This window comes from Phacochoerus africanus, chromosome 14, assembly GCF_016906955.1.
Source record: "Phacochoerus africanus isolate WHEZ1 chromosome 14, ROS_Pafr_v1, whole genome shotgun sequence".
Classification (NCBI taxonomy): Eukaryota; Metazoa; Chordata; class Mammalia; order Artiodactyla; family Suidae; genus Phacochoerus; species Phacochoerus africanus.
In genome coordinates, this window is record NC_062557.1 from 24290221 (window position 1) to 24412116 (window position 121896).

A 121896-nucleotide genomic window follows, 5' to 3' on the forward strand; every position below is an offset into this window, starting at 1 on the left:
ATGAGGTAGGAAAGCCAGTGAGGTGGGGGGGAGGTGAGGGGCAGTGGGGAGACGATGGGGCCTCAACCTCCGTGGCGGGGGTGGGACTCTGGAGCCCCGGCTTCTAGTGTTCAGAGGAGAGGCATGGTGTTGGATGAGGCTGAAGGCCCAGCGGGGTTCATGGTAGATTCAAGCCCCCCTCTCTCTCTTGCTCTCAGCTCCTCCTGCAGCTCCCCCCACCCCCCCCGTCCCAGCCCCAATTCCAGCTCGCTTCCAGAGCCAATCCTCCCATCCCAAGTTTGATGTTGCCGCTGCCTGCACCTTCCAGGTGGCTCCTCAGAGGCTCAGACTCTCAGACTTTTGTCTCCAGTGCCTGGGCCCATTTCCTCTGCCCTCGCCTCCCAGTCCCACCTCCTCCTCACCCGCCTCTAGCTGCTAAGACTCCACTTCCTTCTCCAGCTCTCTAATCTGTCCCTCCCTCCCTCCCGGCCCCCATCCTCACCCAGAGGCCTGTCTCCCACTCTCCTCTCCACCTTTCTCCTCCTTCCCCAGCCTCCTCCCCTGGAGATCCTGGGGCTCCCCTACACTCAGCTGTCAGCTTTGCTTTTCCCTCCCTTTAAGAACCTTCTGCTGGAGGCATTCCCTGGTGGCTCAGCAGGTTCAGGATCTGGCGTTGTCAGTGCTGTGGTGAGGGGTTCGATCCCTGGCCTAAGAACTTCCGCATGCTGCAACCGCACCTCCTACCCCCTAGAAAAGAGCCTTCTACTGCCCAGGCTGCTTATGCTGCTGCCCTCAGATTTTCCTACTTCATACCATTCCCCAAAGCATTACTGCCTGTAGTTCTCAAATTTGTTCCATATACCTGCTCCAAAGGTACTACTAGATTGGCTATGGGATTGGCTTGGCTTGGAGCAGGGACAGGGGTGGGGGGAGGTTGGGTTAATGTCCCCATATGTGTGGGTGAGAGTTTACCTTTGTCTTCAAATCCAAAAGTGAGAGAGAGAGAGAGGGCGAAATGAAGAAATAGCCTACATGCTAAATGGTTTTTGGTACTTAGTAAGTGCTGATTAAATATGTTTTGAATGGGAGTTCCCGTCGTGGCTCAGTGGTTAACAAATCCGACTAGGAACCATGAGGTTGCGGGTTCGATCCCTGGCCTTGCTCAGTGGGTTAAGGATCCGGCATTGCCGTGAGCTGTGGTGTAGGTTGCAGACGCTGCTCGGATCCCCTGTTGCTGTGGCTCTGGTGTAGGCTGGCGGCTGCAGCTCCAATTCTATCCCTAGCCTGGGAACCTCCATATGCCGCGGGAGCAGCCTAAGAAATGGCAAAAAGACTAAATAAATAAATGTTTTGAATGAATGAATGAATGAGGTGGAAATGGGCACTGATCTGTGAGAATTCAGAGAGAAACACCAACTTGGTGATAGGAATCGCTTCCATTTGGATTATTTTTTAGATCTCCTATGGGTTTTCTGCCACTTCTGTGCCCACCCACGCAAGCTTTCCTATGGACTAGTAGCAGGTTAATCCTCCTGAAATGCCATTCTATCCTGGCATTCTTCATCTCAAAAACAATCCGTGGCTCCCCAGTGCTCACTGTGACGTGAAAGGCCCTCCAAAGTGGCTTCCACCACCTTCGCCAGCTTCATTTCCACTAATCCTTGTGCAAACCCTCTAGCCCAGCCTGCTGGACTTAAGGTTCACCAAACGTGTCTAGCCTTCCTAGGTTTTTTTTTTTTTTTCTTTTTTGGCCACCCTGAGACATGGAGTTCCCAGGCTCAGCCGTGACCTACGCTGCAGCTGTGGCAACGCTGGATCCCTCAACCCACTGTGCTGAGCCAGGAATGGAACCTGCGCCCTGGTGCTGTGGAGATGCTGCCAATCCCGTTGTGCCACAGTGGGAACTTCTAGGCTTCCTACTTTTGCTCCTACTATTTCCACCCCTATCACCCCATCTCTGCCCTCTAGAAAGCTCATCATCCTTCAAGCTCCTAGTTCAAAGGCTGCTTATTCTTCCTTTCTTTCTTTCTTTTCTTTTTTTTTTTTTGTCTTTTTAGGGTTTCACCTGCAGCATATGGAAGTTTGCAGGCTAGGGGTTGAATCAGAGCTGCAGCTGCCTGCCTACACCACAGCCACAACAACGCTGGATCCGAGCTGTGTCTTCGACCTATGCCGCAGCTTACGACAATGCCAGATCCTTAACCCACTGAGGGCAGTCAGGGATCAAACCCTCGTCTTCAAGGATCCTAGTTGGGTTTGCATCTGTTGAGCCATGGTGGGAATTCCAAAGGCTGTTTTTTTCCTATGGAGTTTTCTCTTAGGACATCACTGGCTCCTCTGAACTTCCTTAGCATGATTGCTGCGTACCCTGTGTCCACGGAATTTTCTTATCTTCTTTACTACTCAGCAAGCTCCCGAGGGAAGGGTGGGGGGACAAGAACCATATCCTTTTCATGCCACGCAGTCCTCAGCCCATTGCCTTTCTTTGAGAAGGAGTGAATAAGCCACAACTGAGTGAATTAGAAAAATGTTGCCTTGGAATGAAAGCTTCCAGAAGCTCCTCAGTTGGGGAGGCTGGTAGTGAAGGCAGAAGCCTGGGTCAGGAGAGAAGACACAACAGAAGCCTTGACACCCAAAGATCCAGGAAGGAAGGGAGCCCAGCTTCCCTGCCACCTGTCCCATCACCCACCCCTCCTCCAGTTGTATGATTGGAAGTAGAGGGACCCAGCAAGACGTCTGGGACCTGAAGGGTTGGTGTGAGAGCTGGGGGCAAGAATGAAGTGCTCTGCCCTGCTGCTTGGATCAATGAGCTGGAGGTTTGGCATAGAAGATGCAAGGGTAGTGAGTGGGAGCTGGGAGAATGGGCTGACCAGACAGCAGCCATGGAGAAAAAGCAGAGGCAGAAAAAGCAGATTCCCCTGCCTCCCTCTGCGGGCCGTTAAAATTCTCACCAGGGTGACCGGATCTTCATCATGCTCAGCTCAAAAATATTCAATAGCTCCCCATCACCTTACAGGAGAAAGTCCATAACTTTTAGCCTGGAATTTAAGCCCCACTTCCGCATCTGGTCTCAGCTTGTCTTTCCAACCTTGCCCTTCTCCCTCCTCAGGTTCCAGCCACCAGGGACTTCTGTTCCATCCTTTTCGTCCATACATGTTTATACGTTTTTACACCCTAAACTCTTCTTTGTCTGAAATACTCTTTCCCATTTCTCTGCCTGTGGGCTCCTATTGATCCATTGAAGCCCAACTCATATATCCCTCTCATCTATGGAGACTTCTTTGGTTTTCCAAGTTACCCTTTTCTCTGTTCCCAGAGTCCAAAAATGCAGAGGGCTTAACACTGCCTAATACCATTAGTTGCATGTGTGTCAGAGCATGAGCCCCTTGAGCGACTAGAGTTTTCTCTGCTCATCTTTGTAACCCCCCCTCCCAGCATCTTGTACAATGACGAGTGCTGAATGTGCAATAAATGTATGTTGCACTGAATCGAATTGAACCCTTTGCAGAGGAGGGGCTGCCAGGCCAGGTGATGGTGGGTTCTCTATAAATCCCTTTGTCACAGCTGCCCAGAATTTCCCTCCTGGGCATCGAGATGTGGCACCAAGAACATGCCCCTGACCCTTCCTCTTTCACCCCCCACTGTCCCCAGGCTCTTGGCAGGAGTCCAAGATCAGGCTGGCAGAGAGGCTCACTGAGGGGCCCAGCATCCTGTGTCCTGGCTAGCTGGGCGCAGCCACCAACCAGCAGCCAGGGTCACCCGGCCAACCTCCAGCTGGATCCCATGAGTGGGGAATTAGAGGGGAGGGCTGGGTATCAGGACCTGGCAGGCAAAATCTGGCAGGGAGGCGGGAGGGCAGGCAGTGCCCTGGAAAGGGGGCCGGTCTCATTGTTGTGGTCTGTCTGGGAGATTCCTCCCCTTTTTAATTTGCTTCCTGATTGAGGGGTTGGCTCTGCCTGCCCAGCTCCCCAGTCATTATCTGCTGCCGGTGGCTCAGGTGCTGGCGAGCCTGGTGTGGCCCCTAGGTTATTACCTGGAGCTCCGGGGGTGGCAAAGGCTGCCCCTCTGGCCGGGGTGGGGGCCTGTCTGGATTTTGCCCTGCTCCTACCACCCACAGGGCAGCCCTCTTGATGCTGACCTTGGTGGACATGTTCACGCAGTGGGGGGCTGCTTTTATGGGAGACAGCTGGTCCCAGGGGAACTTTAAAGTCTAGAAGAAGCTTCATCTGTAGAGTGCCTACAGGAGTGATTTGGGAACCTGAGACACATAAGACTTGGGTGCTAAACCACCCAAAGTCAGAGCCATTCCCCAAAGGCTAGTGAAAGGTACTAAAGTTAGACCTCCAGAAGAACTTCCCAGCCGTGTTGAGAATGAGAAAGAGAGGCAGTGAAGCTTGCTGTCACAGCCTGAATTCCCCCTGTTCTGCTGTGTTCAGAAAACCAAGAGTTATGAGTTCTCCTTGTGGCTCGGTGGTAACAAACTCAACTAGGATCCACGAGGGCACGGGTTTGATCCCTGGCCTCGCTCAGTGGGTTAAGGATCCCGAGTTGCCGTGAGCTGTGGTGTAGGTCGCAGACATGGCTTGGATCCCATGTTGCTGTGGCTGGGGTATAGGCCGGTGGCTATAGCTCTGATTCCACCCCTAGCCTTGGAACCTCCATATGCTGTGGGTTCGGCCCTAAAAAGCAAAAAAAAAAAAAAAAAAAGGAAGACAGAAAACCAAGTCATAGAGAAGAAGTAGTGTCACTTATCCAAGAACCTGTGTTGACCGGAACCCAGAATCTAGGAAATTCCTAGGTGCAGGGGTCTCAGGATCCTCACTGAGTGTCCTGGAGCATTTGACCTCTGACCTCTGCCTAGTGCCCCTGGACACAGCCTAGAAACCTAGAGGAGAGGGCACTCTGGCCTCTCCCTTTCTCTGAGTCCCCAAAGCTCTGGCCCTTTGCCCTGTCGCTGATTGAGCCTGTGGGCTTCAAGGACAGGAGATAACATCAAGACAAACAGGAAGTGCTAAATTAGAGACATGAAGTTTGTTGTTTTAGAGAGCGCCCAGCGCCAAGCAGCGGTGCCAGCTTGGCAGCCCGGAGCCTGGTGTCTGCCTGCTCTTCGCACAGCAGCTGCCCCTTGACACCCCAGCTTGGGATCCTGGCAGGAGGGCTCCCTGGAGAGAAGGGAAGTAGGGAGGGGAGGCAGGGCAGGGAAGGGGTTAAACACGTGATTCTTTTTTTCCTTGACCAGCTGAATGTTTTGTAGTGTCACCTCTGATTCAGGCTGGGCATTTAGTCACCTACTTGGCAAGTGTTTTAAGAGTCTGCTCTGTTCCAGGCATGTGCCCAGCCCAGCCCCTTCCCCCTGTAGCTGGAGCACAAGCTCCACGGGGGCAGGGCTTTTCATTCACCACTCCCCTCCCAGTGCTTGGAGTGGTTCCTGGCTTTCTTCGAGGGCTTTGTGAGTTTGTTAAATGGATGAATGGAAAGATGGAAAGAAAGAGGGGCGCTTAGAATGAGTACAGGAGGTTCCCATGATTTTTCAGTCCACCAGCCTTCTCCGTAGCAGGAGCGTTGGTTGGAGTTCCCGACGTGGTGCAGCAGAAACGAATCCGACTAGGAACCATGAGATTGCGCGGGTTTGATCCCTGGCCTCCCTCAGTGGGTTAGGGATGTGACGTTGCCGTGAGCTGTTGTGTAGGTCTCAGATGTGGCTCTGATCCAGCATTGCTGTGGCTGTGGTGTAAGCTGGCAGCTGTAGCTCCAACTGGCCCCCTAGCCTGGGAACCTCCATATGCCACAGATACCGCCCTAAAAAGCAAAAAAAAAAAAAGCAGGAGGATTGGTGATCCACAGGTGCTCTCCTCCCCATCCTGTCTGCCCCTAGATGAACTTTTTTTTTTTTTTTTTTTTTTTTTTGCTTTTTAGGGCTGCACCTGCGGCATATGGAAATTCCCAGGCTAGGGCTTGAATCGGAGCTACCGCTGCCAGCCTACACCACAACCACAGCAATGCCAGATCTGAGCCGTGTCTGCCACCTACACCACAGCTCACGGCAGTGCTGGATCATTAACCCACTGAGTCTGGGCCAGGGATCAAACCTGCGTCCTCATGGATACTGGTTATGTTCATTTCTGCTGAGCCACAATGGGAACTCTCCCAAATGAATCTTTGAGTCTTGACAACAGTAGGTGGCAGAGGTCCATTCTCTTGCCCAGATACCACCGGGGAATTCAACTTCTAAGTGTTGGTCAGAGAGGATGAGGAAAGAGGGCCCATCGGGAAACACGGGTGGTCCACGGGGAAAGACTACCAGGCCACAACAGTCCCCTCTCTGGGTGTCAAGACACTAGTGGTCTCCCAAGCCTGGAGCTGGTAGCCCTCCTGGGCCCTGGCAATCTGCCCTCTGCCCAGCCCTCCTCCTCCCTCCGTGACGGTGCCAGGGAAGGCTTCGGGCTTGGCAGAAGCTGAGCTGACAGCCACCCCACCTTGTTCCTGTGGCTCCATCCCCCCATCCACGCCCAAGAGGTGAGACCCTGGGGCAATTGGCATCTGACGGCCTGGCATCGACTCATGCCAACAGCTTGGAAGCTGCAGTAATTAAAAGGGAAGAGGGAGAGAGGGGGAGAGAAGGAGAGGGAAGGCAAGCTCGAGAGAAACCTTCTCCAGCCTGCCGCAGGGCAAACTACTTCAAACGAATTCGTTTCGCTCTTGTGAAACTGAAGACAATTTCCTTTTCTGTCATAAAACAAATTATTGCTCATCAGGAGCGCTGGGCTCGTCTCTCTCCCGAGGGTTTTCTCCGACTCCTGTGCAGGGCCCCAGGTGGGCAGGAAGATGGGGGAGTGTCCCGGGATGGGGCCCAGGGCACAGGAGGCCCCCTGAGGAGTGGTAGGGAAGGAGGTGTCGAGAGAATGATTCACGCCGCCATCAGGAGTGAAACAGCGCTGTGTCCCCCTCATCAAGTGACCGAGGAAGGGCTCTGACCCCGGCACCAGAAGGGACTCTGGGGAGGTCATCTCGGACATCCTCCTGCTTCAGAGCCAGGCTGGAGAGGCTCCACCTCCTCCCTCAGGCACCTGTTCGTGGGACAGAGGGGCGGGGACAGGAAAGGGAGGCCCAGAGAAGCGGAGGAACTTGCCAAAGATCACTCAGCAAATTAATTAATGGCAGAGCCAGGATTAGAACCCAGTGGGTTCTCTTCCAGGCCAAGACTGGAGGATGCCTGGGGACTTTTGTTAGCACTTTATGACTTAGGAGGGCTCCAGGGAGCCCTTGGCGCCCCAATACTGCCTCTAGGCATGTAGGGCTCCCGGAAGTGGGACCAGTGGAGCAGGTTCCCTCCATCTCCACACTGACCCCCAAAGCTGGCCGCCCCCCTACCCACTAGGAAGGAAACTTTGCCTTCCTACTTTACTTTGGTAAACTCTTCCAGGAAACCCCCCCATCCGACGCATCAGACAAGCCATGGAGACGTTCTCACTTCCCCCGCCCCGCTGCTCCCCACTAAACTTTCCTAGCTTTTCCTTCCTCTTCTCTGCGCTGCTCCCTGGGCCAGGGCTTCTGGAGACACCATCTTTCTTTTTCTTTTTTCTGTCTTTTGAGGGCCACACCCCCGGCCTAGGGTGGCTCCCAGACTAGGGGTTGAATCGGAGCTGCAGCTGCCAGCCTACACCACGGCCACAGCCACATCAGATCCAAGCCGCATCTGTGACGCATACCACAGCTCATGGCAATGCCAGATCCTTAACCCACTGAGCGAGGTCAAGGATCAAACCTGCAAACTCATGAATACTAGTTTAGTTCTTAACCTGCTGACCTACAACGTGAACTCCGAGACATCCTTGTTGTCTGTGCTTCAGCTTCTGCCAGCTCTTTCCCATCGCCTCCCCCAATAGCTGCCCTCCTTCACTCCTTCAAGCCCGGCTCTCATGGATGTGTCTGGGAATTGGGAAAATATGAAGGTTCCTTTGTCTGTGGTGTTTCTGACTGTGGCGGGGGAAGGCCTGGCCCGCAGAGAGCTCCTTGCTTACTTACCAAAGACCCAACACACACACCAAGAGAGACACTGGCAGATGGGCTGAAAGATTGGCGGGGCGGGGGGGGGGTGGTGGGCTCAGGACCTGGGAGAGACAGATGGGGCAGGAAGCAGGACACTCGGCCAGGGGAGGGTTCCCGGAAGACGGAGGGGAAGGAAGGCGTGAGGAGGTGTCTGGAGTAGAACACCAAGCCAGGGGATGCCTAGAGATGAGGAGGAAGCCGGGGCCAGGTTGAAGAGGCATCTTGATGCCTGGGAAGGGGCTGGGAGCCAGGACACGTCGTCAGGCAGGCAGCTGGGAGGGTCCAAGATGAGCGTCCGTGTCCAGGATGTGGAAATGCAGGTTTCTGCCGGGGTGAATGGAGACATCTTTGGGGACTGGCTGCCAGACCGGAGCAGCCGGACATCTGTGGGGAACAAAAGGTTGGGGATAGCATGGAGGGCAGGAGGGCGATGGGAGAAGCCCCCCTGTGCACCCTTCTCCCAGGCAGGCACCTTTTCTCCCTCCCAGCCTGCTGACCAGCATGCCTTTGCTCCCAGGGGAAGTGGGGCCTGCCACCTGCCCGAGTTCCCCACTTGATGGTACCCCGAAAAGTTCTTCCTTGTGTCTGACCACAAGTCCCTCGGTGGCCAGCAGGGACTTGGTGAGGAGAGGGACGAGAGGGAGATTGTCAGTCGCTGCCCCCCACCCCCACCCCGAAAGTGGTTTCCCCGTGGCTGGGAGGGAGACAGGGAGGAGGAGGTGAACAGAGGGCAGGGCCGGGAAAGGATCGTGTCCGGGCGAAGACTCTGGCTCATCGGACATGCCACGCTGGGAATCCGAGAATCCGCGGTGGGAATGGGCCGGGCTGGCAGAACAAAGGATGAAAGGGAGGTTGTGCGGGCCGGCTGGGACATACACACCCTCGGCTGACGTACTTCATCGGCTGGTGACCTCAGCTGGGCCGTCAGACTCCGTCTCATCACGCTGCTCCCCTGGGGACCCCCACCCCCCACACCCCCCCGCACACACCCCCCCACAGGGCCTGAGAACACGAGGGAAGTCAGTTAGACTCTCTGAAGGACCTGCTGTCAGGAGGCGCTTGGGGAATTGCCTCTCCCATTATGGACAGAGGCGGAGGAGGGTAGGTGGGAAGAGAAGTGATGAGGCGGAGAAGGAAAGTGGGGAATCGGTGATGTCAGCACCCTTTGACCTGAGGATCCAGGGTCCCCAAGGTCAATAGGTCATGTCTAGGTTAGGATTCTGACAGTTGGCGGGCAGGGCCCGGGTTGGCCTAGAATACAGAAGCTTTGGGTCAGAGACTGAGAACTTCCGTGCTTTGGGCAGAAGGACCATTACGGGTCTGAGTGTAGAAACCCACAGCCGACACAGGAAGTGTGGACTCAAGTCTCCTGGGCAAGCGCTGAATCCCACTCGGCTCCACAGCATGTGGGGGCTCCGAACATCCCACCCCAGCTCTTCAGGACCCACCTAGCTCCCTGGGCCTCCCAAGGAGACCCGCCACCAGCACCTCACCTCTTCCGGTGAATCAGGACCGGGTGATGTGTCAGGTGGCAGCAGCCTTGCACTTACCCCACTCTGGGGAGGGAGGGCGCTCTTGTCCTTTTCCCCTCCCAACCCTGAGCTGAGGGGCCTGGGAAGAAGCCCCTGTGGTTGGGGACTTTACCTGCTCCTCTAAAGCCCTCACCACCCCTGGAAACTCAAAACACACTGTCAGGCGCAGCCAACTTACACGCGCCCCATGCCCCAGACACAGGTGGATACATCTCCTGCGCAGTTTCACACGCAGTCACACGCGTAGATTCTCTGCCATCACACACCCTCATCCACCACCCTCAGAGGTCGTCACTCACTGAGAGGTTCATTCAGACCAAACACAGACAGACAGAAGGCAAATCACTCCCTTCCCCATCCGCCCACAGTGACCACTCATGCACGTACCCCCCTCACTGTGTCACGGTGACATGCAGCCATCACATACACTCTCCTGCTGACACAGGGACCCTCCCTCCAGAAGAGCCCTGCACTCACCTGCCCCCATCACACACTCTCCATCCCACACCCACAGTCCATGTGTGAGTACCTGCTGTGTTCCCAGCACCAGGCTGGAGGCAGAGCCAATATGGTGCTTCAAGGAACTTGTTTGCAAGGTGATAGGAGACTTGGACCAGTAAACAGATTGTTGCAGAGCAGTGTGTTGGGCTGGCGAGGAGTAAGCATCAAGGACTGTGGGGACCACCCCAGACCTAGGGGTCCAAAGGGCCTACCCACAAAAAGTGCCCTCTTTCCTTTGCTCAGATGTACACCTGCTAAAGGTTCAGTGCTTCATAGGCACGGTTGCATCCAGTCTCCACAAGCACCATGAGGTAGGTACTAGTATCCCCATTTCACAGGAGAGAAAACTGAGGCTCAAATAAGTAAAAGCTAAGCCATGCAGCTAATAAAATGGTGGAACACAGACTCCAACCCAGAGCTGCCTGAATCAGAGCCTGAGTGCCCTTGGCTACCACTAAACTGCCTCCATCAGAGACTTGAACGTCCACGCTCTTGGGCCCACCTACTCTCTAGTGGCACTCAGCAACCCTCCTAATGCCATCTAGGACCCCCTACCCCAATCCCCGACCTTCGTGTACCCACACGGGCCCACCCTCCAGCCCTCTGCTCTCTCTGGAGACAAGGCCACTTGTCACTAGAGGAGCCATAATTGGCAGGTGCTGAGGCTGCCGCCAGAGCTTTAGAACAGGCAAAAGGGAGGGAGGAGATGGGTTCCTGAGGCAGGGGGCTTGGGAGCTGGGACGGGGGAAGAGGGAGGGGGCTGGCTCCAGTGCCCTCTCCTCCGCTCTGCAGGTGTAATTAGCCCTGGCAGATGAAAGGGCGTCTTTGAAAGCGGGCGAGATCCTTGTCTGTCAGCAGGGCGCTCTGGGTGGCATCGGCAGCTTATCCTGAAACCACACACGGCACCAGAGCCGGGCTGTCTGGGCGCTGCCCGGGAGGCAGGGAGGCAGACCCCAGGGGCGTGAGCCCTGGACTCCCCACTCCCCAGTCTCTTGGCCTTGGGCTCCCTGCCTCTTTGGGCAGGAGATTCTCAGAATGGAGAATCCTTCAGGGCCTGGCAATGCCCATCCCAGTAGGCAGATGCCCCATTCCTGGGGCCTCAGGGGCTAGAGTGCTTCCTCCCCTCCCCCGCCAAGCTGGACAGAAGGCCAAGGACAATGGCCCTAGGCAGGCCTTTCATCCTGAGATCTCAAAGCGCCATCTAATTAACCCCACCCAGGTCGGGGACTTCCTCTGAGTCCCTTCGGAGGGGTGTGGTCTGGGACCAGCAGTTCCTAGATCCCAGCTTGGATAGGAGAGGACAAGGTCTGCCAGAGTGTTCATCCTGTTGGGGACCTGGGGGCCTCTGAAAGGGATCTCAGGGGAGCCTGAGTTTGAGACCCAAAGAGAATAATCTCTGATATCCTCCATCCCACGCATCAGAGATGGCGTCAAACTCAAGCAAAGAATGAATCTCACTCTATGGGAAGTACAAGAGGCCAGATACAGAAGAGCACACAGGACACATGCATTTACCTTTTTTTTTTTAGGGCTGCACCTGAGGCATATGGAGGTTCTCAGGCTAAGGGTTAAATTGGAGCTGCAGCCGCAGGCCTACACCACAGCCACAGCAATGCCGGATCCTTAACCCACTGATAGACGCCAGGGATCAAATCTGCATCCTCATAGATACTATGTTGGATTCTTAACCTGCTGAGCCACAGTGGGGAGTCCTATGACTGTATTTATATAAAGGTATGAAATCAGCAAAAAAATACATATAGACTCTTTGAAGTCAGAATAGAGACTCTGTTACCAGGGGGGTGGGAGTAGTAACTGGAGGGGACACAGCCAGGGCTCTAGGTTGCTGGTCATGCTCTCTTCCTTGTATACTGGTTACAAAGTTGTATTCTGGGAGTTCCCATCATGGCGCAGTGGTTAATGAATCCAACTAGGAACCATGAGGTTGTGGGTTCGATCCCTGGCCTTGCTCAGTGGGTTAAGGATCCCGCGTTGCCATGAGCTGTGGTGCAGGTCACAGACGTGGCTTGGATCCCGAATTGCTGTGGCTCTGGTGTAGGCCGGTGGCTACAGCTCCGAGTCAACCCCTAGCCTGGGAACCTTCATATGCCGAGGGAGCAGCCCTAGAAAAGGGAAAAAGACAAAAAAAAAAAAGTTGTATTCGCATTGTGAAATTTCACTCCAGTTTTTAACTTATGATTTACTTTTGTCGTATACTTATGGCATTTTTCTAGAGGCATGTCACAGTTCAATAAATGTTTACATGAAACGATTTTTTTTTAATCCACAACCTAGGCATATAGAAGTTCTCAGGCCAGGGATCGAACTCAAGCCACAGCAGCTGACAATGCTGGATCCTTAACCCACTGAGCCATCAGGGAACTCCTACATGAAAAGCTTTTTCCATGCTCAAGCTAAAAGTTTGCTTTAGGATTCCTTGAAGGGGCTCTGTCTCTTTCCTCAGCTGGAAGATCACAGGGGTCCCTCCAGAATGAAGGCCTGGTGAAGCCAGGGTCCCAGAGAATTTCTTGACTGCACGTGTGTGTATGGATAAGAAAGGGGGATATGACACTGCACAGAGTCACCACATTGGTGGAGGACCTGCACCCCCTTTCCTACCACTCCCACCCCAATGCTCCCACAAACACACTCATCAGTTCTACTTTGCTGAAAGCCAATGGATGCTTTGATGCCCAGGGAACCAATGAGGTTGCCAGCATCTCTGCTCTCCTCTGCTCCACCCCTTCTATCTGCTCCTAAAATCCGTTCCCAGTCAGCTCCTACCCCCACCCCACCCCCACCCAAGGTCAACTCTGTTCCTTTCATCTTCCTCCTCTGCTTCAGGGCCTTCAAGAGGTAGCCGGGGAGCGGCAGAGGGATGTTTGTGATGGAGCCTTTGGTCTCCACCTCATCAAATGACATCTTTGCTTCTTTGTCCTTCCTCCACCCTGGCACAGGGGAGGAGGCATTGCTTCCTTTTGCTGCCACTGAGGGACAGGGCTTTGAGCTGGACCTTCAGGACAACTTCCTGATAACTGGGGTGGTGAGAAGGGCTTGGAGGGACCAAGAAAAGAACCAGGAGAGAGAGATGCACGGACACGATGAGAGTCCTTCCTCCTGACATTGCCTGGCTGGAAAGGGATCTGAAACGTCTGGGTTTCCCAGCTAGGACCCCAGAACCCCCAGCCCTACCGGATACTGAAACTTTGCCTGCATTGCGCGACCTCAGGAGAGAGGTCACTCTTTCCTGTCCCAAACTCAGTGGGGAGACCTGGTCCCCCTGGTGGATGGTCTCCATGACCTGGAGCCTTCCCTAGTTTCATGGCACATCTCAGCACTCCCTGAATGCGTCCTCTCTAAGCAGCTTCCCTAAAGCACACCAAGAAAGGGATTTCTACTTTTCTGAACTTCCTCCCAGCAGGCAGAATCCACAACCTTCTCCAGTATTCCCCAGGATCTTTGTCTTATTCACAACTTATATCAGAAGCACTCAGAGCAGTGTCTGGCACATAGTAGGAGCTCTATAAATCTTCGTTGGAAGATGAACAAAGGGTCCTTACACTTGGAAAACCCCTCCTCCAGAAGTCCATTCCTACACCCCTATGGCTGCCATTCAAATTTGCAGTTGTTGGAGTTCCCATCATGGCTCAATGGTTAACGAATCCGACTAGGAACCATGAGGTTGCAAGTTCGATCCCTGGCCTTGTTCAGTGGGTTAAGGATCCGGCATTGCCGTGAGCTGTGGTGTAGGTTGCAGACGCGGCTTGGATCGCGCATTGCTGTGGCCCTGGCGTAGGCCGGCGGCTACAGCTCCAATTGGACCCCTAGCCTGGGAACCTCCGTATGCCACATTCCTAGAAATGGCAAAAAGACAAATAAATAAATAAATTTGTGGTTGTTTTGGCCTCAGAAGAGAGGAGTCATTTGCCATCAATTATGACGGATTGCGCACCTACTGTGTGCAGACCTTGTGATGTGTGATGGTCTCCTCATAATTTAGGTCTTTGCACAGCAACGGGGACATATAGCCATTATTTTGTGGTCACTTTAATTGGAGTATAAACTGTAAAAATGTGGAGTCGCTATGTTGTACACCTGAAACTAATATGTTGTAAATGAACCATACTTCAATCAAAAAAAAAAAAAAAAAAGGAGTTCCCGTCACAGCTCAGTGGTTAATGAATCTGACAAGGAACCATGAGGTTGTGGGTTCGATCCCTGGCCTCTCGTAGTGGGTTAAGGTTCCGGCACTGCCATGAGCTGTGGTGGAGGTCGCAGATGTGGCTCGGATCCTGCATTGCTGTGGCTGTGGCGTAGGCCGGTGGCTACAGCTCCGATTTGACCCCTAGCCTGGGAACCTCCATATGCCGCAGGTGGAGCCCTAGAAAAGACAGAAAAAAAAAAGTCTTCACTGTCTCCCTCCATCCTCCAAGGTCCAGCCTTCATTCAGCTTCACTGGTCTGTTCTCCAAGAGTCACTCAAGATTATTAAAAAAAAACAAGAACAAGAGGCTTGCTTTCTCTAATTACATTTGTCTGCCATTCTATTTCTTCTCTTGTCACCATTTAAGTGAGGGGAACGCCTGCCTCTCCATTTCTCTGTCCTTTTCTCTCCATGTGCCTCTGTGCCTTCTCTCTGGCCCCTCTGTGTCTCTCTTTCTTTGCTGGAATCTTTCTCGCTCTCTGTCTCTTCCTTTGTTTGTGGCTAGCTCTCAGGCCTTCTCTCTCTCTCTGGATCTCTCTGCTTCCTTTCCTTTACAGCAAATAGTTAAACAGATGGTTGAGAAATGGAAAAAAGGGCGGGGGGGGGGGCTAGAATGGAGTTTTTTCTCCCAGGTATCAGGGTCGCAGGTAGCTCCAACCTTAACTGGGAGCGAGTCTGGACAGGTGCAACTCCTGTCCAGATGTTGCGCAATGAGAGGCACGTGCCCAGAGCCCAGGCCTGGGTCAGGTTCCCGGACAGGGCCAGGGGTGGGGGATCCCTTGAGACCAGAAACCTCCTTTGAGCTCCGGGTCCCTGAGACAGACCCCGGCCGGCCGGCCGACGGGCCGGGGCTTGGGAGGTGAGGGGGGTGGGGGCGGCCGAGAGGTTGTTTGCTGGGAAAGGACCGTAGGGGACCGGGGAGGGGAGTTCCCTGCGTCTGGGCCGCGGGGGGAGCTGCAGGCCGGCGCGGGTGAGTAAGGCCCAGCGGACGCAGGAGGCTCAGTGGCGGCGGCGGCGGCGATGGGGAGGAGGGTAATTACGCTGGGAGGCTCTCGCCACAGCACGTCCCCACAAATGAGAGGCCCCGGGCCCCAGACACCACACAACAAAGCAGGAGGCAATTATTTGGCTCCAGTGGGAGGGGACAGCCCTTCGCCGGCCCACTGCCGCTGAGCACCCGGCCTCGCGGAGGGCGCGGAGGCTAAAGATGCAAGGACGGCCCTCATCGGCCCCCGCGGGCAGGGGGGCCCGAGGGACTCCAGCTGGGTTACCCTCCGAGGGGGTCCCGGCTCGGGAAGGCAGAGCTGTAGGAGGCCCTCAGCGTGATTAGAGCCATCATCGCCCAGCCAGCCGGGAGCCTCCCACAAGGCCTCGGGGAGGCCTCCTGGGCACCTCAGGGAGTGAGGCGAGGAGGGCAGGGCCGGATTGCAGAAGGCTCTGGGTCGGTCCTGGGACAGCCAGTGACCAACATCTGAAACCTGCCCCCACCCCCACGTCATCCCCAGCTGTGGCCACACAACTGGCAACCGGGAGACTCTGGGGCAGGTGGGGAAACCACAGAGGAGGGAGCAGGAGCCAGGGAGATTCCAGAGCTCGTGGCCAGGCCTGGAATGCGCACAATTGATATGCAAATCAAATGCAAATTTGCCTTCCTTTCTTCCCCACAAAAATTGTTGGATCAGTCGGTTTGGAAGTGCATGCAGTATGTTTTGGAAGTGCATGCAGTATGCCCAGATCAGCCAGCCTCTGTGGGCCTCTGGCTCAATCCATCCACCCATGTTTGCTACAGGAAGACTGTTAGGGAGTTCCGGCCATGGCTCAGAGGAAACGCATCTGACTCACATCCATGAGGATCCCTGGCCTTGCTCAGTGGGTTAAGGATCTGGCGTTGCTGTGAGCTGCGATGTAGACCAGCAGCTACAGCTTGGATTGGCCCCCTAGCCTGGGAACCTCCGCATGCTGCAGGTGCAGCCTAAAACAACCAAATGGGGGTGTGGGGTGGGGGGAGACTGTCAGAACATCCTGTTAATACCTAATGCCGTGGACTCATTTGGGACCTTCCTGTAAAGGACTTCCCCTCCTTAGATGAAAGAGCCCAAAGTACAGATGGGGAAAAAGAGGCCTTAAGAGCTTCAGGTACTTTCCCCTGTACTGACAGCCCACCTGGAGGAGGGCAGGGCTGCTGGAACCTTCCGACAACAGCCCCAGGTTGTCAGCACGCCAGCTGGGGAAGGGGAAAGAATGCAGGGCTAGAACCCCTAAAATCTGGTCTCTGGTCTTAGCTCTGCCCGGAACTTACTGGGTCCTTTTGTTCCTGTCACTTCTCTCTAAGGCTCAGTCCCCCTGATGTCAAAGGATCATTTCTGGGGAAAAAAAAGCTCTTCCAATGGTAGAGTCCTCTCCTTGGAAGAGGGCCATCCAGTGCTGCTGGCAGGGGAGCTTTGGGACCACTGTCCCCCTCTTCATCCTCATCAGTTCTCACCCTTCCCTACACCAAGTCATGGAGAGTGAACCCCTAACCCTTATCTTTTTCTGCCTTCAAAATCGACTTCATTAGGCCTCCCCGGATTGACCTGCTGAGCTGATTGTTCCTTTATGTTCAAGTCCCCTCCATCTGTGAAACGCTCTTTGTATTCTCTAGGTTTGGCTTCATTGCTATTGTTGCTAAAAGAACTGGAGTTCCCATCGTGGTGCAGCGGAAACAAATCTGACTAGGAACCATGAGGTTGTGGGTTCGATCCCCCGCCTTGCTCAGTGGGTTAAGGATCCGGCGTTGCCATGAGCTGTGGTGGAGGTCGTAGATGTGGCTCCGATCTGGCGTTGCTGTGGCTGTGGTGTAGGCCAGCGGCAACAGCTCCAATTGGACCCCTAGCCTGGGAACCTCCGTATGCCTCAAGGGAGGCCCTAAAAAGACAGAAAGACAAAAAACAAAACAAAACAAGCAAAAAACTCCCAAGTCATTTTGAGAAGTGTGTAATAGCCCCTTGTGCCCCACCCCACCCCTAGTGGCAGGCAAGAACTGTGCCTCTTCCACTGGACTAGGGGCTTCCCAAGGACCTGACCTGTGTGCTTGGAGCAAAGGGTCCCCATCAGGGTGGGACTGTGTCTCCACCATCAGATTAGGACTTTTCCCCAGGGTTGGGGACCCTGCCTGCCCTACGTGCCCCAAGCCTGGTTCAGGAGGAGCCATTCTCCTGGGAGCAGGGACCCCAGACAGCCTGCTTCTCCCAGGTGTTCTTTGGTCAATTTCTCAACTTCTCTTTCAACCTTCTGCCATGGCCAGGGTGGCAGATTTGCCATCTCCCTCTCCTGCCCAGGAGAGATTCTGCCTTTTCCTTCCTCAGGAAACTGGCCTGGCATCTGCCTCCTCCTCCTCCTCTCCCAGCCTCCTGCCTCCTCTAGGGCCTCAGGGCAAGTATTTGCCATCTGCCTCCTTAGTGCATTCCTGGGGCTGGCTCCCAGGCTCTCTGCTGCCTTGGGGGGGTGGGGGCGGGGCCTGTGAAGCCTGCTCATCAGAACTGCCCTCACCACCCCTAGAACAGTTGGGTCCCTTGCTCACTCCCCTCCCAGGCTCCCTGGGGCCTGCAGCACCAGGATCCGAAAGGATCTTCTGCACCCTGGAGCTCGGAAGGCTGGCAGAATACGCCTGGGGGGTGGAGCACTAGAGCTGCAAGCATCTCCCTGGGCGTCTCTCATCCACATCTTCTCTGTCTTCACCTTAGAAAGACTCCTTACCCCGAACCCCACCACTTGACATTAATTTGCATGCTGCTGCGTTTATTGCTCCAGCCTAAGGAAATTAATGCAAAAGCAATGCAAACCAAATACAAAGGAAATTAATGCAAAGGCAATGCAAACCAGATACACGGATGGCCAAGGAGAGGACTCCACATGAAAGAGCCTCAGCTCTCTTTCCAGAGATGCTAATTTGACCTTCAGAGAAACTGAGGCTTAGAGTGAAGTGACTTGCTCATGCATTCCTGACTGGGATGCCTTGGCCTTTGGAAGATTCCAGGGGTCACTGACCTGAGTTGTGCAACAGGCATGTTCTCCTCCTCCTTAGATCTCCCCCAGCTATGGCTCTTCCTTCACACAGGTTCTATACTTTTCTTCTCTGATTTTCCCCTTCTCTGGCCTCTGTCAACGCCTTGCCCTTGGCACAGGAACCCCATAACCCACTGTCACTCCCTGTGGGTGGGTGACAGAGGTGGTTCCCCAGGTCAACTCTGAAGGGTCTCACCTGCCCCAGTGAGTGCCCCCACCAACCTGCCCTGAGCCGAAAATTCCTGCCGTCTTTAGAGCGTTTCTGTGAGTGCCAGTGGTGAGTGCCTATGAAGTGATCTGTTTAAATGCCTGTCACACGAGTTCCCACTGTGGCGCAGCGGAAACGAATCTGACTAGTATCCATGAGGATGCGGGTCTGATCCCTGGCCTTGCTCAGTGGGTTAAGGATCTGGTGTTGCCGTGAGCTGTGATGTAGTCACAGACTCCGCTCAGATCCCAAGTTGCTGCACCTGCGGCATAGACCAGCATCTGCAGCTCTGATTTGACCCCTAGCCTGGGAACCTCCAGATGCCACAGATTTGGCTTTAAGAGGCAAAAAATAAATAAAGACCTGGGACACCAGGGCTCTGGCTAATGTGTGACCACCTCAACAGGAAGCAGGAACTTGGGACTTCCCCTCTCTGTAGATTTAGGATTGTTAGAGAGGCCAGGGAAGAAGGCTGGAGCAAGAAAAGGAGTAGTCGCTGTCTAGAAATGTGTCCACTCAATGGACATTTTTTTTTTTTTGTCTTTTTAGGGCTGCACCTGCAACACATGGACGTTCCCAGGACAGGGGTCGAATGGGAGCTGCAGAGGCCGGCCTACACCATAGCCACAGTAACTCAGGATCTGAGCCCAGTCTTCAACTACACCACAGCTCACGGCAACGCTGGATCCCCGACCCACTGAGCAAAGTCAGGGACTAAACCTGCATCCTCATGGATACTAGTCCGGTTTGCTTCTGCTTTGCCACAACAGGAACTCCACACCCTTCTAAAAGCTCTGGTAGCATATTTTGGGTTCCAAGAACAGCCTGGAGCGGGGAAGAGGGGACGAGGGTGCTGAGAGGAAGCGCCAGCTGGAGCCAGAGAGGACATGCAGAGGCTTCTCCTCAGGGCCACCCTCTGCTCACTGGTCCCCTCCTGGTCCCTTGCCATCCTAAGGAGCAGGCCTGCCTCCGTCTCCTGGTGCCACTCTGAGCCAGACCTTGCTCACTCAGGTCTCCCAGCGGCCTGTGAATTCCTGCCCTTCACCGCCCTCGGGCCCCCAGGCACCTCCTCTGGGGTCCTTGAAGGGGTCAGCACGGAGACCCCAGACGGTCCTCCCACCCTACCTGCTCCTCCCCACCCCGACCCCCGGGTCTCAGGAGGACTCCAGGAGGCAGTGACCAGACTAAAGAGAGAGCTCTGAGAGGAAGGGATTTGAGGAAGCAGAAGCAGAGGTGGAGAGCGGAGGCCAGAAGCGGCCCCCCTCCCCTGGCGCTCAGTGTTTGATGCTGGGGGTGCAGAGACATCCCCGCTCCCGGAAACGCGAGGCCAGACAGATAAACACAGATGGAGGGAGAGACTCAGCTGCTTTATTTATGGGGCCAGTGACAGGCCCTCTCCTGTCTCAGAGTCACTAATCTACCAGGCGGAAGAGACATCCCACCCCCTCGCCACCGGCTCCCCTCCCTCCTAAGACTGGGGCTCAGCCAGGCTCCGAGCCTCCCCCGCCAGTCAGGCGCGGGCCTGCGGTGCCAGCTCCTGTGGGCCGGGAGGGGGTGTCCGGGGGCTCAGGGGACACCCTCTCCCTTCCTCATCTCCAACAGAGTGGGGAGCACACATCCCCCTTCTTGCTTCTCTCCCCCATGTCCCACCCTGTCTTGGATGGGAACATACGGAGTCTTTGGCGCTGCCACAGAGACCCACTCCTGTGAATGTGCCTGGGGACAGAAGGATGGCCTGGGGGCCACCTCGGGGGAGCCCTTCCAACTGAGAGGCTGGACAATTCTAGTGTCTTTTTTTTTTTTTTTTTGCTTTTTAGGGCCACACCCACGGCATATGGAGGTTCCCAGGCTAGGGGTCCAATTGGAGCTGTAGCCGCAGGCCTACGCCACAGCCACAGCAACACAGGTTCCAAGTCATGTCTGCGACCTACACCACAGCTTGCTGCAACACAGGATCCAACGCAGGATCCTTAACCCACTGAGCAAGGCCAGGGATCGAACCTGCGTCCTCATAGATACCGGTCAGATTCATTAACCACTGGGCCACGATGGGAACTCCAGACAGTTCTAGTGTCTTGATTTGGGAGCATTTGAGGCCTCCTCCCCACCTGGGCTGGCCCTGCTCAGGCCTACTCAGAGCAGGGCTGATAGGGGGGTCTCTGATATCTTTAGGGCCAGACCCAGAGCAGAAGGGTCCAAACCCTGCAGTGCTTCCTTCTAATGACCCCCCTCTAATGGCAACTGGCACCCACATAAAGCAGCTCTGAGGACCCATATGATTTCTCCCTTCTCTCCACACTCCTGGCCCCGCTCCTGGCCCCCTCTTCCATGGGGTTAAAAACCACTGTGGCTACTGGTGTGGGACCTGGCAGTGGCCAGACCTCCCATCAGCTGGACAACATGGCTTTCCCTGGTTCCCTGGCCCTGTGCCCATCTGCATGGCATCTTCATCCCACCATTGTCATCCGGGTCTAGTCCAGATCTGGGTAGGGGGAGAAGTAATTAGGCCTTCCAGGGAGAATGGGTCCCTCCACCCCAGGTGGGAGGTCAGAGAGCAGCAAAAAGCAGGAAGAGGAGTTCCTGTCGTGGATCAGTGGTTAACAAACCCGACTAGTATCCATGAGGACGCGGGTTCGATCCCTGGCCTCACTCAATGGGTTAAGGATCCTGTGTTGCCGTGAGCTGGGGTGTAGGTCGCAGACTGGCAGCTATAGCTCCGATTTGAACTAGCCTGGGAGCCTCCATGTGCCACAGGTGGGACCCTAAAAAAAAAAAAAAAAAAGAGGAGGTCAAGGAGGGGGCAGATCCCTACCTGGGGGGTCAAAACCGGACACAGGGAGCCTTTCAAGCCCCAGAGATTTGAGGATTTGGTTCATGGGATCAGACGGCCGACTTCCTGACTCACCAGACAGGGACCTGTTCAACTCGCCTCTCTCTCTTTTTCATTTCAGTGACTTTGGGTCATTCATGGGCCAGGGAGGAACGTCACCAAATGACACACTCTTCCCACATCATTCACCCGTGCCTTGCCTGCCGTCCAGCCAGCCTGCCTCTCCCCCTCTTCTGCTCCTTATCTTGGCACCCTCCCCCCAGCCTGGGGAAAAGGGGGGATTTGGAATCCTTGCTTAGATTTACTGTGAAGTCTCAGGCTGTTTCTTCTTCAGATAAAGGGGTATAGCTTAAGGATAAATGGTGGAGGGAGTTCCCGTCGCGGCTTAGTGGTTAACGAATCCGACTAGAAACCGTGAGGTTGTAGGTTCGATCCCTGGCCTTGCTCAGTGAGTAAAGAATCCAGCGTTGACATGAGCTGGGGTGTAGGTCGCAGAGGCGGCTTGGATCCTGTGTTGCTGTAGCTCTGGTGTAGGCCAGCAGCTACAGCTCCAATTAGACCCCTAACCTGGGAACCTCCATATGCCACGGGAGCAGCCCTAGAAAAGACAAAAAGACAAAAAAAAAAAAAGGATAAATGGTGGAGTTCCCACTGTGGCTCAGTGGGTTAAGAACCTGATTAGCATCCATGAGGATACAGTTTTGATCCCTGGCCTCACTCTGTAGATTAAGGATCTGGTGTTGGCATGCACTGCGGCATAGGCTGCAGATGTGGCTCAGATTTGGCCTTGCTGTGGCTGTGGCTGTGGCTTAAGCCAGCAGCTGCGGCTCCGATTCGACCCCTAGCCTGGGAAATTCCATATGCCTCAGGCGTGGCCGTAAAAAGAAAAAGTAAAAAAGAGAAATGGCATTCCCTGGTCTCCCCCCTCAAATCTACTTCCAAGCGCCACCTCCCTAGCTTTTCTCCCCATTCTTCTAGCACCACCTCAAGAGTCCCATTCATTTGCCGATGTCCCTGTTTCTGGACTCCGATGATGAATCAGGAATGTGTTCTGTCTTCCCCCTCAGACTGAGGAATCTCTGTGGTCTAGAGCCATGACTCTCCCATCTAACCAACAGCTCCCTGAAATGGTCTCCTGGACCTACTCCCAGCACTGGGCACAGGACCCTGCCCACTGGCAGGCGTAGCCAAGAGCCACGGGGAGGAAGGAGGGGGGAGTAAGGCAGACACATTCATTTCTCCACTCCTGTAAACAGATCACCCCAAAGCTAAGCCCAGGGAGCGATGAGAGCACATAGGAAAGGCTTCCTTCCCAGTGGAGGCGACTTTTTTTTTTTTTTTTTGTCTTTTTAGGGCCTCACCCGAGGCATATGGAAGTTCCCAGGCAAGGAGTCGAATCAGAGCTACAGCTGCTGGCCTACACCACAGCCACAGCAAGAGGGCATCCGAGTGGTGTCTGCGACCAGCACCATAGCTCACAGCAACACCGAATCCTTAACACACTGGGCAAGGCCAGGGATCGAACCCACAACCTTATGGTTTCCAGTCAGATTCGTTTCCGCTGCGCCACGACCGGAACTCCAAGGCGACTTGTGGGGTTTTTTTTGGTCTTTTTTTTTTTTGTCTTTTGCCTTTTCTAGGGCCGCTCCCACGGCAATATGGAGGTTCCCAGGCTAGGGGTCTAATTGGAGCCATAGCCACCGGCCTACACCAGAGCCACAGCAACATGGGATCCGAGCCGCGTCTTCGACCTACACCACAGCTCACGGCAACACCGGATCCTTTAACCCACTGAGCAAGGCTGGGGACTGAACCCCCAACCTCATGGTTCCTAGTCGGATTCGTTAACCACTGAGTCACGACAGGAACTCCCAAGGGGACTTTTAAGATAAAACTGAAAAGAAGATGAAGACAACCCAAATGTCCATTAACAGACGACTGGATTAGGAAGATGTGGTATATGTACGCAATGGAACACTACTCAGCCATAAAAAAGAATGAAATAATGCCATTTGCAGCAACATGGATGGAACTAGAGACTCTCATCCTGAGTGAAATAAGTCAGAAAGAGAAAGACAAATACCATACGATGTCACTCATATCTGGTATCTAATATACAGCACAATGAACCTTTCCACAGAAAAGAAAATCGTGGAATTGGAGAATAGACTTGTGGTTGCCCTGGGGGAGGCGGAGGGAGTGGGAGGGATGGGGAGCTTGAGGTTAAAGGATGCAGACTATTACTCTTGGAGTGGATTAACAATGAAATCCTGCTGTGTAGCACTGAGAACTATGTCTAGATACTTTCAACGCAGCACGACAATGGGAGAAAAAATTATGTAGCTACGTATGCATAACTGGGTCCCCATGCTGTACAGTGGGGAAAAAAAAAGTGTGTTGGGGGAAATAACAATACAAAATAAATTAAAAACAACAACAACAACAACCTGAAAAGAAGAAAGAAGAGACATCATTTCTCCCCCTTCCAGCTCTTTCCCCCAAGAGCTTCAGAGCGCCTCCCCCGGCCCCGACTTCTGCTTGCCGCTTGCTTCTTCCTTGGAGGCCCAAGACAGAGGGCAGAGGGTCTGTCCCATCCCTTTTGCAGCATTTTGGTGCTCCCTCCTTCTCCCACTTTCCTGCCCTGCCTGCCTGAGGGCCCTGGATCCAAGCCAAGTGTCCACCCGCTCAGCCCCACCCGGGGTCTATTCGGGGCAGAACCAGCTGGGGAGGCAGTGCCTCCTTTTCTCACAGCATCGTCAACCCCAAGGCCCCCGTCTCCACGATGATGCAGCAGCACGTGGACCACTCTGAACGCAGGGGCATTTCTCTACCCACGATAGTGAAGGTGGATGTGTTTCGTGTTCAGTTTATTAGGTGCGTTTCCACCTCCTCCTCTCCCCTCCACCCTCCTTCAGGTGATTTTGGTATCCAGGTTCTGGGAGAGGTCATTGTGTCCATCCCCCTGCCCATGCCCAACTCCCCACCCTGCTGGATGAGCATGTCTATTAGGTGTGAGACCATCACCACCCCAGCAAAGACCCCCCTGCCGCCCCCAGTCTTCTGAGGAGACCCACACAGAGCCGTCAGGCTGGTTGGCTTTGGTTGCTCTCATTTGGAGAGCTATCCCTCTCAACCTGGGAGGCTGGAGTCCCATCTGGTTTCTGATGGAGAAAGGTGCTGCCCATTGGGAGTTCCTGTTGCAGCTCAGTGGCGATAAACCCGACTAGTATCCATGAGGGTGCAGGTTCGATCCCTGGCCTTGCTCAGGGGGGTAAGGATCTGGCAATGCCAAGAGCTGTGGTGTAGGTCGCAGATGTGGCTCAGATCTGGCATTGCTGCGGCTGTGATGTAGGCCGGCCGGCGCAGCTCTGATTTGACCCCTAGCCTGGGAATGTCCCTATGCCACGGGTGTGACCCTAAAGAGACAGAAAGTAAGAGAAAGAAAACTGCTGCCCAGAAAGGCGTCTCCTCCCTTTTGCCTGCTGCCCAGAGAGCTTCGCAGACATCTCATTGACGCTAACCTTAACTTCAATAGTGGAGCAGCAGGTTAAGGATCTGGTGTTGTGGTTCTGGTCACAGCTGTGGCGTGGGCTCGATCCCTGGCCTGGGAACGTCCTCAGGCTGTGGGCTCTGCCAAAAAAAAAAAAAAAACCAAACAAACCCATTTACTGAAGAGCTCCCCTTTCCTGCATCCTTACGATCGGCCAAGAACACACATTGTCTTGCTGAACCTTCAACAACAAACCCTGAAGTGGGTTTTACCATTATCCCATTTTGCAGATGAGGCAATGAAGGCTCTGACAGGTTAGGACTGCATTTCTCCACCAGAATGCAGCCCTGCCTGAGCCAAAGACCGATTCATTGTTCTATGGACAGCAGGGGGGACGCTCCTGGGACAAGGCTCTGTCCTGGGCCCCAGAGGGAAGGGGTGGAAGACAAATGAGGCCTGGCCCTCTCCTGGGAAGGCACCTCCCTGAGGAGTGTTCCATCTTGTGGTGGGGGGCTTAATGGTCTGAGAGAGGAGTTGGATTGTACTTGAAAAATCAATGATTTGGCAGGGAGTTCCCTGGCGGCCTGGTGGTTAAGGATTCGGTGGTGGTGTCACTGCTGTGGGGCATTTTTTTTTTTTCAGGGTTGCACATTCACCATATGGACGTTCCCAGGCTAGGGGTTTAATCAGAACCGTAGCTGCAGGCCTACACCACAGCCACAGCCACGCTAGATCTGAGCCACATCTGTGACCTACACCACAGCTCAGGGCAGCACCAGATCCCCGACCCACTGAGCGAGGCCGGCGATCTAACCTGAATCTTCATGGTTACTAGTCAGGTTCTTTACCACTGAGCCACAACGGGAACTCCCTGTGGTGCATGTCTGATCCTGGCCTGGGAACATCCATATGCCATGGGCAGGGCCAAAGAACAACAGCAATGACACACACACATATACACACAAATCAGTGATTTCCTGAGCCTTGATGTCAACACCCAGGAGGCACCAGCCTGAGAGGCCACCCTGACCAGGTCCGGGTCCTAGGTGTGAGCCTAGCTAGCTCCCTGCAGACTTTGTCCTGGGAATAAACAGACCTGCCTGGGAGTCCTCTTCCCGGAGAACAAGAGAAAACTCCTTTCTTTTTTTTTTTCTTTCTGGCTTTTGTCTTTTTAGGGCTGCACCGCAGCATATGGAGGTTCCCAGGCTAGGGGTCGAATTGGAGCTATAGCTGCCAGCCTACGCCACAGCCACAGCAACAATGGATCTGAGCCGTGTTTGCAACCTACACCACAGCTCACGACAACGCCGGATCCCAACCCTCTGGGCAAGGCCAGGAATCGAACCCACAACCTCATGGTTCCTGGTTGGATTTGTTAACCACTGCGCCACGATGGGAACTCCAGAGAAAACTCCTTTCTGAGGCCGAAGGATTCTTGTGAGACACAGAGACCTCCCGACTTCCACGGCTGCAGGGCTCCTTTGAAGGGAAGTTCTCCCACCTGGAATCCGGGGCATGGCTGGGATGAACCCTGGAAGCATCGCAGACACCCATTCAATCCCACTTCCTCATCTCCGTCCTGGTCAAACTCTGAGCATTATGACAATCCTTAGTGTGGGCAATAAAAAGTGCCTAATTGGTTGTTGTCCATTGGAGGCTGCTCCCTGTTTCCCTCTCAGGGCTGGGAAACCGGCTGAGTCAGTTTCACTTTTTCTATTGCAGCCTCCTGGGGTGCTGGGCTCTAGCGGAAGCAGGGCCCCCAGGGGGAGTCGGCAGCTGGTACCTGATGCTGCTTCTGAGATGGGCTTCCCCTGGGAGGCAGAGGGCCCCCAGAGATGACCAGAACATTAGGCTCCACTGCTCCTAATCTGAGGAAGGAGGGTGCCACTTCCCCCCCAACCTTGGCCTCTATGGGAGTCAAGAGGAGCTGAGGATCCCTCTGCTCTGGCACCCCTTACTTCTGCAATAGAACATGGGCATCAGAGCCAGACTGCTCCTGACTGTGCCATTATCCAGCTGGGGGATCCTGGGCAAGTTATTTAAGCTCCCTGCGCCTCAGCTTTCCCATCTGTAAAGTGGGGCCAAATGCATGCACCGTGCTTAAGGGGTGCCTGGCTTGTAGTAAGTGTTGCATAATTATAGCCACTGGCACTGTCTCAGCCTGGCAGTGGGAGAGAGAAGAGGGGCTGTAAGTCAGGCTGAATTTGGACATGGCAGGATGGGGGGGCAGCTGAGATGACTTCCTGGGCAGAGAACGTACGCTTCCCCGGGTCTTCTCCAAGGTTGCCATGCTGACCACAGCTCTCCTTGCTCCTTCCTGGAGATGATGGCCTTGACCTGTCCACCTGGGCCTCCACCAGAGAGCTGCACAGAGCCCCCGAGCTGGTCCACCTCTGCCCCTCGCCTTTTGAGTGCAGTCCCTCTAAGCCTGGGCCGCGGGACATCCCCAGAATCCAGGAAGGTCAGTGAGACCCAGCAGTGGCAAGTTCTCCGCCCAAGAGCCTGTGTCTGACTCCGCTGGCCCCCTCTGTCCCACCACCCACTCCGCCTCTCCCAGTCTTTAGGAGGAAGGCGGCCCTTCTCTTCCCATCTCCGATGCCAGGAAAGGCACAGCCAAGCACAGGCTCCTCACATTCCTGGCAAATGAGTCTCCTGCCTGGCCTGCATCTTGTCCCCCAAAGAGCCTGAGAACATATAGTTCTCTCCACTGGGAGCCACCTGCTCCCCTGTCCACCTCACCTTGGCTTCATCTCTGAGCCCAGGCCAGGTTCCCCTTTCCCAGCCAGACACCAGCCCATTCCTTCCCTGCCTGCCCCCACCCCGAGACTCACCCCAAGGCCTGCAACCTGACCCTCCTTCTCTCTGCCTGGGTGTGTCCAGTTTCCCCATCAGACTGGGAAGTTCAGACCTATGTTTTATCACTGAGCCCCCTGGACCACGCAAGTCATCCATGACCCCCTCCAGGTCTGAGCCACGGGTTCCCCTTTTCCCCATTCCTCGGGCTCCCCATTTTGATCCAGGAAAGTGGCAGAGTCACTGGGCTGCCTTCCACCTTTGCCTGCACCTGGGGGCTTGGCAGACAGACAGCCACCTGTCTCAGGAGGCTCAGGTGGATGCCGGCAGGCAGTGGACGCCAAAGGCCTCCCCAGGAGAACTCCCCCCCCCCAAGAAGCCCCTGCAGGGCTGGAAGATCACTCAGGGTGTGAGCCCAGCAGGTAGCAGCTGATACCAGAGAAACAAGGGAGAGGGCGGCTCCGGAAAACCCCCCACCCAACTGCTGCCCTTCTCAGAACTTTTCGGCCCCTGTTGCCTACCACTGCTCTGTGTCTGCTGTCTCTTGTGGGGGGAATGATGCTTATGGGTAGGGGGTGGAGTGGGAAGAACCCTGCTTGTCCCCTAGGGGGGCAGCTTAGATTTATGGGGCTGGATTTTTTACAGGCTAGGGAGAGGCCCCAGGCAGGAAGGAGCTGTGGAGCGAATGCATAAAACCTCCCAACATGAAAGTCTCAGCACCCCCCCCTCCCACCAGACCTGTGGGTGGTGAGAGATTTATAGCTCTTGCACAAGCCCTGGAGGGGGCCTGGGGAAGTTGCAAGGACACTTCAGAGCCAGAATAACTCCCCACCAAGGCCTTCACCTTTCTCCTCTAGGAAAAAAAAAAAAAAAAAATTACTCACCAATAGAACAGGTTGGAGCTGCCAGAAGTGATGGTTATCAATGTGGGGACCCCGCCCCACCCGGAGACTGGGCGACTCCCAACTTCCTCCCCCATCCTGGACTCCTTTCTGCCCCCAGGGCAGGGAGAGGTGCCTGGGGAAGGGAGAGGGGACAATTTCCAGAGGGGCCTCCCTCTGGGGAAGGCGGGGCTTGTGCTCCCACGGTCCCTTTTCCCAAAGGAGGAGAGGGACAAGAGTGGCCTGGCAGGGGCACGGGCAGGAGTGTGAGTGGATTCCGGCCAATTCTGGAAGAGTCTTGATATTTAGGGAGTACTTTCAGAGTGCGCATGTGGGGTAGGAATCTTCCCGCCAAGGGAGACAGAGATGGCACAATAAGGACACAGAAACACAGAAAGCCCTGTGCTTCGTGGCCATCGATCTCATGTCAGCCAATGAGCCAAAAGGCTGAGCTGGGGCGTCTTATGAGGGGAAAGTACCTGACGCTTGCCCATCAGCCCACTTTTCCCTTGGGACAGACCCCTGGCTCCTTCCCCATCCAGGGAAGGTTTATCTAGTGGTCAAAGGCCCTGTGTCTAGGGCTCAACACCAGTGGAGGCAGCTCAGGGGGTGCAAGAGTGTGTTTCTGCCTCCTCCTGGACCAGCACCCATCACCCTGGTCCCCCACATCCCTTGCACCTGCAAGGAGATGCCCTAAACCTCAGCGGGGTGGGGGAGGGGTGCACGGCTCACCACTTAAAAGGGCCGGGTAAGCATCCTGGGACAGGTGAGGAGACAGAGCCTTTGAACGGGGAGGAGGTGGGGCTGCTGCCAGAAGATGGAAATCCGGGGCCAGGCTTGCAGCGCTACAGGGAGAGGGACGGGGAGGAAGCGCCATAAAAGGCTGACCCACCTTCTCTCCAGCCTTACCTTCCGCTCCCCACCCCGAGTCCAGCCTCCCAACTGAGTAATGTCTCAGGTGCCCAGCCCCGGAGACGGTGACTTGCCCACTGCCAGGCCTCACCCTGAGTGGTCAGCATGCCCCAGGACCAGGCCAGGGACACGGCGGGGAGGAGACAGAGGCATGGCCCGGCCAAGCAGGGCACCTGCTCGCAACCAGCCGAATAAGGGAAGAGATTGGGGTGGGGAGCCTGGGATTAGGGAGAAGGTGGGGGTGCGGCCATTCTGTCCTTTTGTCCTTTCTCTTGCTGACAGGCAAGAGCCTGGAAGGAAGGCATACCTGAGGGGGAGGGGGAGGGAGATGGACTGGGAGCTTGGGGTTAGTAGATGCAAACTATTGCATGTGGGGTGGATAAGCAATGAGGTCCCGCTGTATAGCCCAGGGAACTGCATCTAGTCACTTGTGTTGGAACGTGATGGAGGATTATGTAAGAAAAAGAATGTATATATAAAATACTGTCCATTTTACCTACTTAAAAACAGATAAGAGAGTTTCCGTCGGGGCTCAGTGGACTCGTACCCATGAGGATGTGGGTTTGATCCCTGGCCTTGCTCAGTGGGTCTGGAATCCAGTGTTGCCCTGAGCTATGGCTTAGGTCACAGATGCGGCTTGGCTCCCACGTTGTTGTGGCTGTGGCTGTGGTTAGGCCAGCAGCTGTAGCTCTGATTGGACCCCTAGCCTGGGAACTTTCATGTGCCATGGGTGCCCCCCTCCCAAAAAAAAAAGATTAAAAAAAAAAAAAGAAGAAAGTGGGGACTTCCCGTCGTGGCACAGGGGTAATGAACCCAACTAGTGTCCATGAGAATTCTGGTTCGATCCCTAGCCAAGCATAGTGGGTTAAGGATCCGGCGTTGCTGTGAGCTGCAGTGTAGGCCTTAGTGTAGGTCATAGATGTGGCTCAGATCCCTTGTTGCTGTGGCTGTGGTGTAGGCTGGCAGCTGCAGCTCCGATTCAACCCCTAGCCTGGGAACTTCCATATGCCTAAAAAGCAGAATGAAACAAAATTAAAAAAGAAAGAAAGAAAGAACATTTAAAAAAAAAAAAAAAAAAAAGGAGGCCAGTTGGGAGAGGGGGCATCAGAGAGAAAAGATGGCTCTGCTCCCTTGGCCCCCAACCCCCTTCAGACGACAGGCTTAAGGAGGAGTGGGCCGGGCTGGTCAGGACCTGCCTCCAGCCTGCCTTCCTCCCCAGCAGGTTGGGAAAATTACTCTCCTGGTACTGCTTTTTATTTTTTGAAGCCAGATCAAAGGTGGGACCCAGCTGGGAGCTCTAGTAAAATCTCAGCAATGTGGAGCCTTGGAGTTTCAGCCGGGAAACCAGGAGCTGGGGAAGTCCTGTCCCAGGCCCTGCCTGCGGGCTGGGCTCAGAGGTGAGACAGGAGTCAGGAGTGGAGCCGGTTGTGGGGGGCGGCGGTCCAGAAGGATTGGCGACATGATGGGTCCAGGCGAGGCTGCGGTCACCTTGGTTTCCACCGCTGTTCTCTCCCAGCAGGGACCCACCCATGGATAACTCTCCCAGTCCCAGCATCCAAGCCAACTGGAACCCGTGTTCCTCTTGGCCCCATGTCATCCCACTTTGACCTCACTGCCCTCATTCATCACCTGCCTCGGGGCATGACTTTGTTTAACCAGGAAGCTCTTAGATTAGATAAACTTACTCCCTTCTGCTGCAAAAAAAAAAAAAAAAAAAAAAAAAAACCAAAACACAAAAAAACAAAAAACCCCACATTCTCCCTTCCATTCTGAGCTCAGATGAGAAAAAACACCTTATTTCTTCAGACTTTCCTGGTGAAGCTGAGATGCCATCACACGCGCCAGCAGCATCTCTGCCCTCTCCCCCTTGCCTGTCCTCAGTGGCTTCTCCTGTAGCCCAAATAACTGCCATTCTTGTTCGAGAGGACTTTTCCTGCCCCCCCAGGACTACACCTCTCTTCTCCTTACTGGAATCACGTGGCCACCCCCAGTATTGTGGCTGGAAGGGGTTGATGGGGTTCTTTATCCTCACTGGTTTTCAGGGTGAACCTGTCCATGGGGGGAGCACCTTTTGGGGGTCCCTCAGACATCCCACGCTTCTTTCCCAAGAGTCCTGAAGGCTGGAGAGGCTTGGCCCTGACTGGCAAGCATGCGCGATGCCTCCAATGGGACAGAGATTTCCCCAGCACCTTGCTCAGCCCTGAGAAGCCCGCTTCCATCGTGACAGGAATGGTCCTCCTTGGTACCCCAGGCAACCATCCTTGACTCCAATTCTAGCCTCTCCCAGATGCTGAGGTCCCTGGGATGGGCAGTGAGAATGTGAACGTGTGCATGGGTGTGTATGTGTGTGTACACGGGCACACACACTTAGATGGGTCTGGCTATACAGGAAAGGAAGGAGAGAGGGCTACTTTCCTAATTCTGCCATCACGAATGCACTGTGTAACCTCAGCCAACTCCTTCACCTTCTCAGACCTTCGGTGTCTCTGGCCATAAAGTATGGGGTTAATTGTCCCTCCTAGGGAAGCTCGGAAGGTTCGTTGGGCAAAGGCTCTGAAGTGTCTAGGAGGAGAAGGAGATCTATAAATACAAGGGATCATTAGAGGGTATTTCACAGCCGTTTTGTGGGCCCAACGTTATTATTAATATTATTATTATTGTTATCGCCACCATCGCCCACTTCCCGAGTCTCTGCCAGCTGGGTCAGCGCTTCCAGGCGAAGAAGTTATGCTCCTCGGCCCAATATCCCAAATAATGGCCCCACTGATCCACAGTCGAGGCCTCTGGGGGAACTCTTAGGAGGCTAAGAGTAGACAGAACCGGGTAGAGGACCCAGGAGAGAAAGTGCCTGCCCAGGGAAATTCACAACCCATCTTTGTGCCTAGGGACGTTTTCAGTTGGCCATGGAAAGCCTGGGCTCAGAGAAGCAGACCTGGTGCTGCGGTCCTGAGGTCAGGAGGGTAGGGAGGGGCTGCGTACTGGGGAGAGGCCCAGGGAGACCCTAGGCTATAAGACGCTGGTTGGTAGGAAACGGTTCCTTGGAAAGGCAAATGGCTCTCTTCAAGGAGTCTTGTAGGCGTGAGAGCATATTCTGTTTCCAGGTGAATCAGGGCATAGGCCTGACAGTGAGCGCTCAATAAATGCTTGTAAAACTGAATTCCCAGTGCTTGCGTTTCTGCTCCAGGAAGGTTCAAAGAGAGGGGCATCCGCTTTTGGAAATGCCCTGGGCGCCCCCTGGTGGCGATGCACAAAGGCTGGGGAGGCGCCCGCGCCTTCCATCCTCAAGGGTTCGTGGGCAGGGGCTGCCCTTTCTTCCTGAGACTCCAGGGACCTCATCTCAAGAGGACTGGGAGTAGGGAGAACCAGGGAAGAAGGAAGAATCCTGTGGGGAAGGATGAGTGGAATGTCCTTGCTGGAAGGTTCCATGGCAGTTGGTGAAAGATAGCCACCGGTTTGGACAGGGGAGCCAGGGGGCCAGGGGAGCAGTGTTAGGAGCAGCCAGCCGCCCAGGGCAGTGGAGAAAGAGGGGCGGCTGTGTGTGTGCGCGCGCGCCTGGTGCGGGAGTAGGGTAGCTGCCAAAGCGTAACAGGGAGATAGATACATTTTACAGCCACTGCTAATTTTTCTTGTTCAGAAAAGACTGAGGAAAACTGGATAGTGGAAATCATAGATGGACGTGGGGCAGGGGGAATGACTCATTTAAGCCATGTGTTTGTCCCATCCAGTGTTTCTCTGGGCACGTAGGAGTGTCAGGGATGGTTTGAAAAGCCTGCAGACTGGATTTCTCTGCAGGTGGAAAGAGAAGACATGAAAATGCAGAAAATCATAGGAGCGAAAGGGGAGAAGCAGAGGCTACTGGGAAAACCCTTAAGGCACAATGAGCAGGCTTTCGAAGGCTGAGTTGGCTGTAACTCTTCAAAAATAAACAACAATAAAAGTTCCCATTGTGGCGCAGTGGTTAACGAATCGGACTAGGAACCAAGAGGTTGCGGGTTCCATCCCTGCCCTTGCTCAGTGGGTTAGGGATCCGGCGTTGCCGTGAGCTGTGGTGTAGGTCGCAGACGTGGCTCGGATCCTGTGTTGCTGTGGCTCTGGCGTAGACCGATGGCTACAGCTCCGATTCGACCCCTAGCCTGGGAACCTCCATATGCCGCGGGAGCGACCCAAGAAATAGCAAAAAGACAAACAAACAAACAAAAAAAACAATAGGTTGTACGTCGCAGCCACGGCTCAGATCCAGCGTGGCTGTGGTGTAGGCTGGCAGCTGCAGCTCTGATTTGGCCCCCAGCCTGGGAACTTCCATATGCTGTGGGTGCAGCCCTAAAACAACAACAATAACAACAACAGCCATAAAGCTCAAGCCATAAACCTCACCATAAGCGAGGATTAACAGTCAGTGAAGGGCTGGGACTTGGATTTTCGTCTAGTTTCTGCACATCCAGTGCCCGCTGCCCCATTGGTTCCTTTCACGGGAGGCCCATGAAGGAATGAGGAGCTTCTTAAGGACAGTGACTGCGGTTCTGCATCCATCCCTCCCTCCCTCAGGTGCCCCCCTTGGGGATAGATGCTCACTGTCTGGTGCTGATGAATTAGATGAGGGCAGCCACATGCAGAAAAGGATAAAGGAGAATGCTGGGAAGCAGGAGAAGCATCGGAAAATGAAAAGGGAAGGGGGCGAAGAGGCAGACGTGGAAGGAGAAGGGAAATGGAGGTGGAGGAAGCTGGGTCTGGAAGAGAAGGGGATAAGGATAAATATTAATAATATAGTTATAAAACATGTTATAAAGATGCAGTCATTCAGTCCGTCAACAAACATTTACTATGTACCCACTCTATATCAAGCAAGGTGCTGGCAGTGGAAGGTACCTTGGTGGACAAGACAAATACGGGGATTTTAGGGGTAGAGAATGGGCAGCTTTGTAAATTAGAAATGGGGAGAAAGTGACAACTTAGAATAAGAGGCTGCAAATGGTTGGAAACAAGGGAAGTATCACCGAGGCAGAAACTGTCCTGAGATGCACTTGAGGAAGAGATGTTTCTCCTGGTTGCTGTTCCAGACCCACCTCTGGAACCACCTGTCGGCCTTGGCTCCATAAAGATCTAGCAGGTAGGTTGGGCAGGGAAGAAATTCCAGGGTGGGGGGGGGACAAGAGTGGGTAGAGGTAGAGGGTACAGACAGTTCCTGGTGGTTTACTTGAGCACCCTCAGTGGAAGACACCTTTGGGATGACCAGCAGTTCTCCAATTTAGCTGCCTGTTGGAATCACCTGAGGAACTTGTTTCTTTTTCTTTTTTTTTTTGTTGTGCCCACAGCATGCATAAGTTCCCAGGCCAGGGACTGAACCTGCGCCACAGCAGTGACAGTGCCAGATCCTTAACCCACTGAGCCACCAGGGAACTCCCCGAGGAATTTTGTCACCAGGCTTGCACCCTCCAGAGATTCTGATTTCCGTGATTTGGGGAAGGACTTATTACACTTATTAAATTGGCTTCAGAATGGATTAAAAGCTCTCGGTTAAGAATCTGGCATTGTCACTACTGCGGTTCTGGTTACAGGGGTTCAATCCCTGGCCTGGGAAATTCTGCATGCAATCCCACCCCCCTTCCCCCGCAAAAAAAAAGCTCTCTCTAGTGAGTCTAAAGAAATGGCCAAGAGAAAGCAGGCATTAAGGGCTTGCTCTCTGTGGAGTATGTCGGCCACCTCGAGAGACGCGATCGTGGGAAGAGAAATTGTGTGGTAGTATTGGAGAGTTTGTAATTGAGGCTCAAAGACTTCAAAGTCCGACAAAACTATGGGGGGGGGGGTCCTCTCCTTAGAAGGTGTTCCCTTCCTCGGGGGCTGTGAGCTGGTAAAATGAAGAAAAATGGAAGTTTTTGGTTTTATTTATTTATTTTTTTGTCTTTTTGCCATTTCTAGGGCTGCTCCCGCAGCATATGGAGGTTCCCAGGATAGGGGTCTAATCAGAGCTGTAGCCACCGGCCTATGCCAGAGCCACAGCAACGTGGGCTTCGAGCCACATCTGCAACCAACACCACAGCTCACGGCAACGCTGGATCCTTAACCCACTGAGCAAGGCCAGGGATCGAACACGCAACCTCATCATTCCTAGTTGGATTCGTTAACCACTGAGCCACGACGGGAACTCTGAAAAATGGAAGTTCTTAAAAGGGAAGGACCAGGGGGTTCCTGCTGTGGCTCAGCAGAAACAAATCTGACTAGTATCCATGAGGGTGCAAGTTTGATTCCCTGGTCTCACTCAGTGGGTTAAGGATCTGGTGTTGCCATGCGCTGTGGTGTAGGTCACAGACCCAGCTCAGATCTGGCGTTGCTCTGGCTGTGATGTAGGCTGGCAGCTGTAGCTCTGATTGGACCTCTAGCCTGAGAATCTCCATATGCTGTGGGTGCAGCCATAAAAACCCAAAAAATTAAACAAAACAAAACCCTGAGTTCCTGTCGTGGCTCAGTGGTTAATGAATCCGACTAGGAACCATGAGGTTGCGGGTTCAATCCCTGGCCTTGCACAGTGGGTTAAGGACCTGGCGTTGCCGTGAGCTGTGGTGTAGGTCGCAGATGCAGCTTGGATCTGGTGTTGCTGTGGCTGTGGTGTAGGCCAGCGGCTATAGCTCTGATTAGACCCCTAGCCTGGGAACTTCCACATGCCCTGGGAGCAGCCCCAGAAAAGGGAAAAAAAAAAAAAAAAAAAAAGGAAGAACCATCTAAGTAACTCAAAGCTGCTGCCAAATTCAAGTTTTTGCACTCTGCCCCACTACCCTTCCCCAGCAAATTCCCCATCCCCTGCTGTCTTCATGATGGGGCGGGCCTCTCCAGTGGGAGAAGCAGGCTGCCCCAGCTGCCCCAGCTTTCGTCCCACAAGGTTTGACAGCTGCCCAGCAGGCTATTCAACCCCACCTCCTCCCGCCCCCCCTTAAAAAAATCTCTACACCCTAAATAGCTGAGTCACTGAATCCGGGTGGAGTCCTTGGCTTGACAGTGAAGCAATCTTAACTTGAAAAATGGCCTGGGAACAGAATGCAAGGTCTATGTAAACAAGTCCTATGTAGATACAATTGTATGCAAATATTCATTCTTTAACGCAGTTTACAGCAGCTTAACATCTCTTGCCCCGTCCTCTAGTACTAGCCGCAAACCTTCCACTACAGCTCAGAGTCTAGCAGCAAAGTCAAAAGTAAAAATAAAAATGTGCAGGGATTTCCTGTCATGACTCAGCAGAAAGGAATCCAACGAGGAGCCATGAGGTTGTGGGTTCAATCCCTGGCCTCACCCTGCAGGTTAAGGATCTAGCGTTGCCGTGAGCTGTGGGTGTAGGTCGCAGACATGGCTCAGATCCTGCGTTGCTGTGGCTGTGGCGGAGGCCAGCAGCTGTAGCTCCGATTCCACCCCTAGCCTGGGAACCTCCACATGCCGTGGGTGAGGCCCTAAAAAAACATGTGTAATGAGCTAGGAGGCAAGGGAAGGCCTCTGCATCTTGCCAAGAGCAGTCCAGAGAAGGAAAAAGCTGTGGCTCTGTAGACTTTGAAGTAGGTCTTTGAAGGGGGCATAGTTCACCCAGACGAAGGAAGAGTAAAGTAGGAAGGAAAATAGAGAGATGCAGATTTTCAGGAATAGTGGAATCTTTCCTTGAGGTTAAAAAGGTAGGAATTTGGGAAAGGGGAACAAGGTGGTGGAGGGAGATCATACAGCATGAGAGATACACAAAGAGTGTGAAGGACATTGCCCAGCAAGGAGTATGGGCTTGTTATCCAGCAGGATGCTGGAAGGCTGGGAGCCAATGACGAATCTTTTTTTTTTTTTTGGCTTTTTAGGGCTGCACCCCTTGGCCCGAAACCTCATGGTTACTAGTCGGATTTGTTTCTGCTGCGCCACAACAGGAATTGCACCAATGAAAAATCTTAACTAGAAGAGTGATATCTTTTTTTTTTGTCTTTTCTAGGGCCGCTCCCTCGGCATATGGAGGTTCCCAGGCCAGGGGTCTAATCAGAGCTGTAGCTGCTGGCCTTCGCCAGAGCCACAGCAACATGGGATCCGAGCCACGTCTGCAACCTACACCACAGCTCACGGCAACGCCAGATCCCTAATCCACTGAGCAAGGCCAGGGATCGAACCCGCAACCTCATGGTACCTAGTCGGATTCGTTAGCCACTGAGCCACGACAGGAACTCCAAGAGTGGTATCTTTTGAAGTCTGGTTTTGTCAAAGGTTAAGTCTGAGAGGGGTGGACTGGAAGAGACTATTAACGTTTATTCAACAATTACAATGTTTGGGGCATTCTGTGCTGTATTTTATCACACGAGTCCTTTAGGATGGTGGTCTTCAAACCACCAGTCTTGATCAAGAAAAGGAAGGGAGGGAGAGAGGGAGGAAGGAAGGAAGAGGAGGGAGGGAGGGAATAAAGAATAAAATACAACAGGGAGTTCCCATTGTGGCGCAGCAGAAACAAACCCGACTAGTATCCGTGAGGATGCGGGTTCGATCCCTGGCCTTGCTCAGTGGGTTAAGGATCCGGCATTGCTGTGAGTTGTGGTGTAGGTCACAGATGTGGTTCGGATCTGGTGTTGCTGTGGCCGTGGTGTAGGCTGGCAGCTGCAGCTCCAGTTTGACCCCTAGCCATGGAATGTCCATATACCACAGGTGTGGCCCTAAAAAACAAAAAACAAACAAACAAACAAAAAATAAGAGGACAGGCTAGAAAACATCAGTGCATCACAAGTAGAAAGGGTAAGTATTGTTTCTGAAAACTTTTATCATACTCTCACAGGAGTTGTAAGTGTACTGGGTCATGATGCAAATGTATTTCTCACTGTGGGGCTATGATTTTTAAAAACGAGAAGAAAAATAAAGAAAAAAAGCCATTGCTCTAAGGTGTGGTTGCAATTAACCTCTTTTTTCCATAAGGTGCAGGGAGTTTCAGTACCCTGCCTCTCTGCAAGTGGGCTGTGTAAAGCTTCAAATACAGGCTGGTCTGAAACCAGAATGGATTTCTTACTAATGAATGCCTTCCCAAGTTCGCATCCATAGGAAAGAGAAACCTACCCACGTAGCTCCTGCCAAGTGCTGTACTCACAGCACCTCATTTAAGGAGGTAAGTCGGGCACGGACCAATTTTGTCCACCGGAGGCGCTGGTTAGAATGCATATTCCAGGTTTGCCCCGGACACATGAGGCGGCCCCGGGAATCTACTTTTTGGAGAGCTTCGGCTGATTCTGTGCCCAAATCAAGGAGTCGATGCAATAACCATGTGAGGATTAAGAGGGATTTAAACTGAGACGATGAAAATAATCCCCTCACTTCAGAAGAGTCACACAGCCCCAACTCTCGCTATTGTGTCCGACTCCAACGCCTCGCTGTACAAAGTCACCTCGGGGCTCATTCCCCTCTCCAGAAGCGATGAAGGGTGAGGGACTAAATGAGACTGGTGGTTTTCCACTCACCAGGCAGTAGGTTGAGTGGCCGAAGCGCAGGAACCCTCGCCAGGCCAGGGCAACACTCGGTTAAGGTGCAAAGTAGATGCTATTTATAGGGCATTTTTCGGCCTCACCCTGAGGACTTCTGATTGGCTTTAGGGCAGATCTGTCACTCATCTTCTGGGTTAGAGGTGGGTGGAAGGTCAACCACCACCAATACAAAACCACTCCTCAGCTAAGCCCCGCCTTATCCAGCTTCCTGTTGCTGTCCATCAACCACCTCGTGGGCGGGACTTTGCCTCCCTCCAGTTGGCTGGCGGACATGTCGTTCATTCTACAGTAGGCTTCCGGTTGGTGCCCTCTACGGTCCATCAGTGACATTTCACAGGTTTATTGGCCAAACCAACGTCGCTCTAGATACCTCTCTTTGATTGGTTAGTACTGCTGTCGGTCCCCAATGTACCGAACTCTAATTGGTGAACGCTGCCGTCGCTCGGGCGGTGGCGGGCTCCGGGATTGGTGGGTGCTAGGCGGGCGGTGTCAGGCTCTCGGTGGCGGCGGAGGCGGCGGAGGCCAGGGAGGAAGATGTCGTAATGAGCGGTGGGTCCTGGCCGCTGCCGGCGGGGTCTTTCCGGCTCTCAAGGGTCGGGAAGACGGGCAGAGGCCGCAGGGAGGGGGAGCCGGGGCTGAGGGTTCCCCCCTGGGGCCGGGCCTGGCGCCGGGGCCCGGCTCCGGGAGGGGCGGGGAGGGAGGATTCCCGCCCGGAGGAGGAGCGGGGCTGGCCAGCCGGGCGGAGGCACCCGGAAGGGGGTGTTCGACTCCCCGCCCCCTCGGAGCCCGCTGGGCGGGAGGGCGGCGCTTCCGGGGGCTGGCGAGAGGAGCGGGCACCCGGGGCTGGCCTGGCACCCCCTCCGCCTGGCCGACCCGCTTGAGCGCTGCCAGGCCCGGAGACATTGCCTGGGTCGGCTCCGAGGAGGCGGTCGACGCCCTGTGCGCTTGCCCTGTGTTCGGGGACCCTTTTGCATTCTCACTCTATTTGCCCACCAGTGATTCAGGATTCTCCCGAGAGCAGAGAGGAGCGGGGGAATGCTTGAAATTCCGAGGGCGCCAACCACATGGGCACTGCTGGGCTTGGAAGCCAACCGAGTTTCTGATGTATCCTAGTCGAGAGATGGTGTCAGGACACGAGGGCACTCCCTAGGTAGATGACCTCTCTGCTTAGACTGCGGGGTGGGCAGAAACCTTTTAATATTTCACTTGCATCCTTGAGCCTCCAGCTAGATATCTGCCAGCTCTTAGGAAAATTGTGGGACGTTTAAGAACTTGTTAACAGAACTTCCAGCCTGTACCAGGCATCCCGTTGGGGGGGTGGGGAGGGAGCACTGCTGAATCCCAAAGGCCAGGAACAAACCGAAGGAATGACAGAAGCAATAAAATGGATACTTAACTTTCTTCCTCCACCCCCTCTCCATCCCCATTGCTGACTTATGGTTCTCAGCCTCCTACCCATGCTTTCTTGGCTTATGTTCCCGGTGGCTTTCTAATTTTAGATGAAAAGGAACTGTATCTTCTCCTCTGGGCAGTTGAGAAACCTGTCCTCACTGCATTCTTTGGTTTTGATTCCAATATACTGTTGTGTTTGTTTCTTAATTAACCTGATCCGAAGGGACTCAGTCTGGCTTTTCTCAGTGCACATTCTCCCGAAGTTTGTTTCTTCTTCTGAGGCTACTTCTTGGTCACTTAATCGTTTTCTTAGAGAAAGGGAGGGAGGAGCCAGGAGAGCTGCTTTAAGCAATGAATTGGCCCATGCAGGCCCCCATTACATGGGTTTCCTTGGAAATTGAAGGTACATTGGCATGCACTGTCTAAAACTTGTATGCTGTACCCCAGAAGGCCTTAAGTATCACAGTGGAGGGCTAAGTGTTGAGTTGGCATTTTAGATTAAAATTTTTAGGATTGGAAAGTTTAGGGTGTTGGCCAGCTCACAGAGGCTTTGAATGGAATGATGGTGGAGTCTACGCCATAGGAGTAATTTTGATTTGATAACACAAACCTGTTGTCTGCAATAATAAATATAACTGCAGTGTCTTGTTTTGTTTTAAATTCTTGTGTGCTATGAAGGGCGCGAATCTGTCAGACAACCTATCCATTGGGCTGATGATGTCAGTGTTCCAGTGGCTTCTAACAGGCATTAATACCTGTTGGAAATGGATTCTCATTGGCTGGGATGATTGGTAAGTTGTCTATCTCTAGTTCTTCCACTTGGTTGTACAGAGGCTTAACCTCTTTGTTTAAAAGAAGCAACAATGAGAGAGAGAAGGGGAAAAAAAGCCGGTCTGACAATAATTATGAACCCCCTGAGCTACGCTGCTAAAGACACAGTCTCTCTGCCAAGGAGACCCAAGTAGATTTATTTAATAATTGGAGCGTCGCCTAACGGCTCAGCAGGGAGAACTGACTCCAGGAGGAAGAGTGTGGCCTCACTGTTGACAGCACATAGGCTGGCAGGCTCTTTTCTCAGATTCTATTAAGTTTGGGCCTCAGGAGGCCTGTCAGAGGAGAGAAGAAGCTTTAAAAAGATTCTGGCAGATGTCTGGGTAAAGGAGCCTCGTGGCGTAACAGTAGAGAGGGCAGTTCATTTCGATATCTTGGCCTTGAACTTCCTGGTTCTTTTCTTGATGAATAGCAGCCTTTTGGAGAAGTTGCATCGTCTCTTGTCATCTAAATAGTTATTTTGCTGTAATAGGTATGTCATCATTCCCAAACTTGCTTTATGCAAGTATTGCCCAACCAGGACCTTTTGAAGACATTTAAGCTTCTTACAGCTGACCAGTAGACCCCGGTATTGGCTTGGATTTAGCAATCTTCTCAACCATGCTCACACCCATTTCTATGATGGAAAAGTAGCGTGTTCTTTTTTCTTTTCTTTTCTTTTTCTTTTTTTGCTTTTTAGAGCTGTATCCACGGCCTATGGAGGTTCCTAGGCTAGGAGTCCGGTTAGAGCAGTAGCTGCCCGGCCACAGCCACAGCAGTGTGGGATCCGAGCTGCGTTTGTGACCTACACCACAGGTCACGGCAACACCAGATCCTCAACCCACTTAGCGAGGCCAGGGATCCAACCTGCAACCTCATAGTTCCTAGTCGGATTCATTTCCGCTGCACCATGGCCAGAACTCCTGTAACATTTTTTTTTTGTTTTTGTCTTTTAGGGCTGTACCCACGGCACATGGAGGTTCCCAGGCTAGGGGCCAAATCAGAGCTTGTAGCCGCTGGCCTACGCCAGAGCCACAGCAACTTGGGATCCAAGCCGCATTTGTGGCCTACACCACAGCTCATGGCAACACTGGATCCTTAACCCACTGAGCGAGGTCAGGGATCAAACCCGAAACCTCATGGTTCCTAGTCAGATTCGTTAACCACTGAGCCACGACGGGAACTCCATGTAGCATGTTCTTCTAAGACTTATCTTTAACCCCTCTCTTCTCTGTAGACAAATGAATTGGAAGTGTTGCTTCCAAAGATTGAAAACTTAGGAATTATTTTGGAGGTGGACAATGACTACAGAATGAAAGATGCAGAGAAACACTGCTTTAAGGGGTGTGTTAGAATATCAAAAAATGTAAAGATGTGAGCACTTCTGAGTTTAAATGAAAACACTGCCCAATCTGAAAACTTGTGGGCTGCAGACCCGGGCAGTCTTATTTGGAGAAGCTCCAAAAGTCTCCTGGGCGATACGTCTAGAGGGTTCCTTTGAGCAGCAGCTTAACCGGCTTTGTGAACTTCTTCCCAGCAAGTTCTAAACTTGGCTTCCATGCTGGACCAAACCAAGGTGGGCTGTGAAATAGACCTCATTATGGAATGCGTTTGTTGATGTTTTTCCTTTTTTGTTTTGCTCTGCTTTTGTTTTGGATCCACATGCAACTCCTTGCGTGGCTCCTAGACTTGTCGAAGGAGGGGAAAGAGCTTTCTCTCTATTTCTTCTTTCGTGGAGCCCACACTTAGATCTTTCCATTTCTGAAACATAGTCAAAAAGTCCCTTTCTCTTCTAAGAACTGCTTCCTCAATGGTCAGCTTTCTTGCTGGCTAGCAGTGTTCTCTTAGGAGAGCTCAGGGTGGGGAGGTCGCACTTGGCTGTCAGGTATCTGTTGAAGCTGAGTAGGAGGATGAATGAAGTGGGTAAAAACACGGGGCCCTGTCCGCTTGAACAGGAAAGAGATTAGAGCTTGCCTTGGGGAGATGCTCCCAGGTGGTACTACTGGTGGATTTGTTCAGTTGACCAGATTCCAAAATGGATTGTTCTCCTGCCTCCTGCGAGGCTGAAAAGAGAGCCCAGGAGCAAGCACAGGAGTGGGGTATGCCGCCACTTCACTGCATGTCTGGGACGTGCTCTTTCTGGATGCTCCGAGGCCACCACTGGCGTAGGGGGCTGCTTCTCATCGGGATGGGCTTCACACTGGCATGCTGTTGGGAGATGAGCTTGGCTCAGGAGCGGAGGGGTGTGAAGAGTTAAGTGCCGGGTTTTGCTGCTTCTCTTTTATCCCATGTGAGCAGCTCCAAGCGGTGTCGACACGTCAGGGCTGTTTGTATTGCGGGAAGAGCGTGCTTGCTGACCCAGCTGTCTGAATCCTTCCTCTTTGGCCAGCTCCTTTCCCTGAGCTGGTTTGTCTCCACATCAAAATTGCATGCTGTCCCTAAGCCAGAAGCCCCAGCACACTGAGAGGCCAGTCTGCTCCTTTGCCGTGATTTAGGCTGGTAGGTAGTCTCTTCATTCCAGCCATGCAGTGAAAATGGCTCAGGAACCAGCAGGCACTGGGCTGCCTGCTTCCGAATGTCCTCCTTCTAGAGCTTCCTCTTTGGGGTGTTTGTCTCCTAGGGGACGTGGTAGAATCACAAAGCCGCCTTTCAGAGGGCGTAAGTAGGGAATGAGAGACAGCAGGCAGGGCTGTGGACTATTTTGCTGGCCAGCGTTTAACTGGAAGTCTTCTCAGATTAGCCTCAGGACAGACCCAGCTATCAAAAAAGCAAATGGTGAGCCAGCCCTCTCTTCCCAGGGGAAATGAAGTCACCCCTCATTTCAGAACCGATCGTAGCCCTGGATGCATGTGTGGAGTGACTCACAAATAAATGTGCCAAAGCAGAGAAAGCATGTTTTTGTACATAATGATACTCTTCGGGGGAATGTGTGTCTTGGTTTCTTTCTTTCTTTTTTTTCCTATTTTCAGCAGAATTCTGAGGCCCAGTGTTTTTTGTACCATTTCCTGGGATGACTTCTGTCCAAGTGAAGGGTTCTCACCATCCCCCAGCGGCCCCCACTCACTTCTCCAGGGTCCCTTCCATAAGATAGGATGCCGATGAGCAAGGGACACAGTCACGTGTTCAGGAGAGAGATTCAGGGTGGAGACAGCTAAAGAGGTATTCAGATGGCAGGTCCCCTCATCGTCTTAACTCCTCAGGACGCGTGAACTGAAAGAAGCATTGAGATGGGGATGCCTGGTGTGTGCTGTTGAGGTGTGTGCTTTGAGATTTCCGTCTAGGATGGGGATGGGTCTGTGTCGGCCCGTGCCCAGGCTCTAGTCCCCAGGTGAGGGGACTGGCAGGGTTGAGAGCTCCCTCTGGGACTGGAATTGGCTGAGCTGACCTAGTGAGGGGATCCCAGCCTGGCGCCAGGATAGGCAGGCTTTCTCCTTTGGTTCTTTGGCTCTACGACGGCTCTCCCGCTCCGCTGCCTGAGCAGGAGAACTGGATTCATTCATCCATCCATTCAACAAATACATATTAAGCATCTTCTCTGTACTGGGTCAAGGGACATGTCAGTAGGTAAGGCAGGGAGACATCCCTGACTTCTTAGGATGTAAGAAGTCCCTTTCGGAGTTCCCGTCGTGGCTCAGTGGTTAATGAATCTGACTAGGAACCATGAGGTTGCGGGTTCGATCCCTGGCCTTGCTCAGTGGGTTAAGGAGCTGGCGTTGCCGTGAGCTGTGGTGTAGGTTGCAGACGCGGCTCAGATCCCGCATTGCTTGGCTCTGGCATAAGCTGGCGGCTACAGCTCCAATTCAACCCCTAGCCTGGGAACCTCCATATGCCGTGGGAGCAGCTCAAGAAATCACAAAAAGACCGGAAAAAAAAAAAAAAAAAGAAGTCCCTTACATCTTAGTGGGAGACAAGAAATGGGTAACTAGTAGATAGCAGACAGTGAGAAGCACTGAGGGGGAAAAACAAACAGAGGATAGGAGACCGTGAGGGGTGTGGTTTATATGGGGTGATGGGGAAGGGAGTTTGAGTAAAATCCTGAAGGAGGGGAGGGGTTGAGCTGTGCTCAGCCTGGGGTGGGGAGGTCAGGGGGCGGGGTGGGGTGGGGGGCGGTGAGAATTCCAGCTGAGAGGACGGCAAATGCAAAGGTCCTGCAGAGGGGGCCATCCCTGGCTAGTTCAGTAGCAGCAGGGAGGCCCGCCCGGCGGAAGCGGTGAGTCACGGGGAGGGGGGATGGGGAGCGGTCTGAGAGGTCACCTCGGGCCCTTATGTGTCCTGGTGTGGACTTTGGCCTTTTTTTGGCCATACCATTGGCGTGTGGAGGTGTCCAGGCCAGGGATGGAAATGGTGCCACAGCAGTAATGTGAGCCACAGCAGTGACGGGGGTACTCTGGGTCTTTGGCTCTTACTTTGGGAGATAGGAAGAATTGAGGGGCTCTGAGCAGAGGAGTAACATGATTTCATTGAAGTCCGATGGCTCTCCCTCTGGAGGCGTGGGGAGAATAAACTGCAGGGACAAAATCAGAAGCCCAGCAAGGAGGCTTTCACAGTTAGTCCAAGTGAGAGGTGATGGGGCCCTAAAGCTGGATAACAAATGGTTGTGGAAGCCATCAGATTCTGAATCTGTCTTAAAGGTAGAGCCGAAAGTGTTTGTTGACAGGTGTACAGTGGAAAAAAGAAGGGTCGAGGGTGACTCCCAAGGTTTTAGGGCTGAGCGGCTGAAAGGATGGAGTTCTATTTACTGCAGGGGGCAAATCTGAAGGAACGAATTAGGGAGCTATCAGGAGCCTTGGCTGGGGGGCTAGGTAGGTTTGAGTCACTTAATACATCCAAGTGGAGGAGTTCCCATTGTGGCTCAGCAGTAACAAACCCAACTAGTATCCATGAGGATGCAGCTTTGATCCCTGGCCTCGCTCAGTGGGTTCAGGATCCAGCTTTGCCATGAGCTGCAGTGTAGGTTGCAGACCATGACTTGGATCTGGTGTGGCGTAGGCTGGTGGCTGCAGCTCCGATTCAGCCCCTAGTCTGGGAACTTCCATATACTGCAGGTGTGGCCCTAAAAAAGCAAAAAAAAAAAAAAAAAAAAATCTAAGTGGAAATATCAGTAGACAGTTTGATATACCAGTCTGCAGATAAAAGTTTGGGAGTCATCACTATATAAGAACCTAAATATATCATTGGTTTCTAAAGCCATGAGACAAGATGTAATCCCCCAGCAAATAGGTAGACAAGAAAAATAAGTCCTAAGACTGAGCCTTGGGGCAGCCCAACCATTTAGAATTTTATTTATTTTATTTTATTTTTTTTGGCTTTTTTTTGCTGTTTCTTGGGCTGCTCCTGTGGCATATGGAGGTTCCCAGGCCAGGGGTCTAATCGGAGCTGTAGCCACTGGCCTACACCAGAGCCACAGCAACACGGGATCTGAGCCACATCTGCAACCTACACCACAGCTCACGGCAACGCCGGATCGTTAACCCACTGAGCAAGGGCAGGGACCGAACCCGCAACCTCATGGTTCCTAGTCGGATTCGTTAACCACTGCGCCACGACAGGAACTCCCCATTTAGAATTTGAAAGGAGTTCCCTGGTGGCTCAGCAGGTTTAGGATCGCTGTTGGCACTGCTGTGGCTTGGGTCTCTGCTGTGGCATGGGCTCAGTCCTTGGCCTGGGAACCTCCATAGGCTGTAGACTCAGCCCACACCCCCTCTCCCCCAAAAAATTGAGAGACGGAGTCTCAGAAGAAGCAGTCAGAGAGGTAGGAGACCCCCCTGGAAGCCAGTTGAAGAAAGTGTTTCAAGGAGGAGGAGGCTCAACTGAACTATGTTCGGATCAACATAGAAACTGAGGCCTAAGAATTAGCCTTCTAACTTGGCAACATGGAGGTCACTGGTGGTGGGAGCAGTTCGGGGGGCAGGGACAGGAGGGGGCAGCCTGGCTGGAACAGGTTCAAGAAGGACCGGCAGGAGAGAAGTGAGGGATGGCAAGTATGGGGGTCTCTTGCAAGGAGCTTTGCTTGAAAAGGAGAGAAATAATGGGTCTCAGCTGATAAAGAGAATTGTAACTTCTTGATGAAAGGCGGACACACACAAGGATCCTGGGCTGAGGCTGGGGTCAAAGTTGGGAGCAGGAAAGATGGGAGGGCTCAGTAACGTGTCTGGGTGGAGACAAGCTCTCCGTTCTTTAGCTCTTCCTAGCCGTCCTCTTTTGGCCTGTGGCATCAGCCACACCCAGAAGTGTTCCCTTTTCTTGAAGGTCAGTGAAATTCCTTTTCCTCTTATGGAGCTCTTTTATATGGTTACTGTGATTGTTGGAGGTCTGCTTCTCAGAAATGCTCAGAGCAGTGTGGACTCTGGCTGCTTTCTCCATCCCAGTCCATTTGTCCCCTCCCTTTGAGGTCCAGCTTGGTTCTCTAAAACCAGCTACAGCTTGCTTTTCCCGTACCAGCTCTGAATGCTTCCAGGCCAAGCAACTGGCAAAGACTGGGCTTAGAAACTGTTTTGTTGGCTTCAGGCCCAGCCGAGCTGACCAAAATAGCCAGCAGAAAGACTGTCTGCCCCGAGTAGATTCTTCTAGGGGAAATACCACAGCAGATGGCCAAGAAAGCCACAACCAGGCTGGTAGGATCCCACTGGGCAAAGAAAAAAGCCTGGTACCCGCAAGGCCTGGCTGAGGAGTTGGAGCCAAGGTCTTTCCCAGAGCCGCCTCTGTGGTATTCCTTTGGATCCCTTCTCTCTCTTGTCCTGTCTCAGGAGTTTCTTCTCAAGTGAAAGACCAGTGGGAGCAGCCGCTGGTCTGACAGCCCTAGGGTTCCGCGGTCCCATCTGAGGCCTCTTCCTGTTACGTCCCATCTGAGGCCTCTTCCTGTTACGCTTGAGCCAGTCCATGGAAAGAGCCCTGGGCCTGGGATGCACCCCTGGCTCTGTCATGGGATGGGTGCTGCGAGGCATAAACAACGGGCCCAGAGCAGGGGCCCTTGCCCCAGGGTTGGGGGGCAGGAGGGAAGACATCAGGAAATGAGTTCTAAGTGAGTTCTGAAGAGAGGCTGGGGTTGGCCAGTCAAATGGAAGAGAGTGTTTTGTCTCCAAGCGAGAGGACATGTCATCGTAGTTCCAGAAATAGAAAAAACTGAAGGGTGTGTCCAGGGAGTTGGGAGGGCAAGAGGTAAAGTAGGAGAGGTGGAGGGCGAGGGAGGAGCTGGTTTGGGCTTTATCTCTAGCTCCTCTGGAAGCCGAGGAAGAATTTCCTCAGGGGGGTAGCTGGGTGGGATTGATACTTTAAAAGATTCTTCAGGAGTTCCCATCGTGGCACAGCAGAAACAAATCTGACTAGGAACCTTGAGGATGCAGGTTCGATCCCTGGCCTTGCTCAATGGGTTAAGGATCCGGCGTTGCCATTAGCTGTGGTGTAGGTCGAAGATGCGGCTGGGACCTGGCGTAGCTGTGAGCTGTGGTGTAGACCGGCAGCTGTAGCTCTGATTGGACTCCTAGCCTGAGAATCTCCATGTGCCCTGGGTGTGGCCCTAAAAAGCAAAAAAAAAAAAAAAAAAAGATTCTTGAGACCAGATTGTGGAGGCTGGATGAGAGGGGCTGAGACAGAGGTGGGGCAGCCACTTTGATGCCTTGGGGCAGCATTTCAGGCTGAACCCAAGGTGGTTAATGGGAGCTTGATGCAGGTGGAGAGCAGGGGGTAGACAGGTTTCCTTGTGGTTGGAAATACTGGAAGACAGGCTGGTTTAACCAAAAATATTCATTATTTATTCAACCTGCCGGCACTGAAGTGTCACTGCACCGTGTGCTGGGCTTGGTGTAGCAGTTCAACAGTGAAAACAGACCCGGGCTACCCTTCTATGAGTGCGGAAGACAGACATTAAGCCCATGGTTCTTTAATGAGTGGTGAGTTACCGGAGTCAGGACTCTCCGAGGAAATGACCCATATGTGACAAAGGGGGCTCGTGAGAAGAACCAGGCTGAAACCCGAAGTAGGTGTTAGCTAGTGAAGGCAGAAGAAAGAGTTTGAAGCAAGGAATGGGCAGCAGCAGAGATGGAAGCTCTTCAAGGATCTGGAAGGAGGCCCGTGGTGGCTGGGGATGAGAACACCAGGGAGAGAAGGGGCAGGGGTGAGAGCTCAACGTCAGAAGTTCTGTGGCCAACCCAAGTGGAAGGCCCAAAGAGGGCTGGGTGCCCTGATCCACCACCCAGAGGGAGATGGAGGCCAGTCACAGGCCTGGGGGTCACCCGCAGCCGCCCATGTTGGGTGAACAGGCGTTGGGTGAGAATGAGAGTGTTGAGGAACCATGGTATTGAAGGGGTGGCAGAAGGAAGGGAAGCCCCCAAAGGGAAGAGGTGGCCGGAGAGGTAGGAGAAAATCCACGGGGATCTTGAGGAGGAGGGAGCAGTCAAAAGGTCAAGAACTGCTCCAGGGGGTCTCTGGGATTTAACAGTGGGAGGCCCTTCTCAACCTGGGCAAGTGCAGTGTCAAGTGCAGTGTGGGCAGAGGGCCAGGGTGCAAGTCCAAGTGAGCCCGTGAGAAAAGCCGGGGAGAGCAACGTGCTGGCCGCTTTTCCACTAAGGTTGGCCAAGGAGCGAGGAAGGACAGACCGTAGCTGGATGGGCAGACGCAAGTGGAGATGAATGATCTGTGTGTACGTCAAGAGCCAGGACGCTCGGGGGACGGGGGACGCTTTTCCTCTGGTCTCGGAATCAAATTGGCCTCCAGTGTCGGGTAAAGGCAGGTCAGGTGTGTGGTCCCATCAGGCACTGGACACCCCTACACCCCTGTCTGGAAGCCTTGGAAAATGTCCTTGGAGCCTAAGAGAGCTGGTATTGCTTGTATAGTAAATCACTGTAAAACTTCACGAGCCAAGGGACTGCTGGGAAGGTTTTAGCCAACCCAAATTAATGAAAGCCTGAAAGATAGCCCTCAGAAGGAAATGCAGCCTTTTCTTCCAACAATACGCAGTCAACCCCACTTACCAATGCTGCTAAATGTAGGTTTCAACGAGCAGATATAAACTGCTGTTAAAAGCAAATGGTACGATTGAAACTGCAAGTGGTATAAAAGTTACCGAACTCTGCCCAAGAGTCCCTTTCGATCTTCATACACTATTTAGCCTCACTTTGAATAGTATGAAGGAAAAGTTAAGCACCACTTATGTCTAGATTACACATTTTAAATATAAGGTTCCAAATTAATGAGGTTCTAAAGGACCTTTGATCACAGTCCCGCAGTTCCGTATCTGAGCTACGTCTTCACCACTTTGTATTTCCAAACACCAGCTGGAAACGCTTCTCTTTTCCCTTTCCTGGGTAATCCCAGGATATAATTCTGCACTGGCAGGGGGATTAGTCTCTGGGTTGCCCTGGTCCACGGCCCATGGGGCCACAAAGCTCTGAGTGACTCAAGGAAAGATACTTACATGGCTTTGAGATCTGGAGGAGTTTCCAGGGGCCAGCGGGGAAGGGAAACAAAACCACTCGACATTGTGCGGGTGCGGGTGGAGCGCTGGCAGCCTGCGGCTCGCGTCCAGACTCCTCCGTGACTTCCTAACTGAAGAGTCACTCAGAGCCCGGCCAGGTCTGCAGACACTTTTGAGTCCAGAGTGCTAATGACTGCAGAGGGAGAGGGAGATGGGCAAGGGAAGTGAGTGAGAACGGGGCCTGTTTTCATTTTGTTTGCATTGGGTCCCGTTCTGGTGTCTTTCTGTTTCATCACAGGCGGTCTCTGAGGGAGCGTCATTCACCATTTTTTAGCAAAGTGAACCTGAGCCCAGGGGGCCCTCCTGGGAGAGCCCCTGCCTTCCCTTCCCAGCCCTGCCAGCAGCTAACTCATCTTGCGTTTCTACTGAAACATAGTTTGAGAATTGTAAAAAAAAAAAAAAAAAATTATTGTAGTATAGTAGATTTACAATGTTGTGTTAATTTCTGCTGTACAGCAAAGTGATTCAGTTATACATGTATCTTTATATATATTCTTTTTCATATTCTTTTCCATTATGGCTTACCACAGGGTGTTGAATATAGTCCCCTGTTCTCGACAGAAGGCCCTTATTGTCGTTTATCCATTCCATATATAATCGTTTGCATCTGCTAACCCCAAACTCCCCATCCATCCATCCCTTCCCCTCCCTTCCCCTTGCCAATCACAAGTCTGTTCTCTGTGTCTCAGTCTGTTTCTGTTTTGTGGATGAGTTCATTTGTGTCATAATTTAGCTGCCACAGAAAAGTGATATCATATGATGTCTGTCTTTCTCTTTCTAACTTAATTGGCTTAGTATGATAATCTCTCTAGGTCCATCCATGTTGCTGCAAATGGCATTATTTCATTCTTTTTAGTGGCTGAGTAATATTCCATTGTGTACTGTGTGTACACACACACGTATATACACCCCATCTTCTTTATCCATTCATCTGCTGATGGACATTTAAGTTGTTTCCATGTCTTGGCTATTGTAAAGGGTGTTGCTGTGAACACCAGGGTGCACGGAAGAGAATTATTAACAAATGTTGTATTCTCAAACCAGATCATTTAGTCCAACTTCCCACAGCCATCCAGACATCCCGTCTCTGACAGACACACATCCTGCCTCTGGCTACACGATTCCAGAGAAGGGAGACCATTACCTCAGGAGGCAACTGATTCCATCTTTTAAATGCTCTTTCCTCTAATAAACTGAAATCTGCCTTCTTAAAATTTCTACCCCAAAGTCTTGTTACTACCCATCGAACACGTGTATGAAATAAATAGCTGGTAGCCACCCCTGCTTTGGTTTCCTGGTCACAGCCATGGCTGCCCTCCTCTGAACGAGCTCCAGCTGAAAACCCCCCTTTCAGAATGTCCCTCAGGATGGAAGCTGACACTCCAGATGGGGCCTGAGTGCAGAGCTGACTCGGACTGTTATTTTCCTCTATGACTGAACTTTTGAGCATGCAGTCCAAGGTTGCAGTTGCTTTTCTGGCAGCCACATCTAGATTCTATTGCCTCCCATTTAACTTGGAGTCAGAACCACTGGGGCTTTTTCACACGAGAACCTTCATTAAGCTCTTGTCTTCCTGTCCTATAGGCATGTGATTTTTTTTTTTTTCTTTACCCCAAGTGCCATGTTTACTCAGCTTCAAAGCTGAAACCACCGTGTATTGATTACCCCGTGTGCTCAATGTTTTTCACATTACCGACGCCTCCCAGAATCCTGTAAGGATGCCGTGACCTCTTTTACAGACAGTGCAGCAAGGCTGGGAGAGGAACGCCCCAGCCATCCCTTGTTCTCACTTCTCATTTAGGTCTGGAGCCTCATGCTCTTAACCACTGCACATACCAGTTTTTTAGGATCTCTCTGAACCCTCCTACAGAGCCCATTGTGTTTACAATCCTCCGTTTTGTGACATCCATACATTTAATTTGCCTTCTAGGTCTTTTGCATGGCTTCCCAAACTTGGGTGGTGGATAGACTACGTTGAAGCCACGTTTTCCACCCTCTAGGGCACAAAACCAATTTAGTGAGTCATAACCAGTATTCTGAAAAAGGAAATTGAGTAGAAAAATATCAAAGCCCCATCACATGTAGCAAGAGCAAATTTTTGTTTCAGGAAGTTCTTATTTCATGAGCATGGGACAGGGAAGTGTGTGTGGGTTGCCTATGTGCACACTGGGTCTTGATGTAAATTGTCTTTATGACTGTGGTTCATGGTCTAAATAGTTTGAATACTACTGCTCCAAAGGGAAAGTTTTTGTTCGGAGTGTTTCTGGCCATGTCTTTGGCATGTGAAATTTCCGGGGGCCAGGGATCGAACCCATGACCCAAGCCACTGCAGTGACAACTTTGCTAGATCCTTAACCTGCTATGCTCCTGGGAAAATGTTTTTGAGTCAACTTGGATTGTTTTAATTTTTTTAGATTGTTTTCATTATAAGCATACAGCCTTAATTATGTATGCACGTAAATCTGTTTATCAACTCCTTGACCTAGTCCCTATAAAATTAATTAAAGAACTACAGAAAAGCCAGTAATACTCAAATCAGCGACATCCATTTTGGGAGGACAGTGGTTGACTACACCCAGATCGCTGCTGTCAGTGTAAGCTCGGCACAGACTTGAAATCCGGGCGCCCTGAGCTCCATGTGCCCACCTTCCAGTGTCCAGTGCCCAGCAGCTCCGTGCTCCCACTCTTCTGAAGAGCCGTCTTCCCTCCCATTGCCCAAGTGCATCCTGAATTAAATGTGCAGAATTAATTAGCCCATATAGTTAGAGCTTTGCCACCTGCTTCCAGTACAGTTGTAAACACACACACACAGACCCAGAGATGTGCAAATCTTGGTTAAGCAGCAGTCACCCAGTGATCTATGGTAATGTGTTCATTTTTAAAAGATGATTGTCATGGTGAAAATGCAAGAGTGAAACATTCTGGTAGAGGAAGCATGAGCCTCTGAGAAGAACCCTGTAGCCGCTGGTCCTGGGACCTATCCCTAGCATGAGACCCTGGTTGACCCTGCAGCAGCCAGCACCCAGGGCAGCCTGGGTCTCAGCCCTTAGATGGACACATGGTCACCTGAACCCCCAAACTAGACTATCATCCTGACTGTAGTACTTTCCCTCCTTGTTTTTTTGTTGTTGTTTTTGTTTGTGTTTTTGTTTTTGTCTTTTTAGGGCTGCACCCACGGCACATGGACATTCCCAGGCTATAGGTCGAGGCGGAGCTGCAGCTGCCGGCCTACACCACAGCCACAGCAACGCAGGATCCTAGCCATGTCTGTGACCTACACTACAGCTCACGGCAACGCCAGATCCTTAACCCACTGAGCGAGGCCAGGGATTGAACCTGCATCACATGCATTACTAGTCTGGTTCATCACTGCTGAGCCACAACGGGAATGCCTCCCTCCTTGTTCATAAGACTGTTGCAGTCAGACGCCTGGTTGATATAAAGTGTGCAGTGTGTACCACCCTATTGATGTTGCCATCCAAAACCCCATAAAAAAGAAACAGGTTTTTTCAGCATGACTTGTTTCTGGCCACCCCCCTGCTTGTTTCTTGTGATCACTGCTTCCGTTTCTCAGTAATTGTGCTGTTCTGTTCTTTGTTCTAGGATTTTGCTAAGGATCGATGTCTAATATTTCAGGATCTATCTATACGATTTTTGCCCAGAGCGGCCCTCTGGCTCTTCACACAGTTCGCAGGTGTGCCCGCACTGTCTCTCCCAACTCTGAAGTGCATGCACTCTCTGTGGCCATAGGGCCTGGCAGCCATTGGAGGCATCGATGAGCCTTGGTACTAGTTGCAGTTCCCCCTTCACCTTTTCTTTACCTTTTTCCATTTAAGAGTCATTCTTCCTGGAGTTCCCATCATGGCTCAGCGGCAACAAAGCCGACTAGAATCCATATAGACGCAGGTTTGATCCCTGGCCTTGCTCAGTGGGTTAAGGATCCGGCATTGCCCTGAGCTGTGGTGTACGTCGCAGATGTGGCTCAGATCTGGTGTTGCTGTGGCTGTGGCGCAGGCCTACAGCTGTAGCTCCGATTCGACCCCTAGCCTGGGAACCTCCATATGCTGCAGGTGCGGCCCTAAAAAGGCAAAAAGAAAAAAAAAAGAGTCATTCTCTCAAAGAGAGAAGCCAGAGGCCAGCCAAAATGTGAGAGGTTCCACCTCCTCCCTGACCTCCGTCTGTCCTCTTCCTACCAGATATCCATCCGGGGCCCTGTGCCCAAGCCATTCTGCCTTGAGTCTCTGAGTAGTAAGTACCCGTCTTGCCTCTGTACTTCCCGAAACCGTCTTTCTAAAGGTCTGGGGTACACGTCTGGCTCTCTGCTAGGTGTTCTTCTCAGTGATTTATAAACGATAAGATAGCTTAGATTCTTTTCCCCCCAATTCTCCTGACTTCCATTTTATTTATCTTGTATTTCTCTTAGATCAGACTCTCTTAGTTCAGAGTAGAGATTCCCTGTATTACTTCCTCAACATTCTTTATTTTCCTTTTTATTTTTCTTTTTCAGCCACCCCTCAGCATATGGAGTTGCCAGGCCAGGGATCAGATCCCAGTTGCAGTCCTGACCTAAACCACAGCTGTGGCAACACTGGAGCATTAACCCACTGTGCCGGGCTGGGGATCGAACCAGCCTCCCAGCGCTCCCGAGACACCACCAATCCCATTGCACCACAGCGGGAGCTCCTTTTTATTTTCCTTTGTTTGCGCAAAAGTACAATAGAATGCATTCATTGTGGGGAAAGTGAGAAAATAGAGAAAAACAAAAGGAAAAATTCTTGAAGCAAAAATCTGCCACCAGGAAATAATGGCTTTTAACAGTTAACAGTTTAGCTTTTTTTAACTTTTTCCTGCTATACTCATGTACAGAAATATGTATGCATTTAAGCAAAAGTCTGATGTATTACATGTTCATCCTCTTTATATTCTATTATTAGCTCTCCTAGTCTTGGTGATTCCTCTGGGGCTGTGCCTACTGTCCTGCGGAAAACTGTAGATTCACTTAAAGCAATTACCCCTATGCTATATATAGGCCATTGTGCCTTTACGGTGAAGGCTGAGCACAAAGCACTGAAGACTTTTGCATTGAGTGGGTGTGTCCTTGTCAGGGATCCTGGCCCAGCAGTGCTTCTCTCTCCCAGGCTGGCTTGGATCTGGCTATAGCAGGAGTGAGCTGGAAGCCTGAGTCAGAGCTCTAGGATTAGCTGGGGGGGCTCCCCTGCTCACCCTATAGGCAGTCTAGCTGGGGAGAGTCAGCAGTGCCCAGCAGAGAGGGCTCCATGAGGTGGCACAGCTCAGTGACTGAAGCCCGTGTTAGTATAGTCGTAGTATCCTCGTGTTATCCCAGACTTTATGGTGCCTGGAGGGGACAGTCCAGTGGAGGCAGGACCAGCTGTCCCCACAGCCCCAGATGGCTGAGTCTGAAAAAGGGAGAAGGTCAGCTACTGAAAAAGTTGTAGGGTTGCTAACCTTGAGTGGGGAAGTGTGGGGAAGCAACTGCTAAGAGAGGCAAAAAGACAATCCGAGGCTAGGGACTTGGTCCTTTTCGAGCATCGCAGGTATCATTCCATCTCTTTTCTTCCAACAGATCCACAGACCAGCATGGCTGCCACTGCCGCTGTCAGCCCCAGTGACTACCTGCAGCCCGCCGCCTCCACCACCCAGGCGAGTGGGCCGTGGGCTCTGGGGGTTGGGGGCCGCGTCAGCCTGGAAGGACTCACAGAAACTGACATTAAACCCCAGCTGGAGCTCTGCCCTGGCTCACTCTGACCACACGAGGATATGAGACCAGGGAGGGTTCAGTTTTCCACTTTTTCTGAACTAAGAAACCAGGGCCACTCATCTAAGGAACCACAGTTGAGTCGAGGGAAAAGCAGGATGAAACTCGAGGTCCCTTCCATCAGACCCCACTGACCATAAAAGGAAAACCGAGGCTGTAAATCCCCACCCCCAAGGCTTTTTCCTTGTGGTCTCGAAAGAGCAGCCCTCCCAGGTCAAAACTGTCAAGTCCCAACCACTGGGAAACACTTTTCTAAAGGGTTTATTCCTCCCATCCCCTTCCTTTCTCTTTCCTCCCTTCCCTCAGTCCTTCCACATGTGATAAATTTGGGATCTTTAATCCCCGGGGTGGGGTAACCGGGCTCCATCTATGAGCCAAGGGTGATACCATGTCCCCATTAGAAACAGGGCCAGTGAGGGGAGTTCCCGTTGTGCCCTAACAGGTTAAGAACCTGACAAGTATTCATGAGGATGCAGGTTCAATCCCTGGCCTCACTCAGTGGGCTAAGGACCCAGTGTTGCTGCAAGCTGTGGCTTAGGTCGCGGATGCGGCTCGGATCTGGCATTGCTGCAGCTATGGCATAGGCTAGCAGCTGTAGCTCTGATTCGACCCCTAGCCTGGGAACCTCCATAGGCCACGTGTGTGGCCCTAAGAAAGACAAAAAGAAAGAAAGAAACAGGGCCAGTGGAAAGTAAGTGGTCAGCCCATGCTGTTAGTTCACCCTGTCCAGGGCCTTCTGGGACATTCCTTCCCAGGAAAGCCATTTCTCATCCTTTCTCCCTTAACGACTCAATAGGGATACTGGTGGGGAATGGGAGCCAGGGGCCACTGCAGGGGGAGGATGCTGGCTCCCTGCCTGCCAAGAGGAGCGGCTCCTAAAGAGGGGAGGCGGCTGGGGAGAGGCTTCACGTCTCACTCTTGTCTCTGCTTGATGTCTTGCAGGACTCCCAGCCATCTCCCTTAGCCCTGCTTGCCGCGACATGTAGCAAAATTGGCCCTCCAGCTGTGGAAGCTGCTGTGACGCCTCCTGCTCCCCCGCAGCCCACACCACGGAAACTGGTCCCTATCAAACCTGCCCCTCTCCCTCTCAGTCCCGGCAAGAATAGCTTTGGAATCTTGTCCTCCAAAGGAAACATCCTTCAGATTCAGGGGTCACAGCTGAGCACGTCCTATCCTGGGGGGCAGCTGGTGTTCGCTATCCAGAATCCCACCATGATCAACAAAGGGACCCGATCAAATGCCAGCATCCAGTACCAGGCGGTCCCTCAGATTCAGGCGAGCAGTTCCCAGACCATCCAGGTGCAGCCCAACCTCACAAACCAGATCCAGATCATCCCTGGCACCAATCAAGCCATCATCACCCCTTCACCATCCAGTCACAAGCCTGTCCCCATCAAGCCAGCCCCTGTCCAGAAGTCAAGTACGACCACCACTCCTGTGCAGAGCGGGGCCAATGTTGTCAAGCTGACAGGTGGAGGTGGCAACGTGACGCTCACGCTGCCCGTCAACAACCTCGTGAACACCAGCGACACCGGGGCCCCCACGCAGCTCCTCACAGAGAGCCCCCCTGCCCCGCTGTCTAAGACTAACAAGAAAGCCAGGAAGAAGAGTCTTCCTGCCTCCCAGCCCCCCGTGGCCGTGGCCGAGCAGGTGGAGACGGTGCTGATCGAGACCACCGCAGACAACATCATCCAGGCGGGCAACAACCTGCTCATCGTTCAGAGCCCTGGCGGGGGCCAGCCAGCCGTGGTCCAGCAGGTCCAGGTGGTGCCCCCCAAGGCCGAGCAGCAGCAGGTGGTGCAGATCCCCCAGCAGGCCCTTCGGGTGGTGCAGGCGGCATCCGCCACACTCCCCACCGTCCCCCAGAAGCCCTCCCAGAACTTTCAGATCCAGGCTGCTGAGCCGACGCCTACTCAGGTACTGCTCGCCTCCTCTGTGCGCGCTTCCCCCTCTCTTCCTCAGCTCACACTCGCTAATGCTCCATCCCCCTTGGCTGGCTTTCCTAGATGAGGCTGATGCATCCTCTCCCATTTGGGGTGGGTAAGAAGTGGCCGTTTCTGCCGGGTCATAGGGTCATGGACTGCTCATCTTTAGAATCGGATGTTAAATACCTCCACACCTCTGTTTTGGAAGCTTTCTTTATGGGAGTCTTTTGGTGGTGTGTGTGGGGGGGGATAAGTAGGGGGCAGTATGTACTTTTTAATAATAAGGTTTATTTTTTATTCTAGAATTACATACTCAGAATGGTAGCAAGAATGAAAAAAATTTCCAGTCAGAACCATAGAATTTGATGTAAAGTAAGAAAGCTAATGAGAAATGTGCTGATCACTGTTAAAGACAAGACAGAATTAGGAAGAAGCAGCCTAGCTTGACAGGGGGAACGTTTAGAATAGATGCCTCTGGGACCGTCAACTTCAGCAAGACTCTCTTGCAATACTGAGGTGCTGTCACACTTGGATTTATTTGGCTCTGCAGGCAGGTTTTATGCTTCGTGGAAGCCTAGTTAACGACAGAGATTACACCCATGTTGCAGACAGAGAATGTGAACTCAGAACTGATTGTCGCGTATCCAGATCTCAGGGAGCACAAATGACAAAAGGGCCAGGATTCAACTCAGATTTCTGACCCACACTTTTTTTTTCTCATTCCACCCTGGCTCACCGTGTTTTTTGTGGACTGCACTTAAATTTATAATTAAGAGTTCCCATCATGGCACAGTGGTTAAGGAATCCAACTAGGAACCATGAGGTTGCAGGTTCGATCCCTGGCCTTGCTCAGTGGGTTAAGGATCCGGCGTTGCCGTGAGCTGTGGTGTAAGTCGCAGACGCGGCCCGGATCCTGTGTTGCTGTGGCTCTGGCATAGGACGGTGGCTACAGCTCCGATTCGACCCCTAGCCTGGGAACCTCCATATGCCGCGGGAGCGGCCCAAGAAATGGCAAAAAAAAAAAAAAAAAATTATAATTACATGGGCTTACGGAGCTACAATTAAAATTGTGCAAGGATTTTTGTTATATACATATATATATATATATAATATCTGCTCCTGCCGTGGAGGAAATTCTAATCCATCTGTCTGGAGAGAGCAATCAAGGCATCAGAGTGAGTGGGAGTTGTTCTGTCCCCTGGGTGGAGAAGGAGCACCCTTGAGGTTGAGCTGTGGACTGAGTCATGCACGTGGAAATCTGCAGCCTGCCCTCAGATGCCCCTCCTTCCTTCGGCATACAAATACTGCCAAGTGATCTTCTATGAATTGTTTAATTTGTCACCATACATGGGAGGTGCCCTCATCAGACCTACCTTAAAGGTGAAGAACTGAGGACGTACCGCTCAGGTGCCACATCCTTGGTCCCTTCCCTGAGGTCCCTTGTCTTGACACTGATGGAGGCAGGGCTTCAAATCAGGGCTTCCTAAGAAGACAATCATACATACGCAGATTTAGCTACATGACTTTTTTAATGATGACACAGTTGTCCAATGTCTTGAGGTGCCATTAATCCAACTAAAACTCCATTAATTATAGATCTAGGCTGTTTGCAATCTTACCGGTAAATAAAGTCCTAAAAGTGGGTCCAAGGATATGCATGTTTAAAAAAAATGTATTGGGAGTTCCCTTCGTGGCTCGGCGGTTAACGAACCCAACTAGGATCCATGAGGATGTGGATTCGATCCCTGGCCTGGCTCAGTGGGTTAAGGATCTGGCATTGCCTTGAGCTGGGGTGTCGGTTGCAGACGAGGCTCGGATCTGGTGTTGCTGTGGCTGTGGTGTAGGCCTACAGCTGTAGCTCTGATTCGACCCGTAGCCTGGGAACTTCCATATGCCACAGGTGCGGCCCTAAAAAGCAAAAAGATTAAAAAATAAAAATAAAATTTAAAAGTGTATTAGAGGGAGTTCTCTGGGGATCTAGTGGTTAGAATTTGGCGCTTTCACCACTGCAGCCCGGGTTCAATCCCTGGTCTGGGAACTGAGATCCGACATCAAGCTGCTGCTTGCCTCCATAAATAAATAAATAAATAGGTTAATTAATTAATTTATTTAAAAGTTATTATACTCTGTATCAGAGAGACTGGCAACCCAGAGCCCTGAGTTCAAATCTGGCACACCCAATCTGTTTTTGTAAATAAAGCATCATTGGAACAGATGTGCCCATTTGTGCGGTTTTTGCACCACGAAGGCAGGTCACCTCATGACCTGCATAGGCTGAAATATTTACTCCTCTGCCCTTTGCAGAATAAGTATGTTGAGCCCTGCTCTGTATCATAAAAAGAAAATGTCCTAGTGACAGAAACTTCAGATATGCAGAAAAATGGCAATGATTCTTCAAGAGGGGCACATGCCAGAAAACTGAGGAAGAGGTGTGTGTTTATTAAGAGACAACATGAGGTTGGTTGGTTTGCTTTTGAGAAACACAGTCCTAAAAACCCCGGGGGTCCAAAATAACCCCAATCAAAAGCCCAGCAGGATGGTTTTTCTTTAAACAAATAACTTCTGTTCCTTGCATCATTTGTGTTTAAGTTACTACCATGCCCCCCCCATTATTTCCTTTTTTTTTTTTTTTTTGGCTTTTTGCCATTTCTTGGGCAGCTCCCGCGGCATATGGAGGTTCCCAGTCTAGGGGTCGAATCAGAGCCGTAGCCACCGGCCTACGCCAGAGCCACAGCAACGCAGGATCCGAGCTGCATCTGCAACCTACACCACAGCTCACGGCAACACCGGATCCTTAACCCACTGAGCAAGGCCGCGGATGGAATCTGCAACCTCATGGTTACTAGTTGGATTCGTTAATCACTGCATCACAACGGGAACTCCTCTAAATGTTTTATAGAACGTGTGTCATACTACATAACAACAACACAGCCATCAAACATAGGAAATGAGCATGGAAACACACAAGTGTCTGATTCAGAGGCCCCATTCAGGTCTCACCACTTGCCCCAGTAATTCCTTTGTGGCAAAGGCCCTCATCCAGGATCACACCCTGCATTTTCTTATCACATCGCCTTAGTCTCTTTTGACCTGGAGTAGTCCCTCAGCCTTTACTTGATGTTCATGACCTTGACGCTAGAAGGCTACAGGCCCCCGTTACTTTGCAGATTGTTCCTCAGTTTAGGTTTGTGTGATGTTTCTTCGTGACTAGATGCAAGTTGCACAATTTTTTTTAATAGAAATATCAGAAGTGATGCTGTGTTCTCATTGCATCGTAGAAGGGGGTGCATGATTTTGATTTCTCTTGGTACTTATGATGATTAAAGTGATATTTGACAGATTTCTGTACCTAAAGTTTTTTTTTTTCTTCTTTGTAATGGATTAGTATTTTGTAGGGAGATGCTTTCTGTGTAAATATCTCATTCCTTCTCAGACTTTTTTTTTTAGGACCGCTCTTGCAGCATATGGAGGTTCCCAGGCTGGGGGTCAAATCAGAACTAAAGCTGCCGGCCTACACCACAGCCACAGCAACATGGGATCCAAGCTGAATCTGCCACCTACACCACAGCTCACGGATCCTAAACCCACTGAGCGAGGCCAGGGATCGAAGCCACAACCTAGTTCCTAGTTGGATTTGTTTCCGCTGTGCCACGACAGGAACTCCCCTCCTCAGAATTTTGCCTCCTTGTTTTAGAATCTTTTACTGGGACAAAGCTTCTTTGAAATTAACTTTTTATTTTAGAAGTTTATATTTATATTTGGAAAGGGCGTAAAGGCAGTACAGAGTGTCTTATACCGCTGACCTGGTCCCCCCCCCCTGCCCCCGACATACTAGGGTACATGGGTCCAAAACTAAGGAACTGACATTGGCACATGACTGTTCACTGAATTCCAGACTTGACTGGCTGTCACCAGTTTTCCATTAATGTCCCTTTTGTGTTCCAGGATCCAGTGCAGATACCACATTGCACTTAGTGGGCGTGTCTCCCCAGGCCCCTCTGGTTGGATAGCTTCTTGGTCTTTGCCTTCCTTGATCTTGACAGTCGAGCCACACTGGTCAGGTATCCTATAGACTGTCCCCGGTCTGGAATGATGGGTTTGCGAAAGAATAAACGGCCCTTCTCCTCACATCATGTGAGGGGTACGTGGGCCGTCACAGCACCCCTGATGACGGACCATTCTTGGGGTTGTCCATTCCCACTCGGTTAAGGTGGCATTTGCCAAGTTTCCTCACTCCTCAGAATTGCTCCTTTTCCTCGTCTCGCTTCTTTGGAAGCAAGAGGAGTCTTTCTTTGCCAAGTCTCCCGTCTTCAGAGGTGGGAATGGGCGTGAGAAGTAATCTCTGCATCCTGGAAGGGAAAGCATCTACCTACTGTTATTTGGAATTCTTCTCTAAGGAAGATTTCTCTCTTCTCCATTTATTTTTTTATTCCACTATGTATGTATTTATATCAGCAGGGGCTCCTGTGTATTTATTTTATACGTGGAGTCACAGTCCAGCACTGCCTTATTTATTTTGTGGCTTACGTTGTTCCGTTGTTCCCGCGCTGGCACTTTGGTGCCCTTTCAGGTTGGCGCTTGCATGCCTTCGACATGCTCCCACCTCTTTTTCTTCTCACCAGCTCTATTGAGGTTTTCATGTACGATGAACGTTACCCTTTTAAACTGTACAACGCGGTGAGTGGGTTTCAGTATATCCCCAGAGTCGTGCAACCATCAACACTATCTGATTTTAGAATCATCTCATCACCCCCAAAAGACCCCTTAAGTGGTACCTCCTCATTTCCCCCTTGCCCCAACCCCTGGCAACCACTAGTCCATTTCTATAGATTTGCCTTGTTCTGGACATTTCATGTAAATGGAACCTTACATAGGTGATGATTTGCAGCTTGTTTTTCACTGAGTGCAGTTTTCCAGGTCTGTCCCTGCTGGAGCAGGTGTTGCTACTTCATTCCTTGCAGCTTCTCAGCCCCAGTCCTAGGATCAGCCATTCCTCCCAGGAGGCCTGGTTCCTCTTAGTGGAGGATGTGATCACAGTTTTTTAATTCTCTCATCCTCTTCTCCATTTGTTTATTTATGTCAGTGTGGATTCAGAGGTTCCTCTTTATTCACTGAGTTAACATCCACGAGTATTGTTATTTTGATGTTCAAAATATTTAGCCTGTGGGAGCCCCTTCAAGCCAGCCCTTGTCATCCTTTTCACGTGTCACCACTGTTCTTTGAGCCGTTCCTTACGTTCTGGTACAGCAGGTGTTCTCAGCTCTTTTTGAACCTGCCCTGCCCGCAGTCTTCCAAGTCAGCTATTTCTTTCAGGAGCCCAGTTTCCTTTAATGGAGCACAGGATCTAGAGGCTTAAAACCTGGCTGCTAAGTGAGCTCATTGCTCCTAAAGTGCTGCTGCTTTCAGCCCTTCTCAGTGGACACAGTTCAGAAATCTACATAGGGGTGATCTAGTGGTTAGGATTCAGCACTTTCGCCAGTGTGGCCTGCGTGCAGTCCCTGGTCTGGGAACTGAGATGCCACATTAAACCACTGCACACCAAGGCCAAAAAAAAAATTTTTTTAAAGTATATATAAGGAGCGCAGTGGTTAACGAATCCGACTAGGAACCATGAGGTTGCAGGTTCGGTCCCTGCCCTTGCTCCGTAGGTTAACGATCCGGCGTTGCCGTGAGCTGTGGTGTAGGTTGCAGACGCAGCTCGGATCCCGCGTTGCTGTGGCTCTGGTATAGGCCGGCGGCTACAGCTCCGATTCGACCCCTAGCCTGGGAACCTCCATATGCCGCGGGAGCAGCCCTGGAAAAGGCAAAAAGACACACACACACACACAAAAAAATATGTATAAGGAGTTCCCATCGTGGCTCGGAGGTTAATGAATCCAACTAGGAACCGAGATTGCAGGTTCGATCCCTGGCCTTGCTCAGTGGGTTAAGGATCTGGCGTTGCTGTAAGCTGTGGTGTAGGTCACAGACGCAGCTCAGATCCCAAGATGCTGTGGCTCTGGTGAAGGCTTGGCAGCTACAGCTCCGATTCGACCCCTAGCCTGGGAACCTCCATATGCCACGGGAGCAGCCCTGGAAAAGGCAAAAAGCCCCCCCCCCCAAAAAGTATATATAAGTATACATATATAAGTAACACCTAGATAGCTGTAGACATGCACACATATATACGTACGTACACATGCATATATACACACGTTTATATCTGTATTTCTCTGTTTATATTGACGCCTAAGAGTTTCCACTGATACATCTAGTTCCTGTCCGTACCACATGGTTCATTCTCGTTTTCTCCCTTCCGTATTTGTAACTCCCTCTTTTGAGGCTGAGAAAGGAAAGTTCACTTCCATTATCCTTAATATATCTCCTTTCCAGCTCGTCTCCCCATACGTAACCACCTTCCCACATGGACATGTTTCTCCTTCTGCTCCCGCTCGACACCCACCACAAATGCACCCCCCACACACACACTGCTCAGCTCTAACATCCTTCTTTTCTTTCTTTTCTGGGCCATGCCTGCCGCATATGGAAGTTTCCAGGCTAGGGATTGAATCGGAGCTACAGCTGCCAGCCACAGCAACCCCACAACCCCAGATCCAAGCCAAATCTGTGATCTATACCACAGCTCACAGCCACACCGGATCCTTAACCCACTGAGCCAGGCCAAGGATTGAACCCGCATCGAACCTGGATACTAGTCAGGTTCTTAACCCGCTGAGGCACAGCGGGAACTCCCTAACATGCCTATCTGTGAGGCTTTGGACACAGGTTCCCAGACCGCCCTCCAGCCAGCTGACACCACTTCACGCCTCCTAACGTCAGAGCACGTGCCTCTTTCTCCTCTGTCTCGACAACAGTGAGCGCTGTGTCTTATTTTTCTATCTTTGCCAGTCTGAACTGGATAGACGGTTGTCTCTCCATTCGCCGAGCCCTCTAAAGGCTGTTTTCATTTGCTTGGTGAGCGTTCACAGGGCGTCTTCTGTGAGGCCATCACGGAGCTGCTTTCTGATTCTTCAGTTTGGAGATTGGGCATCTGTCTTTCCCTGCTAAGCACGTGAAATGTTTTGTGTCAAATCAGCAGTCAACATGTGTCAGTACAGGGGTGCCATCAGCCCTCCTTGGTGAACATCCACAGCGAGTGACTGTAGGTCCGGGCTGGTGGGAGAAGACTTGGGCGGACAGAGGGGCACTCCTGCTTCTCTCCAGGGCGGAGAGACAGCACCGCGTTGAAAGGTGCCTGGCGGAGGGGGCACTGACTTTTCCTATCTGTCCCCCTCCAGGTCTACATCCGTACGCCTTCCGGGGAGGTACAGACAGTCCTCGTCCAGGACAGTCCCCCAGCAACAGTTGCGACCACCGCCACCACCACTTGTAGCAGCCCCGCACCCCGCGCTGCCCATCTGAGCGGGACCAGCAAAAAGCACTCGGCCTCGATTCTCCGGAAAGAGCGTCCCCTGCCAAAGATCGCCCCTGCTGGGAGCATCATCAGCCTGAATGCAGCCCAGCTGGCGGCGGCGGCCCAGGCCATGCAGACCATCAACATCAACGGGGTCCAGGTCCAGGGCGTGCCTGTCACCATCACCAACACTGGCGGTGAGGGAAGGCCCCCGGGCCAGGGCGTGGGCAGCGGGCCTGTGCAGCCCTGCACACACGTGGGAACTGCAGGCCAGCCAGGGATTCCCGGGGTTTGCCTGGTCCCTTCCAGCTTAAATGCTCATCCACTTGCTCCTTACAGTAGCTCTGTGACATAGTTTAAAACCTTAGCATGTTGGGAGTTCCCTGGTGGCTCATCAGGGTGAGGATCTGGCATTGTCCCTGCTGTGGCTTGGACAGGTTGGATACCTGGCCCTGAAACTTATGTGTGCCAAGGCCAAAACACACACACACACACACACGCCCCACCTGTGCTCAAGAAGATTCTCCAACATAGGAATGCAAAGTAGTACAGACCAAAGACAGATGCCCCAGGATGGCTCTGGGTCAGGGAACTTGAAGACTTCTAGAAGGAGAAAGCCTCGAGTGAAGGTTGGAAAGGAAGGAACCTTTGGCAGTGGGACTGGCTTGGGCTGCACTTGGGTCAGTAGTAATATTTGGTCATGTTTACAGTATGAAAGCGGCCTGCAGATAATCAAAGGGACGTTGTAGCTCCCTAGCAAAAATGGCTCCTTGCATCCTTTAGCTGAGTGAAGGGCGCTTTTCAAGGTAGTAGGAGCTCTCGTCTCTCCTCTCTTCATCCTTAAATGAACTCCTGGCACTTTATGTGTTTGGGTCAGTGCCCCAGCGGGGGCGGAGGGGGGGCACTCACAAGGATACCAGCATCAGGCTAGGGACGCTCCCCCTGCTTTGATGGCCTTATGCACGTCCTGGAGGCCTTGTTTTGTTCCAGAACCCACAGAACTGTTTCTCACTCTCTAAACAAAAATCCTTGGAGACCTTCCTGGGAGCAGAGTTGGTATCTCACAAGGGCGTGAGGCTAGAGGAGATTCTGGAAAACACTCCAGGATAAGACCCATGTGGGCAACGCCTGGAAGAAATTTGGCCTGTGTAGTTAGTACAGTGGTTCAGGGCATTGACTCTGAAGCTGACTGGGATCAGATCTGAGTTATACCTTTTTTAGCCATGTGACCTTGCCATGGTATTGAGCCTTGGTTTTGTCAGCTGTAAAAGGGGAATGGTGATACCTCTTTATGGGGTCATGAAGGTTACATGCACGAATACATTTTAAGATTTCTAAAATAGTATCTGGCACATAGCAGGCTCTCCAAAATACTAGCTGCTTTTTTTTTTTTTTTTTTTTAGGCCACACCAGTGGCAAATGGAGGTTCCCAAGCTAGGGGTCAAATTGGAGCTACAGGTGCTGGCCTACACCACAGCCATAGCAACACCAGATTCTTTTTTTTTTGTCTTTTCTAGGGCTGCACCTGCGGCATATGGAGGTTCCCAGGCTAGGGGTCGAATCGGAGCTGTAGCCACCGGCCTAGCTCACTGAGCAAGGGCAGGGACCGAACCCGCAACCTCATGGTTCCTAGTCGGATTCGTTAACCACTGCGCCACGACGGGAACTCCCGCAACACCAGATTCTTAACCCACTTAGCAAGGCCAGGGATGGAACCTGTGTCTTCATGGATACTAGTCGGGTTTGTTAACCACTGAGCCACGACGGGAACTCCTTAGCTGCTTTGATTATCATCCTTACCATGTGCAGGAGGGAGGAAGGGGGTCAGGCTGCCTCCTCTGCCCCTTCGGCTTCCTCCCCCCAGAACTGTGCCCCTTCCCCTCCCCGACAGGGCAGCAGCAGCTGACGGTGCAGAATGTCTCTGGGAACAACCTGACCATCAGCGGGCTGAGCCCCACCCAGATCCAGCTGCAGATGGAGCAGGCGCTGGCTGGGGAGGCCCAGCCCGGGGAGAAGCGGCGCCGCATGGCCTGCACGTGTCCCAACTGCAAGGATGGGGACAAGAGGTAAATCGACGAGAGGGGCCAGGTGGCCAGCCTGGCGTGGGCCCTGCTCCCCAAGCCCTGCCTGGAACACAGACGGAGAGGGGCCGGCCGCACGCCACCCGGCCTCCTCACCCTTCCTGTGCCCCCCTGACCCGACCCCGCATCCTCTCTGCATCTTCACTCTCCCTGCTTCCCCTCCCCCCCACCAACCCAATGCCCAGGTCTGGAGAGCAGGGCAAGAAGAAGCACGTGTGCCACATCCCCGACTGCGGCAAGACCTTCCGCAAGACATCCCTGCTGCGGGCTCACGTGCGCCTGCACACCGGCGAGCGGCCCTTTGTCTGCAACTGGTTCTTCTGTGGGAAGAGGTTCACCCGGAGTGACGAGCTCCAGCGACACGCCCGCACCCACACAGGTCTGCTCCCCGCCTCTCCCCTACCGCCCCGACCCCACTGTCCCCAGTGACACGCAGATTCCTAGCCCTAAACCGAGCGAGAGCTACTAGCCTGTCTACTCCGAGTGCAAGACTCCCAGGAAATCCTCTACTGCAGTGCTTCCCAAAGCGAGGTCATTTGCACTGTGCAGCCTTGATGACTCCTGTGGTAGCTCCATAGTTTGTTATTTAACAAGCAGGCACTGAAGTGTATGAGGCACTATATGACACACTTTACTCGTTAATTTAAACCTCATAGTGACTCTATAGAGTTGGCACTTTTTTTTTTTTTGGTTTTTTTAGGGCCGCACCCACAGCATATGGAGGTTCCCAAGCTAGGGGTCTTATCAGAGCTGCAGCTGCCGGCCTACACCACAGCCACAGCAACGCAGGATCCGAGCCCTATCTGTGACCCACACCACAGTTCACGGCAACACTGGATCCTCAACCCACTGAGCAAGGCCAGGGATTGAACCCGTAACCTCATGGTTCTTAGTCGGATTTGCTAACCACTGAGCCACAATGGGAACGCCCAGGGACGGCATCTTCGTTATACCCCTTGTTCTGAGGCATGGAGAGGGGGACCAGGTCAATAGCCAGGGACTGGTGGAGCTGGGTTCAACCTAGATCCTCTGACTCTCTAGTTCACACTCTTTTTTTTGGCCACACTCGCTCATGGAAGTTCCCAGGCCAGGGTTCAAACCCAAGCCTCTGCAGTGAGAAGGCCTGGATCCTTAACCCACTGTGCCACAAGAGAACTCCCCAAGTTCACACCGTTAATCACTACCCCATATTGCCTTTCCTACTATTATTTACCGAATGATTTTCTTTAAAACATCACAGGCATGAGATCATAGCTAAATGTTCTAATGTACTGGCAAATAAATACAAAACCATAAAGCAGAGAAAAGTTCATCCATCCACCACCTAAGATCATCTAGGGTACCTCCAGTGTCCCCAGCACATGCTTTGAGAACTGCCGCTGTGGCAGATCCCCTCAGTGAGCAGACCCCTGCCCTCAGCCTGGGGACACAAGACCCAAAGCTCCTGGCCCGTGTAGTGGGTCAGGTCCTGCCTCCCCTCCTGCAGGCTGAAGAGTAAATACTCAGAACAACAACTGACCCAGCCTGGTGGGTGTGGCCCGAGCTGTTAGCACCCAGGCTGGCAGGTCAGAGAGGAGTGGGGTTTTCCTGTGACAAGAGGACGTTGAACCAGGGTTCATCAGAGGGACAGAGATCAGAAGAAAGCAGGCAACAGCCTACATGGGGTTGGGGCATAAGTATAGTGTGTTTGGCCAGAGATGAGGGATGGAAATGGGGGCGACTGGAGAGTGACGTCGAAGGGGGGAGGTGAGAAATGAGAACTGGGGGAGTTCCCTTCGTGGCTCAGCAGTTAACGAACCCAACTAAGATCCATGGGGATACAGGTTCGATCCCTGGCCTTGCTCAATGGGTTGAGGATCTGGTGTTGCCGTGAGCTGTGGTGTAGGTCGCAGATACAGCTCGGATCCTGCGTTGCTGTGGCTGTGGTGTAGGCCGGCAGCTACAGCTCCGATTCAACCCCTGGCCTGGGAAGCCCGCCATATGCCTAAAAAGCAAAAAAACCAAAAAAACAAAAAACGGGGGGGGGGATGTGGGGAAGGAAATTAAAAAAAAAAAATTTAAATGAGAACTGACAAAGGGGGCTCAGATCGGTAGACCACAGGGCAGACGGCCTGGCTTCACAGGTGCCCCCCCGCACGGCATGCCCCCTCCTCCCCTCTCAGGGCTGGGATCCTCTGTGCCCACGGATGGGGTGTGTGATGGGCCTGGCCTCTCCTCTTCCCAGGGGACAAACGCTTCGAGTGCGCCCAGTGTCAGAAGCGCTTCATGAGGAGCGACCACCTCACCAAGCATTACAAGACCCACCTGGTCACAAAGAACTTGTAAGGCCGCCTGAGGCCGGCGGCCCCGAAGATGCAGCCCCCGCCTGCTGTGTCCCGCCTGGGCCCCTGGCGGAAAGGAGGCCCGCGGCTGCCACGGGCCGGCCCTCAGCCCCTCCCTCGCGTTCTGCGACTGTCCCCACAGGAGGGGGCTCTGCTGCCCCTCACCCACCTCTTCCCAAGCCCTTTGGCTCCGCCCCGGCCCTCCCCTCTCACCACAAGCTCCTGGCCTGCCCAGCCCGTGGACCCTGGCCGTGCCCAATGAGACGTTCTAAACCAGGACGAGTGGGAACCCTTATTTCCAAAGGAAAAACATGAATTTCACTCCGTCGAGGAGCAAAGTGAGGCCCCCCCCCCCCGCCCCTCCCACAACACTGCCGGAGTCGCATCGTGCCATGCCCCTCCCTCTCCCGCACCGCCCTCGGCCCCAGCAGCCACCGCGGACGCCCCGGGCCCTGCACCCAGGGTACCACTGGCATCCAGCTCCACCCCAGAGGCCGCCTCCACTCCACACGCCCCTGCCCCGCCCCAAACTCTCCGCCAGCACATTCCAACTTTCTATTTAACGTCAAGCTACCCAAGGACTTCCCGATCCCCCTCTTTTTCTACGGAGAACGTTGCCTTATACTCTACTTCCGATGATGAACACTGTGTATTGTGTGTGCTTTAAAGACGTTTTATTTAATTGCTCCCTTCTTCCTGTCTTGTTACTCACCTCCCCCGTGCCTGCTTTCAGTTTAGGGTTTTGGGGGGGCAATGATAAGCATATGAATTTCTTTTCTCACTCTAGCGATTCTCTTTTCTAAATGACACAGCATTTCAACTCGAATCTGGATTAGATAAAACACCTTCCCCTCCTGAGCCTCCTCCCTCTCCTCACCTCACACCCCCCCCCCCCCCCCCCCGGGCCCAGCCCCAGCCCTACTTGTGTACAGTGTATATTGTATAATAGACAATTGTGTCTACTACATGTTTAAAAACATATTGCTTGTTATTTTTGAGGCTTTTAAATTAAACAGAAATCCAACTTTATTTTTAGTTGTAACTGCTTGAGGTATGTTTTATGAATTAAGTGACAGATTTGTTATCCTTTATTAACAATGTACTTTGTTGGTCAGCGCCAGGCTGACAAAAATTTTTTCTTGCTAATAAATTTAGTTGCCTGAGGCAAAATCTGCAACTTGGCAGCGCAGCTTCCTTCATCTTTGCCCTTGGAGAGTGTGGACGGCTCGGAGAGGGGACGCCCAAGGAGGGAGCCCTGGTCTTCCAGAGCCATCCACCCTGGGACCAGGACCTTGGCCTTGTGACCTTGACCCGAAAAGGGCCTCAGCCACACATCGACCTTGTGGCCCTGGCACAAGCCCCCAGAGCACCTGGTGGGGAGACTCCAGAGGGCAGGGCCCAGGGCATGTGTCCCTGTTTTGTTCCATAAACCAGATTTTGCCCAGATCAGAGCAGGAATGCTCTGCCTGGAGATTCAAGTCAACAGCGGCACCTTCCTGACCAGCAGGTAAATGCTTCTACTCAACTCTCCAACCCCTGGGGTCAGTCCGTTAGTAAGAAGCTTGGGAGAGAGGTCACTTCCTGAAGGCTGAAGAGTCTGGAGCAAACATAATTCCCCCAGCTCCTTCGCAGGGTGGGGGGGGGCCAGACCAGAACCCAGTTCTACCCAAGAGAAAACCCTGGACCCAGATGGTTTTTCTTCTATCCCTGCACCCCAGCACCCTGGGGAGGGCAGCGGGCTGATTTTGGTTTTAGCAAGTATTCTGGGGATCTGAAATTTTGATGGAGATCTTTTTGGGGGTGGGGCAGGGCTATTAGAAGATCAGTGGTCATGAGGTTGATACAGATTGAGATCGGAGCCAGCTCCATACCTGTGTTTACACCTAGTGGCGTGCGTGGGGGGTGGGCAGCTGCAGCACATCTGGGACAAAGAAAGGCGAGTTCTCAAGCATACAGAGTGTGCTTTTCTGATAGCAACAGTGCCTCTTTTTTTTTTTTTTGCCTTTTTCTAGGACCACTTCCTGTGGCATATGGAGGTTTCCAGGCTAGGGGTCTAATCGGAACTGAGGCCACTGGCCTACACCAGAGCCACAGCAACGCTGGATCCGAGCCACGTCTGTGAACTACACCACAGCTCTAGACAATGCTGGATCCTTAACCCACTGAGCAAGGCCAGGGATCGAACCTGCAACCTCATGGTTCCTAGTCGGTTTCGTTAACCACTGTGCCACAACCGGAACTCCAACAACAACGCCTCTTAATCAGCCTCAAAAGGACCCAGCCAGAGTGGCAGTCCAGTGTAAGAGTGGCAAGGCTCATTTGGAGTTATCCATTCCCTCTCTCTGTTTCTTTTGTCACCGGCAGCCTGTGTTTGTGCAAACAGCTTTTCCTTAGAGCCAGTGCACCCTCACGTCAGCTGAAGAAATAAAAAGATGGATCTCAGACGGATCACCAGTTCTCTGCCCCCATCATGTCTTTGTTAACAGGCAGGGACTCCTGTCTCAAGCACACGGAAGCCCTGTGAGTGATATCAGACCAACCACTGAATCTACCCTGATGTGGAAGCCTTCTAACCAGCCCAGCAGCCCTACATCTCCCTGTTGCACTGACAGGAGGAGGAAGACGTGAGGGATGTTACCCCACTCCTCACGCATGGCTTGTGCAAGTGGAAACCTGCCTTGCTGTGTTCTGGATTGGGACTGGTGGAGAGAAGGAATTTTCTTTTTTTTTTAGGGCCGCACCCGTGGCATATGGAGGTTCCCAGGCTAGGGGTCCAATTGGAGCTATAGCTGCCAGCCTATGCCAGGGCCACAGCAATGCCAGATTCAAGCCATGTCTTCAACCTACACCACAGCTCACGGCAACACCGGATTCTCAACCCACTGAGCAAGGCCAGGGATCAGACCCGCAACCTCATGGTTCCTAGTCGGATTCGTTTCTGCTGCGCCACAATGGGAACTCCAGGGAGAAGGGGAATATTAACAACTGGCCTCTTTCTGCCGCATGCCCCCCACTGGCTTTGCTCTCAGGCACAAAGAACTTTGCTTCCTGGGAGGTGATTCCAAGCCTTGTGCTTTATGCTTCAAGTGCAGAAATTGACCTGACACTTCCGCATTCTTTGGAAATGAGGCGCCTACCTCTAGCGAGCAGAAAGATGTGCTGGCACTCAGGATTTCCCTTTTCCAGTGAAACATGGGTTCAAAAGTTATGCCTAACCATCTCTGCCTCCCAGGAGGTGCCTGAGTTAGAAAGGAGGCAGGACGATGTATTTTGTCTCGCATGGCGGATGGCCTGAGAAAAGAATGGGCAGCCTGGTGGCATGTTAGTGCTCATCTGTTCATTTTGCTTTTGCAGGCCACACTCACGGCATATTGAAGTTCCCAGGCTAGGGGTCGAATCGGAGCTACGGCTGCCAGCCTACACCACAGCCATAGCAACATGGGATCCGAGCTGTGTCTGTGACCTACACCGCAGCTCATGGCAAAGCCAGACCCCCACCCACTGAGTGAGGCCAGGGAATGAACCTGCAACCTCATGGATACTAGTCAGATTCGTTTCTGCTGCACCACAGTGGGAACTCCCAGCCTTCCATCTGCTTTAATCCATCCCTATTTACTTGAGGGTTGCAGGGGGTGGGGACTGTTGATGGTGGGACGCAGCGCAAGCTCACCCTAGGCCAGAGGTCTCCAAAGGACACCTGACCAATCCTGGTTGAAAATCTGGGGGCAGGCCACACAGCTCCGAGTTCCCTCCTCTGTCCCCTTCCCTCCCTAGGATCCCCCGCACCAAGGCTGCTGCTCACGGGCCCCTCCTGTCTGCTCAGTGCTGCTCAACGCTGGGGCTCACCCATCCCAGATCCTAGGAGTACAGCCCAAAAGAAAAGGGGGCGGGGGAAGATCCCCCTCTCCTGAAGGCACATCCACACAAAGTACTTTGTTTTTTCTTAACTAAACCAGCAAGCAGAGTTCAAGCTTCCTTCAACCTATTAAGTCCATCATCCTGACAATCTCTCATTTTTTTGGCCACAGTTTGCAGCAGCTTGATGTGGGATCTCAGTCCCCAGGCCACGGATTGAACCCAGGCCGCAGTGGGTTGGGTTCGAAAGCAGCAAATCCTAACCACTGACCATCAGGGAACTCCCCGACAATCACCTTCTGAAGGCCCTTTGAGGCCCTCATTCGAGTTTAATGATGACAGCCACCTGCACCATCTCACATCCCTGGACCCATCAGGGACATGTGGCTGATGGAACACGGCTGAGGTCTACATGGTGGTGGATCCCAGGGGATCCACCTAACTTGGGGATCAGACACTGCCTTGGAACGGAGGCCTCTTGTGACCTGACCGAGGTCTTCGTGGCTGGGATGAAGCCACCAAAGGAACCGCATAATCTCAGGACAGGTGGCAGTTGGGTTTCCTAGTAAAGAGGTCATCAGGGGTCAGAAGAGCAGGAAGTGAGCCTGGAAGGATGGAGCAAAGAACAGGGATGTGGATGAAAAGAAAGTAAACAATGGAGGGAGAGGAAGAGAATCAGGGCTTGGAGAGGAGCCTCAAATACCTGCTCGTCGGGGAGTTCCCTTCATGGTTCAGTGGTTAACAAACCCGACTAGCATCCATGAGGTTTCGGGTTCGATCCCTGGCCTCTTTCAATGGGTCAAGGATCCAGCGTTGCCATGAGCTGTGGTGTAGGTGGCAGATACAGGTGGATCCTGCACTGCTGTGGCTGTGGTATAGGCGGGCAGCTGTAGCTCCAATCCAACCCCTAGCCTGGAATGTCCATATGCTGCGGGTATAAAAAGCAAAAAACAAGCCAAAAAAACCCCCCCTGCTCATCCAGGTTGTGGGCAAGAGGAAATGAGAAATGACCGCAGGTCAGGCCAACAGGATCGACCAGGATCTTCCAAATGAAATTGAGGAGCTGTCAGGTCATACCGGTTGGGCCTGCTAAGAACCCACCAGGTGCCCTCCTGCCTGTGGCCCACTCCCACTCTGATTAGCCACTGTCTGGGCTGACAGATGCCTCAAAAACTCACTCAGCTTGCTCAGCCTTGGAAAGCTTAACACTCCCCCCAGCCAACAAAGACACTCAAACCTGCTCCCACCAGGTGCCCAAAACCTCCGAGCCCTCCTCACCAGGTACTTGAGCTTCACTAAGCTTAAGACAGGACTTTTAGGGAGGTTCTGTCATGGCTCAGCATAAACAAATCCGACTAGGAACCATGAGGTTGCAGGTTCGATCCCTGGCCTTACTCAGTGGGTTAAGGATCCAGCGTTGCCATGAGCTGTGGTGTAGGTTGCAGACGCAGCTCAGATCCAGCTTTGCTGTGGCTGTGGTGTAGGCCAGGGGCTACAGCTCCAATTCGACCCCTAGCCTGGGAACCTCCATATGCCGAGGGTGCAGCCCTAAAAAGACAGAGGGAAAAAAAAAAGCCTCCTCCTCCAACAGGCCTCCACTTCAAAGAACAGCATTGCCCACCTGTCGCCTGATGCCATCCAGATGAGTCGAATCCCTCCTCTCCAACCCCTCCACCTCCCAAACTTAGACATCAGACTCCCTGCCCCCAGCTTCAGCTTAGAGCATGCAGCATCTCCCAATGTCCCCCACAGCCCCATCACCCCACCCGCCCCACCCTCCACTTGATTACCAGAGTCACAGCCCAAAACACAAATCCAATCCCCAAGCTGTAAGTGAGATATTTAACTCAATCAATCAGACCGAAAGGTGATTTTAAGGACATAAACGCAAAAACATCAGGAGGACACAGGCAAGGCCTAGTCCCCAAACTCACAGCCTTCAATTTCATATAGAGAAACTGGGTGCCTCTGCACAATACAGTACGGCAATATACCTGCTATTTGTTGAAGACACTCCAGAAAAGATTAGTAATTTTACAAAGTTGGGTGGGGGTAGGTGGGCAAAGTGTTTGAGAGAAAGCAATAACAATAAAAACTTCATTTTTGGAGTTCCTGCTGTGGCACAGTGGGTTAAAGACCCAACTTTGCCGCAGCTACAAAGTAGGTCAAAGAAGCTGCAGCTTGGATTCAATCCCTGGCCTGGGAACTTCCATATCCCTTGGGCGTAGCAGTAAAAAAAAAAGAAAAAAAAAATCATTTTTTCCCAAGCAGACAAGCCCCTGCTGGGGTTGCAACAGCAGCAGCACAGCCAGCAGCAGGTATGTTCCCCCTTTTGGTTTGTACTGTGAAGAGGCTTTGTGATTTTTTTTTTTTTGTCTTTTTAGAGCCACACCCGCGGCACATGGAGGTTCCCAGGCCAGGGGTCTAGTCGGAGCTGTTGCCTCCAGCCTACACCACAGCCAGAGCAATGCCAGATCCAAGCCATGTCTGCGACCTACGCCACAGCTCACAGCAACGCCGGATCCTTAACCCACTGAGTGAGGCCAGGGATCGAACCTGCAACCTCATGGTTCCTAGTTGGATTCATTTCTGCTGTGCCACGACGGGAACTCCTGCTTTGTGATCTTGATACCAAATCCCACTAGGCAGACAAGCACAATACAAGCCTACTTATTATCTTCAAGACAAAGGGGAAAATATAAAAAGGCAACCAGTTGCAAACGTCTCACTAACAGCCAAGGATGGAAGACACTGTCAGCATCTAGTACTTTTTCTCTCTACCAGGTTTTAAAAAACAGGAATCAGACACTCTCATTTGACAACAGCAGAGGAGAAAAACTTAGAATAATTATCTAAAAGCCTGGCCCTTGTCGCTGCCTCCTTGCCTGGCCCGGCAGTTCTCCCCCATGTCGCTCCCACAGTGTCACTCTCTTCCTGGCATGCCTGTTCCACTGTGCATCTGAAGAACACTTACCCAAATCATGTGTCTGCTCCCTTTATGAAGCCTTTCCTGTGTGACCCCTGAAGACCACTTCCTCCCTTTTGCTCCCCTTGACCTTGCAAAAACATCAATTAAAGTTCCTGCAACTCCTTAGCTTATGGGTATGCCTCCCCCTATAGACTATAAACCCCTTGCGGGCAGGAACTATGTCATCTTCATCTTCAGACCTTGCTTAGTGCCTGGTCCAAAAGAAGCCTTTATCACCTGTCTACCCCACTAAACGGAGCCTTTGGTTTTTTTTTGTTTTTTTTTTTTTTTGGCCACGCCAAAAAAAAAATGTGGAGGTTCCAGGGCCAGGAATTAAGCCTGCACCACAGTAGCAACCTGAGCCACAGCAGTGATACCACTACCAGGGGACACCCATGAGCCCTTGCCTTTTAAGCAAATCATTTAAATGATCCTTGGTGCCCTAGAATCTTGGGCCCAGGGGAGCACAGCCCAGCAATGCCAAGAGGGTAGCCCCATAAACAAAACCGTCTGTACAGAAGGGTACTAATTAGTGCTTACCTAGGTTCAAGAGCAGGGCTTTGGGAGGACAGAAGCAATGCTTATTTGTGGAGAGACAACTTCAACGACAAAGTCCTGTCAACTCTCAGTTATGTTGGTGGAGAAAAATGATGGCAACAGAAAAAATTTCAACCAGCGGAAAATCCATAGATCAACATCATTAAGTCTTAAAATGTATATTATTTCTTTGCAGCAAATTTGTCTTCCAGATTCTCTTTGGCTCAAGCTACCACACACATAATAAAGAATGACAGGTATCTTATGTAGGGCTTAATGAAACTTAGCTGTAATGCAGGCACCTGGGCAGGGTAGGAAGTTCCCCTTACCTGGCACAGTCCTGGGGTGCCTGCCTAGATGGCTCTTGCAGCTCCCCTTCCTGATGTTGGTGAAACCAGGATTACAGAGAGGCCTTGATCCAAGGCTGCCCCAGCCAGGTCAAAGCTGGAATGGACACTGACAGTTGTCCTATTTCTTAGCCCTGAGTCCACAGCCTGGAAGGGACTGCACCCCTGTGCCCTCGGCTATGGCTGGCACTGACCTGGGAACTAAACTCCCAGAAAGGGCAAAATGTGAACATGGGGAAACTTGGCAAAGATGGGGGGTGGCCCTGGAGAGGTGGGGCAGAATTTCCATCCACCAGAACACTGGCTAGTGTGAACTCTGCTGCAACCACAAAAGAGGAAACCTCGAGGAAAGGGAGCAGCATGCTCTGACCCAGGTTAAAGACGTGAGGCTGGAGAGAAGGGATTCAGAGCTGGAAGAGGAAGACAGTTCTGGTCTGGGGATGGCTTGATCCCAAATTTCCCTCTTCCCCTTTCCCATTCAGCCTTCTTGCCCATATTCTCCTCCTGACCCCACTGCACCTCCCCAGACCTCAGAATGCCTCTCCAAGCTCACACACTACACAGCACCTGTTCCCTGAGATCCACAAGTCAGTTCAACCTCCCCCACTCTCCAACCCCAATTTCTTTTCCTCATCAGATCGCCCCTTTCTGTGTTTCCCCTACACCTTGCCTCAGAGTCTGGCCCCTAATTCCATTTTCCATTTGTCCTTTCCAGGCTACCACCCTCCTCCAGGGGGTACGTCCTGCACTAAGCCTCTCTTCAGGCACCTGCTAGGGGCTGGCCGCTGAACATGACCGCTCCCTTCAAGCCCCCCAGCGGCTCATCCCCTGCCCCCCCCCCCCCCCCCCCCCCGCCTGGGCTGCTGCAGTCCCTATACCTTTAACAAACCTCCACGTGCGTGTTAACGGCGGTGACAGCATTTCCTTGTCTCCCTGCTCCCGCCCCCGGAGGCGCCTCCCATTGGCGGTCGGGTTCCTTTGTTCTCGCTCTAATTGGCTTCACTCCTGGAAAACTCTGGCCAATGGCCTCTCCGCGCCTGGCTCCCTCCACCGACCCTGGGTTCCCATTGGCTCCGAGGACTTAGGGCTAATGGCAAGTTCTTCCTTGCTGGGGTAGATTCCCGGGCTAAGAAACTGGTTCCGAATCCAAGGGAACCCAGCGCGGAGCGACGCCGGGTCACGTGGCCGGCACCCCCATGACTTGTGGACTTCGGGGCGTCATCGTGACGTTCGGTCGACCTGCCCAGTGGCCTCGCTGCGCCCGCCACCTGTGCAGTCGCGGTGCAGTCATGGACTTGGGGCCGATGCGCAAGAGTTACTGCGGGGAGCGAGAGGTGCCACCGCGGGGCAGGGCCTCGGCAGGGCCGGGAGCACAGGGAACCGGAGTCATCTCCGGAGGGGAGGGGAATGGGAGGAACCCTTCGGGGTTTCTGATCCACCCCATGGAGCTCGGAGTCGTCCCCGTGGGAGAAGGGGAGTTGAACGACAACCGGCAGGGGAGGGGTTCTGGGGAAAGGAAGATCAAGATGGACTCCAGAGGCGGCTTGTCTTAGGGGGTCAAGGCTCTCCCTCTGAGGCCCACCTGGGTGGAATCCTGCCGGTCGCCCTGGCGCACTCCTTGGGCGATTTACTCACCTTTCTGGCCTTCAGTTTCCTCACCTGGGAAGTCATAGTATCGACCTCACGGGGATGTTATGGACTTTGATATTTATAAAGTGCCTAGAGCAATGATCATCGGCTTATAAATGTTTGATAAATAAGTAACATGGAGGGAGGAGGACTAACTTAGTGGGTGGAAAGCTCCTGGCTCTTATTGCCTGTTTCCTTCCTTAGGAGAGAAACCAAGAGAACTATTTTGGAATTGGGGCCCAGAGCCCGGTTATCAGATCTGGTTGCATGTGAGCATTTCCAGAAATGCTTGTTAAAGAGGCAGCTTTTCGGAGTTCCCATCGTGGCTCAGTGGTTAACGAATCCGACTAGGAACCATGAGGTTGCGGATTCGATCCCTGGCCTTGATCTGTGGTGTAAGTCGCAGACGCGGCTCAAATCCTGCGTTGCTGTGGCTCTGGTGTAGGCCAGTGGCTGCAGCTCCGATTGGACTCCTAGCCTGGGAATCTCCATGTGCTGTGGGAGCCGCCCTGGAAAAGGCAAAAAGACAAAAACAAACAAAACAAACAAAAAAACAAACCAGGCAGCTTTTCATTAAACCTCAGATCTACTGAATGAGAATTTGCAGGGTGGAGCCCAGGAATCTGTCTTTTTCTTTTTAGCCTTCCCAGGGGTGAGTGGTTTGACACTCATAACATGAAACCCTGACTTGTCCATCACTAGCTGTGCGACCTGGCAAGTTATTCCCCTTTTTATGTCTGTTTCCTCACCTATAAGATGAGGCTAACAGAGCCTACTTCCTAGGTTCTGTTTTCTGTTATGAGATCATTCTTATGAAGACTAAATGAGTTAACATTTGATCTGTGCTGTGTATCCTGTAAGCATTATATGTAATTAAATGAAATAAAACTCTCCTTTCCCAGGCATTTGAGGAGACTCATCTGACATCCCTGGACCCTGTGAAGCAGTTTGCTGCCTGGTTTGAGGAAGCTGTTCAGTGTCCTGCCATAGGGGAAGCCAATGCCATGTGTCTGGCTACCTGTACCAGGTGGGCAGAGCTGGGGCCCTTCTGGGGGTGGGTAGATGAAGTAGGAAACATAGGAAGCTCTGTTTGATGGATGATAACTACGATTCTAGTTCTGTTATTAACATGCTGTGTGGCCTCAGGCAAGTTACTTGCCCCACTCTGGGCTTCAGTGTCCTTACCTGTAAACCAAAGATTAGACTTTACTCAATTCCATTTCAGTGATGAAATGTAGGGCCTCATCCATCTCTGCCCTTGATGCACCTCCCTCCCCATACACACACCCTTCTCTCCTCTATCTCCCCATCTCCCCAGTTCCCATATGCTCTGTAAGAGATAGATCTCCTGGAACTTTTCTTTCTTTTTTTTTTTTTTTTGCTATCTCTTTGGGCTGCTCCCACGGCATATGGAGGTTTCCAGGCTAGGGGTCTAATCGGAGCTGTAGCCACCGGCCTACACCAGAGCCACAGCAACGCGGAATCCGTGCCGCGTCTGCAACCTACACCACAGCTCACGGCAACGCCGGATCCTCAACCCACTGAGCAAGGGCAGGGACCGAACCCGCAACCCCATGGTTCCTAGTCAGATTTGCTAACCACTGCGCCACGACAGGAACTCCTCCTGGAACTTTTCCATTAAGCTCTAGGCCTCTTGAAATCTAGCACAGTGTTGCTTGTATCATTCAAATGACAATCAATCATAAACCCCTTGAGACATCTCTTTTTATTTATTTATTTATTTATTTATTTATTTATTTTTTGCTTTTTAGGACTGCACCCACAGCATATGGAGGTTCCCAGGCGAGGGGTCTATCAGAGCTACAGCTGCCTGCCTACGCCACAACCACAACGCCAGATCCGAGCCGTGTCTGTGGCCTACACCACAGCTCACAGCAACAATGGATCCTTAACCCACTGAGGCCAGGGATCCAACCTGTGTCCTCACGGATGCTAGTCAGATTCGTTAACCACTGAGCCATGATGGGAACTCTGAGACATCTCTTGTATTAGTCTCTTACTTGGCTCCTCTTGTCCCCAACTCACTACAGCATCAGGCCTTATACTTTGCCTTTGGATATCCCCCAGAGCTCTGGGCAGAGGTTCTGATATAACTGCACTTCCTGTGATCCCTGAGCATTGGCTGATTGCATTATTGTTGGTCATTGTCCTTCAAGCCTTGTTAGTTTGCTCAGGCTACCATAACGGAATACCACAGACTGGGTGGTTTAAACAACAGAAATGTATTTTCTCCTGGTTCTGGAGGTAGACCAAGACCGAGGTGCGGTCTGAGTCAGTTTCTAGTAAGGCCTTTCTTCCTGGCTTACAGATGGCCACCTATTTGCTGTGTCCTCAAAGGCCTTCCCTTTGTGTGTCTCTTCCTCTTCATATAAAGACATCAGGGAGTTCCCACTGTGGCTCATCGGGTTAAGAACCCTACCTAGTGTCCATGAGGATGCAGGTTCGATCTCTGGCCTCGCTCAGTGGGTTAGGGATCCAGCATTGCTGCAAGCTGAGGCATGGGTCATAGATGTGGCTTGGATCCAGCAATGTTGTGGCTGTGGTGTAGGCCTGCAAGTGCAGCTCCAATTCGACCCCTAGCCTGGGAATTTCCATATGCTGCAGGTGCAGCCCTGAAAAGAAAAAAAGGGGGGTGCACCAGTCCCATTGGATTCGTTTCCGCTGAGCCATGACAGGAGCTCCTCAAAATTGAATTTTAGGGGAACTCAGTTCAGTCCATAACAGGGTGCCGAGCAGTGGTGTCATACTTGCACCTCCAGGACAAATCCCCAGGGGCAAGTGGGAATGGGTAACCTGAGTGCCCAGACAGTGCAGAATAAGGGCACAGGTGTAGACAGCCTGTGGGGAGGGGCGGTAGCAAGGCCTTTGACATGGGCTCTGACCGTGGCGCTCTGCTCTTTGCCCAGAGATGGGAGGCCGTCCGCCCGCATGGTGCTGCTGAAGGGCTTCGGCAAGGATGGCTTCCGCTTCTTCACTAACTTCCAGAGTCGAAAGGGAAAAGAGCTGGTGAGGGTTCACGGTAAATCCTTCCTGGGGCTGCAGGGTCCAGCCCTGGCTTCGTTGGTTGCCTTCTCACGCCACCTCCCCCAACCCCACCCCCTAGCCGGCTGTGTTCAGGCACCGACCTGCCTGCGGGCCTCTGCACTTGCCATTGTCTCTGCCGTGGCTGGGTGCTCTCTAACCACCGCACCTCTGCCATCCAGTAACATCAGTAGCCCCTGTTCCTCCAGGTTGCAGCCCCCATTTACTGCCCCACGAAAGCCTCCGGGACTCCCAGGCCAAGTCAGCCCCTTGTGCTGTTTGCTATTATAACCTACAACTTTCCTTTCTGCTATTTTTTTAGTTTCTTTTTTTTTTGGTCTTTTTGTCTTTTTAGGGCCGAACCTGCAGCATTATGGAGGTTCCCAGGCTAGGGGTCCAATTGGAGCTGCAGCCACCGACCTACACCACAGTCACAGCAACGCAGGATCTGAGCCGCATCTGTAACCTACACCACAGCTCACAGCAACACCAGATCCTCAACCCACTGAGCAAGGCCAGTGATTGAACCCGCATCCTCATGGATGCTAGTTGGGTTCTCTAACCACTGAGCCATGATGGGAACTCCTCTTTTTAAGTTTCTAACTGTGCATGTATTTATGGGATTATGTGATTAACTTTGTGTCCTCTTTGCGTCCTTTGCTAAACAGTAAGCTCTTTGGGGCCAGAGGCTGCAACTGTGGTGTCTCACTTGGACCCCCAGCACCTCTCCTGGTGTTGAACACAGAGTAGGTGCTTTATTTTTTATTTATTTATTTTTCTTTTTAGGGCCACACCTGCGGCACATGGTAGTTTCCGGGCTAGGGGTCAAATCAGAGCCGTAGCCGTCGGCCTTGCCACAGTCATGGCAATGCTAGATCCACAGAGCAGCTTGCAACAAGCTGGAGAATGCTGGATCCTTAACCCAGTGAGGAGGCCAGGGATCGAACCCACATGCTCGTGGATACTAGTCAGGTTCTTAACAGGAACTCCCAGAGTTAGCCCTTTGTAAAAATTCAGGTTAATGAATCCAAAATGAGTCCAGTGCAGCCAGACATGCATTTCCAAGGACTTGCAAATCTGAGTAAGAGAAATGGCAAGGCTCATTTTGGAGTCCATCTGGCTTAGGTCTCCTTTTTCTTTTTTTTAAAGGCTGCATCCACAGTATATAGAGGTTCCTGGGCTAAGGCTCGAATCAGAACTGTAGCCACCAGCCTATACCCCAGCCACAGCAATGTTGGATCCAAGCTGTGTCTGCGACCTACACCACAGTTGATGGCAACACCAGATCCTTAACCCACTGAGTGAGGCCAGGGATCAAACCTGTATCCTCATGGATGCTAGTCAGATTCATTTCCGCTGAGCCAGATCGGGAGCTCCCTGGCTTAGGTTTTCGATGCAGCTTTACCCTCTGCTGTGTGAACTTGGGCATGTGGCTTAACTTCTCTGAGCCTGTCTACACACCTAGAAAGGTAGGCCTACCTTTGAGGATTTAAATGAGATGCTACAGTGACTGCATCTGCAGATGCCCTGCCTTCTCCCTGTATGCTGGAGCCATCCTCTCTCCTATCCTGATGGCTCTCTGGATTCTCTTTGATTTCCAGGACTCTAATCCCTTCGCCTCCCTTGTCTTCTACTGGGAGCCCCTCAACCGTCAGGTGAGTGAGTATTCGCAGCACAGCTGGGGGCGGGAGGGGCCTGAGTTTAGGGACAAGCTTGGTGAAGGTCCCCAGGCTGGGCAAACATCCTGCCTTTCAGCTAGCTCTCACATAGCAGGGCTTGCTAGAGTCAGGTGTAGTGGGATAGAGATATGGAGAACAGAGAGGGCCAGGGCCTGTGCTGGGGAGAGAGGGCAGGCAGCCTTGAACACGGTTGAACCAGGGCCATCCCTGAGCAGGTGCGTTTGGAGGGCCCTGTGAAGAAGCTGCCAGAGGAGGAGGCTGAGAGCTATTTCCACTCCCGCCCCAGGAGCAGCCAGATTGGGGCTGTGGTCAGTCACCAGAGTTCTGTGATCCCTGATCGGGAGGTGAGTGGGGCTCCTCCTTAGTCCTCTGGGTGGGGAAGGCCTTGGCTCAGCCCTAGAGTCTGTCCCCAAGGGGTCCAGGGCCTTATCTCCCCAGCAGAGTGAGATGAATGGTCTCCTGGGGGGACATGGATATGGGGAGAGCAGGGAACAGGCCTCCTGTGTTGTCTGACCCGAAACATCCCAGTGGCCCTGGAGGACAGAGGCCAGGCAGCTTTGCTCACCTGTGTCCCCAGCACTTAGTCCAGAGCACATGCTCAGTAAGTGGTCATTAAATGAATCATTGACTGGGTCTGGCTCTCCCTGCATTCCTTCCCCTGGGCAGTATCTGAGAAAGAAAAATGAAGAACTGGAGCAGCTCTACCAGGAGCAAGAAGTGCCGAGGCCAAAATACTGGTGAGTGATACCCAGCGGTCCTCTAGAAAGGGACACTGGGACTCTGACGCTTTACTTGAAGCACCCCCGTCTGTGACATTCCAGATCTGCTCCTCCCTGGCAACCCTGGTCAGATGCCTGCCAGCAGCTGCCTTCGAGGGGGCCCTGGGATGGTTCGGAGGGAGGTGGGGGTTGACCTGAGCACCCAGCCCTCTGCTTCTCCTTGTAGGGGTGGCTACATCCTGTACCCACAGGTGATAGAGTTCTGGCAAGGCCAGACCAACCGCCTGCACGACCGGATCGTCTTTCGACGGGGCCTACTGACAGGAGACTCCCCTTTGGGGCCCATGACCCACCAAGGGGAGGAAGACTGGCTCTATGAGAGACTTGCCCCCTGACTCCCAGGCTGCGGGCGCTGACTGGAGCTGGGGCCTGTGCTAAGAGAGGGTGCAGGATCCGGAGCCAGGCCCCTCTAAACTCAACCTCTTTCCTCTCCCACCTCTTACCTTCGGAGCTCTTCAGAATTCATCCTCCGAGTTCTCTGTAGTCAGCTGGTCTAGTGCAGTAGAACAGTGGCATAGATGATCACAAATGGAAAATAATCCCTTAATTATTTTCTTACCTTGGCTATGATTGACTAGAATAGCTCCCTCTAGGGGTAGCATGGGGTGTAATTCCCTTTTCTGATGACAGGGGGTGGGCATCCAGCAACCTTGTGATCTTGTGACTCTCATGTGATAGTCATGCTGGCCAGCGCTGATTGGCCCCAGCAGAATCACCTGAGCTGGTATAGCCAATCAGTTTTTCTTGTCTCCCATTTGAAATGTGAAATGGAGAGACCAGAGCTTGGGAGTCATTGTAGCCAAGTCAATAATGGCAGCCTGGAAGCACCTGAGGCTGCTGCCCTTACAATTCACTGAGTTGTCCCCTGGATCCCTCCTTTATGTCCGGGCTGTGCAATTCCTCTTCCTACCTCAAAACACCTATTATCTCTAAAAAAAAAAAATTTTTTTTTTTTGGCTTAATCAAGCCAGAATTGGTTTGTGTTGCTTGCAACTAACCCGTTTGGTCATAGGATATTTTTATACCACTTACCCAGCAGATACCTGCTTTCCAATATCTGAAGCACAGCTGTTTGTGGCTCAGCAGTAACAAACCTGACTCGGATCCATGAGAACACGGGATCAATCCATGGCCTTGCTCAGGATCCAGCATTGCTGTGAGCTGCAGTGTAGGTCTCGGACTCGGCTCGGACCTGGCCTTGTTGTGGCTGTGACGTAGGCCGGCAGCTGAAGCTCCAATTCGACCCCTGGTCTGGAAACTTCCATATGTCATGGGTGCAGCCCTAAAAAACTGGGGGGAGCAATGTGGAAAAGAGGCGCTTATTCTCTAGCTCCAAGGGACCCATGAGTGGAAGTTGCACAGAAGTACCTTTCATCTCAATATGGGCAGAGATTTCAAAAAATTGGGGCTGCCTAGGAGGGAGTAGCTTAGGGAGGGAGGGAGTGTTCTGTCAGGAGTTTTGTAGAAGGGACTTACACTGGTACCTGTGGGCCGGAAAGATTTTCATCAAGCTTTACTTTCTATATTTGTTAAAACTGTGTGTGTGTATGCATGCATACATATGCATTTCACTTTCCAGATATGAAGTTAAATATGCCTTTTTTTTTTTTCTTCTTAGGGCCACACCTGCAGCATATGGAGGTTCCCAGGCTAGGGGTCAAATCGGAGCTACAGCTGCCGGCCTACACCATGGCCACAGCAACACAGGATCCAAGACGTGTCTGGGACCTACGCCACAGCTCACGGCAATGCCGGGTCCTTAACTCACTGAGCAAGGCCAGGGCTCGAACCTGCGTCTTCATGGATACTAGTCAGGTGCGTTAACCACTGAGCCATGACAGGAACTCCAAGACTATGCCTTTCTGACACTCACACATCCCTTTACCCCCCCCACCCCACCCCTAGCGATGATGACTCCTCATTCGCTGGTTTTCATCCTCACTGGAATTACCTGAGAAGCTTTAAAACCTTGATGCCCAGGAGTTCCTGCTGTGGCTCTAAGTTTGTGAGCCCCCTGATAGTAGATTCTGGCTACTCGCAGGCCAGCAGCACCAGCATCACTTGGGAGCCCACCCCAGAGCCATTGAATTCTGCTCTCCTTTTAACAAGGCAACCCCCAGGAGTTCCCTGGTGGGCTCGTGGGTTAAGGACCTGGCATCACTGCTATGGCTTAGGTCTGTCTGTCCCTGGCCCAGGAACTTCCACATGCCGTGGGCAAGGCCAAAAAAAAAGAAAGACCACTCTTGCCCCCAGTGATCAGATACACGAACTTCAACCTCTAAACCAGCCACCTTCCACCCTCACGATTGGATTCTTCAGTAACCCTCAGCTGAGGCCTGTGCCCAACTGTAGTATTTGTTTTTCTTGAGCACAAGTCTGGTGACCAGGGACAGCCTGCATAAGTGGCCTATAGGCTGTGGAGAGGAGCCAGGCTGGGCCAATGTTTGCTGTGACTAATCCAGGATCAGAGAACTGGCTATTTGCACACTTTGGCATTGAACTTGCTCCTCAGCAAACTGTGTTCCATTCCACTGTATGGGTGTGTGCTTCCGCCTCTGTTACAGACCCACCTCCTCCAAGGGTGGCCTTGGGGTGTTCATCCCCCCCAACCCCTGCGGGGGGATCAGGAAGGCCCAGTGCAGGGGAGGGTGCTGGGGTGCCCTTCCCTACCTTGACTGTTTGTGTTATTGGCGGCTGTGTCTCCCCTCTGCTTTAAGCCCGATCTCAGCTGTTCTTTGCTTTCCTCTGACAGTCCCTGTGCTAAATCTATAATAAAAGCTGGTCAGCTGTGCATAATTTTAATGTTCCGTTTAGCCTGGTCTCGCCCCGCCAGCCCCCAGGAAGGAGGGGAGTTGGGAATTTAAGCAACCCCCCCCCAATCTGGCTTTTCCTCCCCAAACGTGGGGCGGGGGTGGGGTGGGGGGAGGGGGAGTTGGATGTCCAGCAGGGGGAGCCCGATGCCCAAGGTTGGCCCCTTGTGGACGGCGCAGGCCAGTTCTTGCCGCCCCCAACCCTCCCCTCCCCTCCCCGCCTTGGTTCTAGTCCCAGTGAAACTTTGCTCGATAACCTGTAGCCTCTCCCAGCTCCTGCACATATTTGCACTCTCGCTTCCTCCTCCAGCCTCATGAAAACTTGCAGCTGCCTTGGCTCTGCAGGGGCAGCTCCCTGGGCAGCCAGATCTCCCTTTGGTTTTTAGTTCCCGCCCCCATGGCCACCCATCCGTCCCCCAGCTTCGGGATATATGTGGAGTTTTCCTGGAAGAGTCGCGCGGACATCACTTTGGGGCTGTGGAGCGGGGTCGCAGGCACAGGGCAGAGGGGCCCCGCAGACTCTCTCACCTAAGAGGGGCAATAGCAGCCAAGTCTGGGCGCCGTTATGAGGTAGACACAGGAGTCAGCCCAGGCCCAGCCTCATCCCCCACCCCTTGCCTCTGGGAGCTGCAGGATGGCTGAAGGGCAGGTTCTTATAGGCTGAGATCTCAGAGGACACTCAGCCTTGAAGCTAGTCGGCTTCCCCAGACTGGTTCGAGTCTGGGCAGCCCTCTCGTTGGGCGCTCACCTCCCTGGATCCCAAGGCCCAGGCATGGCCCTCTCTTAACGCACCTCCCCTTCCGAAGAAGGTGATTTTTGCTCCTTTCTTTGTTCTAAGCCTCAGGTTCCCCTCCCTGAGCAGATAAAAATCCAGCCTGGCAGGGGTCGTGTGGTGCCGCGGTCAGCACCAGCCCCACTGTGAGCCCTAACCGAGGGCAAGTGACTTACCCTCTCTAAGCCTTGGCTAAGGCATCTGAAAAACTGGTGATGAGAGGATTAAATGAGTACTCGCCACAGGGCCTGGCCCCTTGTAAGCCCTCTGTGAGCGTCAGCTGCTAACCCTGGAAAGGGCTGCAGTCCGGGAAAGTCTGCTCCTTCGTGAGAGGCTTTATGGATTGAGTCATTGGTGGGACACTAGAAAGTTCCATGTAGTGGGGAGGGGATAGAGGAGGCTTTGGGGAAGACAGCACACCGGAGCCCGCCTTCCCTCCCTCCAGCCCCTGGTCTCTCACTCATCCTGAGTTCCCTCTGGCCTGAGCCAGGCCACCAAACAAAGGCCCCCTTGTACAGATCTGTTTGTTTTGGTAATAAATTTCCTGGGTTAAGCTCCCTGCGGTGGGTGGCTCAGGAGCCTATGAGGAGTTGAGCTGGAAGCCACAGAATCACTTTGTTTAGTTGTCACCTTGGTCTCTCTCTGTTCCCACTGTGAGCTCCAGAAAGCTGGCCAATTTTTTTTTTTTTTTTTTTCCCTCCAGTTTCCAGCTCCTGGGCTTGAGGAGGGTTTGGGCCTAACAGCATAGGGAGTAAGCTTTCTCCTGGTCCTTAAGTGCAAGCTGTGGGCTAGCTTGGGCTTCCTTTATAAAAGAAAGGGAAGGAAACCCATATTCACTGAGCACCTACAGGACTACTTATGGGTCACTTGATATTGACAACTCCCTGTGAGCCCATTTTACAGAGAGCAAACTGAGGCTCAGATGAGGTGGGGTTTTTATTGTTGTTTGTTCGTTTTTATTTTTATTTATTTATTATTATTATTAATATTCTGTTTTTTAGGGCCACACCTGCGGTAGGGGTCATGTTGGAGCTGCAGCTATGGGCTTATACCACAGCCACAGCAACACAGGATCCGAGCTGCGTCTGCGACCTACACCACAGCTCACAACAACGCCAGATCCTTAACCCACTGAGCGAGGCCAGGGATCAAACCTGAGTCCTCATGGTTACTAGGGGATTCATTTCCGCTACACCACAATGGGAACTCCTGTTTGTTTGTTTGTTTTTAACCTTTTCAAAATCACCCAGCTACTAAACAGTAGAACCAGAATTCAAATCTTGATCCCAAACCAAACCACTGAGACTTTGGGGTTAGTCACCAGAGGTCTGCTCCATTCTCTTGGAGTCCCTGACAACAGATCCAGAAAAAAACTAACCACTGAGGGGTAACTAGCTCCCTCCTTTGATCTCTCCATCCCTAGATGCTAAAGATGGCTTGGTGGTGAAGTTAGTGATCCAGGGAAGACATTTTTACACACGAGACCCTTCCTGATGCTTAAAAGGAACAGTTTGAGCACAAAATTGCATTTTACTCACATGAAAGGAGCAAAGGCATGAAAAACAGCATCTTACTAAATTCAAGACAAGAGCATAAATAGGTTCTCTGCTTTTGCAGCATTGTTTATTACAAAAAGAGAAACCTATCATTATTTTTTTAAGCAAAATTCAAGGCTCCAGGACTTATCTCTGGGGCTGATCCATTCTTAAATATTAGCAGGGAGAGGAGGACACAGAACTGGTTGCTTTTAAAGCTTCTCCACCCTCTTTCCAAGTTTGGGCCGGTGGGGGAAGTGTAGCTTCCCTTTGAAGGTGTGCAGGAACCTGTGGGGTCCCTAATCTGGCCTTTGGTAGCACCCCCTTGGAGTACCAGGGTCCCCCTCCTCCTGCGCACCTTGGGGGCAAAGTTCCAGGAAGTGTCCCACTCGCCTTAGGAGGTGAGCTCGAGTGCAGCATCTCTGGGCTCAACTCCCGGAAACCACCCACCATCACGTGACTTCTGGAAACTACACTCTCAGAACTGGTCCGAGGAACAATCACAGGTAGAGAAAGTAGAGGGAGCAGCAATTCACACTCACCCTTGACCCCATGCCTAGGAGGAGGTGAGATCGGTCCGGCTCCCTCTCTCCATTCTTTGTCATACCCACCACCCTGCCGGCACTGCCCCTGCTTCCAGGACTTTCCATCCTTGAGCTGGAGGGCCTTTGTGTGTGGCGGGGGAGGTGGGAAGGCCTGGGATCTCTCAGGCCTTCCAGAACACGGGAGCACATAAATACCAACCTAAAACCAGAACTTTCCTGCCAGCAGGCATCACCTTCCCCCACGGCTTCAGCTGTGGCCAAAGAGGCCAGCGTGGCAAGCTCCCGTCTCAGAGCCAGCTGACGGCAGCGAGCCAGGAGGTGCCTAGCATCCTCCTTGGTCCCCTTCACTGTCCTTTGCCCTCCCTGTCATCAAAGAGGCTGGGGTTCTCCGCCAGCGTGGCCCGGATTTTTTTCTTCTCTTTGAAGCGGCCCGAATTGGAGACTTTGACGTGCTTGCCCTTCGTGTTCTTGTCCACAATCTTCTCCAGGCGGGTGTTAAACTCGCTGTCTGGGCTCCCGCTGTCCGGCCTCGGGGGCTCCGCACCGCCCTCGCTCTGGGCGTAGGTGTCAGGGATCTCATACAACACCTTGGGGGTGGATTTCTTTTTCCGGAGGAAGGTCAGCTTCCACCAACCAACTTCGGTCATGGCGCTGTGGGGCTTTCTGCAGGTGCAGGAGTGCAGAGAGAAAGGGATCAGAGGAGAGAAGGGGCCTTGGAGCAGTCCTTTCTAGTCTCTGAACCGTGGGCTATTTTAACAGCCTGGGCTTGGAGTTTCCATTGTGGCCCAGCAGGTTAAGAGCCCAACTAATATCCAGGAGGATGCGGATTCAATTCCTGGCCTTGCTCGGTGGGTTAAGGATCTGGCATTGCCACAGCATAGGTTGGGGATGTGGCTTAGATCCCACGGTGCTGTGGTCATGGTGTAGGCTGGCCACTGTGGCTCCAATTCGATCCCTAGCCCGGGAACTTAAATACGCCACAGGAGTGGCTGTATAAAGAAGAAGAAAGACAAATAGCCTGGACATGAAAGAACTGAAGGGGCCAAATGAACCCAGCATTCAAGTAAGTGACGCAGTCCTTTGGGAGAATATGAGCAGAGAGAGGTCTAGGGAAGGGACTGCCAAGAAAACATCCACGGGGAAGCCATTTGGGCCAGGCAGTGGGGACAATGGGACAGCCACACCCCACTGCCACGCAGCTCTGAGACTTCAAGCTCCTTGGAGCTGCAGGACAGTGAACAGCTCACCCAGGTCACAAAGCAACCCCGCCTTTGCCACCTTCTCAAGCTCCTCCTGCTACACCTCCAGGCCCTGCTGCCAGGAGTGGGTAGATGGTTAGCTGGTGTCAGACAGACAGAAACAACCTGTGCATTTTGCTTGGAATCCATTATAAAATTAAATAGAATTTTTTTTTGTCTTTTGTCTTTTTTTTTTCTTTTTGGCTTTTTAGGACCGCACCCTCGGTATATGGAGGTTCCCAGGCTAGGGGTCTAATCAGAGCTACAGCTGCCGGCCTATACCACAGCCACAACAATGCTGGATCCAAGCCGTGTCTGCGACCTACACTATAGCTCACAGCAATGCCAGATCCTCAACCCACTGAACAAGACCAGGAACAGAAACGGAGTCCTGGAGTTCCCGTCGTGGCGAAGTGGTTAACGAATCCGACTAGGAACCATGAGGTTGCGGGTTTCGGTCCCTGCCCTTGCTCAGTGGGTTAAGGATCCGGCGTTGCCGTGAGCTGTAGTGTAGATTGCAGACGCGGCTCGGATCCCGAGTTGCTGTGGCTCTGGCGTAGGCCAGTGGCTACAGCTCCGATTCGACCCCTAGCCTGGGAACCTCCATATGCCGCGGGAGCGGCCCAAGAAATAGCAACAACAACAACAAAACAAAAAAAAACAAAAACAAAAACAAACAAAAAAAGAAACGGAGTCCTCATGGATCCTAGTCAGGTTTGTTAAACACTGAGCCACAACGGGAACTCCCTAAATAGGATTCGTGATGTTCAGAGTAATTCGGACTCCCCAGTGGTGGGTCAGCTGGGGTTTTTCTAAGCGGGAGGAACATCGGCTGGGAGCGGGAGGTTCCAGCCTGTGATCACCATACCCCACAGACCCAAGGGGCCTGGAGGCTCAAAGCTGCATGGCAGCGGGGTGTGGCTGTCCCATTGTCCCTGCTGCCTGGCTCAAATGGTTTCCTGGGGATGTGTCCTTGGCCACCCCTTCCCCAGACCCTCCTCTGCTCATGTTCCCCCAAAGGATTGCATCACCCATCCCTTCCAGCCCTAACATTTATCTCTAAGATTAATCCCTGCCCTGTAGACATGCTTTGCAAAGGAAAACTTATGCTAATGTAATCATTATTAAGAGATGGTTACCTCTCCCGATAAGCTTCCACGAGGACAGGGGTTTGAAGGGGACCCAAGCATTTGGAAGGTTTGGTGGGGCCAAGAGGTCCCTGTGGGGTATGGTTTCCACGGGCTGGACCCTCCGTAAAGACACCCTGCAAGGGTGGGGGAAGGGGGCTGAAGTCCTGGCTTCTCCACCGACACCATGATGTGTCCTGACACAGAGGTGGCCCAAGTTGCTGTCTGAGCTGGTGGAAGATCTGGCAGATGAAGCTGCCTGGACATCCCAAGAGCAAGAGAGCACAGGCTGGAGGAATTCAGATCGACAAAAGAACAGGCAGAGAGATGAGAAGTGGAGACGCCTCTGGGGCTGGAGAGATTGGTGGTCTGCTTCTCAGGACCCCATGGTGGGGGCTGTGAAAGTCATGGGGAAGAAGGTGCAATACAGCGGCGGTGACCAGAAAGCTAGACGGGGAGCAGGCCCACGCCCAGGCAAGCATATCACCTCCTTATGAAAATGATGGTCTTTTTTTCTTGGAAATACCTAATTTATTTTTTTTTCTTTTTAGGGCCGCACCCATGACATATGGAAGTTCCCAGGCGAGGGGTCAAATCAGAGCTGCAACTGCCAGCCTACACCCCAGCCACTGCAATGCCAGATCCGAGCCTTGTCTGTGACCTAAACCACAGCTCATGGCAATGCTGGATCCTTATCCCCTGAGTGGGGCCAGGGATCGAACCCACATATACTGGTCATATACTGGTGGGGTTCTTAACCTGCTGAGCCACAGTGGGAACTCCAAAACTGATGGTCTTAACTACATTCTCTAAAAATACCAGAAAGAAATATGACAAATGGAGTTCCCATCAGGGCTCAGCAGTAATGAATCCGACTAGTATCCATGAGGATGCAGGTTCGATCCCTGGCCTCACTCAGTGGGTTAAGGATTGGGGGTTGCTGTGAGTTGTGGTGTAGGTCACAGATGCAGCTCGGATCTGGCATTGCTGTGGCTCTGGCGTAGGCCAGCAGCTGCAGCTCTGATTTGACACCTGGCCTGGGAACTTCCATGTGCCGTGGGTACAGACCTAAATAGAGAGAGAGAGAGAGAGAGGGAAGGAAGGAAGGAAGGAAGGAAGGAAGGAAGGAAGGAAGGAAGGAAGGAAGGAAGGAAGGAAGGAAAGGAAGAAAGAAAGAAAGAAGGAAAGAAAGATGACAAATAATTAATATTGGCTTTATTTATGTAGACGGAATAGGGGATGTTTTCTCCTCTACTTTTCTGACTCCCAGATTTTCCATAATGAGTCTGGATTTTTTTTTTTTTTTTAAGAGGGGAGAGTATCCAAATCAGGAAAAATGAAAGCAGGGTGCTCACCTAGATGTGGAACGAGCTGTGCGCCTACATCTGTGGCTCCCTTGTGGCTGTGGTCCCCTGTCCCTCCATATCCCTGTCCCCTTGCCCAGAGCACATTCCCCGTCAATTCCTTCCCACTGCTTCGCCCAGGAAGCAGATCCCACGGTGCCAGCTCTGTCCCTCAGGCTGAGCTCAAGTAGCAAGAGAATCCCGGTGAGATCTAGTGCAGCTCCCACTTGGGGAGTGAAGGAGGGGTGTGTGGTCAGATAAATACTTTCAGGGCACCCTGGAGAGGTGAGCACACCAAGGGGACAGCCTGAGAGCTTTGCTTTGGCCGCCTGCCTCACCTGGGCTTAGCACAGCCTTGCACAGAACTTGGTGTGCCAGAATGGGTTTCTGGAAGGAGTGGTGGGGAGAGCTGGGAAGGAGGAATAGGGCTCCTGCTTGGCCTGTGGGTGCCCCAGTAACCACCTGGTCTGGGGCAAGGCCCACAGCCCCACCACTGCTCATCCAGGGCTGCCAAGGAACTTGGAGAGTGGAGGATCCAGCTCCTAAACCAGCAGTAACCACCAAACTGCCTAGTTCCATGAGAGGAAGTGGCTTCTGCTTGTGCTAGTTAAAATATACCCACTTTTATAGCTATTTGAACTTGGCATCCACAGGGCTTAACTCTCCTTGGAGTAAAAGGAGGAACAGATCACAAGGAAGTTGTCAGAAAAACCGCAGAGAGAGGTTGGAATAGCCCTAGGACCCTGCCCTGGAGCTTCCATCATGGCACCAAGGCATCGGTGCCCTTGTCTCCCAGCCTTGAACTCTGGTCTCTCCAAGATGCTGTCTGCCAGACCTTGCTATCATTTCTGTTCAGGAGGACACACCAGCACCAGTAAGCAGGTGTTTGGCCCTTTAGGCAAAACTGACCTATGGAAATCTGAATTTGCACAGCAGATAAATTATTCTTTGTTTTTTTTGTTGTTGTTGTTTTAAGGCCACACGCGTGGCATATGGAGGCTGGGGTCAAAGTGGAGCTACAGCTGCCAGCCTACACCACAGCCATAGCAACATCAGATCCGAGCCACATCTGCAACCTACACCACAGCTCACAGCAACGCCAGATCCTTAACCCACTGAGCGAGGCCAGGGATCGAACCCGCAACCTCATGGTTCCTAGACGGATTCGTTTCCGATGTGCCACAATGAGAACTTCAAATTATTCTTTGTTTTACAGAATAACCCAGTTGTAAGATTCTTTAAAAGAGTGAACTATCCCAAGAGAGTGTAAAATCTGATTTGCTTTAGGGTAAAAAAAAAAAGTGACACAATATCCCAGGTGTCCAAAGTTGCAAAGGGACAGATGCCTGCAGTCACATGGCTGTGCCTAATCACAGGAGGGTGGGGAGTGGAGGGTGGTGGGGGCGTATACCTTGGATTTTGAAGAGACTTAGCATTTGGAGACATGTCTGCTTAGTCAGGGCCCTGAGCAAGCCCCGCTGAGGGCTGGGCCCTTGCCCCAGAGCATTGTAATCCACGGGGTGATCAAAATCAGCCCTGAGGATGCCAGCGCCACCTCCACTATGTGTACAGCTTGGGAACCCACACAGGGCCTTCTGGGACAGCTTGCACCCTGGCATGTACCTGGGCACCCCAGGACAGCCCCCCACCATGCCAGCTGCGTTCTGTGAGCTGTCCTGAGGGCCTTGCCCAGACTGGGTTGGGCCCCTTCTGAGCTGGGGCAAGCTAACCATTGACTAGGGGTGGAGGTGGAAGGTTAGAAGGGGCAGCGGATGTGGAGGGAGCAAGTCGGCTTCTATTTCTAAGACAAAACCCAGAACCCCTGCCACCAACACCAGGCCATCTCTCTGCAATGCCCTTGTGGTACTTCTCCACTCTGCCTAAGACTGGGGCACCGTGGGTGGACAGAGGATCTTCCTACCGAACAGCTGAAAACACCCTCCAGGCTGGGGGGTAGGAGGTGGTAGGCTCCAGTTCAGCAAGAGTTAATAGAGAAACTGCGCTGGAGTGAAACTTTCCCAGAAGGATCTCTGCGGGAGGCCTGGACAGATGCCAAGAAGCCAGGGGGATGAGTGGCTTTCCGCCTGCCCACCTAAGGAGAGACGCCTGCTCCCCCTCCCAGCTGGGCCTGTCAGCTGTGGAGGCAGAACGGGGTGCCCTGGCAGGGGTCTGTGCCTTGGTTTCCCCACCCACCCACCCTCTGCCTGTACCTGTTATCCTGACTGCTCCGGACTGGAGGCGAGAGATGCCCTAGAGAAGGAGCAGAGTGTAGGAGCTGCCCCCAGGGAGACTGGCGGGAGGTGGGGGTGCCTCCGGGGTGCCACCCGCACACCAGGCAAGGCTCGGGCCGGGAGAGCTGGGTAGGAGCAGCTGTGCAGCAGGTGCAAGAGAAACAGGTGCAGGAGCGGGTACCTGCCCCGCTGCGGCTCCAGCAGTCAAGGTGAACCTGAAACCCAGCCCCTCCCGGCTAAGTAAACAGAAGCAGAGGCTGGCTCAGCTGATGAATATTCATCACCCCAGAAATCCAATCCCAGTGCCCCTGCACCCACCCAGAAGCCAGGGTCCTCCAGGGAACGCCTAGCCGGGAGGAGGAAATCCCGAGGGAGGTCTGGGGTGGGGGGAACACGGGAGAGAGGCTCCAGTTTCCCCACTCTCAGGTGCCTGGCTGCCACCCCCAGCCATAGCCAAGGTCACTCCTCACCCATTTCATGCCCCAAAGAGACCAGACCCCTCTCTAACACAGACTGCCACCTGGACGTGGCCCCAGGCACAATCGGGAAAGGGTTAAGGGCTGCTGCTCCGTTGGTTGGCCGGGAGGGACCGGGTGTACCCAGCTCCTTTGAACTCCGGAGTCGAAACCAGTCCCTGGTTAAACTGGTTGGCGGACCGGTTCCCAGGCTGTTCGCTCCACTCTGAAGCTTCAGGCGGGTGCTGGGTGGGGGGCTATGCTTCCCTCCTGATCTGAGGGGCCTTCTTGAAAATCTCCCTAGGAGCAGGGGGTAGGAAGCCCAGGCTCTCCAGACCCACCACAACCTCAAGCATCTTCATTTGTTCCTCCCTTGCTTAGAGGCCTTGAAATCCTACCTTCCTCATGGACTTAGAGCAAGACACTGGGTAAAGAAAAGATACACAATTCCCCCTACCCATGGCTCTCTCTCCAAGTCACATTTAAAATTCCAAGTAGGGATGGAGTTCCCGTCGTGGCGCAGTAGTTAACGACTCCGACTAGGAACCATGAGGTGGTGGGTTCGATCCCTGCCCTTGCTCAGTGGGTTAAGGATCCGGCATTGCCGTGAGCTGTGGTGTAGGTTGCAGACGCGGCTCGGATCCTGTGTTGCTGTGGCTCTGGCGTAGGCAGGTGGCTACAGCTCCGATTCAACCCCTAACCTGGGAACCTCCATATGCCACAGGAGCGGCCCAAGAAATGGCAAAAAGACAAAAAACAAAACAAATAAAATAAAAATAAAATAAATAAAATAAAATTCTAAGTAGGGAGTTCCCGTTATGGCGCAGGGAAATGAATCCAACTAGTATCCATGAGGATTCGGGTTCGATCGCTGGCCTTGCTCAATGGGTCAGGGATCCAGCATTGCCACGAGCTGTGGTGCAGGTCCCAGACACAGCTTGGATCCAGCATTGCTATGGCTGTAGCGTAGGCTGGCAGCTGTAGCTCTGAATGGACTCCTAGGCTGGGCACTTCCATGGGCTGCACTTGCGGCCCTAAAGAGAAAAATAAATAAAATAAAATTCTAACTAGGAGTTCTCTGGTGGCATAGTAAGTTAAGTGCGGCATTGTCACTGCAGCAACTTGGGTTGCTGCTGTGGCACTGGTTTGATCCCTGGCTCAAGAACTTTTCCATGATGTGGGTGCAGCCACAAAAATTAAAATTAAAAAAATTAAACTTCTAACTAACCAACTCTCAAATCTAGCCCATCATTTCCAACCTTGCTTCTACTTGGTTCAGCTTCTCATAGCCTCTTGAGTTCATGTTTAGCTCCATCCCAAAAAGCCCCCCTGCCCCTGGGCCTCAGGTAGATAGCCTTTCAAGGGCTCCCATGGCCTGTGGTGGGACCCACTTGGCCCGGCCCTCCTAGGATGGGGTCTCTACAGCCTCCTCTCCCAAAGTTCCCTGGAAGAGGATGCTGGGCCTTTTTCTGCCTACCTTCCTGGATACAGAGGCTGCCTAAGACAATGCAGTCAGGAAGAGTGTCCCCTCCCTTTGTGTAAACCAAGACAAATTTTTATTTGTCCCTCGAGGCCTGAATTAATTATTATGCCCCCTACTCCACCAGGAATTTCCTTGTTCCTACAGGGCTTGCTCACATGCTTCTATTTAATATGCTATATACCATGATTGATTATATATGCACACACACACACACACACACACACACACACGCATTTATAAAACTGCAATGACCTGGTCATGTATTTGCTTCCCTTACAGAATTTTAACTCCTCGAGCCCAGAATTATCTATCCCTGATACAGATCTGACATATAGTAGGTACTTAATGCAACCTTTAAAATACAAATGAGGAGTTCCCGTCGTGGCGCAGTGGTTAACAAATCCAACTAGGAACCATGAGGTTGCGGGTTCGATCTCTGGCCTTGCTCAGTGGGTTAAGGATCAGGCGTTGCTGTGAGCTGTGGTGTATGTCGCAGACACAGCTTGGATCCCCGCGTTGGCTATGGTGTAGGCTGGTGGCTACAGCTCTGATTGGACCCCTAGCCTGGGGACCTCCATATGCCGAGGGAGCGGCCCAAGAAATGGCAAAAAATAAATAATAAATAAATAAATAAAATACAAATGAGAGGGTGTTCCCATTACGGCTCAGCAGGTTAAGAATCCAACTGACTAGTGAGAATGCGGGTTCAATCCCTGGCCCATGGGATAAAGGATTCCAGGTTGCTGTGAGCTGTGATGTAGATCCACAGATGAAGCTCGGATGTGGCGTGGCTGTGGCTGTGGCTGTGGCAGGCAGCTGCATCTCCGATTCAAACCCTAGCCTGGGAGCTTCCATATGCTGCAAGTTCAGCCCTAAAAAAGCAAAAAAAAAAAAAATACAAATAAGAAACAGAAGTATTATCTTGATTCTAAGGAAAAAAAATTTTTTTGGCTGTACCCACACATGTGGAAGTTCCCAGGCCAGGGATTGAACCCAAAGCACAGCAGAGACAATACCAGATCTTTAACCTGCTGAACCACCAAGGAACTCCTAAGAAATTCTTTTTTTTTTTTTTCCTTTTAGGGCTGCACCCAGGGCACATGGAAGTTCCAGGGCTAGGTGTTGAATCAGAGCTGCAGGTACTGGCCAACGGCCACGGCCACAGCAATGCCAAATTCAAGCCATGTCTTCAATCTCCAGCACTGCTCATGGCAACAACAGATCCTTAACCTACTGAGCAAGGCCAGGGATCGAACCCGAAATCTCATGGTTCCTAGTCAGATTCGTTAACCACTGCACCACGACGGGAACTCCAAGAAATTCTTAATGTAGCCAGTTGCCTTTGTCCCACTCTCCCTGGAGCAGGTAAATAGGAGAGAAAACCCATTTATTTCACTTCTCACGGTTTCAGATACAGCAGGCTTGCTGCTATGTTATCAGTTCCCCAGAGGTCTGTGTGAATTGAGGATGTTATTTTGTAAGGTCCCCCTGCCTCTCATGAGAGGTATGCACAGTTGTCACATAAAGGTGCCCACAGCTTCTAGACCTATCATTTTCTCTGAAGCCTACTGTATTTGAGAGTATCCAGTCCAGAAGACACCAGAAGAGGCTAAAGACTTATCTTATCTCAGGTGTTAGGAAGATACTGGAAGGATGGTGGAAGGAGCACTAGCCTGGAGGACCATCAGCAAGGGCCAGGGTGTCATTTCCATCCATAGAGGACGGGGTTTGTGCTGGAAGCACTCACTCCCCTTAATTCAAAATGCAGGGCTTTCCAAAGTCTGGAACCCAAGGGGCCAGCGTCCTGTTCTCTCACCTCCACACTGGAGAAAGAGCTCCAGTGGGCAAAATTCAGTGGATGCCCAGATGGTTTGCCCTTTAAGGAATTCCCCTATGGTGCAGTGGGTTAAGGATCAGGCATTGTCACTGCAGGGGCTTGGGTCACTGCTGTGGCATGGGTTCGATCCTTGGCTGGGGAACTTCCACCTGCCGTGGGCGTGGTCCAAAAAGAGAAAACAGAGAAGGCAGTCTGGGAAGTCAGACCCCACCCCTGACCTTTGGGAGGTTTATTTCTGGAAGGAGCTGGTTGGGAGGGGAGTTTTTGATAAGGTTGTAAACTGTGAATATCTCTTAAACAGATTACCCCCACAAGGCGGCTTTATTGCTTTATAGAATTTTCTACCTTTTTTTTTTTTTTCTTTTTGGCCATGCCCACAACATATGGAAGTTCCCCAGGCCAGGGACAGGACCTGAGCCAAGGGAACTATTTGAGCCACTGCAGTGATAGCACTGAATCCTTAACCCGCTGCACCACAAGAGAACTCTTATCAAGTTTTCCACCTTTTTTTTTTTTGGTGCCAAAACCCAGGAACAACCATAGTTTTCCACCTTTTTTTTTTTTTTTTTTTCTTTCTAGGGCCGCACCCATGGCATATGGAGGTTCCCAGGCTAGGGGTCTAATTGGAGCTGTAGCTGCCGGCCTGCGCCACAGCCACAGCAGCTCGGGATCCAAGCCACGTCTGCGACCTACACCACAGCTCTCGGCAACTCTGGATCCTTAAACCACTGATCAAGGGCAGGGATCGAACCCGCCACCTCATGGTTCCTAGTCAGATTCGTTAACCACTGCGCCACAACAGGAACTCCCAGTTTTCCACCTTTTAATGGACTTCCTAAAACTAGGTTCAAGCCTTATATTCCGTATACAAACATGCAGTACGCACATTTCCAGAAATTTGTCCTTGGTGTGTAAAGCAAGTAAAATACACTTAAGGTGAGTTCCCACTGTAGCTCAATGAGTTAAGAACCTGACAGTGTCCATAAGAATGTGGGTTTGATCCCTGGTCTCACTCAGTGGGTTAAGGATCCAGTGTTGCCACAAGCTGTGGCGTAGGTCACAGATGCAGCTCGAATCTGATATTGCTATGGCTGTGGCTCCGATTCAACACCTAGCCAGGGACCTTCCATATGCTGCAGGTGTGGCCGTAAAAAGAAAAAAATAAATAAATAAAAGTAAAATAGGAGTTCCCATCATGGTGCATCGGAAACAAATCTGATTAGGAACCATGAGGTTGCAGGTTTGATCCCTGGCCTCGCTCAGTGGATTAAGGTTCCGGTGTTGCTGTGAGCTGTGGTGTAGGTCGGCAGCTGTAGCTCCAATTAGACCCCTAGCCTGGGAACCTCCACATGCCATGGGTGTGGCCCTAAAAAGGCAGAAGACAAAAAAAAAAAAAAGTAAAATACACCTAAGGAAGCTCCAGGGACCTTGATGCCCTGTTGAGACATGGAGTGATGAGGCCCCATTGGGTTACATATTTATTCTGGTCCAACAGATCTTTCCCCGCTTACTGACCTCTGCCCGGAGAGTAGATCTAAGCTCTAGGGATATTTATTTCCCAAAGCAGGAAGAAGAGAGGGGCTCCCAGTCTCCTCAGCACTTCCCTACCTCTGGAAGGCCAGGAGAAGGGGTGCCCAGCCTGGTTGAGAGGATAGTGGGGCAAGGCCAAAGGCAGGTCTCCAGGGACTACAGCAGGTACAGCTGGGAGCAGACAGGGGTGGGTCTGAGGTGGGTGTAGAGGTTGCCATTGGAGGGGTTGAGGTTGCTCCCCTTCAGGGAAACCTCAGGGAGTAGTGGGGTATGAGCAGCCAACTGTGTTCCAGGGACGGCTCCAAATGTTTGACATGGGACAAAAAAAAAAAAAAAAAAAAAATAGAGTTCCCGTTGTGGCTCAGTGGTTAATGAATCGACTAGGAACCATGAGGTTGCGGGTTCGATCCCTGGCCTTGCTCAGTGGGTGGAGGATCTGGCATTGCCGTGAGCTGTGGTATAGGTTGCAGACGCAGCCCAGATCTGGTGTTGCTGTGTCTCTGGCGGAGGCTGGCCGCTACAGCTCCGATTCAACCCCTAGCCTGGGAACCTCCATATGCTGCGGGAGCGGCCAAGAAATGGCAAAAAGACAAAAAAAAAAAGTTTGACATGGGAGCCCTCTGAATCCTCCCTGTACCCCGAGGTAGATCCTCTGAGTGGGTTTACCAAGATGCACCCGACCAGCAATTCTCCTACTACTTGATATATCAGTTGCTTGTGGCTGCTGTCACAAGTGACCCCAAACTTGACGGCTCTAAACAACAGAAGTGTATTCTCTTACAGTGCTGGAGGTCAGAGGTCCAACACCAGTTTCACTGGCCAAGACCCAGGTGTTCGCAGGGTCACAGTCCCTCTCAAGGCTCTGAGGACAGTCTGTTCCTTGCCTCCTAAGAGGCACTCCTTAGCTTGTGGCCCAGATCACTCCAGCCTCTGCCTCCCCCGCCCTCATATCCCCTCTCTTCCTCGTGTCTGGTCTCTCTGCCTCTCTCTGGCTAGAACACGTGTCACAGTCTTTAGGGTCCACCCAGATAATCCAGGACAATCCCCTCATGGCAAGATCCGTGCTTCATCACATCTGCAAAGACTCTTTCCAAACACTGTCACGTTCAGGAGCTGGCACAACAGGGTGCAGACCGCATCTGCAGCCTACACCACAGCTCAATCATTAACACTGAATCCTTAACCCACGAAGTAAGTTCAGGAATCGAACCTACATCTTCATGGGTACTAGTCAGATTCGTTTCCACTGAGCCATGATGGGAACTCCCCTTGCGAGCATCTGGTCCCCAAAACTTCACCGACTTCTGGAGGACAGGACCTGGGACACAGGCCTTATAATTTTTGCCAGTATGATGGCAGTGAAGTGGTCGTCTTGGTGTCTTATAGAGTTGCATTTCCTCAGTGGACTGGACTGAATAATGTCCACCCAAACTCATGTCCACCTAGAACCCCAGAATGTGACCTTATTTGGAAATAGAGTCTTTGCAGAATCATTAATTAAGCTAAAAACAGGGGCAGGGGGTAGTTTCCATTGTGGCATATTAGTAAAGAACCCAACTAGTATCCATGAGGATGCAGGTTCCATCCCTGGCCTCACTCAGTGAGTTAAGGATCCGGCATTTCCTGGAGTTCCCATCATGGTGCAGTGGTTAACGAATCTGACTAGGAACCATGAGGTTGTGGGTTCAATCCTGGCCTTGTTCAGTGGGTTAAGGATCCAGCGTTGCCATGAGCTGCGGTGTAGGTTACAGACGAGGCTTGGATCCCGAGTTGCTGTGGCTCTGGCGTAGGCTGGTGGCTACAGCTCCAATTGGACCCCTAGCCTGGGAACCTCCATATGCCACAGGTGCAGCCCTAGAAAAGACAAAAAGACAAAAAAAAAAAAAGGATCTGGCATTGCCGTGAGCTGTGGTGTAGGTTGCATACCCAGCTCAGATCCTGCTTTGCTGTGGCTATGGTGTAGCCTGGCAGCTGTAGCTCCGATTTGACTCCGATTTGACCCCTAGCCTGGGAAATTCCTGTGCCATGGGTATGGCTCTAAAAAGACCAAAAATAAATAAATAAATAAAATAATAATAATAATAAGTTGAAGGCCATATAGGATTAGGACAGGCCCTAAATCCAAGGACTATGGAAGAGAGACCCAGAGACCTGCGGGGAGAATGACAATAGAACCAGAGACCGAAGTGGTGCAGCTGCAAGGCAAGAACAGAAAGGACCGCCCGCAACCACCAGAAGCTGGGTGAGTGGCCGGAACATATTGTCCCTCAGAGCCTTTGGAAGGAATTGACGTTACTGACACCTTGATTTCAGACATCTGGCCCCCAGAACTTTGAGATAATACATTTCTGTCGTTTTAAGGCACCTAAGTGGTGGTAATTTGTTACAGCAGCCCAAGCTGACTATACGCTTCGTTTTCAGTAAGATCTAGCATCTTTTCATACATGTTTGGGCTATTCGGATTTCCTGTTCTCTGAAAGGATCCTGTCTCAGCATAGAAAAACTTCACTCCCCATGAGACTCTTGTCCTTCTAGCATGCACTAAAATAATACAGTGGCCTTTATGACTCCTTGCCTCTTTGCACCATTCTAGAGCTTTCCGGGGATCTGCCACCTATTGGTCAGGAACCCTGGTCCACAGGTTAAATTTCAACCCTTGGTCATGGACCTGAGGGTTCCTCCTGACTTCATCTGGCCTATCTCTTTAACCTAATTTTTTCTCCTCTCTCCTTGTAAACATCCCATGCTCCCCTAATAAACCTCTGAAACAGCCGTGCTCTCTCTTACCTACGAGCTCTGTCCCTGTCAATGACTCCCTCTTCCTAGAATGACGCCATCGCTTATGCTCCCCCACCCCCCACCTTCTACCACACGTCATTCCTGTCCCACAGACCCGGCTCAAGTGTCACTTCTCCCAGGCACTTGCTCTGTTGGTTTTCCATCCCCCTCCCACATCTTTACCCCCCGGGTTGACTTGGATACCCCTCCTTTCTGTTCCCTTAGCACTCTCAGCATACCTCTTATTTTGTTTGTATGGTTTGTTTTTTTGTTGTTGTTTTGTTTTGTTTTGTTTTTTTAGGGCCACAACCATGGCATATGGAGGTTCCCAGGCTAGGGGTCGAATCGGAGCTGTAGCCACCGGCCTACACCAGAGACACAGCAACGCAGGATCCGAGCCGCGTCTGTGACCTACACCACAGCTCACGGCAACGCCTGATCGTTAACCCACTGAGCAAGGCCAGGGACTGAACCCGCAACCTCGTGGTTCCTAGTCGGATTCATTAACCACTGCGCCACGACGGGAACTCCTGTGTTAACTCTTGAAGCCAACCAGCTCCGATATCTTCACCTTGAATTCCTCCCTCTGGTTCCAAGCAACTCCTAGTCCTAAACTGTAGAGGGAGGGAGGGAGGAAGTGTGGAGCCGGGGAATGCACAGCCCTCCACCCAGACCACGTGATCATGGTCCTCACTCATCTTCCTGCACCCGTTGCACTTTCTCTCTATCTTTTTTTTTTTGTCTTTTTTGTCTTTTCCAGGGCCATACCCACAGCATATGGAGGTTCCCAGGCTAGGGGTCGAATCAGAGCTGTAGCCGCTGGCCTATGCCACAGCCACAGCAACTCAGGACCCGAGCCACGTCTGTGACCTACGCCACAGCTCACGGCAATGCCAGATCTTTAACCCACTAAGCAAGGCCAGGGATCGAACCCACAACCTTATGGTTCCTAGTCAGATTTGTTAACCACTGAGCCACGAAGGGAACTCCCATTGCACTTTCTCTTGTTCCTTCCTTGACAAGCATCCATTATGTACCTGACACTCAATGTCAGGTGTCCTGCCAGGTGCTGGGGTTACAGAGGTGATTAAACCTGTACTCCCTGCCCACAGGGTGCTCGCCGACAAGCTGGGGAGACAGACTGAAAGACACTACTCAGCTATCACACTATGAGCAGCAAGAGGGCAGCTGAGGATGCTGAGTTTTCAGAGCTGTCAGCCCAGCAGGCAGACATACCACACACAGGCACACGCACACACACACACAGCATGGCTGTGAGCAAACACATAGAAGACATGGCCCACAAGGTCATAAACATGGCAGAAATGGATTATTTGAATGTCAAGGGTACGACTTCTTTTTATGGATATTGCAGGAACATAAGTCATGGGCCTTTTCGCCCAGAACGGGGCGTGGTAAGAAAGAACTTTGGAAAAGGGCAGGGGCTATGAGGGTGGGGCTTCTAGGTGTCTGACACAACAACTGGAGAGAAAGAGGGAATCCGGGCCAAAGGCCTGTGGCTGTGGTGGCCGAGCTGCATGACTGGAGCAGGCGGGGCCGCCCAAGAAGCCAAATCCACAGAGAAAACGAGAAGGCAGCCTGGGGAGCCAGAGAGGCCTGTGTTTGAATCCCAGGCTCACAACTACCACCTGCATCAGGATCCTGGACGAGCTACTTAATTGCCTAAGCTTTGGCTCCCTGGTCTTTACAATCTGGCTAATAATAGTACCTACATTGTAAGTTTGTTGGAAGGATCAAATTAGATAATCCTTGTAAAACATTTCCATCTATACTGGCACGTGGCATGTGACTATCACTTTATTTTATTTTTTAGTCTTTTTTTTTTTTTGGTCTTTTTAGGGCCACACCCACAGAATATGGAGGTTCCCAGGCTAGGGGTCAAATCAGAGCTATAGCTGCGGGCCTAAGCCACAGCCACAGCAACTCGGGATCCAAGCCGCGTCTGCGACCTACACCATAGCTCATAGCAATGCTGGATCCTTAACCCACTGAGCGAGACCAGGGATCGAACCCACAACCTCATGGTTCCTAGTCGGATTCATTTCCGCTGCATCACGAGGGGAACTCCGATGATTATCACTTTAAAAGCAAGCTAACAATAACAACAACAACAAAGGATGGCCAGGCAGCTTGCACACACAGCACTCCGGGGCTCTGCGCTTTCACATCCAAAGCCATCACAGGCCTGCTCTGTCCTTCCTCACCTTCCCCTGTGCTGCCCCTCCCCCAGACAGTGTCCCACCTGCTAAAGCAGCAGAGAATTGAGAGATTCACAGTCAGAAGCCACTACATCCTTCTCCCTGGCACCTTCCAGATGGTGGGAGTCCCAAGGACCTTGATGCCTTCCATGCCTGGCCACTCGTGCGCTTCTCTGCCCTGAGGTTCTTTGTGGCCTTGGAAGAGGACAAACAGTGCAGATACTGTGCGAACGCCACACCCCTATGCTCTGGGGCCACTACCCTGAGGCCAGCAGCTGGGCAGAACTGTTCTCAAACATCAACATCGTGGGAGTTCCCATCGTGGCTCAGAGGAAACGAATCTGACTAGTATCCATGAGGACACAGGTTCAATCCCTGGCCTCGCTCAGTGGGTTAAGGATCTGGCGTTGCCATGAGCTGTGGTGTAGGTGGTAGACGCAGCTCAGATCTGGTGTTGCTGTGGCTGTGGTGTAGGCCAGCGGCCACAGCTCCAATTCTAGCCCTAGCCTGGGAACTTCCATATGCCATGGGTGCAGCCAACCCCCCCCCCACCAAAAAAAAACCATCAACATCGTTCTATTCCATGTGAGTCACTGGGGTGCTGCGGCGGGATGGGGTGGGGTGGGGTGGGGTGAAGTGCTGGTGGTCTCTGCCTCCACCAACTCACCAGGGCTGAGCCTTCCAGATTCATCCTGCCCTGCCCTGCCTGTTGGTTCAAGGAGGAGAGATGCACCTGGAGGGTGGAGCAGGGCCATGACTCTTGGGATGTCTCAGGGAGCCAGGAACTTGGAGCCCAGTAAGTGTTTGTTTAATCATGGGGGAGCCTCAGTAATTCCTAGAGCCTGAGTCAGGACTCTGAGATGGGAGCCAAATTCCCATGAGAGAGTCCCAAAGAGGCCCTTCGTTCTGCCCTATGAGCCATTTTAGGGAAGTATTTTCAACCTATTCTATAGCAATAATGATTAATGCATTATTACACACACACAGAGTTTGCAAATAATGAGAAAATATACGAAAGCATGTTGTAAACTGCCAAGAGTTATGTGCATCTAGCATGTTTATTTATTTAGGGCTGAGAACAGAAAATACCCTGAGATGGTAAGGATAGGTGTTATCCCCATGTTGAGGAAACCATGGCTGGCAGAGAGCTTATGGAAATGGTCCAGGATCTCACTGGGCAGGAATCTAGGTCTTCTCAGTGCCCTATCCCATCATGCAGTTTGATAAAAAACTTACGTGGTGGCTCAGCAAAAACAAATCCAACTAGGAGTTCCCGTGGTGGCGCAGTGGTTAATGAATCCGACTAGGAACCATGAGGTTGCGGGTTTGGTCCCTGCCCTTGCTCAGTGCGTTGCCGATCCGGCGTTGCCGTGAGCTGTGGTGTAGGTTGCAGACGCGGCTCGGATCCCACGTTGCTGTGGCTCTGGCGTAGGCCAGAGGCTACAGCTCCGATTGGACCCCTAGCCTGGGAACCTCCATATGCCATAGGAGCAGCCCAAGAAATAGCAAAAAAAGACAAAAAAAAAATCCAACTAGTATCCATGAGGATATGGGTTCAATCCCTGGCCTGACTCAGTGGGTTAAGGACCCATCGTCCCCACAACCTATGGTGTAGGTTGTAGTCATGGCTCCTATCTAGTGTTGCTGTGGCTGTGGTGTAGCCCAGCAGCTATAGCTCTGATTCGACCCCCTAGCCTGGGAACCTCCATATGCCACACGTGTGGCCCTAAAAAACCCCAAAAACCAAAAAAAAACCCCAAAAAACCCAACTTACTGAGCCCCAAGTGATGCTCGGGGCAAAGGGGGGGAGGGGAGTCATTTAGAAAAACCCAGGCAGAGCCTCCTGGAGGAGTTAACAACCTGGAAAGGGGTGGGGGGTGCAAATTGCACACCCAGCCCTGTGAGATCCTCAGCCCACCCTCTCTCCTCAGCCTACACGCCTCTTGCCCAGTCTCACACCCTCTCCCAGCTTCAGCCACCACCTGGACCACAAATCTGTCAGCCTGTGGCTCTCCAAAGCTGTGGCCCCAGCCCCTGAACTCCAAAGCTGCCAACCCAAGCGCCTCCTGCCTACTTTCTCACCTGGGGGTCTCCCAGGGCCACTAGCCCCACAATTTCAAAGCTGAGGTACCCTCCTCAGCTCCTGCTCAGCATCCTGCATCCCTGTCCTAGGTGGGGGCGCTCCCATCCAACCACCTCTGTGTCATCGTCTTCTTTTTTTCTTTTTAGGGCTACACCAGTGGCATATGGAGGTTCCCAGGCTAGGGGTTGAATCGGAGCTGCAGCTGCCAGCCCATGCCACAGACGGAGCAACACAGGATCCGAGCAGTGTCTGCAACCTACACCACAGCTCACGGCAACGCCAGATCCTTAACCCACTGAGCGAGGCCAGGGATCGAACCCACAACTTCATGGTTCCTGGTTGGATTCGTTTCTGCTGTGTCACGACAGGAACTCTGCCTCTGTGTCATCCTTGCTGTCCCAGTCCCCAAACCCACACAGCCAATCAACTGCCACTTTCCTCCAAAACATCTCAAATCCAGCCTTCTCTTCCTCCTAGTGCCTCTGTCCCAGGTGAACCCTGAACTCCTGTCTAATAACCTCCTGACAGTTTCCCAGTCTTATCTCCCACAAATCCATCTTCTGCGCAGCCAACCTGTATACGTTCCTCCCTGCCTCAAGCCTCAAACCCTTAAAACCCTCCAGTGGTTCTTCTCTTTCTGCAGGGGGGAAGTACAAGTTGCTTCCTGAGATCTTTTGATATGCCCCTCACAGGCTTTCTTCTCCAGCCACCCCATGCCTCAAACATTTCACTGCACAGGGGATGGGCTGTCTGGGGGGCTGCCTTCCCGAGTGTGAGACCTAAGCTGTGCCCTCTTGAAATTGTCTATATATATATATATATATATATCTTTCTTTTTCTTTTCTTTTCTTTTTTTTTTGGCTTTTTGCCTTTTCTGGGGCCGCTTCTGTGGTATATGGAGGTTTCCAGGCTAGGGGTCGAATCGGAGCTGTTGCTGCTGGCCTGCGCCAGAGCCACAGCAACGCCAGATCTGAGCCCACGTCTGCGACCTACACCACAGCTCACGGCAAAGCCGGAAAATTGTCTATATTTTTAAACAAGGGGCTCTGCATTTTCATTTTGCTCTGGTCGCTGACAGTTATTTTGCCCGTCTTGCCTGCTTGTTGTCCCCTGCACCCCTCTTATGGTTTGTGGCCTGCATAGTCTCCTCCACCCAGAACACCCCTCCCACATCACCCTTTCTGCAGCTCTTCTTTTAACACTCAATTTAGGTGTTATCTTTGGGATAACAAGCCTCCCTTGAACTTCCTCCCTCCCTCCCGTTATCAGCCCTAACCACACAAGCAGCAGCTGCCCAACAGTTGTCTATTTGATGAACTGAAGGAGAAAGCAATGTGCGACACGTGGCACAAGAGACCTACAAACCATCGATCGACAGTAAAGCAAGGCAAAACGGCAAGGGATTTGCAACAGCCTCCGGGTCACCCTGGGCGGCGCTAGGACCCTGCCCGCAGACGCGTTAATGTTGCGGGGAGGCTTCCTTGCCGGGAGGCTTCCCTGTCTTGTTGGCCGGAAGCTGCCTGGAGCCGCTCTAGAGCGCCGCCTACTGGGATCGCGACGCCGCTGCAGCCCTTTCCTGACTCCCCCACCCTTCCCTGGCCGTGAGCCCGCCTCGCGTCTCCTATTGGCTGTCTCCTCTTCTCCCGCCCCTCCCGGGCTCAGCCACTCGGAGCCCCGGGGTGGGTGGGGCTTGAGGCCGGTGGTGTGCGCGCCCGGATTGGCTCAGAGGAAGGCGGTGACGTGGCCGGAGCCACCCTGTCGGTGCCTAAACTGAAGCTCAGCCACGCTAGGGCTGGATTGGTGGTAGGCGGGGCGGGCCCCGGTCGCTGGCCGGAAGCGGAAGTGGAGGAAAGATGCAGGTTTGAAGACTGGAGTTGGGAAAATGGGGGGCTGGTTTGGGGCCCCTGGACTCAGTTCAGCCCATCCTTCTGGATCTCCTTCCCGGCTTTCTCATGGGCTCAGCCCTCCCCGACTCCTGCGTGGTGGCTCCGCAGGGTGGCGGTTGGGCGGGCGAAATGGCGCAAGCGGCAGGTTCCCTTCCAGCGCTCACGCCCGGTTCCCCCGCGGTCTTTCCCGCTAGGACCATCAGCACGTGCCCATCGACATCCAGACCAGCAAGCTGCTCGGTAGGAGGGGTCACCCCGCTCAACCGGCTGTCAGGGGGAGGCCTGGCCCTTTGCCCCATCACCAACAGCTGGAGCCCAGACATCCCAAGGTCCCTGTTCAGACGCTGACCACTCGCCCTGCTGTGTGCCCGCGTCTGTGCCCAGACCTGCCTCGCTAAGAGGAGCAGGAAGGAACCGTTCATAAAGTCTATACTCAATCTGCGTCTTCTACCTTAACGTTTGTAACATGTGTTGCCAATCAGATCATTCAGGCGCAGAGAGGGGAAGGGCTTACCTTGAAGATGGTTACCTACTGAGATGTCAGATCTGAAATTAGAACCTAAGTCAGGCTCCAGCATCTATGCTTTTTGTATTATGCCAGAAAAAAAGCTTTCTCTTCTTTTTTATTTTTACTATTTTCCTTTTTTTTTTTTAGGGCCGTTTGAATGGCATGTGGAGGTTCCCAGGCTAGGGGTCCAATCTGAGCTACAGCTGCCAGCCTACACCACAGCCACAGCAACGCCAGATCCGAGCCACATCTGCAGCCTACACCACAGCTCATGCCAACACCGGATCCTTAACTCACTGAGTGAGGTCAGGGATCGAACCCACAACCTCATGGTTCCTAGTCGGATTTGTTTTGGCTGCGCCACAATGGAAACTCCGGCACATGTATGCTCTTGATGTATGTGCTTGTTATTGTTTGTGAAAGGGACTGATGAGACAACAACTGTGTATCGAGGGTGTGCTCTATACCATGTGCTGTTTTATGTGCTTGATGTTATGAACATGAAGATCACCACCATTCATTGAGCCCCTGCCATGTGCTAGGTGTTTTACCTTCATTCCCCTTTGTACTCAGTGTCTCTAGCATCTTCATTTTACATGTAGGGAAACTGAGGCACAGAGAGATTGAGGGACTTTGCCCAAGAAAGTTGCTAAATAGCAGCCAAGTCCATCTGACCCCAGAGTCTAGCTCTTAGCTCCTGCCTACTGAAGAAATGTGCTTGGCTGTCATCCACCTATACCCTCTACTAAAAACACGAATCTGGGCCCAGAATCTAGGAGGTCAGTCACCTTGGTATTCATATGTGCAGGATGGTACTTCACTGGTATGATTAGACCACTGTTATTTAGTCCTTAGGACACTGTAGGTGTTAGGGGCTTTGGCAGTTCTTCATTCATCTGGTTTGGCATAACCATCTTGTATTTTTTTTTTGTCATGGTTAATCCCAGCCCTGAGGAAGTGGAAGTTGAATAGCAACCTCTGTTGATAGGAAAGATACAATCACTCATGGAAGCAAAAATATTATGGAGAGTTTAGAGTGGCCCAAGGTGGCACATTTTTTTGTTTTGGTTTGGTTTTTGGTTTCTTTGGCCACACCTGTGGCATATGAGGGTTCCCAGGCTAGGGGTCTAATTGGAGCTGTGGCTGCCGGCCTACACCACAGCTCACGGCAATACCGGATCCTTAACCCACTAGTTAAGCGGGGCCAGGGATCGAACCTGTGTCCTCGTGGATACTAGTTGGGTTTGTTATCCCTGAGCCATGACGGGAACTCCCAAAGTGTCACTTTGATGGCAAGACCAATTTAAAATTTTTCTTTTTTTTTTTTTAAGAGCCTCACATGTGGCATATGAACGTTCCCAGGCTAGGGATCTCATCAGAACTATAGTTACAGCATTGCCTGCAACCTATGCTACAGCTTACAGCAACACTAGATCCTTAACCCACTGAGTGAGGCCAGGGATGGAACCTGATTTTTCATGGGAACTAGTCAGGTTCCTTACCACTGAGCCACAACGGGAACTCCTCAAGTTTTTCTTTATCCTGGTGTCAAGGCAACTGCTCTATAAAAGTCACACTGCGGATAAAGTCAGGTTTTGGAATCTGTTTAGCCCCAAGCATCCCTTTGGGCCTGTCTTCATTCCCATCTTCCTGTGACCTCCACACCTTAACCAGTATGAATACAGCTTTTAGCCCATGTCTTAGGGTAGTTTGTTTGAATCAGTGGTGGCATCTTGGCCACATGGATGGGCATGCTGTGACTGGGGTTTTTCTCACATAGACTGGCTGGTGGACAGAAGGCACTGCAACCTGAAATGGCAGAGTCAGGTGTTGACCATCCGAGAGAAGATCAACGCTGCCATCCAGGACATGCCAGAGAGCGAAGAGATTGCCCAGCTGCTCTCTGGATCCTGTGAGCGCTTTGGGGCTACGTTCCTGGACCCCCCCTCTTTCCCAGGGTGGCATGTGTCTGTTGAGTTGCTCCCTTTTGCTGAGCCATAGGGCTGAGCCCTAAAGAAAAGGAGGATTTTGTTTGGGGTACAGATGCTGGTTCCTTCCCACACGAAATGACGAAGGGGAGCGCTACGCCTGCTAACATTCCTGGCACATACAGGAGTCCTCCGTGTGCGTTGGCCGGAGTGGGTGGGGAAGAGACGGCAGTTCGCAAAGTCTTTGCCCCTCCTTGCTTTCCAGACATTCACTACTTCCACTGCCTAAGGATTGTGGAGCTTCTCAAAGGCACCGAAGCCTCCACCAAAAATATTTTTGGCCGGTACTCTTCACAGCGGATGAAGGCAAGTGTGGGCGATGGTGGCCCCGGGGTCAGAGCCCATCTGGTCTTGCTGAGGATCCAGTGGAGATGCCTCCTTGGACTTTTTCCCCAACTTTCCCTCCATCCGCATGGTTTATGCCCAAAGTAGATCCCAGCTCTGGGTTTACGCTCTCAGACCTACCGCCTTGGGAGTTGCTCTTTGGCACCATAGTCTTAAAGTGGGTGGTCCAGCCAGTGTTGTGAAAGAGGCATGGAGTTTGCAGGGGTTTTTTGTTTTTGTCCTTTTGTCTTTTTAGGGCTGCACCCATGGCATATGGAGGTTCCCAGGCCAGGGGCCACATTGGAGCTGTAGCCTCTGTCCTCCACCTCAGCCACAGCAATGCCAGATCTGAGCCACGTCTGCCACCTACATCACAGCTCACGGCAACACCAGATCCTTAACCCACTGCGTGAGGCCAGAGATTAAACCTGTGTCCTCATGGATGCTAGTCAGATTCGTTTCCCCTAAGCCACGACGGGAACTCCGGAGTTTGCATCCGATGCTCTACGGACACTGGGCGAGCCTCCTCTGTTGGGGAATTGAGCTAGGATGTGGCTGCTGAGCACTGTTCTGGCTCACTTCCTCTTTCTTTCCTTAGGATTGGCAGGAGATCGTAGCCTTGTATGAGAAGGACAACACCTACCTAGGTAAGGTGGCCCAGCCTGGGAGTCCCAGCGTCCCGGGGAAGCCCACTCCCTGAGTTCTGAGACAGTGGGCTTCAGGGAGGCACAGTTCATGTGGGGGTGTGGGGTGTGGGCAGAGGCTGTGCTGTAGATGTTTGTGAGGTGAGAAAATGAATTCCATGAAGAGGGAATTCTGGAGTTCCCTCCTTGGGGAGGAGCTGGGAGGTGGGCCCTGGGCTCTGGGGCACATGGAGTATGTGGGTGCGTGTCCCTGTGGCGTACCTGCCTTGTGGTGCGGGGGTCTGGGCTGAACTCCCTGGACCGAACTCCCTGGGCCCTTCTCAGTGGAACTCTCCAGCCTCCTGGTTCGGAACGTCAACTACGAGATCCCTTCACTGAAGAAACAGATCGCCAAGTGCCAGCAGCTGCAGCAAGAATACAGCCGCAAGGAAGAGGAGGGCCAGGCGGGGGCCGCCGAGATGCGGGAGCAGTTCTACCACTCGTGCAAGCAGTATGGCATCATGGTGAGCAGAAGGGGCCTCTTCTGGGCCCAACAGCTTCCTTCTTTTTTTTTTTTTTTTTGTCTTTTTGCCTTTTCTAGGGCCGCTCCCATGGCATATGGAGGTTCCCAGGCTAGGGGTCCAATCAGAGCTGTAGCCGCCGGCCTACGCCAGAGCCACAGCAACACGGGATCCGAGCCGCGTCTGCAACCTACACCGCAGCTCATGGCAACACCTGATCCTTCACCCACTGAGCGAGGCCAGGGATTGAACCGCAACCTCATGGTTCCTAGTCAGACTCATTAACCACTGAGCCACGACAGGAACTCCGCCACAGCTTCCTTCTGAGAAGCTCCTCCGCAGCCTGGCTGTGCCCTTCCCAGGCCAGTTTCTTGCCTATCTCGGGTCTTCGGGCATCTTCTGGAATCTGTTGGCCTCTGCTTCTCACCACTTCTGTCAAAGCCCACCTCTTGGATCCTCTGCAGGGGGACAACGTCCGAAGAGAACTGCTGGCCCTGGTGAAGGACCTGCCGAGCCAGCTGGCCGAGATTGGGGCAGCGGCCCAGTCCCTGGGGGAAGCCATCGACCTGTACCAGGCCTGCGTGGGGTTTGTGTGTGAAAGGTGACGGGGGCCTCAGTTTCTCCCCAGCGGTGATGGGGACAGTTCTTCCCCCCGGACTGTGTGCCCTTCTCCACTTGGGTTTTCCCCACATGACCTTAGAGCTTCCTCCTAGACCCTTGACCCTGTGGGAGCCTGGCCCATGTGGCCTGTGGGCCCAGGCCGAGCCCAGTGCTGGCGTCCTGAGAGGGTGCCAGGAGGGTCAGCGGCCTGCTCTGTTGTAGCCCCGAGGAGCAGGTGCTGCCGATGCTGCGGTTTGTGCAGACACGGGGGAACAGCACCGTGTACGAGTGGAGGACGGGCACCGAGCCCTCGGTGGTGGAGCGGCCGCACCTCGAGGAGCCCCCGGAGCAGGTGGAAGAAGACGCGGTAAGATGGGCCGAGTGAGAGCCACCTCCTCCCCTCATGCACAGTCCAGAACTCCCTGATTTGATTTCAGAGTCCAGAGTCCAGAAGAAAGGGGTGTTCCTGTGAAAAAGACTAGGGGGAAGGACCTACTCCCTTATTTCCCTGGCTTTTTTTTTTTTTTTTTAGAGCTGCACTTGCAGCATATGGAAATTCCCAGGCTAGGGGTCGAATTGGAGCTGCAGTTGCCAGCCACAGCCACAACCACAATAATGCAAGATCCTAGCCGCGTCTGGGACCTACACCACAGCTCACGGCAACACCAGATCCTTAACCCACCGTGTGAGGCCAGGGATTGAACCTGCATCTTCATGGATACTGGTCGGGTTTATAACCTGCTGAGCCATCACAGGAACTCCCTGGCTTTCTTGAGACCAGAGAATAGATGCACGCTGAAAAGCCTCGGCAAGCTGGTCACCTTCCAACTGGGAACACTTCAGTCTCAGGAGCTCTCTGGAGACGGGCTCTCCTTTGGGAAGCTTTGCAGAGGCCATCACATTTAAACAGTGCGCCCGAGCTCCCTCCTGAAGCAGCCGAGGCCTCCGGGGAAGGCAGGCACCTTCTTCCCCATCTTCTCTGAGCCAACTCGTTTTCCTCTTTCTAGATTGACTGGGGTGACTTTGGGGTGGAGGTGGCCTCTGAAGGGCCCAACTCCAGCATCTCTGCCCAGGCGGCTGAAATTGACTGGGGCATCTCCCTGGAGTCAGACTCAAAGGTGAGGCTGCTCTCTCGGTCCATCTCTCTGACGACTTTCTGTGATGGCTGCCTTGGTGATGAGAAAAGTGTGGTCTCTGTCTTGAAAGGCATCACTTGAAGTTCATAGCTCTTGGACCAGGTGTAGTCTGGTGTGTGTATGGGAGGGGCGGGGGGCAGTTTCCAAAGGGACCTATCAGAGTTTTGACCTCTTTCTTCTGGCATGTGGGGCAGGTGTGGAGGGAGAGGCAGGGGGTAGCTGCAAAGCAGGGCTGAGGGCAGCAGCATGCACGAGCCCACACTGCCGTCTTTGCCGCCTCCATCAGGGCTGCTGCAGGTGCTTCGTACAGTTGAACTGTGCCGTCACTGAACTTAAAAAGGGTTTTGTCATATTCTGGCTCCTTTTGCCGGGGAAAGTTCTCCCAACACTGCTGAGGTTCTTTGCTCTCCACCCAGGAAGCTGGGGGTGATGAGATAGACTGGGGAGACGACGCCACTGCTCTGCAGATCACAGTACTGGAAGCTGGAACCCAGGGTGAGTGCGCCACTCCCTGCAGCCTTGGCAGAGGGTGACCCGTGTCTCTAGAAACAAAGAAAACATGTGCTGCCAAGATTGGGTTTCTGGATGTTTACCTGTTTTGTTTTTGTTTTTGTTTTTTTTTCAAAATCTTGTTGATGATGTGAGTGCGGGGGGGGGATGGAGAGAAGTTCTTAAATTAGGTTTAGAAACTCTCAGCGTTTTGGATACTGAATGTGGCTCTGCCTTTCTCTGGGGGGGGCTTCTAAGAGGCTCTGACTGGCTCTGAAGCCAGAACTGACTCAGCTCCCCAGAAGCCGAGCAGCTGTAGCTGCGATCTGAGCCACTAGAGGGCAGTGCAGGATGAGACTTCGCACCCACTTTCCTTCTTTGGCACTCAGCTCCCCGGTCCTCCTCAGGGACTGGGGTTGGCCCTAGTGCCTGATTAGGGCCAAGGCAAATGAGAAAGGGTAACCCTTGGGCTTGGGTTGAAACAGGAAGTGGCTTTAGTGCGGTGTCCGCATCCAGAATAACCCACCAGGACTTCCCAAACTTGAGGGTCTTCTTCCCCAGCCTGCAGCAGCTTTACCACTTCTCTCTCTTCCTTGCAGCTCCAGAAGGTGTTGCTAGGGGCTCAGATGCTCTGACCCTTCTTGAATACCCTGAGACCCGGAATCAGTTCATTGATGAGCTCATGGAGGTACCTTCGTCCTCTGGGTGTTTGGGAGTTGGGGGCGCCTGGCACCAGCAGAGACAGCACTGCTCCAGACACCTGGCCTGACCTTTTCTGTTTGAGCGAAGGGTGCTAAGCACTGTCCTCATTCTGGAACAGAGGCTTATGTATTAGGATGCCCCCTTCCTGCCAAATCATTCAACAGTGTTTATCCCGTACTTCCTGGCTGTGGGACCTGAGCAGTGAACAAGACAGTCAAAGGTGGAGTTCCCGTTGTGGCTCAGCAGTAACGAACCCAACTAGGATCCATGAGAATGTGGGTTCCATCCCTGGTCTCGCTCAGTGGGTTGAGAATCCGGCATTTCCATGATCTGTGGTATAGGTTGCAGATGCAGCTCAGATCCCAAGTTGCTGTGGCTCTGGCATAGGCCAGTAGCTGCAGCTCCAATTCGAACCCTAGCCTGGGAACTTCCATGTGCCCTGGGGGCGGCCCTAAAAAGCAAAAAAAGAAAGTCAAAGTCCCTGACCTCGTGGAGCTTATCTTCAAGTGGGGAAGGCAGACAAGAAATAAGACAGACAAGTAGAATATACAGTATATTAGGTGTTCACTAAGTGCCACAGAGAAAAAAAGCCAGGGAGGTGGATGGGGGTTGCCAGGAGGAACTGTGTCTTTATGCTGGTGGTCAGGGAAGGCCTTGTTGGGAAGGTGACCAGTAAGTCCAGACTGGCAGGGGGTGTAGCGGGAGCCAGGCCCGCGTCTGGGGGAGGAGTTTGCCAGGCCAAGGCATGGATGCAGGAGTGTGCCCTGCACGTGTGACAAAGGAGGCGGCCACTGTGGCCGAGTGGAGGAGCTCAGAGTGCTGAAGAGCGTCGGCAGCTTGGCTTTTCCTCTGGAGGTTTGGAGGGATGTGTCCCCGTTTGTGTTTCAGTGTCATCCCTTTGGCCAAGGTGCCCAGCAGCCTAAGCGCAAGGAGCCAGGGTTCCTGACCTTCCGTGTGTGACTAGGAGGCTGGGGGCCTCTCTTTGTCAGTCTCTGGGTCTGCCCGCTTCCTGGGGACTGGCTGGCTGGGAGGGCCTCATGGAGGGCCTTGTTCTCACCCGTCCGGCCCCCCTCTGTATCCCCAGCACCCCGCCCCCTCCAGCCTCAACGGGATAGGAGGACAAAAGGGATAAGTATCTTTGGTTAATAAGAGGGACAGGATACGTGACTGGCTCTCAGAGTCTGCCCAGCCTTTTCTTTACTTCATCTTCTTCTTTTTTTTTTGGTTGTTTTTTAGGGCCGCAATCATGGCGTATAGAGGGTCCCAAGTTGAGGGTCACATCGGAGCTACAGCCACTGGCCTTTGCCAGAACCACAGCAACGCCAGATCCGAGCCATGTCTGCGAACTACACCACAGCTCACGGCAAAGCCAGATCCTTAACCCACTGAGTGAGGCCAGGGATCAAACCCGCAACCTCATGGTTCCTAGTCGGATTCGTTTCCGCTGCACCACAACGGGAACTCTAGCCCAGCCTTTTCTTAACCCAGGGCTTCTCAGACCTGGATTCCTACTCCCTCAATCTCGTGCTTCCCATGGAGAGAAAATACCTTCCCTGGGGCAGAGAGAACCTTTGAGACTATAGTTCTCTGACCTACAGGCTAGGGGAAAGGAGAGGGGGTCCAGGGCCAGGTGCAGCCTGAGATGGCAATGAGGGGCTGAAGGCACCCCCCATTCCCCAGTTCTCGCTGGTGAGATTCTACCAATAAGAATGTTCAGAGGAGGAGTTCCCGCTGCAGCGCAACAGCATTGGCGGCGTCTCAGGAGCTCTGGGAGGCAGGTCCGATCCCCGGCCCAGCACAGCAGGTTAAGGATCCAGCTGTGCTTTGCAGTTCCAGCTCAGATCTGACCCCCGAGCCCAGGCTCTCCACAGGCTGCAGGCCGGCCAGAAAAAAAAAAAAAAAAAACATTCCGAGGAAATAACGGCTCCTCCGCCAGAGTCTACCCCGATTCTTCACTCAGAGCCGTCTGAGGGCCTCGCTTCCGAGTCCTTTTCTCAGGGTGAAGCACATCCTCTTCTGTCCTCAGCTCGAGAGCTTCCTGTCGCAGAGAGCCGTGGAGATGAGCGAGGAGGCCGACATCCTGTCCGTGAGCCAGTTCCAGCTGGCTCCAGCCATCCTGCAGGGCCAGACCAAGGCGAAGACAGTGAGCATGGTGTCGGCGCTGCAGGATCTGATCGGCCGCCTCACCAGCCTTCGAATGCAACACCTGTTCATGATCCTGGCCTCACCAAGGTCTGCCTTTCCCCTTGATGTTGGGCTCTCCGAGGGCATGCTGCAGAGCGCTGCCGTCTTGGCAGCCCTGACTCCTTGCTTCCTCCTCTCCATGAACCCACGGACCTCACCCTTGCCTCCCGCAACTGCGCCCTCCCAGCTGGGAAGGGGGTTCTCCTGGGGCACGATGGCAGCGGGGGGGGGGGTCTGATATGCACGGTCAGGATCTGCTTCCCAGAGGAGACAGGGACGAGGGAGTGCTGTTCCTTCCAGGAAAGGACTGAAGGAGGCTGGAGGCTGAGAGGCCAAGGAGAGACTTGGTCTCCCAAGCCTCCCCCTTTGCAGCAGTTGGCCGGGGCTGCTCAGCTTGCATAGCCACACCACTTACCGAGCGCCCTGCCCAGGTACGTGGACCGAGTGACGGAGCTCCTCCAGCAGAAGCTAAAGCAGTCCCAGCTGCTGGCCTTGAAGAAAGAACTGATGGTGCAGAAGCAGCAGGAAGCGCTTCAGGAGCAGGCGGCTCTGGAGCCCAAGCTGGACCTGCTGCTGGAGAAGACGAAGGAGCTGCAGAAGCTGGTGAGACAGGAGAGGCAGACCTGCCCGGAGTCTGCAGAGCGAGGCCCCTCGGCCTCTGCTTCCCGCTCACTCGGTATCGCTGTCTTTCAGATCGAAGCTGACATTTCCAAGAGGTACAACGGGCGCCCTGTGAACCTGATGGGAACCTCTCTGTGACACGCTCCCCATTCTTCCTGCCTGTCTTCTCAGCCTTCAGGACAGAGGGGGGACAGCCAGGGGCTCCTCCTGGCAAGGGCTCAGACCCCAGGATGGAACCATCACCCGGATGGTGTCCTGGGCACTCTGTACTCTGCAAGAAGCTGTCTTGAGTGGTCCTGTGGCCCATCAGCCTGAAACCACAGCTTCTGCTCCTTCTCGTTCTCTAGTTGCACTTAATAAAAGAGGAAGGGACTCTTGCTTCACTACTGATCATGACCTTCTTGGGGCCCGGGGTTGGCTGGGCGTGCATTGGCGTGGGGTTCTGGATCCTGTGGAGCGCCCCCTTGGGTACTTTTCTCTTTGCTTCTAGTGCCAGGAAGGGCCCCAGATAAGCATCTGTACAGGCCTCAGCAAGGGGTTCTGGGGTAGCTGCGTGGACCGGGAGCTTTCTCTTCCTAGCCCAGGCCCAGACTGCCCCACTCAGACCAGGAGCCCAAGGGGAGCCTTCAAGTAGCAGCCTCGTTGGAGCCAGCAAAGCTGTATTTTCCTTTTAATCACAGCTTACCTCCAGGCAGAGGGAAAAATGCGGTTTGGGGAGGAAGGGTCTGATAAACAAGGTGGAAAGAGGAGTTGTCACCTTCGCCAGCTGCCCGTCCACTTCCGACCCCAAGTACCCGCTCTGTGATTGGGTAGCGCCCACCCCAAGCCAGCACCCCTCTCCCCGGCCACCTACCCATCCCCGTTTCCCAGGAAGGGTAGGGGTTGGGGGTGGCCGGCAATTCGATTTTAATTTCATAGCAGAGCAGTTGATTCATGGCTCTTTGTCGCTGGCGTTGACTCCCGTAATGACTTTCCATCAAAATGAAAAGTGGAGTGACACCACTCATTATTCCTGCTGCTTGTTATCTCAGTTCTGGGGAGGGCCGCCCCCTCCCTGCTGCCTTTCAGCCGTCCTGGACAGTGAGTGATGGCCCCTATTAATCACCGACCCCGCGGACTCCGGCGGACACACGCTATCCAGAGGAGAGAGAGATAAGGCGGCATGAACTGCTCGGAGCCGCTCCTATCAATTAATGTCAGCCCATCGCTTCCCCCCAATCTTGGCCTGTTCACCTCCTTTTGGGGGGACTGGAAGTCTAGGACCGAAAAAGGAAAAATCTTGGTGTGGAATGGCAAGGTAAAACTGTCCTTGGAATAGGAGGGCACGAAGGGGGCTGAGCGGGCTGCGTCCTGCCCTCGGCTGCTGTGACGGCTCTCGGCCCCGGGTGCTGTCTGTGTCTCTGGTCCCCTTCTCTCTGCTGCCTCCT

General features: G+C 52.6%; 4 protein-coding genes and 1 long non-coding RNA gene across 8 annotated transcripts; 3 read left to right on the forward strand and 2 right to left on the reverse strand.

Moving 5' to 3' along the window:
* Window positions 1-39361: 39361 nt before the first annotated feature.
* Window positions 39362-71094, forward strand: SP2 (Sp2 transcription factor). Of its 2 annotated transcripts, XM_047759335.1 has the most exons (8): window positions 39372-39444; window positions 40966-41078; window positions 56154-56230; window positions 57288-58262; window positions 65548-65860; window positions 67555-67729; window positions 67930-68123; window positions 69969-71094. In XM_047759335.1, the coding sequence occupies exons 2-8, from the start codon at window positions 41072-41074 to the stop codon at window positions 70067-70069; spliced, it is 1842 nt and encodes a 613-aa protein (XP_047615291.1). In that variant the 5' UTR covers window positions 39372-39444; window positions 40966-41071; the 3' UTR covers window positions 70070-71094. The 2 variants fall into 2 exon arrangements, with proteins under 2 accessions (XP_047615290.1, XP_047615291.1); XM_047759334.1 differs by lacking the exon at window positions 40966-41078 and having other exon boundaries at window positions 39362-39444.
* Window positions 42239-78922, reverse strand: LOC125115288 (uncharacterized). 2 transcript variants are annotated; one of them, XR_007132026.1, is made up of 4 exons: window positions 78651-78922; window positions 59644-59753; window positions 50510-50702; window positions 42239-44307 (listed from the first exon to the last, which is right to left on the reverse strand). It is a non-coding gene; the product is annotated as an uncharacterized LOC125115288 (long non-coding RNA). The 2 variants fall into 2 exon arrangements; XR_007132027.1 differs by lacking the exons at window positions 42239-44307; window positions 50510-50702 and adding an exon at window positions 58539-58844.
* On the forward strand, window positions 78838-85867 carry PNPO (pyridoxamine 5'-phosphate oxidase). The gene is made up of 7 exons (XM_047759336.1): window positions 78838-79106; window positions 80304-80428; window positions 82329-82428; window positions 84045-84098; window positions 84338-84466; window positions 84789-84859; window positions 85068-85867. The coding sequence occupies exons 1-7, from the start codon at window positions 78969-78971 to the stop codon at window positions 85234-85236; spliced, it is 786 nt and encodes a 261-aa protein (XP_047615292.1). The 5' UTR covers window positions 78838-78968; the 3' UTR covers window positions 85237-85867.
* A 4213-nt stretch (window positions 85868-90080) lies between these two features.
* On the reverse strand, window positions 90081-96736 carry PRR15L (proline rich 15 like). Its single transcript, XM_047758176.1, has 2 exons — window positions 96482-96736; window positions 90081-91226 (listed from the first exon to the last, which is right to left on the reverse strand). Exon 2 carries the CDS (start codon window positions 91208-91210, stop codon window positions 90908-90910), a length of 303 nt encoding a protein of 100 aa, XP_047614132.1. The 5' UTR covers window positions 91211-91226; window positions 96482-96736; the 3' UTR covers window positions 90081-90907.
* A 13891-nt stretch (window positions 96737-110627) lies between these two features.
* CDK5RAP3 (CDK5 regulatory subunit associated protein 3) lies at window positions 110628-120852 on the forward strand. 2 transcript variants are annotated; one of them, XM_047757915.1, is made up of 14 exons: window positions 110628-110746; window positions 110968-111013; window positions 113062-113193; window positions 113475-113575; window positions 114192-114240; window positions 114562-114740; window positions 115202-115338; window positions 115560-115704; window positions 116345-116455; window positions 116890-116968; window positions 117562-117650; window positions 119691-119896; window positions 120280-120451; window positions 120542-120852. In XM_047757915.1, exons 1-14 carry the CDS (start codon window positions 110741-110743, stop codon window positions 120605-120607), a joined length of 1518 nt encoding a protein of 505 aa, XP_047613871.1. In that variant the 5' UTR covers window positions 110628-110740; the 3' UTR covers window positions 120608-120852. The 2 variants fall into 2 exon arrangements, with proteins under 2 accessions (XP_047613871.1, XP_047613872.1); XM_047757916.1 differs by lacking the exon at window positions 110968-111013 and having other exon boundaries at window positions 110670-110746.
* The last annotated feature ends 1044 nt before the right edge of the window (window positions 120853-121896 follow it).

Bases quoted from the DNA above. Each gene is read 5' to 3' on its own strand.
- CDK5RAP3 (XM_047757915.1), top strand. The intron at 115,339-115,559 runs GTGACGGGGGCC...GCTCTGTTGTAG, and splicing joins GTGGGGTTTGTGTGTGAAAG to CCCCGAGGAGCAGGTGCTGC. The intron at 116,456-116,889 runs GTGAGGCTGCTC...CTCTCCACCCAG, and splicing joins CCCTGGAGTCAGACTCAAAG to GAAGCTGGGGGTGATGAGAT.
- PRR15L (XM_047758176.1), bottom strand. From the start codon at position 91,210: ATGACCGAAGTTGGTTGGTGGAAGCTGACCTTCCTCCGGAAAAAGAAA.
- PNPO (XM_047759336.1), top strand. From the start codon at position 78,969: ATGACTTGTGGACTTCGGGGCGTCATCGTGACGTTCGGTCGACCTGCC. The intron at 80,429-82,328 runs GTGGGCAGAGCT...CTCTTTGCCCAG, and splicing joins TGTCTGGCTACCTGTACCAG to AGATGGGAGGCCGTCCGCCC. The intron at 84,860-85,067 runs GTGAGTGATACC...TTCTCCTTGTAG, and splicing joins GTGCCGAGGCCAAAATACTG to GGGTGGCTACATCCTGTACC.
- SP2 (XM_047759334.1), top strand. The intron at 58,263-65,547 runs GTACTGCTCGCC...GTCCCCCTCCAG, and splicing joins CTGAGCCGACGCCTACTCAG to GTCTACATCCGTACGCCTTC. The intron at 65,861-67,554 runs GTGAGGGAAGGC...CCTCCCCGACAG, and splicing joins CACCATCACCAACACTGGCG to GGCAGCAGCAGCTGACGGTG.